This window comes from Mustelus asterias, chromosome 17, assembly GCF_964213995.1.
Source record: "Mustelus asterias chromosome 17, sMusAst1.hap1.1, whole genome shotgun sequence".
Classification (NCBI taxonomy): Eukaryota; Metazoa; Chordata; class Chondrichthyes; order Carcharhiniformes; family Triakidae; genus Mustelus; species Mustelus asterias.
This window is the reverse complement of record NC_135817.1, coordinates 43972173-44116351: the sequence shown is the minus strand read 5'-3', so window position 1 is coordinate 44116351 and position 144179 is coordinate 43972173. Positions and strand designations below refer to the sequence as shown.

The 144179-nt window shown below is 45.9% G+C and overlaps 1 protein-coding gene across 1 annotated transcript; it reads left to right on the top strand.

The window, feature by feature from the left end:
• The first annotated feature begins 45646 nt into the window (after positions 1–45646).
• LOC144506058 (uncharacterized) lies at positions 45647–127056 on the top strand. The gene is made up of 8 exons (XM_078231875.1): positions 45647–45709; positions 59336–59677; positions 84720–84800; positions 86312–86401; positions 100820–100895; positions 111585–111632; positions 113646–113751; positions 126973–127056. The coding sequence occupies exons 1-8, from the start codon at positions 45661–45663 to the stop codon at positions 127054–127056; spliced, it is 876 nt and encodes a 291-aa protein (XP_078088001.1). The 5' UTR covers positions 45647–45660.
• The last annotated feature ends 17123 nt before the right edge of the window (positions 127057–144179 follow it).

The following is a 144179-nucleotide window of genomic DNA, read 5'->3' as shown; positions in this document are numbered from 1 at the left end:
CCCTGTTATAGGTCAGATTCAGGCGAGATGCAGTGCGCAGAAAGTTTTGGAGATTCGTGTCATGGTCCTGCTGGTCATGGCCGCAGATGGTGACGTTATCCAGGTACGGGAAGGTAGCCCGCAACCCGTTCTGGTCCACTATTCGGTCCATAGCACGCTGGAAGACCGAGACCCCATTGGTGACACCAAATGGAACCCTAAGAAACTGATATAGACGACCATCCGCCTCAAAAGCCGTGTATTGTCGGTCCTCTGGGCGGATGGGGAATTAATGGTAGGCGGACTTAAGGTCTATGGTGGAGAACACCCGGTACTGCGCAATCTGATTGACCATATCAGATATGCGCGGGAGAGGATACGCATCCAGCTGCGTATAACGGTTAATGGTCTGACTGTAGTCGATGACCATCCGGGGTTTGTTCCCGCTTTTAACCACCACGACCTGCGCTCTCCACGGACTAGCACTGTGCTGTATGATCCCTTCTTTGAGGAGCCGCTGAACCTCAGATCTAATGAAGATCCGGTCTTCAGCGCTGTAACGCCTACTTTTAGTAGCGATGGGCTTGCAGCCTGGTACCAGATTCTTAAATAAAGAAGGTGTGGTGATCTTTAGTGTGGAAAGATTGCATGCGGGGCGCTTTGGGCAATTTGGAGGCTGCGGCTGATTCCCTACTGCCAGCGAAGGGAGTGGCCCACCGTACTGTAGGATCACACTCTTCATGTGGACCATAAAGTTTAGTCCGAGGAGAATTGGCGCGCAAAGATGCGGCAACACAAGGAGCCTGTATCGCTCGTAAATTGTGCCCTGCACCTCTAGGGTTACCATACAACGTCCTTGGATCGGTACAGACCGGGACCGTGATGCCATAGAAATTGTCTGTTTGGCAGGTAGAACCCGGAGTCCACACCTTTTTGCAGTGTCAGGGTGAATAAAACTCTCGGTGCTCCCACTGTCAAACAGACAATACACAGTACGACCATTTACCTTGATGTTCATCATCGAACAGTCAAGCCTGTGATGCTTTGTCTGGTCCAGAGAGATCGACGCCACCGTTGGCCCTAGGGCGTCACTGCATGCAGCCGAGGTTGATACTGAGGACCCCTGCTGGTCACTCCTGGTCGTCGTCGACCATGATGGCCGCCCCCATGAATCGCACGTGGGTGAGGGCGCCAAGCGTAGCGACTCCTGGTGGTCATCCTCCTCCTCCGTCAGCCACGATGGCGCCGTCCTGGATTCGCACGTGGTCGGGACTCGCGGGTACTGCGACGCCGAAGGAGATTGTCTCCGCTCTGGAGGGTCACAGGCTGCACTGCCGTTCTTGGGCTTCGACCTGCAGACTTTAGCATAGTGCCCCTTTTTACCGCACTGACTGCAGATCGCCGTTTTTGCTGGACACTGTTGCCGTGGATGCTTGGCTCCTCCGCAAAAATAGCATTGCTGGCCGCCTGGAGCTGCCACCATCGTCGGGTCGATATGGGAGCGCGAGCCCGTGGGGCGAGGAGGGATTTGTGCTTGCTCCTGCCACGTTGTCTCCACGTGGTCTTCGGGGTACAGAGCCAAGCTTTTCGACGCTGCCTCCAGCATCTCAGCCATCTCCATCGCTTGGGTCAAGTTGAGGTTCCCTTTCTCCAATAGCTTAAGCCGGATGTACGAGGACCCTACCCCTGCTACAAACGCATCTCGGGCGAGGTCGTACATATACTGCTCAGCCGACACAGCTTTGCAGTCGCAGCCCCTGGCAAGCTGCAAGAGCTCATTGGCATAGTCCTCCATGGTTTCGCCCGACTGCCGACGTCGTGTAGCGAGGAGGTAACGAGCGTGAATCTCGTTGGGTGGTCTCGTGTATCGTTTCTTCAAGAGCTCGATGGCCCTCGGGTAAGTGGTGGCCGCACGAATCGCAAGATAGACCGTGTCGCTTACCCTCGCGTGGAGGACCTGGAGTTTGTCGTCGTCCGTAGTAACTGCTGCAGAGGCCGCCAGGTAGTCCTCGAAACACTTCAGCCAGTGGTCGAAGGTGTTAGAGGCACCGACCGCACGTGGGTCCAGCGTCAGACGCTCTGGTTTCAGCATTTGCTCCATACTCTCTTTACTGTCGAGAGTTTTGTGTTTGTCAATAAAATTGATGCGCGACAATCAAGCACGAGGTACAAGGCTTCAGCGATTGAAGGCTTTTATTGACAAACAATGGAACTATCTAACACGAGTACACCAATCCAGACTGGAGGGGTCCCGCCTGAGCAGAGGGTCTTATACCTCTCCCCAGGAGGCGGGGCCCGACCGGGATGTGCCATAACAACATCCACCACAGGTAGATTAATCCCACAGTGTAAACACCCTAACCCAACAACATTATAACAACCCCCACAGTGGCAACACCCTAACCCAACAGTAACATTGGAATAACCCCACAGTGGTAACCAACGATGGTTCACCACAGGCAGCCGCCGCAAAGGCACAATGGGGAAAGGCCACCGTGTAAAGCGTCTCAACCGAGGCAGACCGAGGGCCCGGTAACTGCAGAATACCCTCGGCCTGCCAATCTGAAAAATAACAGCACACAGTAAACTCTGATGTATGTACATAGTTTTTTAAGTAATGAAGTGTAATGAATGTAATGTTTTGTAAATAAGCACTGTTGTGTACTGTAAAAATGGTTCATTTTTTGCACTGTTTATAACTTTTGGATCTGTCGTTTTGTAATGTTTTATTTGAGAGTTTTTTTTTGAATAAAGTATATTTTTTGAAATAAAATATAACTCCTCTGGGCCCCACAAGGCAAGCTTAAACTACAAAGGAAAAAAGTTAAAGGGGTCGATTCTCCCAGCCCACTGCCCTGCTCTAGCAGTGCAACAGGTCAGGACACACCAGTGGAGGCTGTTTAGCGGGCTCCCCGCTGGGCACCACAGCTTCCATGCATCTCTGCTCCAAGATTTGTGGAGTAATCAACTCCACACCAGAAATCAGCGCAGGGTTGACTGCAATATCCAAATTAACATTTACATTCGATTAACGGGCCCGGGATTGAAGTCTCCAGGCCCGCTAGCATCTCCCCCCATCCTCGCCAGGAGTGGTTCAATCCAGCTGGGTTTACAACAGCTCCCCACTAATGGGGAACAGGTGGCCGACCTCATTGGAGAAACCAGAAGCCATGGAGGCCCAGGAGGTCGGGGGCAAGCGGGGTGCCCCCTGGGCCCCTGGCAGTACCCATGGGACAAGCTGGCAATGCCCAGTGCACAGAGTGTGGGAGATTCATTCTGAAAATCGTGCTAATAAAATCGGCTGGAATTACTCCAGTTTTCATGCGAATTCGACACTTAGAATTTTTTTCAGAGAATCGCCCCCAATATGTTTTTTATTGAATCACAATGTTGGAACTGTGGCTTTCTTTGCATATTTTTCATGTTGAACTTGACACTATATAATGACTTTTTCTGATCAGTTGCTGCTTAGGAATCAGTGCTAAAAGGATTATGTCACTTTAGAGGAAATTTTAGGGTAGCACGGTGGTTCAGTGGTAAGCACTGCTGCCTCACAGCACCAGGGACCCGGGTTCAATTCTCCCTGTGTCTGTGTGGGTTTCCTCCGGGTGCTCCGGTTTCCTCCCACCGTCCAAAGATGTGTGGATTAAGTGGATTGGCCATGCTAAATTGGCCCTTGGTGTCAGGGGACTAGCTCGGGTAAATGCATGGGGTTATGGAGATAGGGCCTGGGTGGGATTGTGGTTGGTGCAGACTCGATGGGCCAAATGGCCTCTTTCTGCACTGTAGGATTCTATGATTCTATGAAATAAAGATCGTCATTACTCAATGATTCCAAGTGCCAGTATTTCCCTTAGAGTCAGAAAAAACTGACTGTCTCAATATGAATGAATTACAGACATTTCGTGGTCTCTGCTACATTCATGAGTTTATCCACCTTTGACATTGAAAGAATAGAATCTCTCCCTGTGCCAATTGGTCCAAATATTTGGGTATATAAACGTAACAATAATAATACCTTACACTCTAATAGGGGACGTCTTATGACACAGTAGGTAGCATCCTTGCTTCAGATCCAGGATCTCCAGGTTCAAGTCCCACTCCAGGACTTGATGGCTAAGGGAGGTGTCTTTATAACATGGCCAATAGATTGTGTATCAACCTGCAAATCCTTCCAACACATTGATCAATGGTGGCAAGAGTGGGAGAGTCACCTGGTCAGCCATGCTTGTTGTGGAGTGACGCCCCTCCATCTATAAATGTCTGGTAACAGACTAGTAACCTGTCCCAGGAAGAACTAGTTCTGGAAGCAGATGGAAGCCTGCCACTTGACGTGGCAAGAGAAACAACATCAACACTTCAGGGAACTAAGTCATCAGCTGAAGGAACGTGAACTGATTTTGCTCTGCAGCCACTTCCCTTGACACTATCTTGTCTCCCTACACCACTCAGTGAAGCTTTTGCCCCCCATCATATTTCATTTCCCCAAGCCTTCCACCCTTACTGCTGGCCTGGTAAATTAATTCCATGGTTGTGAAACTCCTGAACTCTATGTGCTGTTGCATGTGCAGTCTGGCATGGAGGCAGAGCAGCCATGAGCACAGCATGATGCAACATGCCTCAAAGTCATGAGTGAAGTGCATTCTGCCAGGTGGACATTGCTTCTTTCCAATCATCAATCACATTGATCTAATTAGACGCCAACATGGCATTTTGATCCACCAGCTGGGGTGGGGCATGGTTCTGGTGAGCTACCTTGATAATGATCATTTGTGATATTCTAATGTATTCTGATGGCATTCCTGACATTATGCATCTGGGCGGCACGGTGGTACAGTGGTTCGCACTGATACCTCACAGCGCCAGGGACCTGAGTTCAATTCCGGCCTCAGTCTGTGTGGAGTTTGCACATTCTCCCCATGTTGGCGTGGGTTTCCTCCAGGTGCTCTGGTTTCCTCTCACAGTCCAAAGATGTGCGGGTTAGGTTGATTGGTCATGGTAAATTGACCCTAGTGTCAGGGGGATTAGCAGGGTAAATATGTGGGGTTGTGGGGATAGGGCCTGGGTGGGATTGTGGTTGGTACAGACTCGATGGGCCAAATGGCCTCATTCTGTACTGTAGGGGTTCTATGATCTATGATTGCATGGCAGGAACCGCACTCCGCCATTGACGTCTGCAGTGCTCAATCACAACCTCCTTTCACACAGACAGGAAACTGTCCTTTTCACTTCAACAATATTTTCCCATCTCACCTCCATTACCCCCGGTTGCTGATGGGATTGGAATATCCCAGCTTTGGTTTGGAGAGGAAGTGTAGGCACAAAGGGCTAAATGTTCTCCGTCTGCACCGTAATGATTCTGTAATTCTGGTTGGGCTCAATGGACTGTTGGTGCACTGAATATCTAGTGTAATCCTATGAAACATACACACAAGTTGTTGTGATCTGGAATTCACTGCCTGACTGGGTGATGGAAGCAGATTCATTAATAACTTTCAAAATGGAAGTGGAGAAATTGACAAAGCAATGGGCTAAGGGCTGGGGAACAGGATCAACTGGATTGCTCTTTCATAGTGCTAAGCTAGCACAGGTATGAATGATGGACCGAATTGCCTCTTTCAGTACTGTATCATTTTGTGATTCTAATTGTGTCAAAATGTTCGGACATCAGTCTACAACCGTCGTGTACATGTTACTGCAGTGCTCATTTCCCAGATGTATTCGTCAGCTTTTATCAGATATAGACTCCTTGTTCAAGCTAACGTTTCAACAGATCTATTTATTAAACCTGTTTACTCACACACAAAAAACAAAATGCTTTGGAATAGAACGCCTCTAAAGATCAATCCTGGTGATTTTTTAACAGGCTGTCCGCCTAGAGCTTAGGTATTTGTGATGTCCATCACAAGCCAACGTATCCACAAACCAGAGAATTTCATGGAAAGCGGATCTCAGGATGTTGTCACCTCACAGCTTGAGAGAGTGGAGGCAGAGAGGAACTGGGTAGCCATCAGACAGTTAAGCAGGACCAGGCAGGTATCCAGTGCAGGAATCCCCTGAGTGCATCTTGCTGTGTAGCCCACATTCAATTCTGAGCACTGGTAAGTGTGATGGTTCCTCTGGGAAACGCAGCCAAAGCTAAGTCCACAGCTCCATATGTGTTCAGCTGAACAGGTGGAGAGGAGCAAGATTGACATAGTTTTTGGAGACCACAATATATACAAGCTATTTTAAACATTTTTTTAATATAGCCTATGGCTGACAGGAGTCGAACTTAAATACTAATGAGTATTAAAAACGCTGCTATTTCACAAATACATTGCACTTGTCACAGCACATTTACCTACAGAAGGCTTACTGTGGAAACAAATAATGCTTACCTAATGAGAAGGCTGACGCTGTTTCACAGACATCAAATGCTGGATGTCAGCTTCTAGGCATGACATTCGCAACTGGAGATCTGGTTCAATGTTAAGTTTATTTGGTCTTCGGTGCGACAAGCCCTGAAAATCCAGTTTCGCACAGGGAGGTTGTAGGAAAAGACATCAGAAATGATACTGCCTTGTTGGGTAGTTCTGGGTTTTCTCAAGGAACTTTAAGCCAAAGATCAGTCAGATAGTTCTGAGAAAAACTCAGCTTTAAAGCACTATCACAGGACAGTTCCACAAAGCTGTCTTGTATCCTCAAGGTCAAAATTGTGAGGATGCCATCATCAAGGCTCGCAAAAAGATTTTTGTATCCAGTTGCACTTTGTGTCAGAAACAGGGAAGTACTCACGTTGCTCTGTTTTCAAACTTTGCAAGTTCTCTCTGATGTAACGTTACACACTGTTTAGAAACTGTATTTCTGCCAATGCCAAAAAATCTGACAGATTTGCAAACAAGTAGTAGTTTGACTTATCAGGTTGTTGGCTCACATCTCTATTTTCTTGATCGTTGCTTCTATTTTGTCCTGCACATGAAAAACTGTCACAGATGGGCAGCACGATGGCACAGTGGTTAGCACTGCTTCCTCATAGTGCCAGGGACCAGGGTTCAATTCTGGCCTTGGGTCACTGTCTGTGTGGAGTTTGCGCATTCTCCCCGTGTCTGTGCGGGTTTCCTCCGGGTGCTCCGATTTCCTCCCACAGTCCAAAGATGTGTGGGTTAGGTTGATTGGCCATGCTAAATTGACCCTAGTGTCAAGGTAAATATGTGGGATTACGGGAATAGGGCCTGGGTGGGTTTGTGGTCGGTGCAGACTTGATGGGCCGAATGTACGGATGCACTGTACGGATTCTATGATTCTGCAATAATATCATTGCTTAATGTTATCTGCAGATTGGGAATCACTCTGACTGCCTCGGGTTGATAATTTTGCACTGATGAACTCTGTTGGGTCCTTTCATCACCATCTGCAAACACTGAACAATGATGAGTCAATTGGCCAGATTTATTTCTGTTGGAGGTGGAATTTATGACAAAGAACAAAGAACAAGGAAAAGTACAGCACCGGAACAGGCCCTGTGGCTCTCCAAGCCTACGCTGATCATGATGCCCTAACTAAACCAAAAAAAAACCTCCTGCCGTTACTCAATCCACGACCCTCTATTCACTCCCTATTTATGTACCCATCCACATGCCTCTCAAATGTTGCTAATGTGCCTGTTTCTACCACCTTCTCTGGCAGCGTGTTCCAGGCACCCACCACTCTCTGCGTGAAAATCCTCCCCCACACATCTCCATTAAACTTCCCCCCTGTCACCTTGAACCTGTGTCCCCTTGTAATTGATGCTTCCACCCTTGGAAAAAGCCTCTGACTATCCAGCCTGTCTATGCCTCTCATAATTTTGTAGACCTCTAAAGAATCCCCCCCAGCCTCCGTCTTTCCAGTGAAAACCACTCCTCACAGCCAAGACACTTGAGACCAGGCAACATCCTGGTGAACCTTCTTTGCACTCTCTCCAAAGCTTCTACGTTCATCTGGTAGTGTGGCAACCAAAATTGCATGCAACGTGATTTGCTTACTCTTGTACTCAATGACCTGGCTGATGAAGGCAATATGCCATACGCCTTCTTAATCAACTTGGTCACTTGTGTTGCCACTTGTAGGGAACTGTGAACCTGTACGCCCAGATCCCTCTGTATCTTAATGTTCCTTAGGGTTCTGCCATTTACAGTATAATTCTACCCTAAATTTGATCCTCCAAAATGCATCACCTCGCATTTGTCCGGATTAAACTCCATCTGCCATTTGTGTGCCCAAGTCTCCAATCTATCTATATCCTGTTATATCCTTTGACAATCCCTGGCACTATCAGCAACTCCACCAATCTCTGTGTCATCCGCAAACTTACTACTCAGACTCCCCACATTTTCCTCCAGATCATTTTTAGATACGACAAACAACACTGGTGCCAACACTGATCCCTGTGGATCACTAGCTACAGATCTCCATTCTGAAAAATACCCTCCCACCGCTACTCTCTGGGCCCTATTTTACCATTTTGATTCTAGGTGCTGGGTGGACTTGAAACAGGAAGTGTTTCAGATCTGACTTTTAGACCCGTTCTGAGGTGTCCCCATAGGCACTCTGCCTGCAAAAATATCAGCGATTCTGAATCGTGCTGCACAAGCCTGTGGGCAGGGCTTAACACGCTCGAAACTCCGCAGCTCCGATCGGCACCTCTAACTGCGCACGCGCAGAAAAAAAATGATAGAATGCTGCTCCCCTGCTGCATCCCTCCTGGGCCGGATAACGCCTCCCCGTGGCCCCCACAGACATTGCCCCACCCCCACAACATTACTGATCCCTTATCCCCCACACCCCCACCACCCGACCATTCGCAAGGCCCCCCTTCCCCCCCAACAATCTCAGGCAGAGTGGCAACAGACCCCCCTTCCCCCCCCACTGATCTCAAGCAGAGAGCTGTTGGACTCACCTTCCCCCCTCCCTCATCAATCTCAAGCCGAGAGCCGTCGGTACCCACCATCCCTCCCCCTCACCGATCTCAAGCAGAGTTCCGTCAGATGCTCGGCATTTTCCTCCTCACTAACCCTCACTGATGGAGCGCCTGAATCGGATTTACATGGAGCATGTCTGTTTCGCGCTGATTCTGGATGGACGAGCGCGGTGGTAAAGGGGGAAGTGCCAGTAAAGTTGTGTATGCAGCCCACTAAGTCAATTTAAAAGCATGCATTTAAATGGCCGTCACACCCATATCGGGTGAGGTCCCAATCGCGGCCATTTTTGGGCCTTGGTAAAGTGGGAACCGGAACGGAAGTGGGTGCGGATCGCACAGCTCATCTCACACCCGACTTTACCAAGTTTTCTCACCCAAAAACGGGTGCAACACGATGGTAAAATCGGGCCCTCTGTCTTCTATAACCAAGCCAGTTCTTTATCCATCGAGCCAGCCCAGCTCAAATCGCATGTGATTTTAGTTTTTGTACCAGTCTGCCATGTAGGACCTTGTCAAACGCCTTACTAAAGTCTATATAAACTACATCCACAGACCCTACCTCATCAATTACCTTTGTCACCTCTTCAAAAAACAATCAAGTTGGTGAGACATGACCTTCCCCGTACAAAACCATGCTGCCTGTCACTAACTAGTCCATTTTCTTCCAAATGTGCATATATCCTGTCCCTCAGTATCTTCTCCAAAAGCTTGCCCACCACTGACATCAGGCTCACTGGCCTATAATTTCCTGGATTATCCCTGCTTCCTTTCTGAAACAAGGGAACAACATTGACTAAAGCTCTTGGGAATTGTGGTTGCTGTGACCAGTTCTGGACCTACTTTCAGCACATTCCCTTCTAAGCTTTCAAACAGACCTTCCCATTCAATCTGCAACAGAAATCGAGAAAAGGACCCACGTTGTGTGGTTCGTCATGAGCATGTGTACTTACTTGACGTGACTTCCTCCAACTGAAAGTTGGAAAACAATCTGTAATTTAACCCAGCATTTCTGTTCCCCTCAGAGATCTCCATTACTATAGGCACCTCATGCCCGTATGCAATCTCCACATTTTGATCATATGAGTAATCAACAGTGTTGAGGGGCAGTGTTGACTCATTGTTTACCAGTGTGTGCTCATTGAAGGTAATAGATGGGAAGTCTATCTGCCTCAGGGACGTGATGACAACTAGAATACAATCATAGAATCCCCAGTGCAGAAGGCCATTCGGCCCATCAAGTCTGCACTGACAACAATCCCACCCAGGCCTCATCCTTGTAACCCCACATATTTAACCTGCTAATGCCCCTGACCCTAAGGGGCAATTTAGCATGGTTACTCCACCTAATCCGCACATCTTTACACTATGGGAGGAAACCAGAGCACCCGGAGGAAACCCACGCAGACAGGGGAAGAACGTGCAAACTCCACACAGACAGTGACCCAAGCTGGGAATCGAACCTGGGTCTCTGGTGCTGTGAGGCCACAGTGCTAACCACTGTGCCACCATGCTGCCCCTGACGCATCTCCAACCATGCTCATTTCTTTATTATCAAGAGAACTTTGTGCTTCTATTCTCCAACTGTATTGCCAATTTCAGGAACAATTTCTTTGGTCAGGTGAAACCTCTTTGTAGTATCATCTTCTGCACTTTGCAAGATGCCACCAGCAGCACAACTTAAACTACATAACCGCTGTCTGACATTGCAGTGAAGCTTTGCACACCTACCATCCATTGATCATTCATTACTTTTGAATCAGATAGTGTGGTTTTAGTTTGCTCATGTCCCTTAGACTCTGAGAGACAGCCAGCTGTGGCACTATAGGCTGGCTCAGTGTTGCTGCCATGGGAACCACCTCCACGTGTGAGAACACAGGAGCAGGCTTTGTAGCTCCTGCTGCAGAACCAGGTGAAGCGTATGGATAAGCAATGTCAAAGATCTGGGCACAATGGCACTACAGCACTTATCAAGGCCAAGCTCATTCTGGTATTTTTCATAATTTATCGTAATTTTTTAAGTCTGCAGGAGAAGCTCATTCTACCAGTCGTGCTTAACTTCTTCAATGAGACTCTCTCCTTGTCACACAGCACCAAATGCTTTTACAACATTTTTCACCTCACTTTTAAATATTTTCAATGAAGTGTTTGTCTATACAAGGTGCACGTAATTACATTTTTTCCCCATGGACCACCCACAGTATCTGCGCGGACCACTAGTGGTCCACAGACCACAGGTTGGAAATCACTGGTGTAGTGTGTTAGACAACCTGCTAGTGTACAGTGACACCTGGGAAAACCATCCAGAACAACTGAAAGCACTCTTTTAAGGATTAAGGTCAATTGACCTGGTGGTCAACCTCGCAAAGAGCAAGTTGCCTCAGGCTCAGCTGACTTACCTCGGGCATGTGGTGGATCGAGGACAAATACTGCCCAGAGCTGCTAAGGCTACAGGCAGAAGTGAATTTATCGATCCACACAACAAAATGGGAAATAATGAGCTTCACTGTGATGTGTAGTTTGTACCATAAGTTTGTTCCTAACTATAGCTGCCCCACTAACAAACCTATTACAGAAAAAAAGCAAAGGTATGTGGACAGGGAAATGCCAAACAGCTTTTAAGAACCAATGTTAGCAAATTCAGATTCAACAAAGCATTTAAAGTAGTCACTGATGCTAATGACCTCAGGATAGGGATTGTCATATTCCCGAAGGATGAATCAGGCATGGGGTAAATTTTCCGGTCTTGCCCGCCAAGGCAATCGTGCAACAGAAAATTTGGCGGACCATTTTAAGGTCCGTTAACCTTGGGTGGGAATTTCCGGTTTGAGGCACGCGGGGTGGAAAATCCTGCCCATAGTGTATTGCTCCAAGGTCTGAATTTTACATTGTGCGTGCAAACACACAATACTCCCAATGTGCCGTGATCGATACACAGGCTGAATGGGCTTGTGTACAATTTGCACTTTTTAAATCCACGCCGAGCAATGAGTGCGGAGTAAACATTTTGTATTTAAATTTGGACTCTCATGATTGCTCTGTGAACCATATAGCTTGCGTTTTCTGGAGGTAAGGAGGCTTCTGTCCATAAAGAGGCACTCACAGACTGGCCATAGCATAATGAAGTCAGCATCTCAGCAACCTAGAAGGTTAAAAATGGGGATTATCTTGTCAGGTGGAGACTCTTCCTCAGATGAGGAGGAGAGGAGAAGAAGGGTAGGGAAGTCAGCTGCTCAGGGACAGCATCAGTGTTTGTGTCCACAAGACCAAGCGGACACCCTGAAGGGGTTGAAGGCCAGCAAGGGTTCCAAGGGGGAAGGGGCCAGTGGAGGCACCAATGCCTTGTTGGAGGAGTAATAAGAGTTAGATCCAGCTCATTATGGCTGTCTGCTGTGTCCTGAATCATCTGGCTCTCTGGTAGATTAGATGGAGGAGGAAGATTGCAATGTACACCGATACCACCACAGACTCCGAAGAATAACTTGCTCAGCAAGCAGGTCATACTGAGGACCCAGCGAGGCTGCAACTTTTGGGAGCTGGGAAGCTCGCAATAAAAGGATTTTCCAGTAAATTTCCAAAGTCAATGTTCCATATCATTGAAAATCTGTAGTTATATTGCTCGGAGTTCATCAACCTCTCCTGACACCTTCTTTCTCCTGCGCCTCCTCCTGAAAAAAAACTATCATACTCCGTTAGATTTTTGGTTTGAGTTGCACACATAGCACAAGGACATGTGACATGAAGTGAGATTCTAATGGTGAAATGGGAGAAGAATACACAACCATACATAAGTCACATAGCTAAAGATTTCACCCGTGACTGCTTCTTGTGTTAACAGTGATTTATTAAATCATTTACAAATGCTTCGTCTTGGTGTCCCCTCATTGCTGGCAGCTCCATCGGAGGCAGGCCGCTGACTCAGATGCCCTGTTGACATGGATGACCTTGATGGACGTTGTCTTGCTGCTGATGGTTGTGAGGGCCCCACAGTGACGGGACACTCCTCGGTCATCGTGCTAACTTCAGACAAAATGAACACCGGCAGAGTGATGGAGGATATGCAGGAGCACCCTGAGGTGAGCCCTCAGACACAGATAGCTGCCACCCATCTGCCAAAATGAGGTTTGCCTGGACCTCTTTGCTCACCATCACCAAGCAGCAGTATCTCCTGGTGATCACTTACTGACCACACAGTCATCAGAAAAAACAAGGGGCTGCTTGGCTATAGCTGTTTCCATGGCCACCTCCTTAGCTTGGACCTCCAGATGACATTACTCAAATCTTTGGACGAGTTGGCCCTGCCTTTGATTCAGAATATGAAGAAATGACTAACTTCTGCCATTGAATAAACTTCCAAAGCTCCTCACCACGTTCTTCACTGTATCCTTCCTGGTGTCTTTTGAACCTCCTGCCTGCAGCTGACTTCATGGAGGAGACTGCCCCATCGCTGTTAGCCCTGCCCTCTCAGTGAATGAGCTTCACACTGGCTGGCTGTTCATTGGTTAGGCAGCACGTAACTACTAGTGGCTGCCGGTCTCAGGAGGAAGCAGAGTTTTCATCGGCTTCTGGGCCAGTCGAGCACGCAGGCTGACTGAAAATTCCAGGCCCGAGAAATTGAAAGAAGAGCAGAAACGCTATTCCACTGCGGTGAGAGAAACCTTCGGATTACTACTGGCTCTCAAACATTTTTTGAAATGGTGGGGAAAACTAATGTGATTGCAGATGTTCTGTCCAGAGGTTAAAACCTGTATCGGCTAACCCAAACCTCAACAGAGCAGAGTAAAAGAGAAGGTGTGAGGCTGCAACTGAATTTACGTGTATCAGTTTTGTTTACTTTTAATTATTGTTTGTTCTTTTTCCCAGACTTGTAATGAAACGGGAGAGAATCTCATTTCAGTCAGCATACCGTGGAAATGTTACAAGGATGTGTTTTCTTTTAAAGCAAAGATACAATTTCTAATCCTTCTTTTTCTGGCTGGATTTCTATTAACAAAAAACAATAAACTGTAATCCTATTAAGAAAATGGAAGCCTGCCAACCAACTGCAACATACAATAGGGGAAGTCATTTTTACCCCCTCCTCATGTGATAGTAACAAAGTGTTCAAAATCATGAGGGGTCTGGACAGAGTAGATAACAAGAAACTGTTCCCATGGGCGGAAGGATTGAGAAACAAGGGATACCAATTTAAGGTGAATGGTAAAAGAAGCGAAGCAACATGAGGAAAATTTTTTTCAGTGGTTAGAGCCTGGGCTGCACTGCCCGAGAGTGTGGTAGAGGCAAATTTAATTGTGTCTTTCAAAAAGGAATTGGATACGTGGGAATTGGATAAAACATTTGCATAGTTTTGGGGAAAGAGTGGGAAAGTCAAACTAGTGAAATTAATTTTTTGATTTAGTATTGTCACATGTATGGGGATACAGTGAAAAGTATTGGGGGCGATACTCCCCACCCGCTGCGCTGCTTTTTAACCGCAGCGGGTCAGGAAACTTGAGCAGCAGCCGATTCTCGCTGGGCGTCCGGGCCTCCATGCGTCTCCTAGCCTAAGTTTTTTGGCGTGGACGGAACGACGCTGAAAATCAGCATTACAGACATTAGCATGCATTTACATACCTTAGCATGTTATTAATGGTGCGTGACTAGAATCTCCGCCCCCGCTAGCATCTCCCCCACTCTGTGGCGCAACGTCATGTTGGTGGAGTTCACAACTGCTCTTTAAACATTGGGACCTGGCGTGGCAATGTTGAGCAGGAGTAAGGAGGTAAGTTTTATGGGGCTGCAGCCCCCAAAGTGCAGGGGAGATTGGAGGCAGGGCCTGGAAACTTTCTGCTTGCTGTGGGGCACTTCCTGGAGAGTTGGAAGTGCTGTCCCCAGGGATGTTCCATGTAGTATCTGTGGGGTGGGGTACTTGATTGAGTGCTGGTCAAGCTACTGTCTGCAGCCACTGGGATGTTCCACTGGGGTGGGGTATTTGACTGAGTGCTAGTCAGGCTGCTGTCTGTAGGCATGATGTGGAGATGCCGGCGTTGGACTGGGGTGGGCACAGTAAAAAGTCTCACAACACCAGGTTAAAGTCCAATGGGTTTCTTTGGAATCACAAGCTTTCGGAGCACTGCTCCTTCATCACTCACCTGACTTCTTGCTCTCTATAGCCATTGGGCTGTTCCATTGTTCTGGATGTGGGGTGTGGTGAGGGGCTGGACTGAGTGCTGGGGTTTTAGCAAGAGGTCGGGGTGGAAAGCACCATGTACTGTTTCAGGGCTAATCGGTTCAAGCAGCTGGTGCTCCAAGCAAGGGTGCTCAGGTTAACATTGACACTCATACTGCATGTACTTTGCAGTGAATGGGAACCCATCTTGTGATAATTAGGAGTCTGTCCCTGCTCCATGTCCCTGACCTGCAACACATGCCTGGGAGGGAACGCTGTAGTCGGCAATGGCTCAAGAGAGTGCAATGGCCATGCCTGCACACCAACCTGTATGCTCTCCCTGCCAGCCATGTTCAAGATGCCAATGGCAGGCAACCTAATCAGGTGGCGCATGGCACCCTAGATTGTGCTGTGTTGCCAGCATCCACAAGTGGGAGAAGTGGTCCCAGTGAGGGGGTGGGGAGGTGGCGGGGGGGGGGGGAGGGGTGAGAAGAAGGAGGAGTAAGACAATACCGGACCAGGACATCTTTCGGGGAGCTGTCGGAGGTCATGTGCTGCCACTGACTCCACCTATCCAAGGACACGGTCTGGCACCTGTGTGAGGTGCTCTCATACCTGGCACCTCAGGGTAGGGGCGGCCAACTGCTGCCAGTAGAGGTTACGTCGACAGCGGCACTTAATTTCTATGTGACAGGGTCGTTCCAGTCACGCAGTGAGATCTCATAGGCATCAGGCCACAGATGTGTTCGCCAGGTGACAGATGCCTTGTTCGCCTGGGCAGGCCAATACATCCACTTTGATGTTGGACAGGGTCAGCAGGAAGCCTGGGCTGTAGGCTTCGCTGCCATTGCTGGAATGCCCCATGTTCAGGGGGCAGTGGATGGGACACACATTGCCCTGCGGTCCCTGTGAGGTGAGGGGCAACCATTCATCAGCAGAGAGGGGTTCCACTCCCTCAATTTACAAATCATATGTGACCATTGGATAAACATCATGCAGATCTGTGCACGCCACCCAGGGAGTGTCCATGACAGCCATTTGCTGAGGCAGTCGGACATCCCTGGGCTCTTTGAAGACCAGCCCAGGCTGCCAGGCTGGCTCATGGGGGACAAGGTCTACCCACTGAGGTCATGACTGATGATGCCAGTATGGAGGCCTGAGACCAAGGTGGAGACCCGCTACAAGGAGGCCCACGCTACCACCCGGTCCGTGGTGGAGCGTTGCATAGGCCTGTTCAAGATGTGATTTCACTGCCTTGACCACTCTGGGAGTGCCCTCCAATACAACCCTATGTGTGCCTCACGCATTTTAATTCTGTGCTGCATCCTGCACAACATCACACAGCAACGGGGAGACCAGCTAGAGGAGGAAGAGGGGGAGGATCATCACCAGGCTAAACCGGAAGACCTGCCATATGAGGAGCCGGTGGATGGAGGACAGGTGGCGATGGCAGGTGCCCGGCAGGGCAGGGCAACGAGGGAGGCCTTGATAGCAGCCCGCTTCATCTAGCTGGTGATGTCCAGTGTGCGGGGGGGGCTGCTCGAACACCCTTCCACCACACTGCAGCTGCCGCCCCCCGCAATCCCAAACTGGCCCCTCAACCCACATGACCCTTCCCCTTCCCCACCCTTCTCACCCCATCCTTCCCCACCTTCTCTCAGCCCAGCCCCCATTCTCCCCACCCCCCAGCGGGGGATGGGGAGGCCAGTAAACCCCGAGTCAGCAGGAGATGGGGATGGCAGGAGGCCAGCGACTTTTTTGTGGGGGGAAGAGGGTGAGTGGCCAGCAATGTATGTGGGAGTTGAGGCCAGTGATGAGGCTAGCAATATCTGTGCGTGAGTGAGAGGCCAGCATTTTCAATGCTGAGAGGATTTGCTTTGCAATCTCCCAGAGATATGTGCATGTGCGGGGGCCCACTCAGTGCACTGATTACAGCCTTCCCAGCGGAAATAGGCCCCGACCACAGTTTCTCAGAGTGATTCACGCTAATGACCTCTAGCGTACATAGAGTGGGGGAGATTCATTTTGAAAAAAACAATGTGATTTACTCCAGTTTTGATGTGAATTCGACACTTAGAATTGTTTTGAGAGAATCACCCCCATTGTTCCTTATGCGCAGCACAGACAAAACATACCACTCATAGAGTACATGGGAAAGAAGCAAAGGAGGGGGTGCAGAATATAGTGTTACAATCACTAGGGTGTAGAGAAAGATCAGCTTAATGTCAGGTAGGTCCAATCAAAAGTCTAACAGCAGTAGGGAAGAAGCTGTTCTTGAGTCGGTTGGTACGTGTCCTCAGACTTTTGTATCTTTTTCCTGATGGAATAAGGTGGAAGAGAGAATGTCTGGGGTGCATGGTGTCCTTGATTATGCTGGCTGCTTTGCCGAGGCAGCGGGAAGTGTAGACGGAGTCAATGGATGGGAGGCTGGTTAGCGTGATGGACTGGGCTACATTCACAACCCTTTGTAGTTTCTTGCAGTCTCGTGCAAAGAGCTGGCATGGATTCAATAGGCTGAATGGCCTCCTTCTGTGCTGTAACCATTCTTTGATTCTATGAAGTCAGAACATGTGGTGGTAGAGATGGTATAGCTCTGATTTTTGGGTCTGCCTGCACCGATTCAGATTGAGGTGGACAACACGCAAACCTGATGTATCTACCTTATCTGTTTGATTGTAAGATCTGGTTGAGTGGGTTCATGCTCCTTCCTTCCTCTTATGCCGCCGGTTTCCCCTGTGGTCAGTTGGGGAGCCCAATAACATTATTCAGAAAATGCATGGTGCAGCCAATCTGTTCATCTTATAGATTCACTCTCTGTTAAAAGGAGACTGCACACCAGAGCTGGATAGTGCTGGGAAATTATTTGGGAATAATAATTTCCCAGCAGTGAAAGGACATGGGAAGGAACATGATGCAGGGAGAGAGCTTGCAAGATTAGTGATGGTACCTTGGAGGCTCTGGTGACCTAGGTGGAGTCCAGGAAGAAGGACGTGTTTCCCTGGGGAGAGTGTTAAACCCACGCATACCAGCCTCATAAGGGATTGGGAGCACATTAGCAGAGAGTCAATACTCAGGGACTGGCTCCAAGACACGGCAGCAATGCTAGAAAAAGTACAATGACCCCACAAGGGAGGTGAAGCTGAGTGAATACATCCTCACATCACAAGTCACATTCACCATACCTCCCATCCCACCTGCCACCCTGCTCCATCTCCCAATCTTTATTACTCACATAGCAGCACTCCCTGCCTAATTTTCATATATTGCATCTCACTCACACACCTTCCAATGCTGCAAGCACCATGCCCAGCTCCCGCTGCCTCCATGGGGAGTTCCAGCTAGCTATTCAGCTATAGCAGGCAAATTAACAAAACACAGTCTCACGCAATCACTGACAGCCAAGCTTCTCTCCTCCATGGGAAAGTCACGCACTTAACATCAGACAGATCCAGAAAGCTGGCAGGGGTATTCCATGATTCTCTCCCTAAGACCTTGAGGAGACGATGTTCTACATAATGCTTTCAGAAGTAACTGAACCTGATACAACCTGCACTATAATGGCTTTCCAGGATGATGGTAAGTTACTGCCTGATTCCCTTTCTCATCTCCCTGCCCATCTTCATTTGAGATGTAGCATTGTGGGAGCTGAAGACATTGTGACAGTGGGCTTTCCGCTTTCCTCCCCAGAGCCTTCCCTCAACACAACATTCCTATCAAACTTCTTTTTTCTGGAGGCGTGCAGCTCCAATGTGGCACAAAGTTCATTCAGAGCTTGGAGGTCATCCTTTCCAGTGTACAATTAGTGAACAACTCTGGGATTGATCCATGATGGAACATCGGATGACTCCTGACTCAGTGTCCAGGTGGAATGCTTCGTCATCTCCATCCTGCTGTGGAAGCTCATGAGATCCTTGGGGGCTCACATTGTTCCTTCTTAAATTTTTTTTTAATAGTGTACTAGTGGGTTTACATTAACACTGTAATGAAGTTACTGTGAAAATCCCCTAGTCGTCACACTCCGGTGCCTGTTCGGGTACACTGAGGGAGAATTTAGAATGGTCAATGTACCTAACCAGCACGTCTTTTGGACTGTGGGAGGAAACCCACGCAGACATGGGAAGAATATGCAGACTCTACCCAAGCCTGGAATCGAACCCAGGTCCACGGCACTGATTTTTAGACAGTTTTGATTTTGAGCCTGGCAGTAAAACAAGCTGAGGAAGTGAAGTGCCTGTGTGGCATTAAATGTCACTTTGATTGTAAAAACACACACTGAACTTTGAAAATGAATCATAGAATCCCTACAGTGCAGAAGGAGGCCATTGGGCTTATCCAGCCTGCACCGACCACAATTCCACCCAGGCCCTATTCCCATAATCTCTCCATATTTACCCTGCTAGTCCCCCTGACAATAGGGGGCAATTTAGTATGCCCAATCCACCTAACCCACATATCTTTGGAGTGTGGGAGGAAACCGGAGCACCTGAAGGAAAACCATGCAGACATGGGGAGAACATGCAAACTCCTCACCGACAGTGACACAAGGCCGGAATTGAACCTGGGTCCCTGGCACTATGAGGCAGTTGTGCTAACCACTGTGCCACCATGCTGCCCCTAAAAGGCTGCATCAAAAGAAGGGTTAGGTCCTCCACACAGAACACCAATTAACTTACCATTATTCATAATAAATCAGACCGTGAAAATAAACAAAATATAAAGATTTATTTATATGTTATTTTCTCCCCAGCATGTTATGGTTTTGTGCAGGGAGACTCTACACAGCCCAGGAAGCTCATTTTGAGGATAGTAGGACTCTTAATCCCAGGGTCATTTATCTAATCCCATGTGAGGAAATATTTTTTTTCCCTTAAATGTTTCATTCAAAATATTTTTTGATTGATTCTTACCAAGAATTGTTACAATGAATTTTCCATAGTCTCAGAGATCATGGGAAATTGGGAATCTCATTTATTGAAATTCCCTGATTATATGTCATTTTCTTAATAGTCAGAAAAACACACTTTAGAGAGGAAACAATTGATAAATGATAAGTAACCTGGATACAACAACTTGCAATTGGTCATGGGGCAGTCAAATTTCTCCATTGCCTTTGGGTAGATGAAATCAATTGAAGGTCCAATAATCTTGAAAGCAGGTCAGCCGTGTGTCATGTAGTGCATAGAGCTCAACAAGATAGCAAAGATGTCCTAGTCAGTCACTGCATTGAGATCTACCTTCAGCAGTGTAGACTCATCTTGCTACTGGATAGGTCAGAATGATGATGCACAACCCTTCCTCACTATAATCCATTTACACCCAAGTCATGTTCACCTTTTTATCATCTGTCATCCATCATTTGAAAAACTGCAGGTAGAATAATGACAGTGGACAGTTATAGAGTCATGATTTGTAGTTGTTGAGACATGTTTGCTCTGGTCAGTGCTGTCAAACACAACATTTTGTGATGATCCCTCTCAGTTAAGTAAAATTCTGAGCAAATGTATAGAAGTATTAGAATGATGAGTGCAGGCTTGGTGTAAGTAAGGACAGGGGCAGCAGAATTTTGGCTGACTCAAGTATATAGAGGGTAGAATGTTGGAGTTTAACCAGGAATGTTTGCGAATAATCAAATCTCGAGTTAAAATGAATGAAGGTTTCAGCAACAGTTGAGCTGAGATAGGGTGAAGTTGAGGAATGTTATGCAGATGGAAATAGTTTGTCTGAATGATGGTGAGGATATTTGGTCAGAAGCTCAGCTCAGAGTCAAATATAACATCACGGATGAAAGCAATCTGGTTTAGACTCCGACTGATGCCAGGGAGGGGGATAGAGTTGATAGCTAGGCAACAGAGTTTGAAATAGAGACGAAGGAAAGTGGCTTCATTCCTCCCACCATTTTATTAGAAGAAATTGTTGCTGATCCGGTACTGGGTGCTGGATAAGCAGTCTGATTATTTAGCAGCAGTGGAGGAGTTGAGAGAGGTTGCAGTCAGTTAGAGCTGGGCATTGTCAGTGTACATATGAAAAATATTGCTACGCTTTTTGATCATGTCACCAAGAGGCAGCATGTAGAGAAGATAAAATAGGAGGAGGCTAAAGATAGGTCAATGCAGGAGAAGGAAGAGAAGCTACTGCAAGTGATACTCTGGTTATAATTGGATATATAAGAATGGAACCAGATGAGGGCAGTCCCACCAAGGTGGATGATACCTTTGAGGTGTTGGAGAAGTTGTTTGAGCACAGAATGCTTTACCACAGCAAGCTGAGAGCGAATATAGCTTAAGTATTAGTGTCACAGGTAGGCTTACATTAACACTGCAATGAAGTTACTGTGAAAATCCTCCAGTTGTCAAAGTCCGGCGCCTGTTCAGGTACACAGAGGGAGAACTTAGCATGGCCAATGCACCCAATCAGCACGTCTTTGGACTGTGGGAAGAGACCAGAGCACCCGGAGGAAACCCACAAAGACACGGGGGAGAACGTGCAGACTCTGCAGACAGTGACCCAAGCCAGGAATTGAACCCAGGTCTCTGGCACTGTGAGGCAGCAGTGCTGACAGTGCCACAGTGCTATTTGCATCTTTTAAGGAAATAATATCTGAAAGAGAAGGAGCAAGACTATTGGAAGGGAATCAGACAGAAGGATTAATTTCGGGTTGCTCTAGAAAAGAGCTAGTATGGATACAAGGCTGAAGGGCTCCTTTCTGTACTGTAAGCTTCTCTGGTTCTACACATTTGGGACTGCAAATTTCTACAGTTCTATGTCAGGTGTAGTGGAATTAATTGGAGGCAGACATGAGGAGGAGGTGGTCCAGAATTTCTTCAGAGCTGTGGTAAATGGGGATTCTGCTGCATTTCTATTGAAATTACTGTGACAGGACAGGAACAGTTGTGAGGAAATCCTGGGCTGATAAACCAGTAATAGGACATACATAGGAATCTGAGACAAATTCATGAGGGATCATCAATGGAATAATTTGTGCAAAGAAATGAGAGGTGGTGGCGAAGGAGGAACAACGAGTCCACACTTACCTTTTATTATTTTTTCCTCCGATGAATTCATCCCAGAATTCAAAACAAAATCAGAAAATGCTGGCAATATATTTAAGCAGTATCTGTGGAGAGAGAAACGGAGTTAACGGGGACGATTCTCCAAACTCGCCAAACCTGTAGCAGATCGCACTGATCCCGGAGAATAGGTTGCGGGCCTAAAAATCGGTTTCACAGCGGACGCAAACAGTTTACTATTTTCTTCGGCCTCTTTCTAATGGCGTGAACCAGATCATGCCCAGAAAGGGCAAGAGGGTGATTAGCATAAATAAAGTAGCAATTAAATATGCATATCACGTTCGAATCCCAGAGTACGGAATTCTCTGGCTTTCAGGGGGCAGAGGGTCTCCCAGTGCACTGTGAGATCAGGATGCCCTTGCAAAACAGCGCCCAGTTGCTCTGAAGCCAGGCTGTGCAAACTTTGAAGTGGCCAGGTCACTTTAATATCCGTGGCCCCCACGGTCACCTGGCAGGATTTTAAATCATTGCAGCACTCCATTTGGCTGCAGAGGTTTTCCTTTCTCCCTGTCAGAAGCTGCAGGTGAGACCTGCCTTGAAGTCCTGTGACAGAGAGGAGATGTCAATTCCACCTGAAAGGGGTTGGAGGGAGGTTCCCTTTTGCACAACTGTGCACTCAGCCCCAACATATGCACACAGCTTTCATTTTAAGTTGCTGCAGCTTCCCAGCAGGTAGAAATTATTGAAACCCTTTCCATTGTACTTGAAGCCTTTTATCTGTAATAAGTTCAATTGCAGTGCCTTGTAAAAGATTCAGCGAGGAAGACTTCTTACTGTGTTTACCCCAGTCCAACGCCGGCATCTCCATATAAAGATTCAGCTGTCAGATCAAAGGCTTTCTATCAGCATCCAGCCATCTATGGTTATTTTGAATTCCCTTCACGGTTGATGGCATCCTTTGATCTTGACTGCAATGCACTTCAGGATTAGACTCTGAAGGTGTCTGAGTGGGTGAGTCTGAGGGGGAAGGTGTCTGAGTGGGGGAGTCTGAGGGGGAAGGTGTCTGAGTGGGGGAGTCTGAGGAGGAACGAGGCTGAGTGGGGGAGTCTGAGGGGGAAGGTGTCTGAGTGGGGGAGTCTGAGGAGGAACGAGGCTGAGTGGGGGAGTCTGAGGGGGAAGGTGTCTGAGTGGGGGAGTCTGAGGGGGGAAGGTGTCTGAGTGGGGGAGTCTGAGGGGGAAGGTGTCTGAGTGGGGGAGTCTGAGGGGGAAGGTGTCTGAGTGGGGGAGTCTGAGGGGGAAGGTGTCTGAGTGGGGGAGTCTGAGGGGGAAGGTGTCTGAGTGGGGGAGTCTGAGGAGGAACGAGGCTGAGTGGGGGAGTCTGAGGGGGAAGGTGTCTGAGTGGGGGAGTCTGAGGGGGGAAGGTGTCTGAGTGGGGGAGTCTGAGGGGGAAGGTGTCTGAGTGGGGGAGTCTGAGGGGGAAGGTGTCTGAGTGGGGGAGTCTGAGGGGGGAAGGTGTCTGAGTGGGGGAGTCTGAGGGGGAAGGTGTCTGAGTGGGGGAGTCTGAGGGGGGAAGGTGTCTGAGTGAGGGAGTCTGAGGGGGAAGGTGTCTGAGTGGGGGAGTCTGAGGAGGAAGGTGTCTGAGTGGGGGAGTCTGAGGAGGAAGGTGTCTGAGTGGGGGAGTCTGAGGGGGAAGGTGTCTGAGTGGGGGAGTCTGAGGGGGGAAGGTGTCTGAGTGGGGGAGTCTGAGGAGGAAGGTGTCTGAGTGGGGGAGTCTGAGGAGGAAGGTGTCTGAGTGGGGGAGTCTGAGGAGGAAGGTGTCTGAGTGGGGAAGTCTGAGGGTGAAGGGAGCTGAGTGGGGATTGGGTTGGATAAACCTCATGTCTGCATGGTGTGGGGGGAGGGTGGGGGAACGATACCTCTCATTGCTGAGGGGATGGTGGTGCTTCCTCAACCCTCAGGGCTCAGCTCTCAGATGTGAGGACCTGTATCAAAGCCTGCCTGGTGCAGATCACATTGGGGAGGTGGACGAATAGCGAGGGCCATTTGACTCGGGCTGCGAGCCCGTTAATGACATGTATATTGCTATGTTTAAATATTCCTAGGCGTCCAGCCCACTCTGGCCAGGAAGCTAATCGGTGTTGGTGAGTTTGGTAACGGGCGCAAAACCCACTTTCCAGCTGACTCCCGATTCTCTGGGCCATCGCGAATGACGATCGGGGCCAGCAGGCCCAGAGAATCCCAGTGACTGAGTGTGGGCGGACTGTGGTACAGTGCACATCTGTGAGACCGGCTGGATCACTCCTGTTTTCACACTGTTATGACATTGAACACTTTTTGGGAGAATTTCACCCATTGTTTCAGGTCAGTAATCTTTCATCATACTGTGATCACCTGAATTAGACTCAATTCTAAAAGCAAAACAAGAAAATAATTTGAAATGATGCAAATAAAGGGTATTGCTTTGCATGACTGATATAATTCTCTAGATGGCACTATTACTGTAAGCTGCATTTGAAGAATAGTTTTTAATTGGAAAATTTAAAATAAACAATTGTGTTAATGCATACATAACTGCAGGTAAGGCATTTTGGACAAGTATTCATAAAGCTAACACTAGGCCCTGGCAAGCAGTAAGGTATTTCCTCTAAAGCAACTATTTGTCCAAGCTGTTTCAATAAAAGCTTCAATTAGCAGTTAGTTTATTCAACTGACAAGTACGTTTGTTCATCTTGTTTAAAGAAGATGGGATTGTTTTGCATTCTACTGCTTTACTTTACATGTTACAGATGCTGCAAACTGTCAACTACAGAAGACAAGCAGTCAAAGTCTGTCTTACCCACACTAATTTCTTTTTAAAGGGAAGGTTAAATTGTAAATTAACGGAATTGTTTTCACAAAATAAACAACCATTAATATAATGAAAGTCTTCTGACATCATATCGGTAATATTTTCCATTATAGCAATCATGACAGAATATTATATGTCTCTGAGCCACAGTGTTAAATCATGCCAGTAAAGGTAAAATACGTGCCTCATTGGTGAAAAAATGCCAATGAAGTAAGCCCCAAGGAAAGACCTTGCATTTGTATAGCACCTTTCATGAACTCAGGCTGGTCCAAAACACCTTACCACCAGTCACATATGTTTGAAATGCCACTGTTGTAATGTAGGGAAAGGCAACAGCTGATTTTGTCCACAGCAAGTTCACACAAACAGAAATAATCACCAGATAATCTGGTTTTAATAATGTAAGTGAGGAAATAAATATTGGCCAGGAAAACAGGGTAACCCCCCAGAGGTTTTTGAATGGTGCCATAGGCATGCTACAGGATACACAGTGGCCTGCTCTGTCACTGGATGTACTGCCGCCTGCCCAGTTACAGGACACATTGCAACCTGCCCTGTCACTGGAGGCATAGCCGTCTGCCCTATCACAGGACACATTGCAACCTGCCCAGTCACTGGAGACACTGCAGCCTGCCCAGTCACTGGATATACTGTAGCCTGCCCACTCACTGGAGACACTGTGGCCTGCCCAGTCACTGGAGACACTGCGGCCTGCCCAGTCACTGGATATACTGTAGCCTGCCCACTCACTGGAGACACTGTGGCCTGCCCAGTCACTGGAGACACTGCGGCCTGCCCAGTCACTGGAGACACTGTGGCCTGCCCAGTCACTGGAGACACTGTGGCCTGCCCAGTCACTGGAGACACTGTGGCCTGCCCTGTCACTGGAGATACTGTGGCCTGCCCAATCACTGGAGATAGGCCGGCAAGGGAAGGTGTGTAGACCTCCCTGGAGTGCAGCTATTCCCTCACTCCCGGCTTATCACTGGGTGTCCGCCCCCTATCATAATGGAAGCTGGATGCTGATTGGAAAATCTAATTGGTTATCTTCATCCCTGGTTAACAGGGCTCCTAATAAGCCAAATTGCCTGCCTACCATCCCAAGCCCGGAACCCATAACCAATGTCAGCATTGGGAAGGGGGTCAGGAAACTGACGCAGTTGTCGGGCTCATAATTTCTGTGCTGTAGCTGTCAATTTCTGTTCCTAAACTTCATGGAACCTGAGAATTCAGCCCAGAAATTCTTCAAAATGAACTCACCTGCAAGTTGGATATCTGACTATTTAACTAATGCTAGTGCAGACTCATCTTGCTGGTGAACACTTGATCTTACAACGTGCAAATTTGTTGAATGAATATACTGTTCAAATTTGGTGGATGGACATCACATCAGTGGTAGGGCTATGTAATATCAGGATAATGCCAAAGATGCACTATAGAAAGCATTCTTTCTGGTTGTATCACAGCTTGGGTTTGGCTCCTGCTCTGTCCAAGACAGCAAGAAACTACAAAGGATTGTGAACGAAGCCCAGTCCATCACTCAAACCAGCCTCCCATCCATTGACACTGTCTGCACTTCCTATTGCCTTGGAAAAGCAGCCAGCATAATTAAGGACCCTATGCACTCCGGGCATTCTCTCTTCCACCTTCTTCCGTCTGGAAAAAGACACAGGAGTCTGAGGACAAGTACCAACCGACTCAAGAACAGCTTATTCCCTACTGCCATCGGACATTTGAATGGATCTACCTCACATTAAGTTGATCTTTTTCTACACCCTAGCTGTGACTGTAACACTACATTCTTCACTCTCTCCTTTCCTTCTCTATGTATGGTATGCTTTGTCTGTATAGCGCGCAAGAAACAATACTTTTCACTGTATACCAATACATGTAACAGTAATAAATCAATTCAGATCAGTTGCTTCTGGCACACATAGAGGATGCCCTCATGAGCGCCCTTCTCAAGCGGTGCATTGCACAAGGTGCATTCGGAGGCCATGCCAGGAGTTACCAGTGGCACAAAATGGCACTCAGCTTCTGTAGTGCCATTACAGAAATCAAACAGGGCCAAGGCTGACACTTGTCTTAACCACCCCAAAATACTGGGAGATAAGCTGAACAGTACAAAATATTTGGACTTTTTTTTGGTATGTGGTTGGCGCTTCAAAACATTTACACACAGCAGCAACTACACCTTAATTCGTTGCTCACTTCCTGTTCAATGTGGTTTCTTTGCTCTAAAGTGACCTAGATTTATTTCAAATGGGTGGTACATATGGTAAACACAGAAAGATACCAATGCTAAATGTCGACTGACAGGCAGTTTATTGACCTTGGAGAGTGGCCAAGTTGGGATATATAGTGACTCCTCTGAAGAACCAAACCACTAGGTCACCTAAAAGGGGGTCAGGCAATAACGTAGTGGAATCAACAGTGGGCATGATAATTGTTCATAGGACCAGCAGAAGGTAGACAGCCCTGGCTCAGCAACAATTAGATTTTTAAAAGTTGACAGTCCCATTTTCCAAGTGGTCTTTCCATTGTTCTCTTTATGGAGCCCTAGTTTGATCACTTCAAATTCAATTAGAATCATAGAAGAATCATAGAAACCCTACAGTGCAGAAGGAGGCCATTCGGCCCATCGAGTCTGCACCGACCACAATCCCACCCAGGCCCTACCCCCACATATTTTACCCGCTAATCCCTCTAACCTACACATCCCAGGACTCTAAGGGGCAATTTTTCAACCTGGCCAATCAACCTAACCCGCACATCTTTGGACTGTGGGAGGAAACCGGAGCACCCGGAGGAAACCCAAGCAGACACGAGGAGAATGTGCAAACTCCACACAGACAGTGACCCGAGCCGGGAATCGAACCCGGGACCCTGGAGCTGTGAAGCAGCAGTGCTAACCACTGTGCTACCGTGCCGCCCTGTTGGATGGACTTGTGACAATTCTGTTGGATGGACTTGTGAAGCCAGTTGAAGCTCAAATTTAAATTGGGGTCCTATATTAAGTTTGCAGATGACACCAAGGTTAGTGGCATAGTGGACAATGAAGAAGGTTATCTCTGATTGCAACGGGATCTTAATCAATTAGGCCAGTGAGCTGATGAATGGCAGATGGAGTTTAATTTAGATAAAAGCAAGGTGATGCATTTTGGTTGATCTAACAAGGGCAGGACTTACTCACTTAATGGCAGGATGTTGGGGAGAGTTATAGAACAAAGAGATCTAGGGGTACAGGTTCAAAGCTCCTTGAAAGTGGAGTCACAGGTGGACAGGGTGGTGAAGAAGGCATTCAGCATGCTTGATTACATTGATCAGAACATTGAATTCAGGTGTTGGGATGTTTTGTTGAAGTTGTACAAGACATTGGTAAGGCCACACTTGGAATACTGTGCACAGTTCTGGTCACCCTATTATAGAAAGAATATTATTAAACTAGTGCAGAAAAGATTTACTAGGCTGCGACCAGAACTTGATGGTTTGAGTCATAAGGAGAGGCTGATTAGACTGGGACGCTTTTCTCTGGAGTGTAGACTGATAGGGGTGATCTTATAGAGGTCTATAAAATAATGAGGGGCATAAATCAGCTAGATAGTGAACATCTTTTCCCAAGGTTAGGGGAGTCTAAAACTAGAGGGCATAGATTTAAGGTGAGAGGGGAGAGATACAAAAGGGTCCAAAGGGGCAATTTGTTCAGACAGAGGGTGGTGAGTGTCTGGAACAAGCTGCCAGAGGTAGTCGTAGAGGTGGGTACAATTTTGTCCTTTAAAAAGCATTTAGACAGTTACATGGGTAAGATGGGTATAGAGGGATATGGGCCAAATGCGAGCAATTGGGACTAGCTTAGTGGTTAAAAAAAGGGTGGCATGGACAGGTTGGGCCGAAGAGCCTGTTTCCATACTGTAAACCTCTATGACTCTATATAGAATCTGGGACCCATTTCCCAGCTGGTTGCCAGCCTGTTTAAAGACTGCAACAGTAAAAGCTCAACAGAGGTCCAGCCGTAAATTAATTTCCCTAAATATTGGTAAAGACAGGGCAGCAGTGAAAAAAAACTGGGCCACAAAGATTCCTAGCTCTTACATATAACCTCGCCTTAATTTCATCATTATGTGTATATTTCATTTTTTCCCATGACTCCAAGTGAGGCGACTAATTTAACACCAATTTGTGCCTAACTTTCAGTCAGTTATCTTATATGTAGGGGCGATGTGGTGAACCATCGTTGGTTACCACTGTGGGGTTATTCTAATGTTGTTGTTGGGCTAGGGTGTTCACACTGTGGGGTTGTTATAATGTTGTTGTTGGGCTAGGGTGTTTACACTGTGGGATTAATATACCTGTGGTGGTTGCTGTTGTGGCACATCCCAGTCGGGCCCCGCCCCCTGGGAGAGGTATAAGACCCTCTGCTCGGGCGGGACCCCTCCAGTCTGGAATGGTGTACTCGTGTTTAAATAGTTCCATTGTTAGACAATAAAAGCCTTCAATTACAGAAGCCTTGTGTCTCGTGCTCGATTGTCGTGCATCAATTTTATTGTCTAACACGAAACTCTCGACAGAAAGGAGAGTATGGAGCAAATGCTAAAGCCAGAGCGTCTGACGCTGGATCCACGTGCGGTCGGCGCCTCTAACACCTTCGACCACTGGCTGAAGTGTTTCGAGGACTACCTGGCAGCCTCTGCAGCAGTCACCACGGATAACGACAGACTCCAGGTCCTCCATGCGAGGGTAAGCGACACTGTCTACCTCGCGATTCGTGCGGCCACCACTTACCCGAGGGCCATCGAGCTTTTGAAAAAGCGATACACGAGACCTCCCAACGAGATCCACGCTCGTTACCTCCTCGCTACACGACGTCGGCAGTCGGGCGAAACCATGGAGGATTACGCCAATGAGCTCTTGCAGCTTGCCAGGGGCTGCGACTGCAAAGCTGTGTCGGCTGAGCAGTACATGTACGACCTCGCCCGAGATGCGTTTGTGGCAGGGGTAGGGTCTTCGTACATCCGGCTCAAGCTGTTGGAGAAGGGGAATCTCAACCTGACCCAAGCTATGGAGATGGCTGAAATGCTGGAGGCGGCGTCGAAGAGCTTGGCCCTGTATCCGGAGGACCACGTGGGGACAACGTGGCAGGAGCAGGCACAAATCCCTCCTCGCCCCACGGGCTCGCGCTCCCATATCGACCCGACGACGGCGGCAGCCCCAGGCAGCCCGCGGTGCTACTTCTGCGGAGGAGCCAAGCATCCACGGCAACAGTGTCCTGCTAAAACGGTGGTCTGCAATCAATGCGGTAAAAAGGGGCACTACGCGAAAGTCTGCAGATCGAAGCCCAAGAACGGCAGTGCAGCCTGTGACCCTCCAGAACGGAGATCATCTCCATCGGCGTCGCAGTACCCACGAGGTCCGTCCACGTGCGAGCCCAGGACGACGCCATTGTGGCTGGCGGAGTCGGAGGAGGATGACCACCAGGAGTCGCTACGCTTGGCGCCTCAACCATGTGCGATTCATGGGGGCGGCCATCTTGGTCGACGACGACCAGGAGCGACCAGCAGGGGTCCTCAGCATCAACCTCGGCTGCCTGCAGTGACGTCCAAGGGCCAACGGTGGCGTCGATCACCCTGGACCAGGCTAAGCACCACAGGCTTGACTGTTCAATGATGAACATTAAGGTAAATGGTCGTACTGTTTATTGTCTGTTTGACAGCGGGAGCACCGAGAGTTTTATTCACCCTGACACTGCAAAGAGGTGTGGACTCCGGGTTCTACCTGCCAAACAGACAATTTCTATGGCATCACGGTCCCGGTCTGTACCGATCCAAGGACGTTGTGTGGTAACTCTGAAAGTGCAGGGCACAATTTACGAGCGATACAGGCTCCTTGTGTTGCCGCATCTTTGCGCGCCAATTCTCCTCGGACTAAACTTTATGGTCCACATGAAGAGTGTGATCCTACAGTATGGTGGGCCACTCCCTTCGCTGACAGTAGGGGATCAGCCGCAGCCTCCAAATTGTCCAAAGCGCCCCACATGCAATCTTTCCACACTAAAGATCACCACACCCTCTTTATTTAAGAATCTGGTACCAGGCTGCAAGCCCATCGCTACTAAAAGTAGGCGTTACAGTGCTGAAGACCGGATCTTCATCAGATCTGAGGTTCAGCGACTCCTCAAAGAAGGGATCATACAGTCCAGCGTTAGTCCGTGGAGAGCACAGGTCGTGGTGGTCAAGAGCGGGAACAAACCCCGGATGGTCATCGACTACAGTCAGACCATTAATCGTTATACGCAGCTGGATGCGTATCCTCTCCTGCGCATATCTGATATGGTCAATCAGATTGCGCAGTACCGGGTGTTCTCCACCATAGACCTTAAGTCCGCCTACCACCAACTCCCCATCCGCCCAGAGGACCGACATTACACGGCTTTTGAGGCGGATGGTCGTCTGTATCAGTTTCTTAGGGTTCCATTTGGTGTCACCAATGGGGTCTCAGTCTTCCAGCGTGCTATGGACCGAATGGTGGACCAGAACGGGCTGCGGGCTACCTTCCCGTACCTGGATAATGTCACCATCTGCGGCCATGATCAGCAGGACCATGACACAAATCTCCAGAACCTTTTGCGCACTGCATCTCGCCTGAATCTGACCTACAACAGGGAGAAGTGTGTATTCCGTACGCGCCGGTTAGCCATCCTGGGATACGTAGTGGAAAACGGGGTCATTGGCCCCGATCCCGACCGTATGCGCCCCCTTGCTGAACTTCCCTTGCCCGCTAGCGCAAAAGCACTGAGGAGATGCCTAGGCTTCTTCTCCTATTATGCGCAGTGGGTCCCCAACTACGCGGACAAAGCCCGTCCGCTTATTAAGTCCACGACTTTTCCACTCACGCCAGAGGCCCAATTGGCCTTCAAGGCATTGAAAAGCGACATTGCGAAAGCCACGATGCACGCGGTGGATGAATCCATCCCTTTTCAGGTGGAAAGTGATGCATCTGATTTCGCCCTGGCCGCCACACTAAACCAGGCAGGCAGGCCCGTCGCGTTTTTTTCCCGCACCCTTCAAGGTCCCGAAATTCGGCATTCAGCGGTGGAAAAGGAGGCCCAGGCTATTGTGGAGGCCGTCAGACACTGGCGCCATTACCTGGCAGGGTAGCGGTTTACCCTGATCACGGACCAGCGGTCCGTGGCGTTTATGTTCAATAATACGCAGAGGGGCAAGATCAAGAATGACAAGATCTTGCGGTGGAGAATTGAGCTCTCCACCTATAATTACGATATTATGTATCGTCCAGGGAAACTCAATGAGCCCTCGGATGCCCTCTCGCGCGGAACATGCGCTACTATGCAGGAGGACCGCTTGAACGCCCTCCATAATGACCTGTGCCATCCTGGGGTCACTCGGCTCTACCACTTCATCAAAGCCCGCAACCTGCCCTACTCGGTGGAGGATGTCAGGTTAGTAACGAGGAGCTGTCGGATTTGCGCGGAATGCAAACCGCACTTTGACCGACCTGACCGGGCACATTTGGTCAAGGCCACTCGCCCCTTCGAGAGGCTGAGTGTGGATTTTAAGGGCCCCCTTCCCTCAACAGACTGGGACATGTACTTTCTTAACATCATAGACGAGTACTCCCGGTTCCCGTTTGTTGTCCCCTGTGCGGACACGTCGACTGCCACGGTGATCAAGGCATTCCGTGATCTTTTTACCCTGTTCGGGTACCCCTGCTATATACATAGCGACAGGGGCTCGTCGTTCATGAGTAACGACTTGAGGCAATTCCTGCTCTCATACGGGATTGCCTCTAGTAGAACCACGAGTTACAACCCTAGGGGCAACGGACAGGTGGAGAGAGAGAATGCTACAGTCTGGAAGGCTGTCCTATTGGCGCTGAAGTCCAAAGGCCTTCCAGTCTCCCGTTGGCAGGAGGTCCTCCCAAATGCACTTCACTCCATTCGCTCCCTCCTGTGTACGGCAACCAATGCTACTCCCCACGAGAGGATGTTCTCATTCCCTCGGAAGTCGTCCTCGGGGATATCTTTACCAGCCTGGTTGACGTACCCAGGACCCGTCCTTCTGCGGCGACATGTGAGGGCCCGCAAGTCCGACCCCTTGGTCGAACCGGTCCACCTCCTCCACGCCAACCCTCAGTATGCCTATGTGGCATATCGTGACGGGCGAGAGGACACAGTCTCGATCTGAGACCTGGCGCCCGCAGGGGACGTAGCAACTCCTGTCGCTCCCATACCCCCAGTCACGAATCCCCTATCACTTATTTCTCCCCCGGACGTGGCGCGGTCAGCACCGGGACCAGTGCATAACAGTTATACTCCACTGTACAGCTTGCCTGAGACTCGGAGATCGGCGCCATCGCAGAAGGTACCGGGATCCCCTGCACTACCGCTTCATCAGGGTCAACCGGCCCGTGAGTCCTCGAGGGGACAGCCGGACGCTGTTTTGGAGAGAACGCCACCGCAAGCACCTGCTCCGGTGTCACAGCCGGTATTGAGGAGGTCACAACGACGGTGCGGTCCTCCAGACCATCTGGACTTGTAGATTTTTTTGTATATATAGTCTGTTTTCGCACCCCGCCAGCCTTTGTTCTCAAAGGAGGGGTGAATGTGGTGAACCATCGTTGGTTACCACTGTGGGGTTATTCTAATGTTGTTGTTGGGCTAGGGTGTTCACACTGTGGGGTTGTTATAATGTTGTTGTTGGGCTAGGGTGTTTACACTGTGGGATTAATATACCTGTGGTGGTTGCTGTTGTGGCACATCCCAGTCGGGCCCCGCCCCCTGGGAGAGGTATAAGACCCTCTGCTCGGGCGGGACCCCTCCAGTCTGGAATGGTGTACTCGTGTTTAAATAGTTCCATTGTTAGACAATAAAAGCCTTCAATTACAGAAGCCTTGTGTCTCGTGCTCGATTGTCGTGCATCAGGCGAGTTTGAGCTCGCACTGTCCGTCTGTGGGAATGGCGGCAGCACATGCTCAAATTCCGGAGGGCGCGATTCGCACAATTGAGTTTCTGAGTTTAAAATCTTACCGGCCCCCTCGCTGGCGGAATGGCCTGAAACACGCCGCTGGACTGAAGAAAGCTCATTTTAATACATTAGCATGTCATTAGCAAGCACTCTCTCCAGATATTGAGCACGTGCAGAATTTTCAGCTGGCACCGGCGTGACATCACGCCAGCGCCATTTACAACAGCTCTAGATAAGCGTGAACCTGGCAACTTCACCTCTGAGGGGGATTTCTGAGGTGAGCGCTCAGGCAACCAGCACCCGCCATGGTGTGCACCGCTCGGGGGCACTGGAAAAGACTCGGGGGACACTAATAGGTTGAACTCGGGGCCGTGGGTGGGGGTCCCAGAATCACCATTTTGGGGAGATGGGCAGGGAGGGGTTGCTTGCAGGCCTTACCTTCCCTTCATGTCGAGGTGCCCCTTGCTCTAAAGAGGTTGTGAAGGCTGGTATGCGGGCAGCACTTCCTGTCCTCCTTCCTGGGTTCCTGTCCATATCACAGCTGAGGGAATGCACTTGCTTAGTGAGGGCTGGCAAGAGGATAGGAGGGTCATAGCACTGCCATTCTCATAGTCCACAGAGATGAGGCACCGGATGAATGCGGTGTTCCCCCAAGCTTGGTGGCATGAACAGACAGGGTGGGAGCTCTGTGGAGGCACAAGGCAAAATTTATTGACAAACATTTGGAACAAAATGATGACCTTACTGCAACAGTGCCTATATTCCTATGGTTTTTTAATTTTCTCCACTCTCCCACTTCTTCTAGGTGGCTCCCCAGGATTCACAGCTGGGGTTGAGGCCTGCTGACTTCCATGGCCTTTGGTCTGAGATGACTATGGTGGGTGCCCCTGAGGGGCTGGGACCTTGAGCGTATAGGCCTGCTTTCGGCATGCGCGGATGTTGGACTGCTGCCCTCCTCGGTGTCAGGGGCTAGAGGCGTGTCACTCACAGGGAGAGGGGTGTCAGCTGGGCCAGAGACCCCAGGGTACTTTGAATTTTGCGACTCTGCATTTGTAGCTCCAGCGACTGTGGGATAACAGGGCCCAGGGGCACATCAACAGCCTGGGGCTCAGAGTCCTCGGCTCTGACATCCGTGTGCCGGTTCCCTGGGAGCCCCTGCCTCCATCTGCTGTGAATCTTCAGCTGTGAGGTGTTCACCAGTGAGTGACCCAGAAGCCTGCCTACTGATTGTGACCCCTCCTGACCCCTCTGGTGCTGGGTGTGGGTTACGGCTGTGACACATCTTGCACGGTGGGTGGGAGAAGTCCCGCCTGCACTGCTGGACTCCAGTGTTTCCGGGGATGTGAGGATGGCCCGACCTTTTCTGGTGGTCAACCTGCAAGAGAAGGGACATGGCATCAATGCATTACAGAGGATACAGAGGGAACATTGATTACTCACCTGAGACTTGAGGACTGACAGCATTTGTGTTGAGGATTCTCACATTTCTCTGCTGCCCCCACTTCAATAGCAGTGCAGACACAGTCTTCCTCCTCTCCGGCCAGCTCGAGGGTTCACTCTTTGAAGCATGTGAGGGTTTGCAACTCGGGCATGACTCCAGTTTGCTGTGCCCACTGACGCCTATTGTGCTCTAGTTTGTCCTGCAATGACACAGATCTGGAGAGTGTAGGTGGGAATGGTTATGAGGTGTGGCAGGCGTGGGGCTTGGGTGGGATAGAAGTTTGAGGTTGCCATCTCCTGCAGTCATTGTGAAACAAGTTCTGGGAACCGTTTATATGGAGCTTCCCAGTGCCTGCAGCCATTAAGTCATCATGGGGCAGGTGCATCAGAGGGAATGCAGTGTGAAATTCATGGGAATAGAAATTAATACTAATAAACTGTAAGATTTGGCCTGAAAACATGCCAGTGCCATTGGTGGGAAACACTCCGTATTTCACACCACAACCAACATTCTGCTATTTTTGGTAAGATTTCGTCCATTTTGTTTAAGCTCTTACACCTGGAAGAAAGTGAGAGAAAATGTTGCCATACATCAGGGTTAGATTTTAAACCATATCTCACAGGAAAGAGGTTGTACCACTTAATTCTTATACTTACAGGGCAGCATGCTGACACAGTGATTAGCACTGCTACTTCACAACGCCAGGCACCTGAGTTTGTTTCTAGCCTCGGGTGACTGTCTGTGTGGAGTTTGCACATCCTCCCCATGTCTGCGTGGGTTTCCTCTGGGTCCTCCGGTTTCCTCCCACAGTCCAAAGATGTGCCGTTTAGGTGGATTAATCACGGTAAATACGCGAGGTTATGGGGAGGGGTGGGCCTGGTTGGGATGCTCTTTCGGAGAGACAGGGCAGCCTTGATGGACCGAGTGGCCTCCTTCTGCACTGTAGGGCTTCTACGGTTCTATGGTTGGTATGAAAGAAAAAAATTATGATATATAAAATACATACAGACATTGTAACATAAGCATAACACTCAAGAAATGTGCTTCCTTCATGGGATAGTAAATGAACATTGTGTTTTTATAGATGGTACAGCTCTTCCTTGATGCTAAAGACATAATAGAAGGTATGCGAGGCTCCCATAGTGCTCCTGGTACAGAGTCTGATTTACGGGAGTGCAAATCAGCGAATTGGGTCCAGAGGTCAGGATGGTGAGAAAATCTCGAGTGTCGTCCATTGGGGAAATTGATCTCCATGCCTGTTTGTCTGACTTGTGCTTTTACTGAACAAAACTGTCGTGCTGGAAATCTGAAATAAAAATAGTAAATGCTGGAAACATTCAACAGCTCAGGCAGCACCATGGAGAGAGAAACTGAGTTAATTGGGTGGAATTTTCTGCTCTGGACCTAAGTCTGGAGTGAAAGACACTGGTGAGTGGGACGGTGAGCATGTGGAGTTGTGCACTGTTTATGAATTATGCAGCCAGGAGGATTACGTCACATTGCGTGGCAGCGTGTAGGTCAAACGCCCCTCTGCCATGTCTGACCACCATATTTAATAGGCACCCAGATGCTTAGTCATTCAGCACGCCAGGACTGGGCACTGAGATGGTCTCCAGGAAGCAACATGCCTCACGGTTCAGCAATGCCTCCCCGGAGACACTTCTCCAGGATGTGGTGGACAAAAAGGATGTCCCCTTTCTCAGGGATGGGAGCAGGAGGCCCACCTGACCCACCACGGTGGCCTGACAGGAGGTCGCCAGACAGGTCAGTGCCACCGGGGTACAGAGAAGGAGCAAGAACCTTGCAGAGCAGGAAGTGCATGAATGACATAACCCACACTGCCAGGGTAAGTGAACTCTTTACTCTCTATACTGAATCTGCCCATCCCTAAAAGCCCTTCACAAAGTGCTGGATGCTGCCTCAATGTCCCACTGCAGTTCATGCGGTCTGCTGGTAGAGATGCAACACACAGGTTGCTGACCCAGCCACATTCATTAACAAGATGGCAGGTTAAACTGACCTTTCAACTTAATACCCCATTTGGCCACTCCAGAGGTTCTTTAGTACCTGGAGTATCCGGGGAAAACTGTCTCCAGTAAATATTTAAATACCACTTCAACACATTAAAAATTCTCCTCTCAGTGACACAAAATTGCCTTCCTGCCTGTTCTATTTCACAAGTTTATACAATGTTCTTTAAATCATCACATCTTAATGATTTATTGGCAAGACACAAATCTGTCTCTGTATCTCATTGTCAGACATTACTACAATTTACTTCCATGTTCAGCAGCATGAGGCCAAGAAGAATAATTACTATTGAGACGGTGCAGCTATTGAAACTGTTCCAACTCCAGATTGCAGTCACATTCAAATGCAGGTTTGAATCCAGATTCCATATGTAGCAAGTAATTGTGTTTGAGAAGCTGGAGGTCCAGTTGTTCGTATCAGCCAGATTTCCCAAGGAAATTTCCAGGGAGATGATATGTCTCATTGTCTTCTCATACAGAGAGTTAAAATGTCCACTTTAGTGTTTTATCAAGCTTGGTGATCATGGTTATTCCTCCCCATGTCATGTTGTGCTCCTTGTTCAATCTAAAACAATCTGATATCAGGTATAAAAATGTTGGAAAATCCCTGTGCCCCCACAGTCAATGTAACAACAATAATTCTGCTGCAAGACAAACTCTTGCCCTTTGGGTGCATTAGGTTGTTATGCACACACCTATCGACTTATGGTGCCTAAAGAACCACGAGGTGGGCTTGATAACTTGAACACTGGGAGCTCTTTCTTGTAGGTGTACAATGTCCCACACTCAGATCGAAGACTGTACAACCAGGCCCCACACTGGGAAGAGCTAATCCCCCAGGGGTCACCTGACCCAGACTCTTAAAGGGGCAATACGCACCCCATACCCCATCATACATTACATACATATATCACATAGGTGCGCACTGGCGCCAAACCTCATCTTTGCCATAAATCCTCCATGAGGTCTGATTTGCATTAAATTTCAATTTACTGAGACTTGCACTCGTTGGTCATGTGACAACCTCACCTGCCCCACCTCCATCACCAGTCTCACCATTATAGAACCTTAGAAAATTGGAATTTTAGTGCACAAGGGAATATCTTCCCTGGCTTCCCAATCCTGTTAGCACCATAGGACTGTCATCTGATAAATGCAGGCTGACAAAGCCATACAATGTACACTGTAATATTAGTTTGATATCCTGGTGTTTTTGCTCAATTACTTTTATTTCACATCATTTTCTCTGAAGTTTTATGTGTGGTTAGTCAGCAATTTGATGAATTAAATAGATGAAAGGCAGTTCCCAACAGCGAAGATTGTACAAAGCTATTGGAAGAAGTGTTATTTCCATATTTATTTAGTTCAAACTGGGCAAAAAACTCCTTTTAACAGAGAGAAACATAAGTTAGTTTTTTTTTATACATGCCAGTAATCTTGTTTGTCCCACATTCTTTAATAATGATGTGAACATTGTGCGCTGCCTTGCAATAATTGTAAAAAGAAATAAATGTATTTAAAGAACAATATTATACGGTAAAATTAAACATTAGCAGAGCAGAAAAATTTATCTTCACGTTTCTTAAATAAAACAGTTTACCTTATGGATCAACATAGCCAACATTTTCTAAGTTGGCAGCAAAAATAACTATTCAACATCAATGCATCAGTCTTTCTGGAGATTTTCATTATCAAACCAAGTTTGCCAATACATCCATTTAGTCACCATCTGTAAACACTGTTGCTCAAGTCATATTTTGAATGTTCTTTTAAAAAGTAAATTCTCTCCGATGAGGTTATTCATAGATTGAAGAAAACTAGGCCCTGTTGGAGCTGGGATCAGAGGTGGGAGGGCCTATATAATGTCCCACCAATTGATCTGATAGTTCCTTGGGTTCCACCTACCTGAGAGGCAGGATTGGGTGGGCAGGTGTGACATGGCCACCCACACACACACACGCACACACACAACTGGTAGCCGACCTGGCTCATTCAGGCTTGTTAAACTGGGACTTCCCAGTTGGCCTCCATATTACTGCAGGCAGCAGAGGTCAGTGTAGGTGCCTGGGGTGAGCCAGTGCTCCAGGCAGGCCTAGAGGCCATCCATACTTGTCTGTTCCAGCAGCAAATATACCTCCATCTAGAGGGCTTCCAAACATACGGTGGTGCAGGATCAGGCTGAAAATGCCACTTTGTATGAACATATGAACATAAAACATTATTGAGGGGACTCCCCCACTTGGAAGTGCCTTCTCCCCCATTTATCTTCTTTTTCAGCTACTGCTCCTTTCAATGTGGAAGGCCTTTGTTTGGGCCTCTAGCTTCAAAAACCTTCAACTGGATGGCATTCCCACCTTCTGGCCATTAATTAACCATCCCAGGGAAAATCACAATGAGTGCCTTTTTCCCAAACAGTGGGCAGGATCTTTTGGATTGAGGGGTTTCTTTCACTGTCTCCTGAAGAGTCAATAGGGAATAGGGAATCCTTCTGCACTGCACTGATTCGGCTGCACTGCAGTCAGTCAATACTCCACAGGGCGTCAACTGGCTCAGGGTGAGACTTCCACCCCAACTGGGAAGGAAGCCCCATCTTAGAGAGTTGCTGGCTAATGCGATTGGCTCTGTAGTCCCAGCAATGCAGGTTTGAACAGTAGCCTCTGCAGGGACTACAGACAAATTATTTCTGGTTGTATCACAGCTTGATATGGCTCCTGCTCTGCCCATGACCGCAAGGAGCTATAAAAGGTCGTGAATGTAGCCTAATCCATCACGCAAACCAGCCTCCCATCCATTGACTCTGTCTACACTTCCCACTACCTCGGCAAAGCAGCCAGCACAATTAACGACCCCATGCACCCCGGACATTCTCTCTTCCACCTTCTTCCATCGGGAAAAAGATACAAAAGTCTGAGGTCACATACCAACCGACTCAAGAACAGCTTCTTCCCTGCTGCTGTCAGACTTTTGAATGGACCTACCTTACATTAAGTTGATCTTCCTCTACAGCGTAGCTATGACTGTAACACTACATTCTGCACTCTCTCATTTCCTTCTCTATGAACGGTATGCTTTGTCTGTATAGCGCACAAGGATCAATTCTTTTCACTGTATGTTAATACATGTGACAATAATAAATCAAATCAAATCAAAAACCCTGACGAACAGGAGTTAATGGAGGCCAGACCTCAGGTAAGTCCAAGGTATTGGCAGGGCCTTGCTGGCAGTCCCAACAAGGGGGTTGGGTGGCTTGGGTTTGAGAGGCCAGCAGGGAGAATTAAAGTGGGCAGGGGGTGGTTATGACATTATGGAGGTGCCTCCAATGGGCACAGGGAGCTCTGAAAGGTGGATGGGCCGCCCGACACCTCCACAACCTCCAGTAAAATGGTGACAGATCAGGGCAGGTGTACAAGCTAATGGGGAGGTAAGTTTGCCCTTTGGAATTGTTACAAATAGGATTGAATATGAGTAAGAAGTGCATAAACTCAATGTGGTCAAGCTCCTTGGAGCTGTTAACTGATCTGTCAAAATCAACTATCACAACTATTAGATGCATCTATCTAAAGGAACTGTCAAAGTGTCAAGAGGACCTATCAAGGGCATCTGTCAAAGGCAGCTCTCAAGCATCCAAGGTATTTAACAGTCCTTCCCTTAAAACTTAGGCTGGCCACTCACTATATTTTACAAGCTCCTCTTCCTTCAACCACACAGTGGGTGACCCTAAACTTTTTATCCAGAGCAGAGGTTGGGAAGCCTGCAGGGAACCTCTGCCGTGCACCTACCTTCCTTTGACTTCCTTTTAACTTCCCTTCCAGTAACTGCTTCTTCCAACCTTCCTTCCTGTGCCTTGCTAGCTGTCTTCCAAGCTGATGTTCCTTCTGTTCCCTTCTTCTCTCTCTTTGGCTTTGTATGGCTCTCACATGCTTTCTCTGCTGCCTCAAAGTCTTTGATAAGTCTCACCTCTGATGAGACTTATCGAAGACTTTGAGCTGGCAGACAAAGCATGTGAGAGCCATACAGAACCGACCGGACATGTTTTCTGCTGCTCCTTGTACGTCTGTGTTATCTTTCAACTCTTTCTTCCTCTTACCTTTCTCAGTTGATGCATTAGAAAGACATAAATAGGTGTGTGAAACTCAAACAGAAATGCAAAATCATTTTGGATTGGTGGCAGATGTCAGTTTGATTAAGCTGATAACTAAACATAAATCCCATGCCTGTCAGCCATCAGATACCAAAAAGCCAGCAGGGATTCCAGGTACCTCCAATCTCCCAAATGATTTGACCAAATTCACCGATTTATATCTGCGCTAATATTAGTGTTATCTGTAACAAGTTCCAAAATCACCAATTGTGAGTGTTGTTCCTGACATGCTGAGACAGCTAAAGAAGTGCTGAAAGCATGACTAGCTGATGGTTGGCAATATGACACTGTTATTTACCTTTTCTGACAATTTATGATATCAGTGACTGACAGATGGCATCTACACTGAAATCATGGAATTTAAATAATGATTTATTTCACTGCATGTAACAAGGGAACATCACAGCTTAAGAAAGTCTAAAACAAAATATATATCCAGAGACTAAGGCAATATAACCAATGAGCTAAGTGTGTAGGCAATAGCTCTTGCGCCCAAATGAAAACAGAAAATGCTGGAAAATCTCAGCCGGTCTGGCAGCATCTGAGGAGAGAGAGACCTTCAACAGAGACCCAGATTTTTTACAACAAGCTTCTCCATCATGGCGGAAATGGCAGAGTTGCTGAAAATCCTAAGTCCCATCTCCGAGCATGACAATTCCCATTTTATCAGGGGTGGGAATGGGTGGACTGGGCATGCTTCCTGCTTGAGGAGGCTGCCTCCATTACGGTGTGCAGATTGGACCTGGTAAGAGCAGATCTAAACTTCGTGGCTTTGTTTGGATGGCTAGAATATCCTTTTGCAGAGGGAAGGTACCCCTCTGGATGGGTTCCCAGTACACATTATGGGGAGGTAAGTTTGTCCTTTGAAATTGTTACAGATAGGATTGAATATGTGTAAAAAGTGCATAAACTCATTATCGTCAAGCTCCTTGGAACTGTCAACAGAACTGTCAAAATCAACTGCCACAACTATCAGATGCATCTGTCAAAAGGAGCTGCCAAAAGTGTTAAGAGGACCTATCAAAAACATCTGTCAAAGGGAGCTCTCAAACTACCAAGGCATTTAAAAGTTATTTCCTTTAAAATTTTGAAAAAAATGTATGGAGTGTTAAAAAAAATGATTGCTATTTGCTTGTGGATTGACGTAAACTTGAAGGTTTCATTACTGGATTAGTGCTGCACAACTGATTTCACAACCACCCACTATCACAGTGGGGTGCTGGCAATTTAACAGTTTAATTGACAGCTACAAGTGGTTATGGACTCTTCAAAGTGGGACTATTAATTCCAATGATTGTTGTTATAAGGGATTGTGTACTTGAATTAAATGTTTGTTGTTATAAGACCCTCCAAGGCCTGACTGCTGCCTTCCCCACCTCTTCCCAACCTGACCTGATACAACCACCCCCCAAATCCTACCCACTTACCTTATACGTGTACCCTCTCCCTGGCTTGTCAAAGACCATTAAACCTGGCTGGCCTTTTAAATTGAGATAAAAAGAAGGCGTGGATTACTTACCTGATGACTGCGATGTCCTCTGACGGCAGGCCCTGTGAGTAAGCTTCACCACACAGATGTTACCTAGCCTGAGTCGGAAGGTCAGGTGAGAAAGGATTGTCTGGATTTCCAGGTAAATACTTTTGAGTTGAGTGGCAATCTGACTCAATTGCTATTCCATTGGAAGTAACAGCCATTGCCTGCTTATACACTGTCAGAGAACTGGAGGTTTACGCTGTTTGGCCCAAGCAAAGTTTTAGGAGGGTAAGGATTCCTGCAAGCAGGCCTTCTTGTATTTACTTCTCCTGCAGTTGTTCATTCTGTTTGCTCCTTCCTTTTGCTGCTACTCCTCCTCCTCTTTTAGCTATAAAGACAGTAATAAAGAAAAAGATGTGATGCCAGAATCACCTTTCAAGATTCAGAACATTCTACACAACTGCAAGTACTTTGAACTCATTCAAGTAGCAAAAACTCAATATTTAACATAACAAAAAGTCATAAAATCTTCTAGTATTTTAACAACTGGGGAATCCCTTTATGTAGTTCAGAAAATAGTAGCCACGCAACTGATACTGCCCACAGTGAGACCTCGCGGGTGCAAAAGCAAAAATAATGTTGAGAGGACAACATTGTGCCTTTATTGCTGAGGCCTCTGCATTTTTCCATTAGAAGCTTCCATTGCCCAGATTTAAATCTACTCCAAAATGGGAACAGAAGGACAATAGGTTAATGCTTCAATCCTACTCGTGATTTTGACTGCACAACTGCATATTTTTGAGTGTAAAAGATGCAGTATGAACATGAAAACAATCTCCTATATCTGCAAAGTGATAATCTGCTTATGAAATAAATGCCATAAGCAGACTTAGGCATTAATATATCAGATAGAAAATGACCACGTTGTGAGAAAGGCTAAAAAATAAACATTGTTGGGGCTTTGATTTGGTAACTTTCGGGTGTAATTGTTTTCAAATGAAAGGAAAGGTAGTAATTTTGGTGCTGGGTCGAGCTCATTGACAGGTATTATTTGAGGAAGTTACAAGTTGATAAAACAGTGCAATGGCTGAGATATATTCTTCATTTCTTCATCAGTAAAATGATTTACAACATTGCACCTATTCTCTTAGTTACTTAGCAACTAGTTTCCTGCTACGTGAATATCTTTCTCAGTGGTAGCAAGTGGTTCGCTTTATGGTTAGAACTTACATGTTAACCCAATGTCATTTAAGGTAGTAAGACCATAATAATTTTAAATAAGATAATACCTACAGAATTTGCATTTTGTTTTTCCTTAATATATCTATCTATTAATAAAAATCAGGGTTATTAAACTTAACTTATCATTAAGTTAAATGACTTGGAAATTTGCAAAATAATGTTAAAGATGGTCACAAAAACAATAAGCAGCTGAAATTTGTTCTTTTATTTGCCTCATTACCTTTGCCATTTCTTTTATAAAAACAAAATTGGGCGGCACGGTGGCACAGTGGTTAGCACTGCTGCCTCATCCGCGCCAGGGACCCGGGTTTGATTCCCGGCTTGGGTCACTATCTGTGCGGAGTCTGTATGTTCTCCTCATGTCTGCGTGGGTTTCCTCTGGGTGCTCCGGTTTCCTTTCACAGTCCAAAAGACGTGCTGGTGAGATGCATTGACCATGCTAAATTCTCCCTCCGTGTGCCCGAACCGGAGTGTGGCGATCAGGGGATTTTCATAGTAACTTCATTGCAGTGTTAATGTAACCTGTGACACCGATTAAAAAACTTTAAACTTTAAAAACAGAGAGTGGTCAAATCATACAGCAGCAAAGGAGGCTATCCGGTCTATCAGACTGGGTTGGAATTTCTTCCTTTCAAGATCAAAGTGTTTGCTCCTATTGCTCTAATATTTTGGAATTTTTTACTCTCCCAGCTAAGAATATGCCAAGTTCCAATAAACCAAAAAACGGCCATTAACTCAACCATTCAAATACAGTTCTATGTATAAATTTGTATTGTTTGTTTAACTGTGAACTAGATTATTATAAAATGTAAACCCCAGCTATCATTTTGGCCATATTCATGACCATCACTACAGCGTCCCGTCCCTCTCCCCCCTCACCCCAATCAGAGCATAATAAAAATTGGCGAATAATTGAAAATCTCTGAATTTTAGGTTTTACATGGATTGACTGGCGATATGATGGACAAAACAGGTAAAATAAAAAACAGCATCAGTTCAGTTTAATCCTTCTTGCACAGTGAGGATGCTGTGGTAGCAGGCAAGGTGGAGCTCAGGTTAGTGGGGTATGCCATGAACCAACCTCTTATATAAGGCTTTTTTTTAATCCCTTGAAAATTTAGTAAATATTCTAAAAGGTGAGCAGGCAACTCAAGCTTTCATAATGGACATGGATAGAATTAAGATGTAAAACGGTTAACATTTGTGAAAGTTGTACTTGAATTAGAAGTAAATATCATCTAAAAGGTGCAAATTAGGATAAGTAAGTGGGTGGTTTGGTGGTTAGCAGCAGATGTAAAATACACCGGAAATAACACTCATTTTATCATTTTCTCCTCCTTGTCTGTAAGGTAACACTTTTATCAGTAACATTTACATACAGTATAAAGGAACAAGTAATGCTAGGAAATACAACCAGTAGGCATTGTCAAGATGGGTTTTATTCATCATGCAGCTGCTCTTTTGGCATTAAACATGAATGGTGAGTACTTTGAACAATTGATTATATGACGTTTCCTACATTAGAGGAACAAGTTAAAATCACAAGGTAAAAGTAGAGAAGATGTAAAAGTGGAGTGCCGAAACTCAGGAACCGTCAAGGCACACAGAGCAGAAATTGGAAAGGCACAATTACTCCATTATTTTTGCATTGATTCAAAGTGCTTTTAGGTAAGCTCAGCGGTGTAAAGGCCAAGTTCCAATCTGACTCCTAAGTATACTACAGAAGAGCTGGGGGATCACTTCCAATGGATATTGTCACACCAATTTAGCTTCAAATCAGACGTGATGTAAGTTAAGCACAATGCAACCCTACATTTGAAATGTGCTCAGGCAGCCCCTTGAGCAACCGGGGACATTTATAAATTGAGGAGTCATTTGGATAGATAGCTGGTGTAGACCAAATGCCTTCTCCTACCCAATGCAACTGGAACTGGCATTCATTTAGCACCTTTAAGGTAGAAAAATATCCCACAACTATCTAGGTCAGATAGCTAAAAGCCTTGCAAAGAGGTGGGTTAGTGAGGATTTTAAAGGAGAGAATTAGAAACAGAAAGGAGTTGATGTTAGGAACTCCAAAGATTTGGACCAAACTGGAGGAAGGGATAACCATCAAATGTTGGGATGGATGGAGGGCAATGCAGAATTTATGATATAATGCTGCTCTGTATGTATTGTTAATTGGTTGATGGTGCCACCTCTACTCTCCTAATGTTAAAAAAATACAGCTATGCATAGAGTGGAACTCTGCACATGATTGAGCAGAAATGCACAGTCTGAGGTTCAACCCATAGCATAGCTTGGGTCTTTCGATTCATTATCCCACTCTAAGATTCTAGTCTGAGACCACTATCTGGAATATAAGTAGTAAAATAATGGATGCAAGAGACATAAACAGAGAGTTGTTGAATTATGGAACATACCCAGTGAAATGACCCTTTCATTAATCAGATCAACTTTTATATCTCCATAAACCCTTACACAAAGAATGCCATTATTTGGGTTATGACATGATGCTCTCTAAACAAGAAAATATATCTCAATCAATATATTGTGTCAATTCTATATTGTTAAAGAAACTTGAGTGATTTAATCACGGTTCTCTTTACTGGGGTTCAGATGAAAGCTACAACTTGCACAAGCTTTCTGCCATTATCCGAGCCCTTCAAGTCGGTTAGATCCTTGAAATCAGCCCCAATTATTCCCCTACAGTTGCCATTATGAAAACATTTCATATCATAAAATGCTGTAGAATGAAATGATGATCCACAAATTCCGTCTTCTAAAAACAAATTCCCAGCAAGTTCAATAAAATATCAATTTTGTCGGAACAGGTGGAATAGGAATGCTGTTTTGGGACAGTGACTATACTTCAAAAAGTACTTAGTTAGCCGTAAAGTGCTTTGAGACATCCCATGGCCATAAAAAGTGTTATATTAATGCAAGCATTTCTTTCTACGATTCTGCAAGAATACTGTTAGTCACTGCACTGTCTACTCGGGCTATTACTCATGATTGGTCTCGCCACCCCACCCCCAATTCCCGGGAACTCCCTTCCACTGACTAGGTTAACCTTTGATTGCCCAGTGCTGCTGAGCTTCAATAAGAATGTCTATTTGGTGCATACAGCTTCTCTGCTGCACTCCATGAGGCCTGAGCCTAAATTTAGTTTAGTTCTCACACAAACAAAAAGGGGTGGGTGGAGAAACCACACCAGCAATATTTTGAATGGAAGTTGGATTTCTGTCTGTGTTTCACATCCTTGAATTGGCAGCCTGCCTCTTTGGCATCATGTATGTTCTTTGCACATGCCCTGCTGCATCCCCCCTCCTCACATTATCCCACACACACACACACACCACCTTCCTCCAACATATCCAATACAACCTCTGAAAAGGTTTGAAACTTTTAGAATAATTTCTGTGCCTTTAAAGTGGTTAATGTGCCTTTTGGCTTCTCCTGCAGTCATTTCTCTTCGAGTGGTCACACTCTATTAGACTTTAAACTGCGACACGTTAGATGTTACTTGCATACCTGATTCCCAACTTTCTCACATGTAATCAGTGGCGCTGAGAGCCGTGGGCGGCATGGTGACACCATGGTTAGCACAGCTGCCTCACAGCCCCAGGGACCTGGGTTCGGTTCCCGGCTTGGGTCACTGTCCGTGTGGAGTCTGCACATTTTCCCTGTGTCTGCGTGGGTTTCCTCCGGGTGCTCCGGGTTCATCCCACAGTCTGAAAGACGTGCTGGTTAGGTGCATTGGCCATGCTAAATTCTCCCTCAGTGTATCCGAACAGATGCCGGAGTATGGCGACTAGGGGATTTTCACAGTAACTTCATTGCAGTGTTAATGTAAGCTTAGTTGTGACAATAGTAAATAGACTTTAATTTAAATGCTATTCATGGGCGATGTCCATTCAGTCTAGCTCCTCGTTGTTTTAGCATGTGTAGTCGCATGAATAATGGAATCTTGGCAGCTTTTTAGCTGGGATCCTGAAACAGCTGAGGACAGCTGGAGAGCGACAGTGCCCATGATGTTCTGTGATTACACCTATGCAGACGGAACCTGATGTGATGAGACCTGTATCTGATTTCCCACCATATTTTCTCTCACTAGTTCCAGCAGTAACTGTTTTGCATCTGAACAGACTGCGAAACCTCATGTGTTTCAGAATATGAGCACATTTGCTTTTTATCATCTCATTTTTAACTAAGAACTGAGCAATTAATGACATTAATTCATTTTTGCTGGGATTCAACTTTATTGATTTAAAAAAGAAGTCTATAAAATCTGCTAAATTAAAATCCCCATAAAGTAGCAGGGTTTATAATATTGGACAGATGTTTGTTTCCAGTGTTGAATTTGAAAAGGTTTTGAATACGGTGTTAGTTCTAGCCTAGATTTTAATTAACCAGATGTTCACATGTACTGGCTCTGGTACATGTTCATGTACTGTACATGAATGCCATCTTAACTGAAGAATCTTTGCACTTTGTGGTCAGATACAGTACATAGGAACAATGGAACAATGGAAATGCAGTGGTCAACGACAAAACTGCATACAGAATATTATCAGTTAAGGAAATCACCCATTTAGTATTGTTATGATCAGGTGAGGAGGGGTTGATTGGCAGCCATTTTTTCCCTCTCCTGGTTTGACCACAACAGGATTTAAAAAACATGGATGCACTTGCCAATTCAGTGGGCGTTTAACTGTTTATGTGCTGTGATCATAGAAGACACAATCAGACAGATTTTCTTGAGTCTTAACAAAGACATTATCTGTTATTGTACTCAGCCTAGTCTAAGTAAAATAATAAAATATGCTCTGACTTTGCACACACACACACGTAGGTTACAGAGTGGGGAAAGATAAATTAAGCAAGTTTTTAAAAAATCATTTATGGGATGTGGGCATTGTTGGCTAGGCCAGCATTTATTGCCTATCCCTAAGTTACAGTTCACTAACATTAAAGAGGTATACAGTTCATGGAGATTGGTAACTTGGCTGGCTTCAGGCGTGTGGTAAACCACTGTGTGGTGGACCTCAGTTGTGCCTTTGTCCTATATGGACCACCGTTGTGTGTGTTTGTCATACCTGGACACATCCCCTTCCAGTTTGGTTCCTCCCCTCAGCACCTAGTATAAAGGTGGCTGTCTCCTCCCCCTTGTTCAGTCCAGGTCGGTTAATTGTTGGGATCTGCTCCTGATTCTGTTGTGAATAAAAGCCTACACTTATATTGGCATATCGGTAGTCTTTCGCCTTATTGATAGCGCATCACACTGTTAGCTTATTACCTGTATTTGTGACATGCCTGGACACATCCCTGCCGGCCCTACCCGAGACTCCTCCCCCCCCTCCCCCGGTCCAGGTATAAAGGCGACTGCTCCCCACCCCCCCTGCCTCAGTCTGGACCAGTTCATCGGCATGGGTGTGCTCCAAGTCTTTTGCTAATAAAAGCCTATTTGTTCTTGCATACAAACTAGTCTTTGCTCGATTGATGGTGCATCAATTTTATTAGCAAAAGTTTTGGGATGGAGCAGATACTAAAACCCGACAAACTCGAACTGGACCCTCAAGCTGTAGGAGCCTCTAACAGCTTCGATCACTGGCTGCGCTGTTTCGAAACTTTCCTCACCTCTTCCTCCATCGTCCGGACCGAAACTGACAAGCTCCACGTGCTCCACGCCCGGGTAAGCGATCAAGTATTCTCGATGATTAGAGACACTGAAACTTACAAGGATGCGATCGAACTTTTAAAAGGCCAGTACAACAAACAGTCTAATGAAATCTACGCCAGACATCTTCTGGCTACTCGCAGACAACAGCCAGGAGAATCGGGTGATCAATTCCTGTGTGCGTTGCGAGCACTTGGCAGGGCCTGCAACTGCAAGACCGTAACAGCCACCCAAAACACTGAGGACTTAATCAGAGATGCCTATGTCACAGGTATCAGGTCAAACTATATCTGTGGGCTGGACCTACAAAAGACTGTGATGCTTGCCGACTTGTTAGAGGTGGCCTTCCATAATCTCGAGGCCTACACCCCCGACCACGGGGGCGCATCGTGGACACCGCGGCCGCCGCCACCTCTGTACTCGGGAGGGTCGCAGGCCTACACCACGCCACGTCCCACCAATGACCCGACCGGTGCGGCAGTCTCCGGAGGCCCGAAGTGCTACTTCTGCGGCCTGGGGAAGCACCCCCGACAACGCTGCCCGGCGAAGGATGCGATCTGCTCTGGGTGTGGAAAGAACGTGAAGGTATGCAGAGTGAAATCGACCTCCAAGCCCAGTAGCGCGCGTGCGACCTGCGGGGGCCGCCATCGTGGGCGCCGGTAGCCGCGTGTGAGCTGTGCAGGCCACCATCTTGGATGCCATCAGCCGCGTGTGGGCCGTGCGGGCCGCCATCTTGGACGCCATCAGCCACGTGTGGGCCATGCAGGCCACCATCTTGGACGCCGTCAGCCGCGTGCGACTACTCGCAACATCCAATGGTGGCTTCAATTATGCTGTACCAATCCAGGCCTCACCAACTCGCCAGGTTCATGATGGACATCGAGGTAAACGGTCGCATTACAAACCGTTTGTTTGACTGTGGGAGTACGGAGAGCTTTATTCACCCTAACACCAGTGAGTCGCTACGCCCTTTCAGTACTGCCAGTGAAGCAAACGATCTCCATGGGGCGGCACGGTAGCACAGTGGTTAGCACTGCTGCTTCACAGCTCCAGGGTCCCGGGTTCGATTCCCGGCTTGGGTCACTGTCTGTGTGGAGTTTGCACATTCTCCTCGTGTCTGCGTGGGTTTCCTCCGGGTGCTCCGGTTTCCTCCCACAGTCCAAAGATGTGCGGGTTAGGTTGATTGGCCAGGTTAAAATTGCCCCTGAGATGCGTAGGTTAGAGGGATTAGCGGGTAAATATGTGGGGGTAGGGCCTGGGTGGGATTGTGGTCGGTGCAGACTCGATGGGCCGAATGGCCTCCTTCTGCACTGTAGGGTTTCTATGATTTCTATGATTTCTATGGCTTCAAAGTCCCACTCGGTGGATGTCCTCGGGTACTGCGTGGCGACCCTGACTGTCCGGGGCACAGTGCACAAAAATGTCAGGCTCCTCGTGCTGCCACAACTCTGCCCTGCCGTACTCCTGGGGCTAGATTTCCTGAGTCACCTTAAGAGCGTCACCATGGAGTATAATGGGCCTTTTCCCCTGCTCTCCGATTGCAATCAGCAGTTCTTAGATCGCCCACCGCGCACCATCTGCAGCCTCTCGCCCCTCCCTCACTGTTTGAAAATCTCACCCCCGATTGCAAGCCCATCGCCACCAAGAGCAGACAGTACAGTGCTGGAGACAGAGCTTTTATCAGGTCCGAAGTGCAATGGCTCCTAGGGGAGGGGATCATTGAGGCCAGTACCAGCCCCTGGAGAGCCCAAGTAGTAGTTGTTAAAACTGGGGAGAAACATTGCATGGTCATTGACTACAGTCAGACCATTAACTGATACACGCAGCTGGACGCGTACCCCCTTCCCCGCATATTTGACATGGTTAATCAGATTGCGCAATATCGGGTGTTCTCCACCATCGACTTAAAATCTGCATACCACCAGCTCCCTATCCGCCCGGAGGACCGCCAATATACTGCCTTCGAGGCGGATGGCCGCCTCTATCACTTCCTTAGGGTTCCCTTCGGCGTCACTAACGGGGTCTCGGTTTTCCAGCGTGAGATGGACCGAATGGTAGACGAGAACGGGCTGCGGGCCACCTTCCCGTACCTGGATAACGTCACCACCTGCGGCCATGATCAGCAGGACCACGACGCCAACCTCCACAAATTCCTCCACACCGCCACACTCCTAAATCTGACCTATAATAAGGAGAACTGTGTATTCCGCACACACCGCCTCGCCATCCTTGGTTGTGTTGTGGAAAATGGGGTCATCGGTCCCAATCCCGACCACATGTGTCCCCTCCTGGAACTCCCCCTCCCCACCAGCCTCAAAGCACTGAGGTGATGCCTGGGCTTCTTCTCGTATTACGCCCAGTGGGTTCCCAATTATGCGGATAAAGCCCATCCGCTCATCAAATCCAACTCTTTTCCCCTGACGGCAGAGGCCTGCCTGGCCTTCGACCGCACCAAAGCAGACATCGCAAAGGCCACGATGCATGCTGTAGACGAATCCATCCCGTTCCAGGTGGAGAGCGATGCGTCTGACTTTGCCCTAGCCCTTAACCAGGCGGGCAGACCCGTGGCCTTCTTCTCATGAACCCTCCAAGGCCCTGAAATTCGACACTCCTCTGTTGAAAAGAAGGCCCAAGCCATAGTGGAAGCTGTATGGCACTGACGCCACTACTTAGCTGGTAAACGATTCACCCTACTCACGGACCAATGGTCAGCTGCATTCATGTTTAACAACACGCAGCGGGGCAAGATCAAAAATGATAAAATATTGAGGTGGAGAATCGAGGTCTCCACCTACAATTATGACATCTTATACCGGCCCGGGAAGCTCAATGAGTCCCCAGACGCCCTGTCCCGGGGAATATGTGCCAGCGCACAAATAGACCAATTGCAGAGTCTCCACAACGACCTCTGCCACCTGGGGGTCACCAGGTTTTCTCACTTCATTAAAGCCCATAACCTGCCCTACTCCATTGAGGAAGTCAGGTCTATAACTAGACACTGCCAGGTCTGCGCAGAGTGTAAGCCGCACTTCTATCGGCCAGACAGAGCACACCTCATAAAAGTCACCCGCCCTTTCGAACGCCTAAGTGTTGACTTCAAAGGCCCCCTCCCCTCTTCTGACCACAACATATACTTCCTCAACGTCATTGACAAATATTCACGTTTCCCCTTCGCTATTCCCTGCCCGGATACGACCTCGGCCACAGTCGTCAGGGCCCTGCACAGCCTCTTCACCCTGTTCGGTTTCCCTAGCTATATCCATAGCAACCGGGGATCCTCCTTTATGAGTGATGAGCTGCGACAGTACCTGCTCTCCAAAGGCATAGCCTCGAGTAGGACCACCAGCTACAACCCCAGGGGGAACGGACAGGTAGAGAGGGAGAACGCGACAGTCTGGAAGGCCGTTTTACTAGCTCTGAGATCTAAAGGTCTTCCAGTCACCCGTTGGCAAGAGGTCCTCCCTGATGCACTACACTCGATTAGATCACTCCTTTGCACTGCTACCAATGCTATCCCTCATGGAAGAATGTTTGTTTGTTTTCCCCAGAAAGTCCTCCTCGGGGACCTCACTACCATCGTGGCTGATGTCCCCAGGCCCTGTCCTGCTCTGGAAGCACGTGAGGACCCATAAGTCAGACCCCCTGGTCGAAAGGGTCCAATTCCTCCACGCCAACCCCCATTACGCCTATGTGGCGTAGCCCAACGGGTGGGAGGACATGATCTCTATTCGAGACCTGGCACCCGCAGGTGCCCCAGGGACCACTACGACCCACAACCCCACACCCCCAACCTCCAACATTGTCCATACAGCACCAGGGCCACAGCACGCTCCCCTAGCCCCCGTATACAGCACCCCTGAGCCCCAGGAGCCGCCACCACGCACCCGACAATCTGAAGGGACTACAGACGACTCGAGCGACTACGACCTGGCACCTGAACCAACACCGCGGCCACCTGAACCGACACCACAACCGGCACTACGGCGGTTGCAGCGGCAGATCAAGCCCCCAGAGAGACTAAATTTGTAGTTCTGTAAATATCGTTCCACCCACCTCACCCCCGCGGACTCTTTTTTAAACAGGGGGTGAATGTGGTAAACCACTGTTAGCTTATTACCTGTATATGTGACATGCCTGGACACATCCCTGCCGGCCCTACCCGAGACGAGACTCCTCCCCCCCCCCCTCCCAGTCCAGGTATAAAGGCAACTGCTGCCCACCCCCCTGCCTCAGTCTGGACCAGTTCATCGGCATGGGTGTGCTCCAAGTCTTTTGCTAACAAAAGCCTATTTGTTCCTGCATACAAACTAGTCTTTGCTCGATTGATGGTGCATCAAGGCTGAATTCACAGTGCTGCTTCTTTCAGTTGCTGGTCTTAATGCTTCTGGAATCAAGGTGATTTAAAGTTACGTATGGTTGATTTATCTGTTCTTCTGGAGACAGTGGTGCTGGGTTGAATCCTTTTCACAAAAGCTCTATTTACGGCACCTGGATTAGTCCCAATCAGCAGACAAGATGCAACAACTTGTAACTTGGATGCAGAAATAAAGAGAGAGCGAGGAAGGAAGGAACCCACTCTGGGCCTTTTTCCTTTAGCATCTTGGCTACTTGTCCTGTTCTGCAGAGAAAACAAGTGCTTAAAATACACAAAAGCTTGGGTTCTCCCATGATCTTATCTCACTAACTGCCCAAGGTTCCAAATGCAGCCGTGGCCAGTGCATTCCAGTCGTCGTTTGATTAGATCATGTCTGGGAATCCCTCTCTCACTCAACTTACAACCTTTAAAGAGGATTTGGACAAGCACTTGAAATACCATAACATTTAAGGATATGGGCAAATGCTAGAAAATGGGATTAGCGTGACATTAGTGGTAGTTATTGTCAGTGCAGATTCAATGGACCTAATGTCCTTTTCTGCACTGTACAACTCTATGAAATGTTAATGATGTTCTCACTCCGTAAGATATTACTACCAGCTGAACAACACTGCAGAGGTTCGGCTCCCAAGTATAATGGGAGATGGAAGGTTAACCCATTGGATCTTGTTGGTTCCTATAACAGAAAGAGGGTCCTATTTGGACGTAGCTTCTGTGTTATACTATTCCCAAGTTCATAAAGCTCCATCTCATTTGGTCTTAAACAGGACATATCTAGGCCCTGACCAGGTATCATGCTGCTTATTTTTCTCTATCCATTGATTTTAGAGAGGGAGGACTTCATCAGAGAAACCATGCAATAGGAATCAAAGATGACTTTAACCTGGTATATTTTGCTCAAACATTCCCCTCAAAGAACATTACTGTAAAACAAAAGCGGATAAAGGAAACTTTGACCTCCATCAGGGACAAAAGAAGACTTATGTATGTTTGTGGTTTGGTTTTCATGGTGGTGGGAGCAAAGAATCTAGCAGCAAGCAAAAAGTTGAAAACCTGCCGGCGTAAAAGCAGTTTGCACCAATAACAGGTTAATGGTGGGATGGTTATCCCGCTACCTAGTGCTATTTACATTCATTTACATCTTATGAATGCTCATTTAAACAGTTGCTCACTGGAATCTCCTCATGTGTTCCAATCTTGGGTCATGCCAGCAAGAAATGCCGTCGGTCTCAAACATATTTGAAAATGTGTGATGGACACAAGTCAGACTTGAGTTTGCTTGTGACTTTGAGATGAGTGTGCCGTATGATTTTGCTCACTCTGGGAACTGAGAGCCCACTGAGGAATGAGAGTGTTGGGAGAGCAGACTTGAAGCTTCTGCTGCCATCTCATGATGCAAACATTACTGTGACTGAGATGAGGACAAGGCTAGGGATCTCCTCCTCCTGTGCATGTCTCGTCTTCTGTCATTAACACAGAGGAGACACAAATAGAATATCAGTGCTGCTGAGCTGCCCTCACTCACTGTTCCTTGAGGAAGAAGCTTTAGAAATGCTTAAATCACACACTTAAAATAAAGATTTAAATACACCTCCCTGACATCACACACAGGTGCAGAGAGTAGTTCAATGAAATTTGATTTCACAGGAATGTTCATCTCAGAGTGGGACACTATCACTGAGTAGGAGAATGGCTAAACCTCAACATCAGAGGATACCAATGTACAAAATCACAACACCTTCAGTTGACCAAAACATTCACATAATCATCAAATGTATTCACAAAAATGCAATGTATTTATAGTGAAAGTACACCTGTAAACCAGAAGTGACATCAAAATGTCTTTATTTTCCTAACTCTAACACTACGCCTTGGTGCATCAGAGTGGAGGCAGGCTTCTGACTACTACATCCTGGTGCCTATGATAACCTTGGTGGATGGCCTCTGGTGGCCTGATGCCTGGAGGCTCCAGCCTCCGGCTGAAGTTCCCTCAGTGGCCTATGTGGCTGGAGTGGGTGCAGTCACAGGTAGAGAGGACTGCACTGTGAGTGCTCAAGGGCCCCGTCTTGACTGCTGCAGGAAATGCAACACCTGGAGGGAGATCAAGGTGCCTTGTACCCATGTTGCCTACATCCTGATGGTGCCTGCCAAGGTGTGTGGCCATGGAATGCAGGGGCAAGTCCAAATCCAGCAAGACCTGCTGGACCAAGATCTCCATGGTGATTGTTAACCTTCTCACTCTCAAAGCACTTGCATGTGAAGCCACAACATCAGGCAGAATGTGGACAGACTCCTCCACTATTTGCTCCAGTCAGCTGAGTGACTGCTGAATCTCTGCTTGATGTTCTCCCGCCAGCTGTTGTTACATCTTGAGTATTGAGTTGATGGCCACTTCCAGACTGAATAGTTGACTGGTCTCCGGCAACCTCCAGACCCCCTCCTTGGATGTGGTCTGGGGGCTGGACTGCTGTCTACTGCTTAGTGGGCCTCGATCAGCTGCGGCATAGAAAATAGATAATAGAGTTGCTGACCATGAGCGTAAGACTGCGTGTGACTCACTGCGATTTTTAGGATTTGATGAATTGATGGAGCTGTGATCCATACTAGGTTGCTAAGAGAGGGCAAACTCCCCCTCTTCACAGGAATGATCCCTATCCTTCCTAGCCAGCTCAGACACAGTCTCCTTGAATTCTGTGGGGGCAATGATCTCAGCCATCCCTCCCCAAGTCGCGATCTTTCCCACTTATTGTGCACCAGCTTGGCCTGTATGAAGACAAAAGAAAGACATATGATCAAAGAGGATGGAGGGAGGTTGTGTAAGATGCATGCCCCCGTGTGTGGTGAGCCCACCCCCGAAAGCCCAGAGGATGGAGTGTAAGCAGCATGATAGAAGGGATGGGTTCTGATGTGGAAGTGAGAGAGGGAGTGTTGATGTGTATCCCCCACAAAGGGATGTCTGAGATCTGTGAACGGAGTAGCCGTTTGAGTACACAATGCCATGTTGAGAGTTTGATATTGGAGGAAGTTAAAGGATGACTTACCCTGACCGTGCAGATCGGATCATTCATCCTCTTCTTGCACTGGATGCCTCTTCAAGCATGGTTGCCGGTCGCACTGACCTCCTGGATGATGCCATCTCAGGTCAGAGACATGAGATTGCTGCGCTTCCTCGAATCATCTCTTGGGTACAGGATATACCTGTGCATTCATATTCCTTTGATCAAGGCATGAGGGCCTGGTGGCTTTTCTGTCACCTTCTTGAGGTTGCTAGCCTTTTCCTTCTGGCTTTCTGACATGTTAGACAGTTATCTGAAGACAGGTGAGCTGGAGAGGGTGAAATGTATGTTTTGGACTGGTATTTAAATATGGTGCCCATTGATGGCGGGCAGACAAATTACCTCCTGATCAGCCAGGTGATTTGCCCGATAATCACCTGTGCATATTTAATGAACTTCCAAGCGTGGAATCCGGTATGAATTCCTGTCACTCTTTCTGGTTAATTTATAAATTTTAAAAACTGGACAAAAATACTTTAAACTGACTGACACCATGACTGGCTATAACTCAAACAAAAGGAACTTCCTGACATTCAGAACAGCTGCCATCTTGCTACCTTTGAAGATTTGCTGATAACCATTGTGACTGCAGAGGAAGGGAATTGCACAAAGGCCTTTTACATTTCTAAGGCCAATGGAGGACAAAGGACCCTGAAATCTCTTTTAAAATTACTAATGATCCAAACCAAAGTGGCAAAGTTGGAATCATATCACATCATCTCTCCCCCCCCAACCCCCCACCCCCCAGATTGGGAGTATCAATTAACTCGTAGATCTGCAATGCTCAGTCTACCATCTTCCATCAACAAAGCATAGCTCAGAACCAGGGCTTGGTCCAAGTGAATGCCTGGCCCCCATCTACACTGTTTCTACTGGAACTTCTGAACTTCTTTACTAGCGCCTACCAGACGAATTCATCTCTTACATGCCTCGCCCATTGTGGACCCGATAGTGTGGATATCAGGAGGATGTTTCCCTTTGTGGGGAGTTTAGAACCAAGAAATAAGTTTAAAAATTAGAGATCTCCCATTTAAGATTGGGGTAAGGATATATGTTTTCTCTCTTATACGATTAGTCAGTGGAATTCCCCAGAGAGCATTGGAGACTGGGTCGTTAAATGATGTCAAGGCTGAGTTAGGTAGATATTGATCAGCAAAGGAGTGAGGAGTTACGGGGGGGTGGGGCAACAATCAGGTAAGCCAGATCTTATCGAATGGTAGTGCAGGCTTGAGGGGCCGAGTGAAGCAGGAGAGTGGGGAGAACTTCCCTGCTTTTCTCTGAAAATGTAAGCGATAAGCCTCCCTTTATATACACCACTTAACTTTCCTATCGATTGACTACAATGATAAGGCTAATTAGATGGCTGCATCATGTGTGGCTAATCATCTACCAACTGTTTTATGACTCACCAAATTTGAAATCCCCCTCCTGTATCTCAGTTCCTTTGCAGTCAAAATCATTTGAAACAACGATGAAATGAAAGGTCTGAGTGCTAAAGAGATAGAAAGATTTTGGGCGTGATCTTACCCATTGTTCCTGCCTCACTCCTGCTGCAACGAGCTCGGAGCATTTGGCACCCAGCCAGATCTCCATTCACTGCAGCGAGATGGGAAAATCCCACCGGCGTGAATGGTGGTAACATTCCGGCCTATGCCTTAGAGAGATATACAGAACCGTACAATTAATAATATGCTTTGTTTATAGCTACAATTCCAAATTTATCACTGTTTCCTGAGGTCAGATATTGTATGGAATATAGATAGAGTAATTCTCCCTGCCCAAGCAGCTAATGCAAAACTCAGAAGAGCATTGACTACTGCACCAGAATAAACATTTCCCAGTCCATGTACTGCCTGTGGCCTTTCTGAGATTGCCAATTTGTTGCAAGTTATGGGTATGTTGCATCAAGAAGCACTAAGAAGTGAGTGAAAATGATTTAATTTGTATGTGGTGCTTGCAACTAATGATGCCTAATCGTTGCTGTTATGTTTGATTCAGGTTTACTTACCGTTCTTTCATGTGTGAACGAGCCAAGCAGAAATGCCACTCTTGGGGAAAACATCTTCCTGAATCCAAACTACACAGACTGTGAAACATGTTCCATTGAATGGACATTTTCTTCAGACTCAGGGAGCCGTCGCATTTCCTCTTTTATCAAAAAAGGGCTGAACTCTGGAACTATCTTTGGTGCATTTAAACACAGAGTGAATATTGAAAACGATGGCTTTTATTTACGACTTCCATCTGTTCATTTTAACGATACAGGAAAATATACCCGAACGTTTGCAGATTTGAGTGGTGTGGAAACCTGTGTAAGCATAGTAGTTAATGTATATACAGGTAAGATCACAGTACTCTGAGAAACACTGGATTTCTATAATATTTAAGAACTTGTTTTAACAAATAGGATGGGTGGGCATTCAGACAGTTGATTATCATTGCTTCTTTGTCAATTTGAGGCATTGGAAAGTCACTGAAACTAAAGGATTGTCAGGTGTAGGGATGAATTTGCTCAGTGCTTTCTCTGCTCTGCCATTAACTTCAACAGAGTTTTCTGCTCAACGTCCATCAATATCATAGTGGCGAAATAGGAAAAGCTCGAGGAAGTTTATTTTTCTAGATTTTTATTCTCACTTTGTACCTTAACTACTCGTCTTCTTTCAGTCATTTCCGGGCCACATGCTATATTCTAGCCCTGAGAGCTCATAGTTTACCTCCCCCAAACTTGATACAATACGGTTATCCCCGCCCACCCCCACCACAACGCCCCAGCACACCCCTATCCCCCCTCCTTCCACCGCAACACCCCACCACACCCCCAAACTCTCTCCCCCCACCCACCCTGGCACCTGTCCAGAGGTGCATGAGAGCTGTCCCGATTGACTCATTTTCTCAGATCGACTCAGATGACAAGTGTTTGCCACAAACACAACACTTTGACCGTGGTTAAAATGGGCTGGAATCATCAAGTACAGAATGCGGCCATTAGCAGTTTAACCCAAATCAATTGTCAATGAGTTCCTGTTTGCTGCCTCTTTTCAGAGCTTCCCTAAACCTTGCCTATGTCTACCGACTCCCCCAGTCTTGCATTTCCCTCCTCACAAACAATCTTCTTTTCTTAGACTCAAGTCTGGTACTTGTCTCCCAACATGTTGAATCCTATGTTTCTCTCAGCACCTCAAAGCATCTTATACCTCTGTCTCCATTAATTCTGTGCTCTCCGCCCGAACTCCTGATCTGGTGTCGTCTCGTGAGGTTCAATGTAATGATTTTTCATTTTGTTCCACTGACACAAGATAATTTACATGAACCCACTCCAAATTCTGGAAAGATTTGAAACAGCTAAATATCCCCAGGACTTCTCCTGCTTCACTGCTGTAACTTTGCTGGAAGTTGATTTGATTTGATTTATTATTGTCACATGTATTGGGATTGATGCGCTATCAATAAGGCGAAAGACTACCGATATGCCAATATAAGTGTAGGCTTTTATTCACAACAGAATCAGGAGCAGATCCCAACATATAACCGACCTGGACTGAACAAGGGGGAGGAGACAGCCACCTTTATACTAGGTGCCGAGGGGAGGAACCAAACTGGAAGGGGATGTGTCCAGGTATACAACTGAGGTCCACCACAGGGATACAGCAAAAAGTATTGTTTCTTGTGCGCAATACAGATGAAGCATACCATTCAGAGAGTACGTAGGGGAAAAGGAGAGGGTGCAGAATATAGTGCTACAGTCACAGCTAGGGTATAGAGAAGGATCAGTTCAATATATGGTAGTTCCATTTAAAGGTCTGATGGCAGCAGGAAGAAGCTGTTCTTGAGTCGGTTGGTACCTGATCTCAGATTTTTGTATCTTTTTCCCTATGGAAAAAGATGGAAGAGAGTATGTGCGGGGTGCGTGGAGTCCTTAATTATGCTGGCTGAAGTTCAGCAGATATCCTGTATATGCTTGTCAAGAGCATTTCCATCCAACTTCAGCTGATAATACAGGGCTGGGCTGGGAAACATCCTGAGAATATTGCCGCTCACATTTAGTGCCGCATCTTCAGAAGTGAAAATAATGTCTTCAGTCACACTCCTCAGTGTCACAGATTTCAAAATTAAATACACATTTTTTTAGGAAATAAAACTCTGTTAATGCTTGGCAGCATTATAATGCTTATTGTATTATCAGAGTTTTTACACCTGCAGGAAACACTCTTGCTGCTCCTGGTCCATGAACAGAGGTGCACTCAGGTAACTTTCCTTTTCTCCAAATCAGTTTTTGGCTCCCCTGATGTTGTGAATGTAGTGTCTGTCCCTTCAAGACAGTGCAGTAGAAGTGGGCTACCTGACTTGAGGGAGCAGTTAGAACTGAGAGTGATTGATCACTCCAGAGGGTGGAGTCCTCTCTCGGGCAGCATCATATAGCAGCCACGTAGTTAACGTCATAAAGACTGGAGCACAATCCAAGGCAGCCTAGAGCTGCAACTCCTGTAGCTAATTTCTCTTATCAATAAATATCTTTTGTTCTGAACAAAGCATGAAGTCTCCTGACGACGCTGGAATGCCCCGGCATAATACCTGAGCTGCTCAGTGTTAAACTTGTAAGACAGGTTAAATGTGAGGTTTTCAGCTTTATTCTAACATTTAAATGCTAACCTGCTTCTTGGAAGTAGGTTGCCACCCACAGTCCTGCTTCTATTAAACACAGAAATGGGTGGGCAGGGATTGGTTTGGGGAATTTTAATATTTTTAACTCACCCAACTACCACCCATTTATTTCTGTGGATTGAAATTACCCTCAATGTGCTTTTGTGCTTTATTTCAATAATATGGAACTTGCTGCCTGCAAGGGCAGTGGAAGCAGAGACATTCAGTGATTTAAAAAAAAAATTGGATGGGACACATGGGGGAAATGAATTTTTAGGACCATAGCGATAAAGCAAGATTACAGGGATAGAGCAGGACTACAGCGAGAGGGCAGGTTTACAGGGATGGACCCAATTATTGGGATAGAGTTGGATTACGGGGATAGAGCTGGATTACAGAGTAGAGCTGAATTCCAGGAAGAGAGCAGGATTACCGGGATGGAATCTTAGAATCCCTACTGTACAGAAATAGGCTGTTCAGCCCATCGATTCTGCATCGTCTTTCTGACAGAGCATTTTAACCAGGCACTGTAACCCCACATATTTAAAGTAAAAGTAAAAATAAAGTTTATTTATTAGTCACAAGTAAGGCTTACATTAACACTGCAATGAAGTTACTGTGAAATTCCCCGAGTCACCACACTCCGGCACCTGTTCGGGTCAATGCACCTAACCAGCACGTCTTTCAGACGGGAGGAAACTGGAGCACCCGGAGGAAACCCACGCAGACACGGGGAGAATGTGCAAACTCCACACAGTGACCCAAGCCGGGAATTGAACCCGGATCCCTAGCTCTGTGAGGCAGCAGTGCTAACCACTGTGCCACCGTACTGCCATTGCCGTAGAGCAGGATTGTGCCACCGTGCCACCCCACTAATCCCCCTAACCTACACATCTTTGGACACTAGGGGGCAATTTAGCATGGCCAACCCACCTAACCTGCACATCTTTGGACTGTGGGAGGAAACCAGAGCATTCAGAGGAAACGCACGCAGACACGGGGGTGGGAACATGCAGGTTCCACACAGTTGCCCAAGGTTGGAATTGAACCCGGGTCCCTGGCGCTGTGAGGCAGCAGTGCTAACCACTGTGCCACCGTACTGCCATTGCCGTAGAGCAGGATTACAGGAATAGTGCAGGATTACTGGGATAGAGCAGGATTATTGGGATGATGCAAGATTACAGGGATAGACCAGGATTACTGGATACATGCAGGATTACTGGGATAGAGCAGGACTAGAGGGATCATGCCGGATTAAAGGGATAGTGCTGGATTACAGGGATAGAACAGGATTACAGGGATGGAGCAGGGGACTGGGACTGGCTGGCTTGCTCTACAGAGAGCCAATCTGGATTCACTGTGCCATGTGGCCTCCAATATTGCGCTGTGACTTCATAATTCTATTTGTTTTTAAATTTCCCTGAACTGCGTGCACCATCAACAATATAAAGCTGCAATCAAACTGCTCAAAGTCTCATCACGATATTGATTTTCGCTGTTCTTTTCTGTTCTTCTTTCTTTAATATATATGTGCTTTGAATAAAGTAAACACCTTTCTCACTGAGCATACTGTTATATTCTGCTGTTGACATCATTAGTAAAACAACCTGAACTTTGTTTTCAGCATTCTAATTGTAGCAGTTGGAAGAAATAATCTGATCTAATACACACTGGAGGCTTAATTCCCTTATAATATGATGTTATTTTCTGGTAATCAACAGCAAATTATCACTCCATAAACTGCAGTGATTATTTCATGATCATTCATTCTTCATTCTTTATTGAAGATATCATCACAGAATAAATGTACAGAGTGAATCTACTGATGCCTGAGTACAAAACTAAAATGAAATTAAACTGTTCTCACAAGTCCATCCCCTGATGTAGGGTAAGTATATAAAGTGCCCTAAAAAGTCATATCACACCAGCTTGAGAAAATGACAGGAAGCACCACACAGGTTTGGAAGGCTGCAGATTCCAAATGCCAGAAGATATGCAGGTTAGGAGGATTGGCCATAGTAAATTGGGTGGCATGGTGGCACAGTGGTTAGCACTGCTGCTTCACAGCTCCGGGGACCTGGGTTCGATTCCCGGCTTAGGTCAGTGTGTGTGTGGAGTTTGCACATTCTCCCCGTGTCTGCGTAGATTTCCTCCGGGTACTCCGGTTTCCTCCCACAGTCCAAAGATGTGTGCATTAGGTTGATTGACCATGCTAAATTGCCTTTTAGTGTCCTGGGATGCATAGGTTAGATGGATTAGTGGGGCAAATGTGTGGGGTTGTGGGGATAGGGTCTAGGTGGGACTGTTGTCGGTGTGGACTCGATGGGCTGAATGGCCTCCTCTTGCACTGTAGGGTTTCTATGATTCTATGATAAACTGTCTTTAGTGTTCCAAGATGTGTAGGTTAGAGGATTAGCGGGGTAAATGCTTGGGGTTATGGGGATAGGGCGCGGTATATGCCTGGGTAAGATGCTCTGTTGGAGAGTTGGTGCAGACCTTTGGGCCAAATGGCCGCCTTCTGGCACTGTATCCATCTTCGGTCTTGACTGCTCCATCAGGACGATGGTGGGACACCATGATTCATCTGAGTGTCCTTGAGTAGGGGGTGAGGAAATGAAAGTAGCCAGCAGGATATAAATTCACTTAGAACAGTACCACAAAGCAGGCAATAGCAAATCAGCATTGGGAAAAGACATGGGGTGGAATGTAAAAGGGTCTCAGATCATCTATTTTCACTGTTACCCAAGGGGAATTTATAATTCATGGATCCCACCCTACCTTATCCAGAGATTCCCTCCTGGGAATACATTAGGTGAACTTTAGCACATTTGGCAAGGAAGTGGCACATTTTGGCAACAAAGATGAGTGGGAAAGCAAATTGCATGGAGGACACAGAGAGTCTGCAGAGAGATTTGGATAGGCTAAGTGAGTGGGCAAGGATCTGGCAGATGGAGTATAATGTTGGTAAGTGTGAGGTTATCTACTTTGGAAGGAATAATAGTAAATAGTAAAATAGAACTTTATGGGTAGCTTTCTTTGAGGTTAGTGGCGAGTGTTGTCACTTTGCCACTGACTTGAAAGACTTGGGCTACTGTTCAGTGCTGTTCACTATCAAAATAGTTTCTCAGAGTATTCAAAAGAAGTGATGTAGTTTAATCTCCTCATTAATGCTGTCCTGCTTTTAATAAAACTTTTCATTGTATGTTAAAAATGATTCACAATGGCTCTGTGCTGGTGTGGAGAGAAATAGGTATAAAATTACAGAGTATTCAACACCTCAGGTTGATAAGACTAAAGTCCTGAGCAGAATTTTGGGTTTTATCTCAGGAGCTTGAGAAGATAAAAGCCAAGATGAAATGTTGGGCAGAATTTTCCCAAAAAATGGCGAAGTGCCATAATGGCGAGAAAACGAGTGATCTGTGCTGGTATCTCAGGTGTGTGCCACACTGTAATCATCCCACACTCAGCGCGCTGAGTTGCGCACTGGTGCTGGGGGGGGCATGGGGCCTAAACGTGCCAGTGAACCCGACTTCAGAGCATTTACACGCTGTTTCGTGAGAGTGTCCCGATCTCACAGTGCACTGAGAGAATCCTTCCGAACCCCATGGATGTCAGGACCCCTCCCCTCCCCCGCCCTGCCCTGCCATCAGCAGCATGTTCCCCAACCCCTCCCCGACATGTGTCGCCAGCATTGGGGCTAAACCAATGGGTTCCCCCATCATGATCTCTGACAAGCCCCCCCCCCTTCCTCCCCTAATCTGGACCCCGACATGATCCATCCCTGCATGGCCCCTCCGCATTGCCCGCCACCATCATGACCCCCACCCAGAGACCACCCCCTTGGTGCTGCCCACTGGTGTGCCACTTGAGCACTGCCAGGTGGATGCTGACTAATGGGAACTGCCTGGCCATGCCCCCAGCAACCCAGGGCTTCCATGGCCTCTGAGCCCCCTGGTATGGTCATCATGCCAGGCTAGTGGAGACTAGTAAGGATTTGCGCCAGTGTAACCTCCCGCGTAAGAGGTGGGAACATTCTGGGAGGGGGGCAATCATGTGCTGAACTCGCTAATGAGATTGAAATCTAGTCAATCTCATACTAATGGGACGCAATTCAGTTCACGCCATTGGAAAAGAGCTAGGACAATTACAAACTGTTTGGTGCTGGGTGAGAAACTGATCTTTTGGGATGCATGCTATTCTCCAGGATCAGCGTGATCTGCAACAGGCGCAGCGAGGTTGAAGAATCACCCCCAGTGAGTTTATGTAAAACTTTAATCAGAATCAGTTAGTGCAGAGATCAAGTATTAGGCTGCACAACATGGGAAGGGTACTGAAGCTTTAGAGAGGGTACAACCTGGATACACATATGTTGCTTGGTATGAAAAAATACAAAGAAACATTTGAGCAATAGACAATTGAAAGAACACACATTCTGGGGTTCTATGGTAGAAGTGTTTAACATTAAGAAGGAATGGGCCAGGAAAGATAGAGATTAAATGTAAGTGATTTGGAATTAGTAACTTTCTAAAGCAAACAGTTTCTTGAAAGAAAGGATACTGAAATTGAGGGCCAGAGATGGAGAGGAGGAGGGAAAGTGCTTGTCGGTGAGGGGCTCTTGGCCTCGTCACCCATCCTTCAGAGGAATGAGTGAGTAGAGCAAACACTGGAGGCAAGGTGGTTGGCAGTGGAAGGTGAAGAGGATGCAGAATTGAGTCAGTAGTTCAATGGACAGAAAAAGAGCCAATTAGATAGTGGGAGGTGGGATGAAAGGAGAGGCTAATAGGAAGGAGTGGAGGACAAAAGGGGAATGCAAAAGTGGGGGTAAGATGATGGAGAGGATGGGAATAGTGCTGGCTCAGGCCAAATTTGTTCTGCAATGTAGATTGCATCTGTTGGTGGCTCTTTCCCCATCACAGCACATCACGCCATCTACCAACATCTACCCTGAAGGAGGAAGAAGGACAAGGCAGGGAGGGACAGAAGAGGATAGGCAAAGTAAATAGAACTAGAGGGAGAAAAGCCAAAGAGAAAAAGAAGGGATTAGTACTTCCTGAATTAGGATGTTAAATTGAGCCACTGTGCGCTTGCAGTGCCTGATGATGCACCAGTGTAACATTTAAATAGGCTCACAAAGTTAAATTTCAGGTACAGCAAGCAATTAGAAAGGCAAAATGTATATTGTTATTTTTGATAAACAGGGCCGGATTACAAGAGTAATGAAGCCCTGCTGAAATTATCCAGGGCTTTGGTGAAACTACACCTGAAGTATAATGCACTGGTTTGGTCTTTTGGCCTATGGAAGGATATGCTTGTCTTAGAGAAGGTGCAACAAAAGTTCACTAGACTGATTTCTGGTATTAGAGAGTTGTTCTATATGAAGATAATAAGTAGAATAGATCTACACTCTCTGATATTTAGAAAAATGAGAGATAATCTGATTGAAACCTGTGAAATATTGACAGAGTAGTCGCTGAGAGCAGTTCTCCCTGGCTGGAGTATTAATAACTAATGGGCACAGTCTCATTGTAAGGGGTCTGCGATAAGAAGGAACGTCTTCACTCAGTGGATTGTGAATTTTTTGTATTCTCTGATTATGTTCAAGTCACCAGAATGGGGCTCAAACCCAGGACCTTCTGACTAAGAGGTGAGAGTGTTACCAGCTGACCCGTGGCTGGCATTAAGTCTATCCAACCTATTTTAGACTGATGATATAGACAGGAGCCTATTATATACAATCTATTTTAGTTAATACTAATTGTGTTAACGTTAAGCATGGTGGAACAATGGATTGAAATATATTGGAGCATTTCATGGGCACTGCACGCAATTTTTTCTGATAACAAGATTAAATGCTTCAGATGAAAGATAGAATTGGAGGGCTATCAGGCGGCTGATGTAAGAGGCATTATCTTTATGAAGTAGAGGAAGGTTTTTAAAGCTTCTGCATGAAATAATTCCCATTTGGAAAGATGGAAACACACATGTAAAATGTGCATTTGTCATCACCATTAGCGATCCAGAGATATCTGCAAAATCATTAAGATTTGCATTGTTTTACCATTGGCAGTCATGCCTACAGCTGCCAAAGCCTTGAGCTTTTGAAATCCCTCCTTAAACCTTTCAGCTTCTCTAATGTTTCTTCTAACCTATCTCTTTAACCAAACTTTTGGATGTCTTTCCTGATAAATCCTTGTAGAATTCTGTCAAATTTTGTTTGGTAACTTTCCTACGAAATATCTCAAGACGTTATACTACTCTAACGGTGTTATCTAAATACAAGTTGTTGTTCTTGATCCCTTAACTGTATCGCAGTGTGAAGGCGACTTATGTGGATAATTTTAGAGGTTAAATGGTGTGTTGGTGTTCAATCATCAATCATAGAATCATATAATCCCTACAGTGCAGAAGGAGGCCATTTGACCCATCGGGTCTGCATTGACTCTCTGACAGTGCATCTTACCCAGGCCCACTCCACCTTCCTCCCCGTTGCCTGCCCTAATCCCCATAACCCCATCCATATATCCCACGAATCCACCTAACCTCCACATCTTTGGGCACTAAGGGGCAATTTAGCACGGCCAATTCAACTAACTTGCACATCCTTGAACTGCTGCCCAAGCTGCTCACAGAAGAAAAGGGAAAGAGTCTGTTACATTTCCCCATCAAGATGCTGATTTTTCTCAGCACACTGGTTGGTAGTTTAAGAATAAGAAAGGTGGCACTCAGTGCTACTGCCATTTACTTTCAGATGGGATGTGAGACATATTTCTAAAATTTCCTCTCTTAGGCATGTTGAGGAAAAACAGAGTAACAATTTAGCAAGAAATTGAATGCTGGATAAAGAAAATAATGTAAGAAGTCTCACCACACCAGGTTAAAGTCCAACAGGTTTATTTGGTAGCAAATACCATAAGCTTTCGAAACACTGCTCCTTTGTCAGATGGAGTGGAAATGTGCTCTCAAACAGTGCAAACAGACAAAATCAAGTTGCAGAATACTGATTAGAATGCGAATCCCTACAACCAGCCAGGTCTTAAAGGTACAGACAATGTGGGTGGAGGGAACATTAAACACAGGTTAAAGAGACGTGTATTGTCTCCAGACAGAACAGCTAGTGAGATTCTACAAGCCCAGGAGGCAAGCTGTGGGGGTTACTGATAATGTGACATAAATCCAACATCCCGGTTTAGGCCATCCTCATGTGTGCGGAACTTGGCTATCAGTTTCTGCTCAGCGACTCTGCACTGTCGTGTATCGTGAAGGCCGCCTTGGAGAACGCTTACCGGAAGATCCAAGGCTGAATGCCTGTGACTGCTGAAGTGCTCCCCCACAGGAAGAGAACAGTCTTGCCTGGTGATTGTCGAGTGGTGTTCATTCATCCGTTGTCGTAGCGTCTGCATGGTTTCCCCAATGTACCACACCTCGGGACATCCTTTCCTGCAGCGTATCAGGTAGACAATGTTGGCCGAGTTGCAAGAGTAGGTACCGTGTACCTGGTAGATGGTGTTCTCACGTGAGATGATGGCATCCGTGTCGATGATCCGGCACGTCTTGCAGAGGTTGCTGTGGCAGGGTTGTGTGGTGCCGTGGTCACTGTTCTCCTGAAGGCTGGGTAGTTTGCTGCGGACAATGGTCTGTTTGAGGTTGCGTGGTTGTTTGAAGGCAAGAAGTGGGGGTGTGGGGATGGCCTTGGCGAGATGTTCGTCTTCATCAATGACATGTTGAAGGCTCCGGAGGAGATGCCGTAGCTTCTCCACTCCGGGGAAGTACTGGACGACGAAGAGTACTCTGTCCACCATGTCCCGTGTTTGTCTTCTGAGGAGGTCGGTGCAGTTTTTCGCTGTGGCGTGTCGGAACTGTTGATCGATGAGTCGAGCACCATATCCTGTTCTTATGAGGGCATCTTTCAGCGTCTGGAGGTGTCTGTTGCGATCCTCCTCATCCGAGCAGATCCTGTGCATTCGGAGAGCTTGTCCGTAGGGGATGGCTTCTTTAACGTGTTTAGGGTGGAAGCTGGAGAAGTGGACCATCATGAGGTTATCCGTGGGCTTGCGGTACAGTGAGGTGCTGAGGTGACCATCCTTAATGGAGATGCATGTGTCCAAGAATGCAACCGATTCCGGAGAGTAGTCCATGGTGAGTCTGATGGTGGGATGGAACTTGTTGATGTCATCATATAGTTGTTTCAGTGATTGCTCACCTGAATTTGCCCACTTAAGGTGATTTGCCCACTTAAAGAAAATAAACCAGTTAATAATATTCAATAGTTAAAAAGGGAGGGCAGAGGCAAAATGAGCTATAAAATACTATTATTTTGCACAGACAGAACTTTCAGGATTTTAGTGGCAATGGGGAATGGACTGTTCCCATTGTAACCAAAGCACAGGACTGTCTCACCATAGCTGACTCTGCCCTGAACACAAGTCCATGAAAATAGGATTGGATTTATTCAATAGAAATCAGTGGCCCTGATATTTTCCCCCACATAGCTTAAGCACTTCTATTAGCATAAAACCAGCATACCTCTGGTTCACTCTCCTGACAGTTTAGCATATATTTTCCCCAATTAGGAGCTGTAACTACTGTCATTGGTGTTAATTCACTCCAGGTGGCAGTATGACTGTTTTAGAATTGTTTCTCGGTATATCTACCCTGTTTAAAGTTACTGCTTGTAATTAAAAGATATTCCTCAAGATGGCAGTATGTTTGTTTTGCTGGTTCTGAGATGCAGAAAGGCTAAGAAAATGTTTTAAACTCCGTTTATCTATATTTACCCTGTGCCACTCCACTTGATTTATCATTTGTCTCTGCATTTGCTAGACTCTCGGTCATTTGTACCTTCTTTGTTAATTGGATTGAATGATTCTGGTTCTTATCTCCCCGTTGCCATCGATTGCGAGAAGATTAAAGTTCAAGATATGTAAGGGAATCCATTATTTTACATTACAAAGATTCCATTATTTTAGCTCCTTTTAACCAAAAAAGATTTAATGGAAAGTCATCCAGAAAACGTGCTTTAAATAAGTCTCTTATTTCTGTTGTATTCCGGTATTTTCAGCAGACCCACTGGCTCCTATTCCCTATTCCGTGAGGCAGTTTGACATTGGGCTTGCCAAGTTTCAATGTATGCTTCCTTCCTGCTCCCAGCACAGAGTCACGGATGAGTGAGGTGAGCACTCAATGAAAAGAGCTCACTTTAAAAAAAACTGCTAGCAGCTCAGAGGTATTATAAATAAACAAATAGTGCTGCCAAGTTTGTCAGCTGAAATCTGCCTCTTATTTCCAACAACTCTTGCCTCAACACTCTCTATTTTGGTCCCAAACAGAAAGCTACACTATTGCTCTATCTACCCTGTGGCAGCTGACTCTTGCTCATCAGACAATGTATCAAAATTCTTAGAAAATGGATACAAATAGAACATAATGGGGTGAATTTTAACTCCATCCACCTGCTAGAGACAAGGCAGAGGGGCTGTTTAAATGCGTTAGGGGCTTACTCATGCATAACCTGCCCTGACCAGGTTGATTGCAGTTTGAAACTTGCCTGTTGTGTTATCTACCTCTGCAATGTTCTCCTGCAGGAGAGAGGGGTTAGTGTTGGTTACAGCCTTGTAATCTGTTTTCAGCGTGGTTCAATAATACAGATGTTCTGCAAGAGAGGTGAGGGGTGCAATAGTGAGGAGAATAGAAGATGCAGAATAGAGTAGGAGAAAAATGAGATGAAGTCAAGTGTGGTTGAGTAACTGTGGGAGACAGTGAAGGGAAGCTGGAGAATTGCATCTTGAGTAGTGAGGCTGATTGTGCCATGAGAAATTGGTTAAGCTGAGAGATAAGGTGCTTGTCTTGACAACTCTGGTAAGATGGCTGGACAGTGTTCAGAACTTCGACCATGTCCTAGCAACTAATTTCTGGCATTAATCTCCCCAGCCATTTCTTCCCACTGCTGACTGGTCTATTGAGAGAGGTGAGGAGTGGTTGGCAGAAAAAACGCTCTCCCTTCCTGTCCACCAGCTGAATCAGGATCCCCAAAGCAGGATTGGCAAAATTCAGAACTCAAACTATGGGTGGGATTTTATGGCCTTGTTCGTCCCGAAACTGTAAAATCCCCGCCCGAGGTCAATGGACCTTCCCGTTGTCTGCCCCTCATCCGCTCCGATTCCCGTGGTGGGCAGGGTGGTAAAATTCCGGCGTATAGGTCCAGCAGCAATTTCTTACCCCTCAAATGCTCCCTCCTGTCCGAAACCAAAGTGCAATTCTGTTTAAGAGGGGCAGCCTGCCTTAAGTAATGGCATCAGAGAAGATTGATTTTTCACTTACCCCCACCTCCAACAGACACACATCCAATATCAATGGATACTGTTGCAATGAGAGGTCTACTTATGGATTTAGTTGTCACTAGTGTATTATTGCAGATGCAGGACATCTGTAACAACAGTTAGTAGTTGGTGTCTCCTGTAGAGCATGCTGTTGCAGGCAGAATATTAACGTATACCATCTGGTCAAGCAACATGCTCACTTTGATTGGCTTAATTCTTTTATACTTATCAAGCTGAAAGGTGTCAATGGTAGAAGTCAAACACCTTCCACAGAATTGTTGCAGGACAGAAGGAGGCCATTTGGCCCATTGTGTCCGCACCGGCTCTCCAAACGAGAATCATGACTTAGTGTTATTCCCCTGCCTTTTCCCTGCCTCCCTGCTCATTGTTTCTAGTAAGTTTCAAGTAATCATCGAATGCCCTCGAGTGCTTTGATTGAACCTGCTTCCACCACACTTTCAGGCAGTGCATTCCAGACCCGAACCACTCGTGTGAAAATGTTTTTTCTCATATCACATTTGCTTCTTTTGCAAATTACTTTAAACCTGTGCCTTCTCATTTTTGATCCTTTTACAAACAGAATCAGTTTCTCCCTATCTACGCTGTCCAACCGCTCATAGTTTTGAACACCTCTATCAAATCTCCTCTCCGCCTTCTCTCCAAGGAGAGAAATGTAGGTTTTAAATACCTCTATGTAAGGTATAACATAGCCTAATACAAATGGATGGTCTCTCAATGACGCCTCTGTAACTTGCCTTAACATAATTTCAAAATGCTACCTTCTGCTGTGCCTGTGTTATTTTCTTTTTTATTTCCCAAAATGTCCATCATTGGTGAGATTGGTGATTTACTACCTTTTTGTGTTGAATGGTAAATTATTTTATGATGTGGGCGAGTGTCTACTACCAATTATGTTCACACTGTTCAAACTGATTCCATTTAGACCCTTATAGACAGCAGACAGAAGAATTTGTTGACCCATCAGTCTAGGCAAGATCGAACCCAAGTCCAAAGGTGAAAGGGCAGAACCTAAACCTATTTTCCTGTTTAAAATGAATTGAATTGGTAGGAGCCAAAGTTAGGCTCCGATTCCAGTTTAGTGATGACCTCCTGCTTTATGTCTCAGCTTAGTAGAAGGATTAGTGGGGATGGCCAGCATTGTTTTGAAATATGATTAAGTAATTCTGGTCTGGATTCTTTACTAAATCTACCAAAAATTTAGATTCAAGTGTGAATTTGTTCTCAACTGGATATAGTGATCAAAATTATACATCCACGGTTTCTCTGGGGAAATAAAAAACCCAGGAACATACAAACAGAGATAGGCCATTTAATCCCTCAAGCCTGTTTCACCATGTAATGATATGTGTTTAAATTCCCATATATCTATCTTTGCTCTTTATCCCTTTGGTTAATAAGAAAACTATCAATCTCAGAAATTTATGACATTTATAATTGACCCTGCATCAATTGTCATTTGCAGAAGAAAGTTTAAAATTCTGCCACTTTTTTTGTGTGGAAATGTTTTGTACTTTCACTCCTAGAAAGTCTGGTTCTAATTTTTGGACATTGCCTCCCTGTGCTAGACTCCCCAACCAGCAGATATAATTTTCTATCCTACTTGTTCCTCTTCATATCTTGAAATCTGCGATCAGATCACACCTTAACTTACAGATCCCAAGGTATACAACCCTATTTTGTGTAACCTCTCCATGTAAGTGAACTCCTGAAGTCTAGGTATCATTCTGCTAAACCTATACTCCACTCCTGCTAAGGCCAATCATGTCCTTCCTAAGATGTGGCGCCCAGAACTACTCATAGGCTCCAGGTGGGGTCTAACCAGAGATTTGTAAAGCTGAAGCATGGCTTCAACTCCTTGTATTCTAGTCCTCTCGATATAAAGGCCATCATTCTATTAGCCTTTTTGATTTTTTTCTGCACCATTCTAATGATCTGTGCGCCTGAATCCCTAAGTCTCAGATCTTCACTGCTTTCAACTTTTCACCATTTAGAAAATGCTTATATTGAAATCCATTTGCTCGAGCTTTCCTATTCAATTAATTTTATGCTTTCATCTACATTGCCTAAGATGACTCTAGGTAACTCAGAAACATAGGAACTGGTGTACACGCCTTTTAGCTTAGTGCCATTAGCAAGCCTGGACATGTGGCTTTCTATCCCATCATCATTAATACCTATGTCTGTAATGCAGACACCACCAGGCACATCATGCTTGATCTATTTGGGACTATATTGGCCACGATGTTGTGCTAGAAATCCTTGGAACCCAACCCCAGTTGTTTCTGAGAGCCCAGGCTGGAACCCGAGAGCTAATGAGTTGCTGTTGGGGCTTCCAGCCCTTTAAGGGATGAGATTCCACCTGCAGGAGTTTCTATTCTTCCTAGAGGACTGACCACTGCTGGCATTGCACTCAACCAGAATGAACAACATAAATGCAGCAGCCCTCGGACAAGGTAATTGGAGCCATGGTTGCTGGGTTGGCCAGGCAAGACCAGCAAGGGGGGTTGAGGGGGGGGGGGGTGGTTGATGAGTGTTAGGGGTTTGAGTGGGGGGATTGTTGTTGTGGAGCAGGCCATTGTTTTTGGGGGGGTCTGCTGTAGGCCATAGTGTTCCCAATCAAGGATACTCCCCCCCCCCCACCCCCCCAAACAAAAACCCACAAGGAGGCCACCAGCTTCTACTGGGCAGTCATCCCATGCACTGGAGAGTCCCTCCCACCTCACCCCTGGTAAAAGGCCAGCAGCAGCAGGAGGAGGAAGCCTTACTTGGCTGCTCAAGGGCCTCAATTAGGCTATGGGCGAGAGGACCATCCTCCACCTTCCCCACCACTGATAAAATTTCACAGCATCAAGACGACAACGGACACCCTACCCTCACTAGTTTATGGCTCTCCACCTCCCCCCCCCCCTCCCACCACCGATCCATTCTTGAGGGTGCCATTTAATTCTGCCCAATTAGAGTACCCACCCATTATTCCCACTCTTTGTCTCCTATTGCTCATTCAATTTCCCAACCAGGTCAGTGCCATGTGCCACCAGGCCATTTGCCATTGCAAATTCTCTTGTGCACCAACTTTCCCTTTACGCAAGCATTGACAGTTGTGCCTTTTTCCACCTATGCCCTACATTCTGCTATTTCCTCCCTAAATCCCTCTGTCTCTCCACGACCACTCCTTCTTTAAGCCTCTTTGCCTCAGCTTTTGGTCATTTCTCCTAACATGCACTTTTTAATCTTAGCATCCGTATCTATCTAATTACACCTCTGTGAAGTGCCTTGGGATATTTTCCGACATTAAATTCACTTTATATGCATCAAAATCACATTGATACTTGGACTATTTAGGAGAGCCATATTTATAATTTTTATTCCTGCTGTTTTGAGGGTTTCAATTGGGTTAAACATTTGTGAACATTAGCTTTAGGCTTCCTAACCTTTAGTCATCGTAGCAGCTTCTAGCCAATCTGAATACTCTCTACAATTGCTGCCAACAACCACCTAGCTACTGTTGGGTTGTCAAGGGAACAACATAAAAAACAAATAGCTGTTGTTGTGGGAATGTCAGAAAACAACCAGCTGTAGTGTTAATGCAAATGCTATTTTTTGGTATTTGATTGTAATTAGAATGCACAAGAACGGTTTATTTTACTAACTGAAGAAAGCTAAAATGTAAACAGGAAATTGCTTATTGGTTAAAAAAAATGCTCGAACACTGATGGAGTGAAGTCAGGTGTGAAAAACATTGGGAAGAATGCCATTGGATGTACTTGCCAGTTGACTCCTTATGCGTGTTGAATAGAAATGTTTACTTTTGCAAGAGAAACAAATGAGCAGTGTTCCTGTAGAACACTCCTACATTGACAAACTATTGAATAATCAGTAATGAAGCATTAGAAGAAATGGTAACAAAGTACTGTGAATGCGGAAAACCCACATAAAAAGAGAAAATACTGAGCAGATCAGGCAGCTGCTGCGGAGAGAGAAACAGAATTAACATTTCACATTGATGACTGTTCATTATGAGTGGCAAGTTGACCTATAGGGTAACCAGTCGGAATCCACTATGGAGTCAGAGAATGAGGATGCGGACTTTGGCAATCATCTTTCATCATGAAAACCCGGACCTGAAATGTTAGCTCTGTTTCTTTCTTCACAGATGCTACCATATCTGCTGAATATTGCTAGCATTTTTTTGGATGTTTAAAATGCTGTTTGCCTTCAAATATTTTGAGGCACGCCCATGTTGACCAAGAACAAATTTCAAGTAACTTCCCAAATCTGTTTTTAGAACCTGATACCTATGCTATGGGAGAGCAAAATGTTGCTCTGGACTGCCTTTGAGCAGGCACGTTCAGGTTTTGCCCATTTGGATGCAGGGACACGGCAAGTAAAAGACACTGTTTAAAAGTTCAAATGCGTCAGTTTGACATCAATCAAGCTTCTCAGAACAATTATTCCGGATAGAATTAGTTGTTATATGAAAAAATGTGGGTTGATAAGGAAAAGCCAGCATGGATTTCTAAAGGGCAAATTGTGTTTAACTAACTTGTTGGAGCTTTTGAGGAGATAACTAAAGATTGATGAGGGTAATGTTGATGTTGTGTACGTGGACTTTCAAAAGACATTTGATACAGTGCCACACAACATACTTGTGAGAAAAGTTATAGTTCGGTATAAAAGGGACAGTAGCAACATGGATACTAAATTGGCTGACCACAAGGAAGTACAGATTAAAGGTCAATGGATATTTTTCAGGCTGGAGGAAGGTTAGTAGTTGTGTTCCCCACAGGTCAGTACTGGAACCCTTACTTTTCCTGATATTAATTAATCATCTTGGTCTTGGTGTGCAGAGGACAACTTCAAAGTTTGTGGATGATACAAACATTTGAAGTATTGTAAACTGTTAAGAGCATAGTGTGAGACTTCGAAAGGACATAGACACATTGGTGGAGTGGGCAGATAGGTAGCAGATAGCAGAATTTCAATGCGGAGAAGTGTGAAGTAATGCATTTTGGTAGGAAGAACATGGAGAGACAATATAAAATTAGGGGTAAATTTCTCCGAGGTGCAGGAGCAGAGGGACCTGGGTATAAATGTGCATTGATTATTGAAAGTGTAGGACAGTTGGAGAGAGCAGTTAATAGAGCATATAATGTTCTGGGCTTTATTAATTGGAGCATGGAGTACAAGAGCGAGGAGGTTATGCTGAACTTATACAAGACACTAGTTAAACCTCAGCTGGAGTATTGTGTACAGTTCTGGGCACCACATTATAGGAAAGATGTGAACACAATGGAGAGAGTGCAGAAGAGGTTTACAAGAATGGTTCCAGGGATGGGAAACTTCAGCTATAGGATAGATTGGAGAGGTTGAAACTGTTTTCTTTGGAAAGATGAAGATTAAGAGGAGATTTGATTGAGATGTTCAAAATCATGAGGGGGCTGGACAGAATAGATAAGGAGAAACTGTTCCCTCTTGTAAAAGGATCAGGAATGAGAGGGCACAGATTTGAAATGATTTGCAAAAGAAGCAAATGTGATGTGAGAAAAAACTTTATCATACAACAAATGGTTCAGATCTGGAATGCACTGCCCACAAGTGTGATGAAAGCAGGTTCAATCTCGGAATTAGATGAGTATTTGAATCAAAACAACGTGCAAGGTATGGGAAAAAAATCAAAGGAATGGCATTCAGTCACGATGCTCATTTGGAGAGCCAGTACAGACATGGACCAAATGGCCATCTCTGTGCCATAACAATTATGAGAGTCTGAGTCAGGAGGAGCAGGCGGTTCTTCCTGGCTCGCCAGTGCTCCAGGCCTCTGCCTGCAGCCAATGGCTAAACTATCCACTGTCCTCCCCATACCTTGGTTTTTTTAACGGAGGCTGCAGCCAGTGAGGCAAATTCAATCCTCCTGAAGTAAGAGCAGCCTGTGGAGATGCAGCCCACAGGTATGGATGATTTTGATGAGTCCTGAGATCAGCTTCCGATCTTTTGGATCAAATATGTGCTGTCCAAAATAGATAGACAAATTTCTACCTCTCTATCTCAACATTGTGTTTATAGAATCCAACAGTGCTGAAGGAGGCCATTTGGCCCGTCGAGAATGAACCGACCACAATCTCACCCAGGCCCTATTCCCATAACCCCAGGCATTTACCCTAACTAGTTCACCTGACACTAAGGGGCAATTTAGCATGGCCAATCCACCTAACCCACACAGCTTTGGACTGTGGGAGGAAACCAGAGCACCCGGTTGAAACCCATGCAGACACTGGGAGAATGTGCAAACTCCAACAGACAGTGATCCAAGCCGGGAATCAAACCCAAGTCCCTGGCGCTGTGAGGCAGCAGTGCTAACCACTGTGCCAGCGTGCTGCCCTATATATTATATTATTATAATGTCATTTGGAAATACCTGCGCTTTGCACTTATACATACTTACTTGCTAACAAATCTCACTGTCAGTACAATGTTGTTGAAAATACCTTTTACAATTAGTATCTTCGTAAAAACCTAAATAAATCCTGTGCTGCAACTTCAATCTTCAGAGAATCAGAGAAAAATGGCTATTATCTTGGTGCTGGCATATAATACTTTCATTTCCATCCATAAGCTGTGCACCTTCCTCCAGACTATTTGAGGACTCAATTGACCTTGTCTGTCCCATATTTCACACTCTCTGCATGCCTGTCCCATTTCTCGCACTCTCTGCATGTTCGTCCCTTACCTGATTGAAAAGGTACATGTATTATTCCATTACTGTACTTCCAACACTTGCAGGGCCTCATTGTCAAATTGTCATTTTCTCTACTGACATTTATACTCACACAACTGCGTACTTCACAGCTAAAATATTGATCTTTCAGACACTTATAATGATTACTTCCTTCAGAAGAGCTAAAGGATCATTATTATAGCCGTTACATTTTTGTTACTGTTAACAAAATCATTCCTACAAATCTTCACATTTAGAAGCTACACGTTCTCACAATTTAATTAATATTGGGGAAAGAAATGTTTTTCCTCTGTTAGGTAAAACTATTAAGTTTCAAAAGGTCAACATTCACCCTTCCTTTCCAGCTTTCACCGTGGGCAGTGTAAATGATCCATGTCATACACTTAATCCACATCGATCCTGCTGCCTTCTATGGGTTACAGTCTTAACCTGTCTTAGTCCAAACGAGTGGAAAGAACACCCGCTGAAAGGCCTGCAGGCCCCAGAAGGATCTCTTGGATCCCCTGCTGCTGTGGGCTGTCCCAATTCAGCCCACCATTTATCCCCTGCTGACTGCCCTATATCTTCTGACTAACCTATTTACCTGAGAGCCAGTATCTTCTCCTTCAGGTCCCTGGGTGTGGTCTCCTCACCTCCAACATCTGGCCTGTCAACCACTTTCTGCTGGATTTGGGGTGGAGACGGATAATCAAAAGAAGCCTAGGTGTTAAAATTTCTCAGGCCTGATGTTATGTTGACATCATCCATCCAACTTTTTGATTTCTGTTTGAAATGGTAGACAATATTATCCTGTAAGGCATAAAATGTGGAATAAAAAATATTTGTGTCAAAAATGGAAACGATCAAGATATTCATGGGTTAAAATGAAAACTTGTTTTGAAAGTGTCCAGTAATTCATTTTTTGTTATGCCGACCCTTTTCTTTCCCCCAAACAATTCAGCCAAAACCACAGAAGGACAGTCTCCAATATTAACATTCATGTTTATTCGCACTGAATCTCAGCTCTTCTGAAGTGTGCTATCCCTAATTAACAGTACCATTGTGCAGTAAAATCCTATCCACCTGGAACAAACCTCTTAGAATTAATTTCACAAGGGGCATCCATGATAGCCTTCAATAAATGTTTAATCTTTAGAATTTAACCTGAGACTAGACACATCTTCAGGCCTCTGCTGGTTTGTAATATATATGAAGCCTTGTTAAAAGAAAACATGGAATCTAAGAACAAAGATTTCAAAGGGAGGAATTGGGCTTTGTAGCACTCATTTTTCAGGTGCTAAATATTATGAATGTACTCATCGAAGTAAGGTGCAAAAAAACCACAAGTCAGCTTCTTAATTTGAACACTGGGGAATACTCTATTACAGGTGTGCACTGTCCCACAGTCAGGACCTGGACTGCTTAACCAGGTTCCACCCTGGGAGGAGCTAGCCCTACCTCAAGGATCACATGACCCACACCCTTAAAGAGGCAGTACACAATGCAAGGGAGGAGGAGCCCTGTATTACTCCGCCGTGTGGCTATCGATATATATGATAGTGTAGTGCATTCAGCATTGCCAGTCTATTATGAGGGAATAATACTTGATACCACCTTTCAGGTGAAAAACTGAAAAGAAGGAGCACAAGAAAGAAATTTGCCATCTTTACCTGATCTGGCCTACTTGTGACTCCAGAGCCACAGCAATGTGGTTAACTCTCAACTGCCCTCTGAAATGGCCTAGCAAGCCACTTGCTACGAAGTGAATTAAAAGCAATGAAACCAGACGGACCACCTGGCATCGACCGAGGCACCGGAAAAGACAACGGCAAAAAAACAAACAGCCTTGTCAACCTGCAAATTCTTACTTAGTAACATCTGGGGGCTAGTGCTAAAATTGGAAGAGCTGTCTCACAGACTAGTCAAGCAACAGCCTGATATAGTCATACTCACAGAATCGTACCTTACAGATAATGTCCCAGACTCCACCATTATCATTCCTGGATATGTCCTGTCCCATTGGCAGGACGGTGGTGGCACAGTGGTATACAGTCGGGAGGGAGTTGCCCTGGGAGTCCTGAACATTGACTCCAGACCCCATGAAGTCTCATGGCTTCAGGTTAAACATGGACAAGGAAACCTGTTACTGGTTACCATGTACCGTCCTCTTTCAGCTAATGAGTCAGTACCTCTCCATGTTGAACAACACTTGGAGGAAGCACTGAGGATGGAAAGAGCGCAAAATATACTCTGGGTGGGGGATTTCAACGTCTACCATCAAGAGTGACTCAGCAGCAGCACTACTGATCGAGCTGGTCAGGTCCTAAAGGATATAACTGTTAGACTGGGTCTGCGGCAGGTGGTGAGGGAACCAACAAGAGAAAAAAACATACTCAACCTCATCCTTACCAATCTGCTGACTGCAGATGCATCTGTCCATGACAGTATCAGTAAGACTGATCACCGCACAGTCTTTGTGGAGATGAAGTCCCACCTTCACATTGAGAATAACCTCCATCGTGTTGTGTAGCACTATCACTGTGCTAAATGGGCCAGACTTCGCACAGATCAAGCAACTCAAGACTGGACATCCATGAGGTGCTGTGGACCATCACAGCAGCAGCATAATCTGCAACCTCATGGCCCAGCATATTCTCCACTCAACCATTACCATCAAGCTAGGGGATCAATCCTGGTTCAATGGAGAGTGCAGGAGGGCATGCCAGGAGAAGCATCTGGCATACCTAAAAATGAGGTATCAACCTGGTGAAGCTACCAAACAGGACTACCTGCATGCCAAACAGTATTACTGAAAGTGATAGACAGAGCCAAGTGATCCCACAACCAACGGGTCAGATCTAAGTTCTGCAGTCCTGCCACATTCAGTCGTGAATGATGGTGGACAATTAAACAGCCCACTGGAGGAGGAGGCTCCACAAACATCCCCATCCACAGTGATGGAGGAGCCCAGCATATCAGTGCAAAAGATAAGGCTAAGTGCCAAATTCTCTAAGTTTGCTTGCACCAGTGGAGGGGTGTGAATGGTCAGAAAATCCTAGCCATGTACTTGGAGCGGGAGTGAGCAATTCAGCCTCTTGCACCTGCTCCACCATTCAATGTTTGATCTCATCTCAGCCTCAACTCCATCTTCCTGCCCATTCTTCATCCCACTGCTAATTAAATCTATCTATCTCCTACTTAAATATGTCTAGTGTTCCAGCGCCTACTGCACTCTGGGGTAGAGAATTCCATAGATTCACAACCCTTTGAATGAAGTAATTCTTCCTCATTTTTGTTTTAACTGCCAACTCATAGCCAAAAACTATGGCCTCTTGTCCTAGAATGTCCAACAAGGAGAAAGATCCACTCTACATCTACCCTGTCAATCCTCTTTGGCATCTTACATACCTCAAATTAGGTCTCTTCTCATTCTTCTAAATTCCAGCGAGTACAGGCTTAAACTGCTCAATCTCTCTTCATAAAACAAGTCCTTCATCCCCTGAATCAATTTGCGGGGAGGTGATGGCCTAGTTGTCTTATCAATGATTATTAATCCAGAAACTCAGCTAATGTTCTGGGACCTGGGCTCGAATCCCGCCATGGCAGATGGTGGAATTTGAATTCAATAAAAAATATCTGGAATTAAGAATCTACCAATGACTATGAAATCATTGTCGAAAAAATCCACCTGGTTCACTAATGTCCTTTAGGGAAGGAAATCTGCCATCCTTACCTGGTTTGGCCTACATGTGACTCCAGAGCCACAGCAATGTGGTTGACTCTCAACTGCCCTCTGAACAAGGGCAACTAGGGATGAAGCAATAAATGCCAGCCAGCCAGTCCGTGCCCCACAAATGAATTTTTAAAAATTTAGTTCGCCTAATTTCTCCCCCATCTACATTGTTGATATGAAGCTCGGTCTTATGGCAATTCAAAGGATGAACCAACATCAGTAATTTCAATCCTACATTGTTTTAGGATATGCAGAAATACTTTTGCGAAGAGAAATTACTTTATATGGGATTTTTATAAATTTTTCCAATATCCTATTGGGATATAAACAATTTTAGATTTTGGGCTGGGTTCTCCAACCTTACCCATTGTGGCATTCACCGGTCCCTCTGCTGTGAATGAAGATTTGGTTAAGTGTCAAATTCTTTGTTCTTGTTGCCAGCAGTGGTGGGTCGGAGAATTCCAGCCTTTGTATATCTCATAAATTTTGTTGTATGAGAGGTTTGTCGCAGAAGAGGTTAATGTGGAACTGGGTACAGCACTGCCCACAGTGTGATGTAAAAGGGCACATGACATGAGTCTAGGGGGAAATCATGTATTGGACGTATTTAGCGACGACAGTTACAAACCTAGATCTTACGCACAATTAGGGCAATTCTGAAGTCTCTGGGCCCACTAGCCTCTCCACCCTCGCCAGGAGTGTATCACTCCAGGGGGGTTTACAATAGCTCCCCATTAGCGGGAAGCTGGAGGCCTGACCCCACTGGAGTGAAGGGGGTCCATCAAGGCTCCCCAGGAGATCGGGGGTTGGGGGGGTATGCCCAGGGCATTGCCAGCTTGGCAGTGCCAGCCTGGCTCCCGGCACTGCCTAGGGGGCAAAGTGGCAATGCCCAGGTGCACCTTGGCACTGCCCACCAGGCATTGAGCAGTGCCAAGGGGGCAGGGCCTTTGGGGCAATCAGTTGGGGTATGGGGTCCCACTGCCACTCTGCACTCAGCAGTGACAGAGGGAGGGTGGCCAGCAATCAGGGTATGCAAGATAGGTTGGCCTGCTGGGGGAAGGGGGAGGCGTGGGAGTGGGGGGGGTGTCAGGACTGCAGTGGGGGGGTGGGGGGGGGGGGGTGGAAATCAGGAAATCGGGACTTCCGTTCTGGGGGAGGGGAGAGATCGAAAAACCAACGGGATTTACTCCAGTTTTTACGCAAATTGGGCACTGAGAACTTTTTTGGGAGAATTCCAGCCAATATATTTATATAATTACCAGTAATTAATAAACACTTACTGTTAAACTATACAAGACTCAGAACCTCTTCAGGAGACCGACCAAACTACACACATCTTCCAACAATTTCAAGTTCCTACACAACTGTCAGCATGTGTAGCCCACATTTCTATTGCAAAACGGCAGGCAACAAGTAGTGAAAGTTCAAGGTCATAGCTTGTGGTTTTTCCTTATTTTGTTCCCATCTTTGCAAGGCAATGACCCATGCTAGGGTACAGCCCTCCTGTTGCCCATGTTTATCGCCTAGCATAAGAAAAGCAACCCTTGTACAGAGATGGCAGCAGAATTCCCTGTTGGTGAACTTTCAGATGGCACATGTCTCTGTTCTGTGGAACGAGCTGTGCTTCAAATGTTGAATTCATGAGCCTTAGGGAAGAAGCATTGAGGCTATTTTTTGTTTATTAGATCACAACGCCACAATGTCTGATGACAGGCAGTTTTAAAGAAACAAAATGCCACAGTCTGTGGTTGAACAAAAATAAACAGGATATAAGAGAGGATATAACTTTTCCCTTAAATTATGAGGTTTTTTTAGCACTCTCCTTGTGTGCGAAGATGAAACTGGACAGTTTCTTCTTTCCTTTTCTAATTCACCTTTCTCTCACCATATAATGACTAAAGGAATTTCAGTGTGAATTTTACAGCTACACATTTATTCTTTCTTGATATCTTTTAGAATCCAAAAAGGAAGAGACTTCTGAAATAAACCAGTCGAATCCAGAAGTCAATCACTCAAGAACAATAACATACATTTCAGGTAATGCTAGACATTGGTTTGAGGCTTCCTTTAAGTGTGATTCATGAACCGTTGGACTGATGCTTAGTTTTATTTATTGTCACTGTATACTACCACACCTTTTTAAAAATTCCTGGGACCAGCCAGAGAAAATGGCCCTGTAAAATAAATGTAGCTGGTCTGGAAGCTTTAGCAGCACTGGATTAGATTCTAATTTTGAGTCTGTGCCCAAGCCTAGATTTTCACCAGATTTGCTGCCCATTTTCAGATGGTTCCTGAATGACTGGGAGTGGAATAACTGGGAAAGAACATTCTACTAATGCTCAACTCCCACTGCCATTTCTGGGAGTTTCGTTCAAAGTCATGGCGGACGTTGAATATGCCCACCTGCTTTTGAGCAGATGTATGCAGATCATGGCCTCATGATAGGAATGTGTTGAAACATTTATTTCCTGTCAGTCGATTAATAGCAATTCTGGATGTCAGGAATGTCTTTGCATCCCAGACATCCAGCAATACTAAGGCAATTGAGGTAGGAGGTTATTTACCAAATTTGATTGGTCAAATCAGAGGTTTAAAATTACATTAATAAGAATTAGTTCATTTTTAAAATTATTACCTAATACTCCAAAGATGTGCAGTTAAGTTGATTGGCTACACCAAATTGCCCCTTAATGTCAGGAGGACAAGCAGGGTAAATATGTGGACTTACGGGGATAGGACCTGGGTGGGATTGTTGTCGGTGCAGTCTCGATGGGCCGAATGGCCTCCTTCTGCACTGTAGGGATTCTATGATTACAAACATTATAAACCAAACCATTAAGATGTGAAATAAACTCACCCTTATTCCTAACTGTGTCCTCTGCATATTTGCACAATTGTGTGTATTTTAATATATTTTGAATATATTAATTTTTGGAAGAAACGCACTGAAATCTATTCAGTTCTGCAACAGAGTAATTAGCTCCAGACAATGGGGCTGAAAAGCATGGGGGGGTGGGGGGGTGGAAATAATGTTGAACCGTGAAGTCAGATCTACAGTGGTTTCAGCCTCCAGACTTCCCAACCCATTCTGCTAGTCAGCCTGCCCACAGGTCTGACTGCACCAAGCTTTATATAGTCTGTGGTATTGAGCATTCAGGACTTACTTACACACATTGCTATAATGATCACATAAACAATTATACTCAAGGGAACTTTATTTCATTATCTTCTGTCATAAACATTTGGAACTGGAATGGTTTCCTGTATTGTGGGCCTTCATCGCTCATCTTTGGTCTTTCAAGAATGATATTCACTAATAGATCAGTTTACATTAGAGACACAACTTTCATTTTACCCAGCAACACTCGCTGTACATTTTTTTTTACATTATGAACCCATTTTGAAGAATGTCTTAATTATAGGTTGGGAATATATGACAAACTAATTATTAAAGCTATCTTTTTGAATAAGGTGTGAAGTGAGTTTTGTTTGCTAATTGATGAATGAGGAGTTTTATCAATTACTATTATGTATGTTTATAATAACAGTATCAATCATTGGAACCATATTTGGAGTGATAATACTTGTTCTGATTACTTGGATTGTAAAGAAATTTACTAGAAAAGCAACATTATCAGGTAAGAAAGTGAAGTTCTATAAAAGAGAAACACACTGATTTAATTTATTAAATATTCCTAAATATTAAAGGTTTGGGTTGTACTTCTTAGTCACTAATGTCTCATAGTAATTTCTTGTTCCTGTGAGTTTTGCCTTAACTAACAGGCAGAGGTTGTTAAAGAATATACATTTCACGTTGAAATCTCTTTAAAGTGACACTATAAGGAAGAAATCTAAACACACCTTCTTGCCTGTGTACTTTTCTGGGAAAGAATGTAGTTATTTTTTGTATTAAATAGGGTTAGGCATTTCAATGAAGCATAATGGAATGGTTCTACTTTGGACACCAGCGATGGTGATGATTTGTAACCAAAATCACAAATAATGGGCAGGATCTTGAGACCACATTGGCAGGGGACCCAAGATCCTGAAGTTGCAGTTCTCGCCAGCAAGAATGCAATTTTGGATCTTCCCCACCCCTCGCCGACAACATCATAATGTATTTGAATGTATTTAAATATGAGTTAACATGCCCCCTCGCCATATATTGACATGTTAGCATTGTTTACAACAGGTTCTTACTTCTACACTTTCGCGAAAAAAACATAAAATCTTCCTTCTTTTGTTTCTGATGTTGCTAATCAAAAAAGGACATGAGGAATCTTCCCCCAGGTGACTTTAACCTTAACCTCAGATTCATTATACGCCATCCACCACCTTAAACATTCACTTCCGCCACTAGGACTAATTGTCTTCTGTAACATAAAGTTAATAAGATGTCCTCAATCAATATGATTTAGTAAAATGACAATGAGAGATTAGTGAGAATTAACATAGGGTAATAGCATATTAGTAAGAGACAACACTCATGTTTTTTCAATGGATGAATATCCATCAACAACAGTGAAAGTAAAAGAATGGGTGAGATTGTGCATCCAAATAATAAACCATAGTTATAGTGACTCTCTTTACTTCAGATTTCAGAAGTTCTTCATCAGTGTGCTAGTTCTCAAACTTTATGCTGCTAAATGTTGCTGTGTTTAGCCGAGTCATAGACCCAGAAAAGGTCTCATGGTCTAACTTTTGGATTAAGGATCTGGTTCATGCATACCAGGGTGCAAAATCTGAGCTGCAATAGTGTCAAACCAACTAGGAAGCATCCAGTCAATACTATCTTGTTGTTGGCATAGTAAAATAGATCCTTAGAAGCATTTAGTGAACATTGGATTACAAATTTAAGTAGATCATTTTAACTCCTTGAAACATTCGTGTCTGCGTGGGTTTCCTCCGGGTGCTCCGGTTTCCTCCCACAGTCCAAAGATGTGCGGGTTAGGTTGATTGGCCAGGTTAAAAATTGCCCCTTAGAGTCCTGGGATGCGTAGGTTAGAGGGATTAGCGGGTAAATATGTGGGGATAGGGCCTGGGTGGGATTGTGGTCGGTGCAGACTCGATGGGCCGAATGGCCTCCTTCTGCACTGTAGGGTTTCTATGATTTCTATGATTTCTATGATTGGCAGGGCTACACTATGAATGTAATGATTTGATTTGGAGCAATTTTCCTCTTTTGCATTTGAGCGTTAAATAATTGCCTGAATGGAACACATGGAAGAAAATCATATATGTGAGATTGTACACCTGTAACAGAATGAATCTGGGGGGATGCGATTCTCCAGCCCGCTGCGCTGCTCTAGCTGGGAGACATCAGCAGAGGCAGTTTAGCAGATTTCCCGCTGGGCGCCACGGCCTCTGCCCATCTCCGGGGCCAGGATTTCTGGCATCATCAGCGGCGCGGATTTTCATATTGAAATCCTCATTTGAATATCATTAGCATGCCCGGGACAGAAGTCTCCGAGCCTGCTAGCCTCTAACCCCCACCACCAGGAGTGTTTCACTCCAGCAGGGTTTATAACAGCTCCCCATTAACAGGGAGCTGGCGGCCCAACACCACTGCAGTGAAGGGAGGCCATAGAACATAGAACATTACAGCGCAGTACAGGCCCTTCGGCCCTCGATGTTGCGCCGACCAGTGAAACCAATCTAAAGCCCATCTAACCTACACTATTCCAATATCATCCATATCTTTATCCAATGACCATTTAAATGCCCTTAATGTTGGCGAGTCCACTACTGCTGCAGGCAGGGCATTCCACGCCCTTACTACTCTCTGAGTGAAGAACCTACCTCTAACATCTGTCCTATATCTATCACCCCTCAATTTAAAGCTATGTCCCTGGTGCTAGCTATCATCATCCGAGGAAAAAGGCTCTCACTATCCACCCTATCTAATCCTCTGATCATCTTGTATACCTCTATTAAGTCACCTCTTAACCTTCTCTCTAACGAAAACAACCTCAAGTCCCTCAGCCGTCCCTCAGGGCGGCACGGTAGCACAGTGGTTAGCACTGCTGCTTCACAGCTCCAGGGTCCCGGGTTCGATTCCCGGCTCGGGTCGCTGTCTGTGTGGAGTTTGCACATTCTCCTCGTGTCTGCGTGGGTTTCCTCCGGGTGCTCCGGTTTCCTCCCACAGTCCAAAGATGTGCGGGTTAGGTTGATTGGCCAGGTTAAAAATTGCCCCTGAGAGTCCTGAGATGCGTAGGTTAGAGGGATTAGCAGGTAAATATGTGGGGGTAGGGCCTGGGTGGGATTGTGGTCGGTGCAGACTCGATGGGCCGAATGGCCTCCTTCTGCACTGTAGGGTTTCTATGATTCTTTCCTCATAAGACCTTCCCAGGCAACATCCTAGTAAATATTCCCTGCACCCTTTCCAATGCTTCCACATCCTTCCTATAATGCGGTGACCAGAACTGTACGCAATACTCCAAATGCGGCCGCACCAGAGTTTTGTACAGCTGCAACATGACCTCCTGGCTCCGAAACTCAACCCCTCTACCAATAAAAGCTAACACTCCGTACGCCTTCTTAACAACCCTATCAACCTGGGTGCCAACTTTCAGGGATCTATGCACATGGACACCGAGATCTCTCTGTTCATCCACACTACCAAGTATCTTACCATTAGTCCAGTACTCTGTAATCCTGTTACTCCTTCCAAAGTGAATCACCTCACACTTTTCCGCATTGAACTCCATTTGCCACCTCTCAGCCCAGCACTGCAGCTTATCTATGTCCCTCTGTAACCTGCAACATCCTTCCGCACTGTCCACAACTCCACCGACTTTAGTGTCATCCGCAAATTTACTAACCCAGCCTTCTAGAACCATAGAACCATAGAAAATTACAGCTCAGAAACAGGCCTTTTGCCCCTTCTTGTCTGTGCCGAACCATTTTTTGCCTAGTCCCACTGACCTGCACTTGGACCATATCCCTCCACACCCCTCTCATCCATGAACCCGTCCAAGTTTTTCTTAAATGTTAAAAGTGACCCCGCATTTACCACTTTATCCGGCAGCTCATTCCACACTCCCACCACTCTCTGTGTGAAGAAGCCCCCCCTAATATTCCCTTTAAACTTTTCTCCTTTCACCCTTAACCCATGCCCTCTGGTTTTTTTCTCCCCTAGCCTCAGCGGAAAAAGCCTGCTTGCATTCACTCTATCTATACCCATCAAAATCTTATACACCTCTATCAAATCTCCCCTCAATCTTCTATGCTCCAGGGAATAAAGTCCCAACCGATTCAATCTCTCTCTGTAACTCAGCTTCTCAAGTCCCGGCAACATCCTTGTGAACCTTCTCTGCGCTCTTTCAACGTTATTTACATCCTTCCTGTAACTAGGTGACCAAAACTGTACACAATACTCCAAATTCGGCCTCACCAATGCCTTATATAACCTTACCATAACACTCCAACTTTTATACTCGATACTCCGATTTATAAAGGCCAATGTACCAAAGGCACTCTTTACAACCCTATCCACCTGTGACGTCACTTTTAGGGAATTCTGTACCTGTATTCCCAGATCCCTCTGTTCAACTGCACTCTTCAGAGTCCTACCATTTACCCTGTACGTTCTACTTTGGTTTGTCCTTCCAATGTGCAATATCTCACACTTGTCTGTGTTAAATTCCATTTGCCATTTTTCAGCCCATTTTTCTAGTTGGTCCAAATCCCTCTGCAAGCTTTGAAAACTTTCCTCACTGTCCACTACGCCTCCAATCTTTGTATCATCAGCAAACTTGCTGATCCAATTTACCACATTATCATCCAGATCATTGATATAGATGACAAACAACAATGGACCCAACACCGATCCCTGCGGCACACCACTAGTCACAGGCCTCCACTCAGAGAAGCAATCCTCCACAACCACTCTCTGGCTTCTTCCATTGAGCAGGTGTCTAATCCAATTTACTACCTCTCCATGTATACCCAGCGACTGAACCTTCCTAACTAACCTCCCATGCGGAACCTTGTCAAAGGCCTTGCTGAAATCCAGGTAGACAACATCCACCGCCTTCCCTTCATCCACTTTCCTGGTAATCTCCTCGAAAAACTCTAATAGATTGGTCAAACATGACCTACCACGCACAAAGCCATGTTGACTCTCCCTAATAAGTCCCTGTCTATCCAAATATTTGTAGATCCTATCCCTTATCACACCTTCCAATAACTTGCCCACCACCGACGTCAAACTTACTGGCCTATAATTTCCCGTCCTCATCCAGGTCATTTATAAAAATGACAAACAGCAGTGGCCTCAAAACAGCCATGGAGGCCATGCAGGAGGCTGGGGATAAGGGGGGTGCCCCCTAGGCATTCCCAACCAGCCTTGCCCCTGACACTGCCCAAGGGGCAAACTGGCAATGGCCAAGGGGCACCTTGGCACTGCCTGGTGGGCATCGGGTAGTGCCAAGGGAGCAGAGCCGGGGGGGGCCTAAGGGGGGAAATCAATGGGTGTGGGGGGGTCCTGCTGCCACTCTGCATTCAGGATCAGTGGCAGAAGGAGGGAAGGGGCTGATCGGAGCTGGCCATTGGGGTGGGGGAGGGAGGTGCTGGGGGGATTCGGGGCTGCGGGAGGGGGGTGCGAGTCAGGGAGATTGGGGCTGTCGGTGGGGGGGGAGGGGGGGGCGGTGACATCGGGAGACATCCAGGAGGCCAGTGATCGGGGTGGGTGAGAGAGTTGCAAGGTCAGCGATGCCGGGTTGTGGGGCTGGCCAACGATTTGGGAGGCCAGCATTGCAGGACTACTGCTCATGCACCGAGCTCCATTCTGACAGATCGGCGCATGCGCAATGGCCCACTCAGTACTATGCTGCCGGCCTCTCCAGCGAGAATAGGCCTCCCCCACAAACTTCCAGCGTGATTCTCCCTGAGACACTCTGCAGTGCTCAAAACAGTGGGAATTACTCCAGTTTTCACACAAATTCGGCACTTAAATTTTTTTTGGGAGAATCCCAGCCCTGGTCTTTCACCATGAGCATGTTCCAGGTAATATTTCACAGCCAAGTTCAAAATGGGAAATTGCGCTAATTTTCTCCAAGAGGACGTAGATATATTAAAAAGGATTCTGAGAAAACTATTTTAAAAATTGTTTTCCAGGCCCATATTCTAAATTATATTCATAAACTGACTTAGCTAAGATTCTTTTGGTGGAACCTGGGAAGCAGCATGATGTCAGTCTTTGCAGTGATGAAAGCAACTTATAATATTGATTTGAATGTACTTTAAGTTTAGCTGTGATCATAAAACTAGAGAAATGAATACAAACTAGTCAACTCTTAGCTGAGGCTCGGGGTTCAGCTGTTGTTTTGCCCAAGGCGGTGCGCTGATGTGTATAATAAAGTCAGTTAAAGCTAAATCAATTAACTCATTTCAAAAGTGCGGCTAACTTTTTGTCTAATAATGGATTGAGGTTACAAAGATCAGTTTAGACTTAGTTGGTTCAATACAAAATACTAAAAGGACATATTGGGGGTGATTCTCCCATCCTGCTACGCTGAACGAGTAGCACAGTGAGGCAGGAGACATCAATGCGGCCAATTTGCAGGATTCATGCTGGGCATCCAGGCCTCCGCGCATCTCCCAGCCAAAGTTTTTTCACGTTGACAGATCCAGGTTGAAAATCAGCGTAACACCGATTTACATTCGTTAACATACCTTAGCATGTCATTAGCGGGTCCACGAGTAGGATCTCACGAGTTAGCGTCTCCCCTCCATCGACATGATGTCACGCTGGTGGGGTTTACAAATGCTGTATAAAAGTCGCGATTTGGCGTGGTAGGAGTTTTATGGAGCTCCAGGCCCCGGACTGCAGGGGAGGTTGGAGGCAGGGCATGCAAACCTTTTGCTTGCTGTGGGCACTTCCTGGAGAGCTAAAATGCTGTCCCCAGGCCCAGGGATGTTCCATGTAGTCTCTTTGGGGTGGGGTCCTTTACTGACTGCTGGGGTTTTGCGGGGGGGGGGGAAAGGCACCATGTGCTGCTTCAGGGCCCATCGATTCAGGCAGTTGGTTCTCCAAGCAGAGGCGCTCATGTTAACACAGACACTCATACTGCATGTACTCTGCAGTGAATGGGAACCCATCTTGTGATCATTAGGGGCCTATCCCTGACCTGCAACGCATGCCTGGAAGGGAATGCTGTAGTTGCACTCAAGGGTGTGCAATGGTCACTGCCACACACCAACCTATATACTCTCCCTGCCAACCATGTTCACGATGCCAAATGCAGGCAACCTAATCAGGTGACACATGGCACCACAGATTGTGTTATGTTGCCAGCACCCACAAGTAGGAGAACTGGTCCCAGTGAGAGATGGGGGGGGGGGGAATGTGGGGGGGGGGATGTGGGGGGGGGGGGGGGGGATGTCGGGGGGGGGGGGGTGCTGGGGCAGATGCAAGCAATGACATGTATCTCTGTCAATCTCTCTCTCTGACCCCCACCGTGCGGAATGGAGCTCGATCTTATTAATCCAGAGCTGGCCATCATGGCTGAGAAGGAGGAGGAGGCGGCTCAGGAGGTGGAGGGCGTGGGGGGGGCCACTCCAGGAGCAGCCAGTGGCAGGCCCTCAGGAAGGAGGGCAAGGGGCTGCCACTGATGACCATGAGGTGGGAGAGCAGTCTCCCGAAAGGGTGGCCAGGAGAAGGAGGATGCAGAGGACTTGGCAATACAGGACCAGGAGGTCATTTGAGGGCCTATTGGAGGCCATGTGCCGTCACCGGCTCCACCTATCTAAGGACATGGTCTGGCACCTGTGTGAGGTGCTTGCACACCTGGCACCTCAGGGGAGAGGTGGACACCTGCTCCCAGTAGAAATTAAAGTGACGGCAGCACTTAACTTCTATGCATCAGGGTCAATTGAGACACACAGTGACAACCTCTGTGGAATCTCACATGCCTCAGTCCACAGATGTGTTCGCCAGGTCACAGATTGATGCGCGACAATCAAGCACGAGGTACAAGGCTTCAGCTATTGAAGGCTTTTATTAGCAAACAATGGAACTAACTAACACGAGTACACCAGTTCAGACTGGAGGGGTCCCGCCTGAGCAGAGGGTCTTATACCTCTCCCCAGGAGGCGGGGCCCGACCGGGATGTGCCATAACAACATCTACCACAGGTAAACACCCTAACCCAACAACATTATAACAACCCCCACAGTGGCAACACCCTAACCCAACAGTAACATTGGAATAACCCCACAGTGGTAACCAACGATGGTTCACCACATTCACCCCTCCTTTAAAAACAAAGGCCGGCGGGGTGCGAAAACAGGTCACATATATACAAAATTCACAAGTCCAGACGGTCTGGAGGACCGCACCGTCGCTGTGATCTCCTCAACACCGGTTGCGACACCGGAGCAGGTGCTTGCGGTGGCGTTCTCTCCAAAACAGCGTCCGGCTGTCCCCTCGAGGACTCCCGGGCCGGTTGACCCTGGTGAGGCGATGGTGCAGGGGATCCTGGAACCTTCTGTGGTGGCGCCGATCTCCGAGTCTCAGGCAAGCTGTACATGGGAGTATAACTGTTATGCACTGGTCCCGGTGCTGACCGCGCCACGTCTGGGGAAGAAAGAAGTGAAAGGGGGTTCGTGACGGGGGGTATAGGAGCGACAGGAGTTGCTACGTCCCCTGCGGGCGCCAGGTCTCGAATCGAGACTGTGTCCTCTCGCCCGTCAGGATATGCCACATAGGCATACTGAGGGTTGGCGTGGAGGAGTTGGACCGGTTCGACCAAGGGGTCGGACTTGCGGGCCGTCACATGTCGCCGCAGAAGGACGGGTCCTGGGTACGTCAACCAGGCTGGTAAGGAGATCCCCGAGGACGACTTCCGAGGGAATGAGAACATCCTCTCGTGGGGAGTAGCATTGGTTGCCGTACACAGGAGGGAGCGAATGGAATGAAGCGCATTTGGAAGGACCTCCTGCCAACGGGAGACTGGAAGGCCCCTGGATTTCAGCGCCAGTAGGACAGCCTTCCAGACTGTAGCATTCTCCCTCTCCACCTGTCCGTTACCCCTAGGGTTGTAGCTCGTGGTTCTACTAGAGGCAATTCCGTATGAGAGCAGGAATTGCCTCAAGTCGTTACTCATGAACGACGAGCCCCTGTCGCTATGTATGTAGCAGGGGTACCCGAACAGGGTAAAAAGATCACTGAATGCCTTAATCACTGTGGCAGTTGACGTGTCCGCACAGGGGACAACAAACGGGAACCGGGAGTATTCATCTATTATATTGAGAAAATAGACATTCCGGTCCGTTGAGGGAAGGGGGCCCTTAAAATCCACACTCAGCCTCTCGAAGGGGCGAGTGGCCTTGACCAATTGTGCCCGGTCCGGTCGATAAAAGTGCGGTTTGCATTCCGCGCAAATCCGACAGCTTCTCGTTACTGACCTGACATCCTCCACCGAGTAGGGCAGGTTGCGGGCTTTTACAAAGTGGTAGAGTCGGGTGACTCCAGGATGGCACAGGTCATTGTGGAGGGCCTTCAAGCGGTCCTCCTGCATGATGGCGCATGTTCCGCGCGAGAGGGCATCCGAGGGCTCATTGAGCTTCCCTGGACGATACATAATATCGTAATTATAGGTGGAGAGCTCAATTCTCCACCGCAAGATCTTATCATTCTTGATCTTGCCCCTCTGCGTATTACTGAACATAAACGCCACGGATCGTTGATCCGTGATCAGGGTGAACCGCTTCCCCGCCAGGTAATGGCGCCAGTGTCTGATGGCCTCCACAATGTCCTGAGCCTCCTTCTCCACCGCTGAGTGCCGAATTTCGGGACCTTGCAGGGTGCGGGAAAAAAACGCGACGGGCCTGCCTGCCTGGTTTAGTGTGGCGGCCAAGGCGAAATCTGATGCCTCACTTTCCACCTGACAAGGGATGGATTCATCCACCGCGTGCATCATGGCTTTCGCAATGTCGCTTTTCAAAGCCTTGAAGGCCAATTGGGCCTCCGGCGTGAGTGGGAAGGTCGTGGACTTGATGAGCGGACGGGCTTTGTCCGCGTAGTTGGGGACCCACTGCGCATAATACGAAAAGAAGCCGAGGCATCTCCTCAGTGCTTTTGTGCTAGCGGGCAAGGGAAGTTCAGTAAGGGGGCGCATACTGTCTGGATCAGGGCCGATGACCCCGTTTTCCACCACGTATCCAAGGATAGCTAACCTGCGCGTACGGAATACGCACTTCTCCCTGTTATAGGTCAGATTCAGGCGAGATGCAGTGCGCAGAAAGTTTTGGAGATTCGTGTCATGGTCCTGCTGGTCATGGCCGCAGATGGTGACGTTATCCAGGTACGGGAAGGTAGCCCGCAACCCGTTCTGGTCCACCATTCGGTCCATAGCACGCTGGAAGACCGAGACCCCATTGGTGACACAAAATGGAACCCTAAGAAACTGGTATAGATGACCATCCGCCTCAAAAGCCGTGTATTGTCGGTCCTCTGGGCGGATGGGGAGTTGATGGTAGGCGGACTTAAGGTCTATGGTGGAGAACACCCGGTACTGCGCAATCTGATTGACCATATCAGATATGCGCGGGAGAGGATACGCATCCAGCTGCGTATAACGGTTAATGGTCTGACTGCAGTCGATGACCATCCGAGGTTTGTTCCCGCTTTTAACCACCACGACCTGCGCTCTCCACGGACTAGCACTGTGCTGTATGATCCCTTCTTTGAGGAGCTGCTGAACCTCAGATCTGATAAAGATCCGGTCTTCAGCGCTGTAACGCCTACTCTTAGTAGCGATGGGCTTGCAGCCTGGTACCAGATTCTTATATAAAGAAGGTGTGGTGATCTTTAGTGTGGAAAGATTGCATGCGGGGCGCTTTGGGCAATTTGGAGGCTGCGGCTGATTCCCTACTGCCAGTGAAGGGAGTGGCCCACCGTACTGTAGGATCACACTCTTCATGTGGACCATAAAGTTTAGTCCGAGGAGAATTGGCGCGCAAAGGTGCGGCAACACAAGGAGCCTGTATCGCTCGTAAATTGTGCCCTGCACCTCTAGGGTTACCATACAATGTCCTTGGATCGGTACAGACCGGGACCGTGATGCCATAGAAATTGTCTGTTTGGCAGGTAGAACCCGGAGTCCACACCTTTTTGCAGTGTCAGGGTGAATAAAACTCTCGGTGCTCCCACTGTCAAACAGACAATACACAGTACGACCATTTACCTTGATGTTCATCATTGAACTGTCAAGCCTGTGATGCTCTGTCTGGTCCAGGGAGATCGACGCCACCGTTGGCCCCCGGGCGTCACTGCATGCAGCCGAGGTTGATACTGAGGACCCCTGCTGGTCGCTCCTGGTCGTCGTCGACCATGATGGCCGCCCCCATGAATCGCACGTGGGCGAGGGCGCCAAGCGTAGCGACTCCTGGTGGTCATCCTCCTCCTCCGTCAGCCACGATGGCGCCGTCCTGGGTTCGCACGTGGTCGGGCCTCGCGGGTACTGCGACGTCGAAGGAGCTTGTCTCCGCTCTGGAGGGTCACAGGCTGCACTGCCGTTTTTGGGCTTTGACCTGCAAACTTTAGCATAGTGCCCCTTTTTACCGCACTGACTGCAGATCGCCGTTTTTGCTGGACACTGTTGCCGTGGGTGCTTGGCCCCTCCGCAAAAATAGCATCGCTGGCCGCCTGGAGCTGCCGCCGTCGTCGGGTCGATATGGGAGCGCGAGCCCGTGGGGCGAGGAGGGATTTGTGCTTGCTCCTGCCACGTTGTCTCCGCGTGGTCTTCGGGGTACAGAGCCAAGCTTTTCGACGCTGCCTCCAGCATCTCAGCCATCTCCATCGCTTGGGTCAAGTTGAGGTTCCCTTTCTCTAATAGCTTAAGCCGGATGTACGAGGACCCTACCCCTGCTACGAACGCATCTCGGGCGAGGTCGTACATATATTGCTCTGCCGACACATCTTTGCAGTCGCAGCCCCTGGCAAGCTGCAAGAGCTCATTGGCGTAGTCCTCCATGGTTTCGCCCAACTGCCGACGTCGTGTAGCGAGGAGGTAACGAGCGTGGATCTCGTTGGGTGGTCTCGTGTATCGTTTCTTCAAGAGCTCGATGGCCCTCGGGTAAGTGGTGGCCGCACGAATCGCAAGATAGACCGTGTCGCTTACCCTCACGTGGAGGACCTGGAGTTTGTCGTCGTCCATAGTAACAGCTGCAGAGGCTGCCAGGTAGTCCTCGAAACACTTCCACCAGTGGTCGAAGGTGTTAGAGGCACCGACCGCACGTGGGTCCAACGTCAGACGCTCTGGTTTTAGTATCTGTTCCATACTCCCTTTACTGTCGAGAGTTTTATGTTTGCTAATAAAATTGATGCGCGACAATCAAGCACGAGGTACAAGGCTTCAGCTATTGAAGGCTTTTATTAGCAAACAATGGAACTAACTAACACGAGTACACCAGTTCAGACTGGAGGGGTCCCGCCTGAGCAGAGGGTCTTATACCTCTCCCCAGGAGGCGGGGCCTGACCGGGATGTGCCATAACAACATCTACCACAGGTAAACACCCTAACCCAACAACATTATAACAACCCCCACAGTGGCAACACCCTAACCCAACAGTAACATTGGAATAATCCCACAGTGGTAACCAACGATGGTTCACCACACAGATGCCTTCTTCACCCGGGCAGGCCAATCCATCAATTTTGATGTTGGACAGGGTCAGCAGGAGGCCCAGGCTGCAGGCTTCACCATCATTGCAAGGATGCCCCATGTTCAGGGGGCAGTGGATGGGACACACATTGCCCTGTGGTCCCCGTGAAATGAGGGGCAACCATTTATCAACAGAAAGGGGTTCCATTCCCTCAATGTATAAATCATATGTGACCATTGGATGAAAATCATGCAGGTCTGTGCATGCCACCCAGGGAGTGTTCATGACAGCTATGTGCTGAGGTGATTGGACATCCCTGGGCTCTTCAAAGACCAGCCCAGGCTGCCAGGATAGCTCGTGGGGGACAAGGACTACCCGCTGAGGCCATGGCTGTTGACACCAGGGCGGAGGTCTGAGACCGAGTAGTAGGCCTGTTGTAATGAGGTCCACGCTGCCATCCGGCCCGTAGTGGAGGGGTGCATAGGCCTGTTGAAGATGTGGTTCTGCTGCCCAGGCCGCTCTGGGGATGCCCTCCAATACAACCCTGTGCACTTTATTGTGCTCTTAGCATTTAACAAAAACTTAACCTTGACTACTGGAGGGCCCCTGCTGACTTGCAGATGACACTGATGTTTCTGTGCCACCCTGTTCATCCAGTTGACCCTGAGATGCCCCGGTTGAGGAAGTGGGATTCAGAAGGTCTTGGGAAATCCAGAGTCTCCTGGGTGAAAGGCCCTCCTCTCTCAGGGTGCCCATAGGCACTGGGGATACTCCATGGGATGCCAAGGTAGCTGGACTGAGCTTCAGAAGTTCTGGTGTCACCTGGCTCTGCCAGTCCTGGGGGCCCAGATGCATCTGCCCCATGGTCTGTGATCCCTCAGCCCTGGCTCTCTGTGACTGGACAAAGCTCTAGAGCGCCTCACCAGCCATCTGAGACTGGGCTAAGTTGTCGAGGCCGACAGCCTCAGCCTGCTGTGTCTCCAGAATCCCAGCGAGAGCCCCACCCATGGCCAGCAGTGTCTCCAACATGCCCCAGACACCCATGACCATGAACTGATATGCCTCCAGGATGCCAGCGACACCCTCGGCCGTGGCCCATTGTGTCCCTGCTATACCCCACTGTCTCCAGTGGCCTGGACCCTGTTTCCCATGAAGATAAATCCCTGGCCCAGACTTTGCACTGCAGATGCCACCCTTGCAGTGTTGGCCTAGTTCGCACGCTGTGCCAGCACCACCTCCTGTGACAACATTCTGTTGGACTCCCCTAAACAGCCTTGCAGTCACAGCAGGGTTGCTGACAGCCCATCCACAACTTTTCGAACCCCGAAGCCCAGCATATGGCTTGGGGACAGTTGAATCCTTGCCTCCAGCAGACTTCTGTGTGCCCGAGCCCTCGGATGTGCCCACCTTCACCCGATGTGCATCAGTGGCTGTGATGTGCTCACCAGTAAGCCTCAGCGCTAACCCAGAAGCCTCAGTATTAACATGATCCATCATCGTGATAATCTCTGTGCTGGTGGGTTGTGTGGTTGATGCCTGTGCTGATTCGCTGGAGCTGTCCTCAGAGGATTTTTCAGGGCCTCCCTCCAAGGTGTCATCCAAGGTGTCCATGGGAGTTGGTTCCCGAGCACTGGGGGGGGAGGGGGGGAAACACCAGAAGGGCCTGGTTCATCAGAGTCCGGTGCTATAAGAACAGAGCACACATTAAGGGAAGGGAGGGAAAGCAGCCTGCACAGCATGGCACTTACTTCAAAGAAGACTTAGAAATAGGGTTCAGATGATGCTCACTTGCATGCTGGACGCTGACCTGGCGAGTGAGAGGCCAGCGATGAGGTCAGCAATGTCTATGGGGGGTTGAGGCCGGCGATTTCATGGCTGGGAGGACTTGTTTCGTGATCACCCAGAGATTGGCGCATGCGGAGTGGCCCGCTCAGTGCGCTAATATCAGCCTCTTCAGAGGAAATAGTGTGATTCACACTAATGCCCTTTGCAGTGCACGGAGTGTGGGAGATTCGTTTTAAAAACCCCGCTGAGAAAACCAGCCAGATTTACTCCAGTTTTTACGTGAATTCAGCACTTTGAATTTTTTGGGAGAATCGCCCATATTATGTGGAGGAAGTTTGCTGTTTTGGCTTCTTACATGCATTTAGTCACCTTTTAGGAAAATTAAATAAACTAACAATGGCTTGAACAGTCTTATGTTCTGACCATATTGGACTTGGTTGGTAGTGCAAAATGAATGTAAGCAAACAGGCTGCCCATCTTATGCACCTCCCTCAATTTTATTTTTCATTGAATGCAATGATATATTAACTATCTATAAAATGTGCATTGTATTACAAATAAGTGGCAAACTTAATAAAACTAAAAGCTTTACATTGCATTTAGTTATCACCTGTTTATTTAATGTGCCAGTAACATACTATTTTTCTTTTTTTCTTAAAAGAAAATAGAACTTCACCTTCAATCCAAATGACAACTTATCCAATTTATGGTAATTGGAAAAACCGAAGAGGTGTCTGGTAAGTATCTTGATGATAAGATGCTTTTATAACTGGATGTTGGAGTGAGATTACAGTAAATCAAAAGTCAGAAGGGCAATGTGAATTAGTTGGTAGCAATGGATAAAATGGTTTAGATATCAACAGTAGTGAAGTCCATGTCTAAAGAACCTTCACAAAGTACAGTTCAATAATAGAGATATCATTGCAAATTTATGATACCTGTTACAATGCCTCAAAGAATTTAATTTAATTTTCACATAGAAATAAAAGAGACATGATGAAAGTATTGGATGTACAGTTAGTGTGAGTCAGGAGGATTTTCAAATAGGATGAATGTGTTATTTATTCAGTAATCCTGCCAATGCCGACTCTATATTATCCTTTCACTACAGGAAGCCATTTATGGGGAATTTTTGGACTGATGTTTATTCTCCTCTCCACTTAGCTCAGAGTAAAAATTGGCACTTTGGGCAATAAGGATAATTTCAATCATTTGAGCTTTTATATAAATATTCAAAATGCCTGGACTAAATAAACCCAACTGAGTCAATTATTTATGTAATCTTTATCATATTTGTAAACTTAGCTCTGTAAAAGTAGTGGGATCGGTACCCTAACGAACTTAGAGTAGAATATTTATAAAAGGACATCAGATGAATCCTTAACCTCCTCTTTTTATCACTTCATCAAAAAACCATTTGGTCTTCACCATCCTGTCTATGGTGATGAATGATGGCTCATCGAATTGCTTTGCCTCCATCAGTGTGACTAATACTAATATTTCCAATTTAGGTATGTACAAGTCTGTATATATCTAAGTATGCACAGTGTGTACAAGTATGTACAAGGTAATTAAAGTCAGACTATAAAGTCATGAACTAACACTTCTTTGCCAGCACATTGTAATCACAATTAGCAATTGTTAAGCCTTAAAAATTAAAATATGCAATCATTTGGGAGGTATAGTTAACTGACAGAATAAATAATGGAGATTACAACAGCAGTTCAGCTAATTGTTGCTGATTATAAATTGACACTGAACTCAGTGTCTAAGAGTAATATAAAGTCAATGAGGTTTCAGCAAAGCCTTTGACAAGGTCCCACATGGGAGGCTTGTAAAAAAGATAAATTCACATGGGATACAGGGTAATTTGATAAAGTGGATCAAAATTGGCTCAGTTGTAGGAGACAGGGTGATGACAGAAGGTTGTTTAGTGACTGGAAGCCTGCGTCCAGTGGTGTACCACAGGGATCTGTGTTTGATCCCCTTTTATTCGTCATTTATATAAATGACATAGATGACTATGTTGGGGAGTAGGATTAGTAAGTTAGCGGATGACACAAAGATTGGACGGGAGGTTAACAGTGAGGCAGAGTGTCTTGGGCTACAAGAAGATATAAACGGAATGGTCAAATGGGCAGATAAGTGGCAGATGGAATTTAACCCTGAAAAGTGTAAGGTGACACACTTTGGAAGGAGTAATTTGACAAGGACGTATTCAATGAATGGTAGGACACGAGGAAGTTCTGTTAAACAAATGGACCCTGGTGTATTTGTCCACAAATTTCTGAAGGCAGAAGGGCATGTTAGCATTGCGCACGTGAAAAAGGGCACATGGGACACTTGCCTTCATCAATCGAGGCATAGATTACAAAAGCAGGGAAGTCACATTGGAGTTGTATAGAACTTTGGTGAGGCCACAGCTAGAGTACTGTGTATAGTTCTGGTCGTCACATTATAGAAAGGATGTGATTGCACTGGAGGGGGTGCAGAGAAGGTTCACCAGGATGCTGCCTGGGATGGAACATTTAAGTTATGAAGAGAGGTTGGGTCGGCTTGGGTTGTTTTTGTTGGAGCAGAGAAGACTGAGGAGTGACCTGATTGAGGAGTACAAGATTATGAGGGACATGGACAGAGTGGATAAGGAGCAGCTGTTCCCCTTAGTTGAAAGGTCAGTCATGAGGGAACATAGGTACAAGGTGAGGATCTGGAGATTTAGGGGGGGGATGTAAGGAAAAACATTTTTACCCAGAGGGTAGTGATGGTCTGGAATGCGCTGCTGGAGAAGACGGTAGAGGCGGGTTGCTTCACATCCTTTAAAACGTATCTGGATGAGCACTTGGCACATCATAACATTCAGGGCTATGGGCCAAGTGCTGGCAATGGGAGAGAGTTCAGTTGTTTCGAATATGTTGGAGCAGACTCAGTGGGCCGAAGGGTCTTTTCTGTGCTGTATGATTCTATGAAGTTAGTTCATCAACGAACTCCATTTCTGCAAGTTGAAAGCTTACATCGGAAGTCCATTGGACATCCTAATGGGCAGATGGATGCAGACCTGATGGGAGACAGCAGCAGCAGCAGTGGATGAAAGGACAGAGCGGGAAAAAGATGCAGACCTGATTGGAGACAACAACAACAGTGTTCAAGTTTTAAAAATTGAGTGGGAAAAAAGAACAAACTCTAGTATCACAGAAAGACCATAGACGATTGGCTGAGTGTTTTAGCTTTGCATCCCTAGCTCTTTAATTAGGGAGCTAATCCAAGAAGCTGAGAAATGTTATAAAAACATATTTTTTGTAGAAAATAAGAATCAAATGAAATACTCATGTGGACAAGGTGAGAGGGAATGGGTGACTTCCAGAAAGTTAAGAAGAAATAAACAGGTCATGCAGGAGTTCCTTGAGTGTATCTCACTTTCCAACTAGTATTCAGTTCTAATTATTGATGAGAGTGATTATTCATCTGGGGAACACAGCCAGAGCCAAGTCAATGGCACCACTATTAGTTTGACCATGCAGTGTCACAAAGAAGACTAGAAGACCAATAGTGAAATGAGATTCAATCGTGAGGGGAACAGACAGGCATTTTTGCGGCCGCAGATATGAATCCAGGATAGTATGTTGCTTCCCTGGTGCCAAGGTCAAGAATACCACTGAACAGCTGCAAAGCAATCCGAGAGGGAGAGCACAAATGGCCAACAGTTGTGATCTATATTGGTGCCAACAACATAGATAGAAAAAGAGGTGTGGGCTAGAATTTTATGCCCCGCCCGCCACGAGAATCGGAGCGGGCGAGGGGCAGGTAATGGGAAGGTTCATTGACCTTGGGTGGGATTTTACAGTTTCAGGACTTGCATGACCATAGAATCCTGTCTGTGATCCTTCAATCTAAATTTAGGCAGTTAATTGGAAGATAGCAGGCTGGACCAAAAAAGTAATAATCTCTGGCTTACTATTTGCAAATGAGTGTAGAAATAGGAGGATAAAGCAGATTAATGTGTGGCTGAAAGTATGGTGCAGGATGGAGGATTAAGATTTATGGGACGTTGGGAACAGGCCTGGGGGAGATGGGACCTGTACAGGCTGGACAGGTTACACCTATGATGTGGGGATGCCAGCGTTGGACTGGGGTGAACACAGTAAGAAGTCTCACAACACCAGGTTACACCTAAACAGAGCCTGACAAAATTCCTTGTGGCGAAAATTATTAGTGCTATGGGGGAAGTTTAAACTAACTTGGTAGGAATGTGGGAACCAGGAGGCAATACAGAGATTAATACCAAAGTAAACAGGACACTGGGAGAGAAAGATAACGCCAGAGTAGTAGTAGGTGAGTTCAGCACAAGGGGAAAAATAATTATCTAAATTGAAGTCACTGAGCATGTAGGTGAATGCACAAACTGTTGTATATAAGGTTGGTGAGTTCCAGGCCCAAATAGCTGAAAATATGCTGTTACAGTGATAACAAAGATCTGGCTCAAGTAAAAGCAGGACTCGGTATTAAATATTCCTGGATACAAGATGTTCAGGAAAAATAGGTAAGGAAGATAATTGGGAATGGGTGATAATATTAATTAAGATGCGATGCTGGAGAGAGAGAATGTTCCAAAGGAGACAGCAACAAAATTTAATTGGCTAGAGCTCAGGCACAAAAACGGTACAATTATGGGGCGAGTCTCCCAAAAGTGCTGAATTGGAGAGAAAGCTGGTTTAAATCACGACTGTTTTTTCAGTGCAACTTCAGAACTGAATCTCCCCAATCTGTGCAATGCACAGGTCCCAATCATGAATCTCACTAAAAACCCAGGGGGGCGGGGCCTATTCACGCCAGATTTTGACAGTTCTGGAACTCTGCACATGCGCAGTGACCCCAACCCGTCAGTCTCCCTGTTTGCTCGCCAACTCGATCACTCGACCCCCGCAGTGCTGCCCCTCCAGCCCCCACCCCCATGGCCCGATCGCGGCCTCCATGACAATTCCCGGGCTAGCCCCCACCCCGCCCCCCCATCCCGGAGCGCCCCGATGTCCAGCTCCCCCCGCACCCAGCAGTGGCAATCCCCTCACCCCCCCTCAGCACGTCAGACCCCCCCCCTGCTGACCCCCCCCCCCCCCGATGGTGGCTACCCCCCAACCGGAGGAAGATATCCCCCTGGGAGGCAGGTTTCCCCTCCCTTGGCAGACCACCACAACCCCCCCAGCCCGCCCTGCTCGTTGACCTCCCTCCAGCCCAGACCAATCCGCATGTAGAGTGGCAGTGGGACACCCCACCCCCACTGATTGCCTCCTCGGCTCCGCCCACAATAGACCCCACCCCCTTGGCACTGCCCAATGCCGGATGGGCAATTCCAAAATGCTCCCTGGGCAATGCGGGGGGCACAGGCTGGCACTGCCAGGGTGCCCATGTTCAGGGGGCACCACCACCCCTGCCGCCCAACCCCCTGAGAGTCCCTGATTGCACCCCCTTCACTCCGGCAGGGTCTCTCATCAGTTCCACGAATGTGGGGAGCTACTCTAAACCCCGCTGGAGTGAAATACTCCTGGCGGTGTAGAAGTTCTGTGCCAGGCCCAACAATCACATTTAAAATAGACTTAAAATGCATTAAAAAAAGATTTAAATCAATTACCTCTCTTCCCACCGGTTTCCAGCGCGGTCCCAACTGCAATCGTTCTCCAGCTCTGGGAGACACGCATGCGTCGAGAACACATGTGCGAATCCTGCAAAATGGCCGGCATGCGCATCTCCCGACCCGAACCGCCAGAAAGTTTGTAGGTCGTAATGGGAGAATTGCCCTATTCATTGCTTGGTGTCATCTACAGGCTACCAACTAATGGGAAAGATGTAGAGGGACAACTTTTCAAGGAAATTACTGAGAGGTATAAAAATTATAGAGGACTTATTGACTGGGATAGAAGTTATGTAAAGGACAGAAAGGGGCAAAGCCTCCCTAGAATGTGTTCAGAAGAATTTTTCACATGTTTCCAGTCCAACAAGAAAGGGGACACAGCTAGACCTGGTATTTGGAAATGAGTTGGGCCAAGTGGATCAAGTGTCAGTAGGGGAACATTTAAGGGAGAGTGATTGTTGTTTATAAGGTTTAGTTGGCTATGGAAAAGACGAAGGAACAATCCAGAGAAATAATAATTAATTGGAGGAAAGCCAACTTCAATGGGATAAAAAAGGATCTGACCCAGAAAAATTGAAATCAAATGTTGGCAAGCAAAACTGTGACTGAACAATGGACAAGTATTGAAGAAGAGGTAGTTTGTGAACACTCATGCTATATTGCCACGGAGGGGAAAGGCGAGCAAACAAATCCAGAGTTTCCTGAATGACAATAGAGAAAGAGATTATGATGAAGAAGAAATGTGTGTATTCATTTGTGGGACATGGGCTGACCAGCATTTATTGCCCGTCCTTAGCTGCCCTTGTTCAGAGGGCAGTTGAGAGCCACATTGCTGTGACTCTGGACTCACATATAGGCCAGGCCAGGTAAGGATGGCAGATTTCCTTCCCTAAAGGACATTATTGAACCAGATGTTTTTTTTCTGACAATCAACAATGGTTTCATGGTCATCAGGAGATTCTTAATTCCAGATATTTTTTATTGAATTCAAATTCCACCCTCTGTCGTGGCAGGATTCAAACCTGGGTCTGCTCATTAGATATGAGCATCACCAGCTCGGCCAGCATTTATTGCCCATCACTAATTGCCCCTTGAGAAAGTGGTGATAAATTGCCTTCTTGGACCACTGCAGTCCCTGTGTTGTCGGAACACCCACATGTATTAGGAAGTGAGTTATAGGATTTTGACATAGCGACAGTGAAGGAACGGTGATATAGTTCAAAGATGGTGTGTGACTTGGAGGGCACTTGCAGGTAGTAATCTTCCCAGGTATCTACTACCCTTATATTCCTAGATGATAGGGACTGTGTGTTTGCAAGATGCTGTCAAAGGAACCTTGGTGAGTTGCTGCAGTGCATCTCATAGACGGTATACACTGCTGCCACTGTGCATCAATGGTGGAGGAAGTGAATGTTTGTAGATAGGGTGCCAATCAAGCAGGATACTTCATCCTGGATGATGTCAAGTTTCTTGAGTGTTGTTGGAGCTGCACTCATCCAGGCAAGTGGATAGTACACCATTACTTTCTGCATAATTCCCAGCCTCTGACCTGCGACAGTATTTATATGGCTAATCCAGTTTAATTTTGGCAAATGGTAACCCCCAGGTTGTTGATAGTGGGGGATTCAGTGATGGTAATGCCATTGAATGTAAAGGGGAGATGTTTAGGTTCTCTCTTGTTGAAGATGATCATTTCCTGGCACGTGTGTTGTGCAAATGATATTTGCCACTTATCAGCCCAGGTCTTGCTGCATATCACAGAATCTGATTCACAGAGTCCCTACAGTGCAGAAGATGCCACTTGGCCCATCATATCAACATGGACTGCTTCAGAATCTGAGGTGTCACAAATGGTGCTGAACATTGTGCAATCATCAGCGAACATCTCCACTTCTGACTTTATGTTGGAAGGAGAACCATTAAAGAAGCAGCTGATGGTTGAGCCGAGGACACTACACTGAGGAACGCCTGCAGTGATGTCCTGCTGAGCTGATTGACCTCCAACAGCTATCTTCTATGTGCTCGCTATGACACCAAGTATTAATGACAACAGTTTGAGGGATGAAGAACCTCTGTTACGTGGATGGTTTAAGAAATTAGGACTGTTCACCTTGGAGAAGAGAACAGTAAGAGGAGATTTGATAGATGTATTCAAAATCATGAAGGATTTGGACAGAATGGATAGAGGGAAACTGTTCCCATTGGTCAAGGTTTGAGAGCACAAGGGCACAGATTTAAGGTGATTGGCAAAAGAAGCAATGACAATGTAAAGAAAAACATTTTTATACAGAGAGTTGTTAGGATCTGGAATGCACTGCCTGACAGTGTGGTAGAGACAGGTTCAACTGAGGCATTCTCGAGACATTTGGATTATTATCTGAAAAGGAAGAATGGACAAGACTACAATGCGAAGGTGGAAGGTGAATAGGTGAATTGTTCCTTCAGAGAGCCAGCACAGAAATGATGAGCAGAATGGCATATTCTGTGCTGTAACCATTCTAGAATGCTATGATTCTAACCTAAAAGACCAATTAGTTTAGCATATTATTGACATGTTTGTAGGTTTATCAATGATTCTAGGAATTCATACAATCTGTTCCACCTAACTCTGTAATGGTATTGGAAGCCTCTTCTGCTTGTGAGATTGTGGTGTTAGCTTCCTGGGACATAAAAATTACAACCCTTTGTGGATGTGATACCCGATACTACCTGCGAACTCTGTTCCTGGTTGATCCAGTTTACATGCTGGTAATTACATTTGGACTGGTTGGTTCAAATCTTTTAGTCTAAGAGAAACTTCTTGCATTTCTGATTGATTCACTAAATACTTGTATTTGCTTTGTATTGCTATAAATCGCTTGATTGGTAATGTTTCTCTCTCTGCCTCTCTGAGACCTGCATCCCCACCTACCTTTTTTAAAATAAGAGTTTGTTTTCCCAGAACTGAATTTTTACTGTCCAGTATGCTGACAGTGGGGGATCGGGCAGTTATGATGGAGCTGTATTAAGCACTCGTTAGGCCACAGTTGGAGTACTATCCGCAGTTCAGGTCACCACACTATAGGAAGGATGGGATTAATCTGGGAAGGGTGTAGAGATTCACCAGGATGTTGCCTGGGCCAGAGTATTTCAGCTGTGAGTAGAGGTTGGTTAGGCTGTTTTCCTTAGAGCAGAGAAGGCTGAGAGGGGACAACACTGAGGGAAGTAGATAGGAAGAATTTGTTCCCCTGAGTACAGGGTTCAATAACCAAGGGGCATAGGTTTAAAGTAAGGAGCATGAGATTTGAAGAGGATTTGAGGATAAGTTTTTTCAGCCAAAGGATGGTGGGAATCTGGAACTCTGTCTGAAAGGGTGGTAGTGGCAGGAACCCTCAATATTTAAGAAGCATTTAGATGAGCACTTGAAATGCCTTAGCATAGAAGGCCAAGGATCAAGTGCTGGAAAACGGGATTAGAATAGATGGCCGGCACAGACACAATGGGCTGAAGGACCTCTTTCTGTGCTGTAGAACTCTATTGCCGGAATTTTACCGGCATGCCCACCCCAAGGCTCGCAAAATGGCATTCTCCATTGGCCTTGGGCGGACCTTACGAGCCTCGGGTGGGCAAGGCGGTAAAATTCCGACATATGACAGCAGAGCATGAGGAATCCAGAGGATTTAGAAGTGCATTGGTCAGTGCCATTTTAATGTAGCTCTGTATTTGCACCTGACTTCCAGGTTTCCCAACCAATTGGCACCGTGGGCATGATGCCAACTGTCTCAGTCTATTTCAGCTCAACTATTTAAAGGGATCCAGCAAGGATAAAAATTGAAGGATTGTGCAGGTGTTTAAACAAATTAAGGACATATCAAATTAAGGACAAATCATTGCAATGCAGCACTTCACTGATACCTACCTAGAGGTGATGTTGTGGGTTGTAAGGGCTCACAGAATGATTCTGTTCTGTGCCAACAGGTGGAAGAAGCCTGTCACATTGAGCAGGAAGGTAGATTTTGGAATTACTGAGGATCGCAGAAGTTTCCAGTTTTTTACCTTTTGCTGTCACAGGATCGCTCTCTGATTGTTCCCTTCCTTTCCTTGGGTTTTCTGGCTCTATTTCTGGGGATAGACTATCAACTGATATTCACTCTAAGCCCAATGACTCCCATAACTGCCTTGACTATATTTCCTCATACATGGATCCTGGAAGGTTTCTATTCCATTCTCCCAGTTTCTCCTTATCTTACACATCTGTTCTATCAAATTCAACCTTCCATACTGCTGCTAATGGCTTCTCTTACCTCAACTGAAGGCTCCCTTCCTGCAACCTGGTTGACAGGGACCTCAGCCATGTCCACTTTATTTCATGCATTTATGCTCTCGCTGCTTCCCCTCATGTTTTGATGAGACACTCTATCGTCTTCTGGATTCAACATTAAGTTCAACAATTCTAGATTGTAACATCTGTCTCCATTTTGCTTATACTTATTTGCTAGTTTATTTTTTTCACTTTGGCCATGATTTAACGAAATGGCTATTAACTCTTGTGAGATGCCGAAAACACGATTCTTGGCAGCAAGATTTTGGTTTGCGTTTTTCCCAGGCCAGCCTTTTAATGACGCAATCATCTTCCCGCCCAGGGAATACACAACCCTGATTTGCATGCATTACCATCTCATTAGCATGTCTCACAACACACCATCCACCCCTGTGGAACCTTCCCACCCAGCTGGCATACCGACATGCCAGGGCAAATCACTATTGCTCTTGAAAAACAGAAACCTGTTGCCATGTCCTCCAAGAGGGAGATTGGAGGTGAGCGCACATGTTATCACTATGCATCAGGAGTGCAAGGAGAGCGAGGGCACCGGACAGCTCAGGGGTGGGTGTAACCAAGAAGAGGGTAGCTGTCGGAGGTCTGTGATTGATCTTGCAGGGTTCTGTAAGACCATTCACGGGGGTCTGTGAGGTCTGAGAGGTGTCTGTGAAGGGTGTCTATGAGTGTGGGGGGCTCTTGTTCTCTGCCATGCAACCTAGCCAGCTGGGCCAGATGCCCACATGACAATGCTTGCTGTGCCACCTCCCTGTTAGGGGGCAGGGGGGTGTCCTCTGGAGAGCCTTGTTGTGGTGCCATCCTGTTCTGCTGTCTAGGCCGGAGGGGCTTCAATCACTGGGAGGGGTGAATCAGCTGGACTGGACCCTCGCAGGGTCTTCTCCCCGCCTATGAGTAAACGATTGCCCTCCTCTCTTTCATAGCATCCAACATCATTGTCAGGGCACCCTCAGTGAACGTTGGAGTTGGCTTTCTTGTTGCCATCCTCTTGGCCGGACTGTAGGCAAGTGCTTTGGAGACATTTAAATGCAGCATCCCCTTGATTGAAATGTTCAGATGACCCCGGGGTGGCTGATTCAGACACATTGCGCCACAGGCAATTCTAGTTCAGATCGCATCAATGGGGCCAACAGGATCACTCCGGCTTTTGCAACAACTGTGATGATTCTGGGATGATTCTGTTTTTGGGATGGCAGCTATATAATCAGCTGCAAAGATGTAAGGTGAAGAGCTTGTTGCAGTTTGTACTCCCCGACAGATGGGGGTGGGCACGCCACATGGCAAGGCCACAGGTATATCCTGGAGCCTGCACTTGGCTTGGAGGGGTGGGTGGTGGAGGGGTTGGGGGGGGAGTCTGGCTGATTGGCCAGCTTGCTGGAAGAGAGGTCCGCCCCCTCCATTCCCAATCCTCCACACCAATAATCCCCTCCCCCTCTCCTATGAATGGAGCTTTCTGGCTGTGATTCTGTCCTGTTCACCTCTCCTCAGGACTTGCACCAAAGCTGCTGCCCTGGAAACTGCTGCAGTCACAGAAAGGTGAACACAGCCTGTGACACTGCTGGGACTGAACAACTACTGCTCACCTGATTGGTCAGCGACTCTTATAGATGGGCTCTTCGCCTTCAAAGACAAAGGAACCTAACAATAGGTTGCAGATTGTCTGTCGGCCACTTATTTCCATCAGGGCTCCTGGAAATGCACGCGGTTGAGCTGCCTTCAACTTTTCACTATTAATTTTAGGCCATAATCTCTGCTTCTACTTCCACAGATCATAGAATTGTAGAATCCAGCACGTTCCGGACACCTACCACTCTCTGTGTAAAAATAAACTTGCCCCCCCTCACATCTCCTTTCTTAGAATCTTAGAATCCCTACAGCACAGAAAGAGGCCATTCGGCCCATCGAGTCTGCACCGACCACAATCCCACCCAGGCCCTACCCCCATATCCCTACATATTTTACCCACTAATCCCTCTAACCTACGCATCTCAGGACACTAAGGAGCAATTTTTAGCATGGCCAATCAACCTAACCCGCACATCTTTGGACTGTGGGAGGAAACCGGAGCACCCGGAGGAAACCCACGCAGACACGAGGAGAATGTGCAAACTCCACACAGAACAAGGCCATTCAGCCCATCGAGGCTGCACCAACAACAATCCCACCCAGGCCCTACCCCGTAACCCCACGCAATTACCCTGCTAATTCCCCTGACACTCGGGACAATTCAGCATGGCCAATCAACCTAACCCGGAATCGAATCCGGATCGCTTGCGCTGTGAGGTAGCAGTGCCAACCATTGTGCTACCGTGTCGTCCAGGTGCTGCCAAACCTGCTGAGTATTTCCAGCATTTCCTGTTTTTATTTCATGTTTCCAGTATTTTGATTTTTGCCTATGATTAGCTTTTTTGAAAATGGTGAGAAAAGTGAGTAAAAGTGGAGAAAATCGACAGTGAGAGAACTTCTCTAATGTAAACAACAATAATCAGAGTTTACCTCAGATTATCAAGTTCACCTTGTCATTAGGACTAGAACAAATATAGTCGCCATTACCACATTTCCAAAGCATGGGAGTCTCACGTTTTGATGTGAGCTGTAAGTCAGTTATTTTAAATAAATCAAATGACCAAATAAATTAAATCCTGAACAAACTGAGGGACAAATTACAGGGGCAGCCACTTAAAGGGATACTGCTTGAAACAAAAAGCGAATCACAAATGAAACTTAAAATATTAAACCAAATCAGAGTGATTATTCATGGTTCATAGTTTAGTGTGGAGAATGATTTGCACCCTGATCTACATGTTGGAGCATTTTTTTCTCAAAAGGCTCTTTTAAAATACTCAGAACAGAGTTAAAAATGGATTTAAACTTGTGACTGTTCTCTCTGTTTCAGCCTAAATCTGTTCCTTAGATTTGAATTATCATCTTTTGTTTGTTACTGTACCGCGGTGTTATTAGCTTAGCGGTTCCTGTGAAAGGTTGTGCTTTGAATGTGAAACATGTCTGAGGCAGACATTCCCTCTTTTCATGTTTAACATAGCAGATGTATCCCTTGGTTTGTACCTTGAGGGGCCTTTTAGCTTTGCCAACATAATGTGCCACTTTGAAAAGAGCTGATGTAAATACTGCTTTGTTCTCCTGTGGAACGGGTCCTTTGAGTAGTTAAGAACATTCTGAAATCTGAAGCCACAGGAAAAACAACAAATTCCAGTGTTATGCTTGTTAAGATGTTTGCTTAGTCTGTTGGGAATTCTTTGAATCTATGGCAGGACTGAATGTGCTATGTGCATTGTTCCTTTGAATGTTCAGAAAGGGCTCCGCTCCAGTGCCTTTATACTACCTTGATAAGTATCATAAATTAGTCTCATGCTAGTTCTTATATGCTGTGATTTCTCTTTGGTTGCTTTTGTCCTGCTGTCTGTTTTGTTTCGATTTCAGGAGACTGGCATCTGTGAGGCAGCTCCCTACAGTTAGATGACAAAATCCAACTTCTTTGTCCCAGCAACAGGAATATAAACTGATGAAAAATATGTTCTGATTTTCTAGCCACCGAGTTAGCAGAGCCTGGTTTAGTAGTGTGAACATGGGCAGCCAGGTCATGAACCCTGTTCTTCTAGAATTTGATCTAAATGAGCCGGCAGAGTTCTTACTGGTTTGTCACAAATGGATAAAGTTCGGTTTCTGAAGTGATCCATCAGTGGGTTTTTATTCACATCGGGTGGGATTTTATGGCCTTGCTCAGGTGAGACCGGAAATTCCCGCCCGAGGTCAACGGAGATTTCCATTGTCGGACCATTGCCCGCTTTGATTCTGGGCGGGCGAGGTGGTAGAGTTCCGGCCATCATTTCTAGGGAAACAGTGGTATAATGGCATTATTACTACATTAGTAATTCAGAGACCCAGGGTAATGCTCTTGGGACCCAGGTTTGAATCCCACCATGCCAGATGGTGAAATTTGAATTCAATAAAAATCTGGGATAAAAAGTTGAACGATGACCATGAAACTATCATCAATTGTTGTAAAAACCCATCTGGTTCACTAACGTCCTTTAGGGAAGGAAATCTGCCAGTCCTTACATAGACTGGCCTACACGTGACTCCAGACCACATGTTATGATCCAGGTCAGAAACTCCAAGGTGTTTTATGAAGATAGCATAGACATTTTGGCACAGGTGAACATAAGATGTTTCACTCCAGGTGTGATTCAAGTGACCCACTAGGAAGCTTTTATCAAACAAAGTTTATTTAAGAACATAGATAAAATATTATAAGAAAAATCAGCACAACTTTTACCAATTACAAAAAATAACCATGATATTGTTTAACAGCCAACTATAATGTTCCAAGTCAAACAACATCCAACAAACATTCACCGCTTTCTAGTCTTGGCACAGAAAGCAAGTATGTTCATGTAATGCTGAATTTTGTAGCTTTTAAACACCTGCTTTGAGTTGGCCCTTTGGAATGTTGGATTAAATCTGAGGTTCCCAGTCCTGGAACTTCCAACACCCCTCAAGAGAGAGAGAGAGAGATATAGAGACACTGTTTGCCTCTAATTAGCAACCCACAGACAGCAGGATTTCCAACTTCAGGGAGAGAAACAAGAAACAATACATTCTGTCTCAAGTCCAAACAGCTTCTGAGAAAAATGAAACTAAAGCCTTGGATTTTTCTGGAAAAAAAAATTTTCAGGAAAAAAACTGTCGCAAGGCAGCACCTGAATTGTCAATCATTCTCCACCAACAATTCAAAAGGATCATAAAAACCCCCAGGATACTGCGTTAGTCCAGATTAAAAATAAACATTGCTTCAATGATCCTGTTTCAGTAACAATAAAAGATACCAGTTACAAACAGCACGGCGTCAAAGCAAAAAGCTCAGGCCTGCTTGAAAAAACCCTGCAGAGGACATGATTAAAATTTCTTATAGGCACAGTATCGTCACACACAACAATATGGTTGACTCTTAAATGCCCTCAGGGATGGGCAACAAATGCTGGCTCAACCGGCAACATCATATCCCATGAACAAATAAAAAAAGTTCTTGTTGGCTTGCAGACTAACTGACAGAGACTGTTAGTTATCAGTTTCTTGTATTGTAGAAAGTAACTAAAGGAACCCCCTTTTTTAACTTAATGATTCCTATGTTCCCGTGTTCCCATTTTTGCTGCCTCACTTCCTGTTTGTCTTCTATTCCAAACCTGTTTCTACTGCCTATCTTGTCACCTTGCCACTTTCTAATCTTCATTCTTTTTTGTGCATCATACTAATCCTTATGATGCTGCATGCTGCAATTCAAATTCCTTTTGCCACATTGATTGCCATTTCCCTTCTATAATAGTCCCAGTGTGCTCATACCAAACACATTTCTTTGAATTTTTGGATATCTGTTGCACCACACAGAGCTTGCAGGATCAGTTTGGGAGACTTCATCAGAGAGCTTTCAGATTTGAACTCCAGCTTTCATTTTGTGGTTCACAGGAGGTTGCAGATGGCCTGTGGAGGTGGTGGTGGGAAGGAGTGAGTGAGTGGGTGGTCAGGAGACTGCCTGCTGGCACCAATGGATGGCTGTGGTGGCAAAGTGAATCTATGGGTGGGGGGGGGGGGGGGGGGGGGGGGGGTGATGGAGTGGGAGGTATTGCAAAAATGTCATGACTAAAGAGGGAGGACATCCATTGCAGCAGAGGGTCTCAGACTTTCCTTGTTGGGCTCAGCAGAAAACACTTGCTGCTACTGACCACATAAAGCAAATAGTTTTTTATTAACCTTAGATTGCCTCACTAGCTTCCAACAAGAACAATTTACAGATATATGGCACCTGTAACTCGATAAAACATCTGAAGGAGTATCATAAAGCAAAATTAGACAGTGAGCCACATACAGCCATATTAGTGCAGATGGTCAGAAGCTTGGTTAAAGAAGTAGGTTTATGGAGTGGCTTAGGAAGATTGAAATTCAGAGAGGTTTAGGGCTGAGACAATTGAAGGGACAACCACCACTGGTGGAGCATTTAAAATCAGGCATGCTCAAGATGTCAAAGTTAGATGAGCTCAGATATCAGGGGTGTTGGAGAAAGCTACATAGAATGCGAGGACATGGAACAATATGAAAGAAAAGATGAGAATTTTTAAATTAAGGCATTGCTTTGACCAGGAGCCAACAAAGTTCAGGGTACAGGGGTGTTAGGTGGACAGGACTAACTGCAAGTAAGGGCATTGGCAGCAGAGCTTTTGGATGACTTCATCTTTAGAGAGAGTAGAATATGAGAGAGAGACCAGGAGTGTTTTCGTCAAGGCTAGAGGTAACAAAGGCATGAAAAAGGGTTTCAGGAGCAAATGAATTGAGGCAGGGGCAAATTCACACAGTATTGTAGATGTATAAAAAGGCAGGCTTGGGAATGGTGCAGGCATGTGATCAGAAGTTTGGCTTGGAGTTGAAAATTGCACCAAGTTTTCGAACTATCTGGTTTAGTTTTAGATGGTTGCCAGGGAGAGAGATGCAGTCAGCAGCTAGGGAGTGGAGTTTGTAGCAGGAGCTGAAGAAAATGGCTTCAGTCTTCCCAATATGTATTGGAGGAAATTTGTGTTCATCCAGTACCAGATGTTGAGTAAGCAGTCAGATAATTAAGTAAAAGCAAAGGAATTGAGAGAAATCTGTTTCCAGTTTCGCTAGTAAACCCAATTTCTCCGTGTCAGGAAGGGCCTCCTGAAAAGGAGCAGCGCAGTGAAAGGTCTTCGCAAAACAGCAGGGTTCATCACGGCGGTTAAAATATTAGAAAAAGAAGAAAAAAAGGGGGCGGCACAATGGTTAGCACTGCTGCCTCACAAGGCAAGGCCGTGAAGAGGTTTGAAAACCAGGATAAAAATTCTAAAATCAAGACACTGCTTGACTGGGAACCAATTTAGATCAATCAGCATAAGAGTGATACATGAACAGGCTTGGTGTGATTTAGGAAAGAGGCAACAGGGTTATGGATGACCTCAAGTTTAGGGAAGTTGGAATGTGGGAGATGAGCCAGGAGGATTGATAACACCTGGCTCGACCGCACCACCATTTCAATCATAAAATCGTAGAATCCCTACAGTGCAGAGACCCGGGTTCAATTCCCGGCTTGGGTAACTGTGTGGAATCTGTATGTTCTCCCCATATCTGCATGGGTTTTCTCCGGGTGCTCCGGTTTCCTCCCACAGTCCAAAGATGTGCAGGTTCAGTTGGTTGGCCATGCTAAATTGACCCTCGTGTCAAGTGGATTAGCAGGGTAAATATGTGGGGTTACGGGGATAAGGCCTGGGTGGGATCGTGGTCGGTGTAGACCAGATGGGCCAAATGGCCTTCTTCTGCACTGTAGGGATTCTACAATTCTTTGATTGAAATGGTGTGCGGTCGAGTCAGGTGTTGTCAATCCTCCTGGCATCTCCCACATTCCAACTTCTCTAAACTCAAGGTCATCCATAACCCTGTTGCACCTTTCCTAAATCACACCAAGCCCTGTTCATGTATCACTCTTATGCTGATTGATCTAAATTGGTTCCCAGTCAAGCAATGTCTTGATTTTAGAATTTTTATCCTTGTTTTCAAACCTCTTCATGGCCTTGCCTATCTCTAGCTCTGTAATCTCAATCCCTTGGGAGGGAGCTGGACAATCTCAATGTCTGCAGATGGCAGCTCAAGCATGTTAGAGGAGAGATCAAGGGTGATTGAGGGTAGGTCAGTGGTGAGGTTGGAAGAGTCGAGAGTAACTGAGGGCAGGTCAAGGCTGATTAGTTTAGTTTATTTATTATGTCACAAGTAGGCTTACTTTAACACTGCAATTAATTTATTGTGAAATTCCCCCAGTTGCCACACTCCAGCGCCTACTTGGCTACAATGAGGAAGAATTTAGCATGGCCAATGCACCTAACCAGCATGTCTTTTGGGCTGTGGGAAGTCAACCGGAGCACCTGGAGGAAACCCAAGCAGACATGGACACAACGTGCAGACTCCGCACAGAGAGTGACCCAAGCCGGGAATTGAACCCGGGTCCCTGGCACTGTGAGGCAGCAGTGCTAACCACTGTGCCACCATTGATAGAGGGAAGATCGAGAATGACTGTTAGCAAGTTACGAGTGACGGAGAACGTGTGGGAGCAGTGTGATGCAATCTCTAGATTGGCATGCACTTGGTCAAGGGTGATGATGGGTGGCTTAAGGGTCACAAAAGACATGGCTAAGGTGATGGAGGAAAAGTCAATGGTGATGGAGAAAGAGTTGAGGGTGATGGAGGAAAGCTCAACGATGTCTGAAGGAGGTTACAGGGTGAAGGCTTGGGAGTGGGAGTGCCCAAAGGACAGCTGCGACAGCTGAAAGAGGTGATCAGAGACCAGTCAAAGAGGGATTTAGCCACAGTGGAGTTGATGGAGACCAGGGTGTGGTCAATGCAACAGCAGTAGGCTACTTATTGTGGGTAATCCTCAAGTTGGGAAGGAGCTCAAAATACACTGTGCTGTGCAGTTCTTTGCCTGTCTTCTGTCCACAGTTCACCAGTCAGACAGGATGGGTCTCATGCACCCAGTGCTGTTTGATACTGTGGCAGAGTGGGAGTTGATCCTGAAGAGGATGGTTCAGTGCCAGGTGCAGCAATGACCAGAAGGACCACAAGGGGCAGCAGCTCAGGATGCTGGCAACCAGCTGCCTGTGCATTGCTGAACAATGGCAAATAACTGAATATAGTCAGAAAGGCAAATTTCTCTAATTGATGAACAAGTTGGTGATCTGGGGTAGAGTGATGGCCAGCTGGGTTTCTGGTGACAGGAAGCTTCTGAGTTCTTCATTATAAAGGCCTCTTATCTGAGCCATGTTTCACATTGTGGTGGCTAAATGGTATTGGCTGCTTTAAACTAGTTCTTTCTGTTCCTAGCACACCAGAAACGTACATTTTGCATCTTCCTACTTACTGTTCCCTTTCTTTGATAGGCCAGCTGTCTGGGTTATTCACGGTTTTGTTCAAGGCTGGAAAACAGCAAAATTGTGGGTCTGCCAATAGGAGTAAATCTTTCCAGAAAACTTCAGTGAACCACAGATTATCCCTGAAATGCCCATCAACTGTAACCTTGTGAGGTGAAATGTGACTTTGAGATGGATGAAAACTGAATAGTGGTGGATGAAGCAACAATACAGACACATGATGCCAGATTTTCAGGAGATGGGAAGCACGAGTCAGGAAAGTTCCTGACTCCAAAAATCCATCTCGTTAGGGAGATCACCACTCACCGTATTTTCATTTCGGGGAGGTAAGATGCAGTCAGCCTCACCACTTCCGTAGGCAGGTTTGAGGTGGCCACAGAGGCAGGCAGATAGCGAGGCTAGCAGGCTAGAAAGCACACTTTCATCTACTGGAACATCAGCCCAGTTGTAATTATGACCGTCAGGCCCTTAAGCCCTACCTAACGAGATGGATTTTTGGAGTCAGGAACTTTCCTGACTCGTGCTTCCCATCTCCTGAAAATCTGGCATCATGTGTCTGTATTGTTGCTTCATCCACCACCATTCAGTTTTCATCCATCTCAAAGTCACATTTCACCTCACAAGGTTACAGTTGATGGGCATTTCAGGGATAATCTGTGGTTCACTGCCTCAACCCACCCACCGTACCACCTATGCCCCCACCATGCCCCCTTAATGCCCAATGCCTCCTGCATGTCACTTTATTGCTCCATGCTCCCTTAATGCCCCCTTTTATGTCCAACGCCCCCATTCATCCTCCATACTGACTGAATATCTATGAAGTGGAGAAAGAAAGAGCCATTGGCAAGTCTTTGAAATTCTCCTGAAAATGCCACTGGAAGCAAAGATGCTTTGAAACTCTGCTCTGTAAAAAAAACTGCTGATCTGACAATCTCTTAAAAGTTGAAAATCAGATGTCTGGCCTGCTCGCTTGGTATAGTTGTCAGATGGCCTCATTATAAATACTTGGATGAGCTGAGAAAAAAGGCTAATGCACTCAGACCTCTCAGGAAATGTTGACACAAATTGCAGGGAAAGCTTTGTTTCATTGATATCTTTATGACCTGATCTTTCTTTGAATAATGTGTTTCAATGTCTGGGTGTTTAGTTACACAAGATTAAGAGGTGTGAAACGAATAACAGATTTTTGTCATTGATACTATGTATGGCTGTGATTGATTTGCAGCTTTATTAGAAGGTAAGTGGGACAATGTATTTCAAAGGGAATGCAGAAAGTCTGGGTTTTTAATTCCTAACAAGGAACTACAGCTACCTCTTGGTTCACAACTCCTTTCCCATTTTCCATGTCTGCTAACAGAATGGGCATGAGTCTATCAAAATGCTCACCCCCACAATGAAGCCAGTAAGGGCAGGAGTGCTATATGCAGGATCACTAGCCACAACCTTATAGCACGCTGGCAAAAATTGCAGGAAAAGGGAACGGGGAGCAAGGATCCTGGAATTGGGTCCTACCTCCTCTTGGCTCCACAGAAATCCAGGCTACTGACTTAAATGAACAGAAGCATTAGCCAGTGTGTGTTCTTTGTAACTGATCCACCATGTCGTGCCTCTGTCAAAGTTAAATTTTAATCAATTAGTTTGAAATTTAAATTATTATAAATTACTTCAGAAGGTTTATTTCATTTAGGTGCAAATTGAAACATCCCAGTACATTACAGGAAAATTCACACTGCAAAATTAACTGTTTATATGGAAGAAATCAAATATCCATACTGTACAATTTTACCTTGACTTTCTCAGTTCATTAATAAAATTAGCTGATTGGTTAAAACAAAATAATAATTAACTCATGCACAAATTTACATTCTCCATGGAGATGAAGATTGGGAAGAGTCTATAACAGATAATAGATCAGTAATGTTAGCTTTAGGCCTGAAACGCAAGTTGAAAATTAATCCCTACCGCCACAGAATCATCTCAGATATTGGCATGATCTATTGACTGAGAATCTCAGCAACATTATGTACTCTGTTATGGATGAGAGAGAGAAGAACTGAATTTGTTTATCCTCTCCCTGCCTGTCTGCATGCAGAGGTGTTTCTTCATTATTTTTAAAGTAGGCTGTGAAAATCCCTCAATCTGTGTGACTCAAATTAATAATCACGAGCAGCAAACTCACATTATGATTAACTCAATAAGGAGGGCTAGGAATGAGGAGGATTTATATTGATAACAACAATTAAAGATGTGGAGATGCCGGCGTTGGACTGGGGTGAACACAGTAAGAAGTCTCACAACACCAGGTTAAAGTCCAACAGGTTTATTTGGTCGCAAATACCATAAGCTTTCAGAGCACTGCTCCTTCGTCAGATGGAGTGGAAATGTGTTCTCAAACAGTGCAAACAGACAAAATCAAGTTGCAGAATACTGATTAGAATGCGAATCCTACAACCAGCCAGGTCTTAAAGGTACAGACAATGTGGGTGGAGGGAAGGTTAAAGAGATGTGTATTGTCTCCAGACAGAACAGCTAGTGAGATTCTGCAAGCCCAGGAGGCAAGCTGTGGGGGTTACTGATAATGTGACATAAATCCAACATCCCGGTTTAGGCCGTCCTCATGTGTGCAGAACTTAGCTATCAGTTTCTGCTCAGCGACTCTGCGCTGTCGTGTGTCGTGAAGGCCGCCTTGGAGAACGCTTACCTGAAGATCCAAGGTTGAATGCCCGTGACGGATGTTATTAGCTTTTGAAAGAGTCACCATCCATAATGAGTTTCTTGGCTCAAGAAGTCCAGGCAGACCCTCAGACTCCACTAGAAGGGTAAAGATACAAAAACAACCATTGTTCCCTCAATGATCCCCGTTTGAAATGGACTTGGAAGGTTCTAGGTGTAAGATGAGTCTGTTAACAGCTCTGCAGGAATAATGAGTTTCCATCTGAGTCCCCTGGTTTCATGATGATGATATTCTTACAATTGGCTGTGAGATTCCATGATGATGAGAGGAGGATTATTTTGTTATTGTATTTCCTATTGATAGCTTCCAGAATAAAGGGCCAATACTGTGGTCAAGTGACTTGTAGCAGCCATTTATTCAGTTAAGCAGAAAGATTACCTTAAAAACAACAAAAAGCAATAAAGGTTTGATATAGACAGTTTTCAATTTATTTTCATGTCTTGTTGGCATAGCAGTCCTTTTCACTTTCTGGGAAACAATTAATTCTATTTCAGTTTTTTTCATGGGGTCTTGCAAAAGCAAACAAAGAAATAAAGCAGTACACATTTATTCTCTCATTCATACTTATAAATCAAACACTTAACAGCTAGCAGAGGCAGTGTCAATTTCCTACTTCATTTCTGATATTTAAATTCAGGATAGAGCATCAGCAATGGCATTGTCTTGCCTGCGAGGTGGGTTATGTTTAAGTGGCTTGGCTACATTCAAAGCTTGTCTTGATTGAGGAAATTTATTCAGGTATTCGAATTTTAGTTGTTATTTTCCTTTGGAGTCAGGCATAAACAAAGAAATTGGTTTCAGAACTCCATGCCTCTTGAAATCCCAATCTTGCATTGTCAAAAGGGTCTTGGGTTGTTCCATGGCGGTTAGCAGCCAGGTTATTAATACCAGTCAAGCTGTTTTTGGCTACCTGTAGGGATAGCGCTTCTCACTATGTAAATGCAAATTCTTTTGACTGTCAGGCTAAACTGTTCTGCTCAAGCTTAACTCTTCTGGGTCTATCTTTATAACCTGTGAAGATATCTGCTTGAACCCAGGCACTTTTTCCAATTTCCAAGAGTAGGGCCCATTAGGAACCAAGGGGGAAATCTGTGGGTGGGGGCAGAGAACATTGCTCGGGTGTTAAACAAATATTTTGCATCTGTCTTCACCCATGAGAATGAGAAGGTAGTTATGAAACTTGGTAAGAGAGACTGTGAGGCTCTAGAGAAAATTATCATAGGAAGTGACAAGGTATTGGAGGTATTGGTGGGCTTAACAGTGAACAAATCTCCATGAATTGTGTCCCAGGCTGTTGTGGGAGGCAAGGGAAGAAATTGCAGGGGCTCTGACCAAAATTTTTAATTCCTCCCTGGCCACTGGGGAGGTGCCAGAGGACTGGAGAACAGCTAATGTGGTCCCACTATTTAAGAGAGGTTGTAGAGACAAGTCAGGGAACCACAGACCATGTCTGTGGTTGGGAAAGAACTGGAGAAGATTCTGAAGGAGAGAATCTATCTTCATTTGGACAGGCAAGGTTTGATCAGGGATAATCAGCATGGTTTCATCAGAGGGAGGTCATACCTAACAGATTTGATTGAATTTTTTGAGCGTGTAACCAAATGTCTCGATGAGGGTAGTGCGGCTGATTTAATTTACATGGATTTCAGCAAAGCCTTTGAAAAAGTCCCACATGGGAGACTTATTAAGAAGGCTAATGCACATGGGATACAGGGTGATCTGACAAGGTGGATTCATAATTGGCTTAGCGGTAGAACACAGAGGATGGTGACAGACAGCTGCTTTAGTGACTGGAGGCCAGTGACCAGTGGTTTATCCACAGGGATCTGTGCTGGGCCCACTATTGTTCGTCATTTATATAAATGACATAGATGACTATGTGGGGGGTAGGATCAGTAAGTTTGCAGATGACACAAAGATTGGCCGGGTGGTTAACAGTGAGATTGAGTGTCTTGGGCTACAGGAAGATATAGACGAGATGGTCAAATGGGCAGATTAGTGGCAGATGGAATTTAGCCCTGAAAAGTGTGAGGTGATGCACTTTGGAAGGTGTAATTTGACAAGGAAGTACACTGTGAAAGGTCTGACACTGGGAAGTTCCGAAGAACAAAGGGACCTTGGCGTGTTTGTCCACAGATCTCTGAAGGCGGAAAGGCAGGTTAATAGGGTGATGAAAAAGGCATATGGCATGTGCACTTTTATCAATCGGGGTATAGATTACAAAAGCAGAGAGGTCATGATGGAGTTGCATAGAACTTTGGTGAGGCCATAGCTGGAGTACTTTGTGCAGTTCTGGTCGCCACATTATAGAAAAGACGTGAACCACTGGAGGGGGTGCAGAGAGTTTTACCAGGATGCTGCCTGGGATGGAACATTTAAGTTATGAAGAGAGGTTGGCGAGGCTTGGGTTGTTTTTGTTGAACCAGTGGGGCCATAGTAGGGCAGTTGAACCAGGAGCACTCCTCGTCACAATGGACGTCTCAGCACTCTACACCAGCATCCCCCACGATGATGGCATTGCTGCAACTGCCTCAGTACTCAACGCCGACAACTGCCAGTTTCCAGATGCAATTTTACAACTCATCCACTTCATCCTGGACCACAATGTCTTCACCTTCAACAACCAGTTCTTCATCCAGACACACGGACCAGCCATGGGGACCAAATTCGCACCTCAATATGCCAACATCTTCATGCACAGGTTCGAACAAGACTTCTTCACCGCACAGGTCCTTCAACCGATGCTATACACTAGATACATTGATGACATTTTCTTCCTTTGGACTCATGGTGAACAATCACTGAAACAACTATATGATGACATCAACAAGTTCCATCCCACCATCAGACTCACCATGGACTACTCTCCGGAATCGGTTGCATTCTTGGACACATGCATCTCCATTAAGGACGGTCACCTCAGCACCTCACTGTACCGCAAGCCCACGGATAACCTCACGATGCTTCACTTCTCCGGCTTCCACCCTAAACGCGTTAAAGAAGCCAGCCCCTATGGACAAGTCCTCCATATACACAGGATCTGCTCGGATGAGGAGGATCGCAACAGACACCTCCAGACGCTGAAAGATGCCCTCATAAGAACAGGATATGGCGCTAGACTCATCGATTGACAGTTCCGACGCGCCACAGCAAAAAACCGCACCGACCTCAGAAGACAAACACGGGACACGGTGGACAGAGTACCCTTCGTCGTCCAGTACTTCCCTGGAGCGGAGAAGCTACGACATCTCCTCCAGAGCCTTCAACATGTCATTGATAAAGACGAACATCTCGCCAAGGCCATCCCCACATCCCCACTTCTTGCCTTCAAACAACCGCACAACCTCCGACAGATCATTGTCCGCAGCCTTCAGGAGAACAGTGACCATGACACCACACAACCCTACCACAGCAACCTCTGCAAGACATGCCGGATCATCGACACGGATGCCATCATCTCACGTGAGAACACCATCCACCAGGTACACGGTACATACTCTTGCAACTGGGCCAATGTTGTCTACCTGATACGCTGCAGGAAAGGATGTCCCGAGGCATGGTACATTGGGGAAACCATGCAGACACTACGACAATGGATGAATGAACAGTGCTCGACAATCACCAGGCAAGACTGTTCTCTTCCTGTGGGGGAGCACTTCAGCGGTCACGGGCATTCAGCCTCTGATCTTCAGGTAAGCATTCGCCAAGGCGGCCTTCACGGCACACGACAACGCAGAGTCGCTGAGCAGAGACTGATAGCCAAGTTCCGCACACATGAGGATGGCCTCAACCGGGATCTTGTGTTCATGTCACACTATCTGTAACCCCCACGACTTGCCTGGACTTGCAAAATCTCACGAACTGTGGTGTCTGGAGACAATACACATCTCTTTAACCTGTGCTTATTGCTCTCTACACTCACATTGTCTGTACCTTTAAGACTTGATTAGCTGTAAAGACTCGCATTCCAATCATTATTCTGTAAATTGAGTTTGTGTCTTTATATGCCCTGTTTGCTGTTTGTGAACAGATCTCCCACTCACCTGACGAAGGAGCAGCGCTCTGAAAGCTAGTGGCATTTGCGACCAAATAAACCTGTTGGACTTTAACCTGGTGTTGTGAGACTTCTTACGTTGTTTTTGTTGGAGCAGAGAAGACTGAAGGGTGACGTATTTGAGGTGTTCAAGGTTATGAGGGGCATGGACAGGATGGATAGGGAGCAGCTGTTCCCTTTTAGTTGAAGGGTCAGTTACAAGGGGACACAAGTTAAAAGTGAGGGGTGGGATGTTTAGGGGGGATTTGAGGAAAACATCTTTTACTCAGAGGGTGGTGACGGTCTGGAATGCGCTGCCTGGAGGTGGGATGCCTCAAATCCTTTAAAAAGTACCTGGATGAGTACTTGGCATGTCATAACATTCAAGGCTATGGGCCAAGTGCTGGCAAGTGGGATTAGGTGGGCAGGTCAGGGCATTTCATGCATTGGTGTGGACTCGATGGACTGAAGGGCCTCCTCTGCATTGTAGTATTCTGTGATTGCCAGGGTATTGGTGGGCTGTAATTTGATTTTTCCTCCTGTAAGGATTCCAGTTTTGTGTCTGGCTTGGGCATGAGAACAACAGGAGGAGGTGGGGGTGTGGTGCAGGGGTGGTGAAGGGGATAATGCAGGGAGGGTGGAGAGCTCCAGCGGTGCAGCCTGGTCTGTCTGTACTGGTGCTTTTGAATGCAATGAGCATCAGGTCTCCTCACTATTCTATACATTTAGGTGGGTGAATATGGATTGCATTTTCACTGGAATCTCTGTGTTTATTTACTGGACAGTAAGGGGGTTCAATGTGGGCCTCATGCCGCTTGACATAACCACTGATACAGCTGCTTCAAAATAGGTCAGCTACATGCGCTGATAATAACAGAACTAGATAGAACTGGTCCTCAGAAACATTTGTGATAAAATTGCTGCGAAGAGGTTAAGAGGTTCATTTGAAATTCTGTTATCAAACCTTTTAATAACCATGTTAACCCATTTATGATAAAAGAAGCTGTGTGTGGTTTCACTGCACCAGTGTTTTAGTTTGTGTTTTATTTGTGAAGTGCAAAACTATGCAGAAAATAAAGTGGCGCTGAGTGTTCAGTGAATTAGCAAACATTACTGCATTTGGCGGGAAAAAAAATTAAATGTTATAACTTTATATTTTCACAGAAAGGAAGAGTGAAGAAGATCCTCGATAATGTTTCTGATGATGCCACCTGCCAAAATGTCACAAATGACGAAGGCATAGATTGACTGGAAATTCTGCAGAATATTGTTACTGCCTGATGAAACATTCTGAATTGGCTTTCTCAGAAATCATGCTTGTAATCTTCCATATCTGGTAGTTTACTTCACTGCTGAACCTAAATTGAGGAACATAGTGAAAACCACTGAAATCTGTGTCATTTTTTGAATTTGAAATATTTCAAAGTGATAATTAAACATAACTTGATTTTGTGACTGAATAAGCTGATTGACTCTCAGTATCTGCATTTTGCCCAATTCAGACCATTTCATTTTTAATATAGCACTTCTTGTTACATGTCCTCTGTATCACACTACCACAGTGTGCAACAATTAGCTCGTCATGTTGATTGCTGGAACCAGAGTATAACAGTTTTATTTCCTGAGTTCTGAATGAATCTTGTAGTGGCTGTTTATTTGCATCATTCCTTCTGGAAATCATTCTGGCGGGTTAAGGTGGGGGTGATGGGTATATGCCTTCCACTTGTTACCTTATATTTTTTCCTGATGATACTAAGGTGTAGAGTGCAATGAGCTGAATGATCGCCTTCTGTACTGTAACTAGATTCTGCCAATTAATTTTATGGGCGGAGATGAAATCGGAATTCGGGAGGGGGTTGATGCAGGTGGCAAACCACCAAGTCCCTAAGAATCATAGAACCTCTACAGTGCAGAAGGAGGCCACTCAGCCTATCGAGTCTGCACCGACTCTCTGACAGAGCATCTTATCAAGCCTACCACCCACCCTATCCCCACACACTTACAATGGCTAATCCATCTAATCTATACATCTTGGGAAACTAAGGTGCAATTTACCATCGCCAATCCCCCTAACCAGCACATCTTTGGAATGTGGGAGGAAGCCAGAGCACCCGGAGGAAACCAATGTAGACACAGGGAGAGTGTGCAAACTCCACACAGGCAGTCACCCAAGACCAGAATTGAACTCAGGTCCCTGATACTGTGAGGCAGCAGTGCTGACCACGGTGCCGCCAACTAAGAAATGAGGACCTGAAATTTTAACTCCCAAACCTTGTTTATATGCCCCAACACTGACACTGCCACCCAAAGCCGGTGGAAATGATGACACTGCTGACAGGTGGGAATCAAAATTCATGGGGTAGTCAGGGAAACTGAACAACAGCGTAATTGTGACAGCGGCAGAGATCAGGAGGTGCAAGCCAAAGATCTGAAATTGTGCCAAGCATTAATGAGAATGTTTTCATGTGTAACATATGAGAATTCATGTATGTTCGGTTCAATGACTAGAATAAACTGTAGGACTTCAACTCACCAGCCCATTTGTGTTTTGAATATTACAAAATTATTCCTCTCTTGGACTTAATCCACTTTATGAGTTAAAATTGCTCTGTGATACTTTTACCCAATAATTAAATATGTTTAATAAAATTGTGCACTATTTAAAAACATTAATTTTTCTATTTACTTTATGCAGGTTATCAAATCCACCAAAATGGTTCTCAGGGAAATTTACAGTGGTATCTTTATCATATTCAACGCAAAAACAGCTCCAACCCTTTGTGTTCCCTCAAGAAGTTTCTGTAATTTTTTTTTCCTCATTACTTTTTCCTAATTTCCTCATTTTTTCCTCATTACCTCATTATCTTTTCCCAAAGGTAGGGAAGTCTAAAACTAGAGGGCATAGGTTTAAGGTGAGAGGGGAGAGATACAAAAGAGGGGCAGTTTTTTCACACAGAGGGTGGTGTGTATCTGGAACAAGCAGCCAGAGGTAGTAGTGGAGGTGGGTACAATATTGTCTTTTAAAAAGCATTTAGATAGTTACATGGGTACGATGGGTATAGAGGGATATGGGCCAAATGCGGGCAATTGGGATTAGCTTAGGGGTTTTAAAAAAGAAAGGGCGGCATGGACAAGTTGGGCCGAAGGGCCTGTTTCCATGCTGTAAACCTCTATGACCCCCAAATTCGGGTAATCCATCATAAAACATGTAATATTCTCAGGATCTTGCTCTGCAAGTGTAACCGTAGCGAAGGAGAAGCCCAATGCCAAAAGTCCCAAACCTCATTCCAGATTGTGGTAAGAGGTCATTTGTATGGAGAGGCAAATGCATTGTACCTACAAGAGTGTTTCATTAACATCTGCCATGAGCTGTGGGGTGGATGTTCGAGTGACCCTTCTTTAGTTAAGCAATTAGTCCCCTCGAGGAATTAAGCCCTTGTAATGGTTTGGGGCCTTCAAAAAGTCATGAAGGAAACTCACATGGCCTCTCAGCTGGTATAACTTCTGCTGAAGCCTTTGGTGGACATAGAATCATAGAATCCCTAGAGTGCAGAAGGAGACAATTTGGTCCATTGAACCTGCACCGTCAACAATCCAGCCAAGCCCTATCCCCAGAATCTCACGTACTTACTCTGCTAGTCTCCCTGACACTAAACAGCAACTTAGCATGGCCAATCAACCTAACCTGCACATCTTTGGACTGTGGGAGGAAACTCACGCAGACATGGGGAGAACATGCAAACTCCACACAGACAGTCACTCGAGGCTGGAATTGAACTCAGGTCCCTGGAGCTGTGAGGCAGCAATGAAAACCATTGACTCATCATGCCCCCTGCACCACGTCAGGGACCTGGATTCGGTTCACAGGTTGGGTCACTGCCTGTGCAGAGTCTGCATGTTCTCCTTGTGTCTGCGTGGGTTTCTTCCAGGTGTTCCGGTTTCCTCCCACAGTCTGAAAGACGTGCTGGTTAGGTACATTGCCATGCTAAATTCTCCCTCATTGTACCCAAACAGGCGCTGGAGTGTGGCAACTAGGGCATTTTTACAGTAACTTTATTGCAGTGTTGACATAAGCCTACTTGTGACACAAACACATTGACGAAGGAAGAGCGGTGGATGTGGTCTATATGGACTTCAGCAAGGCGTTCGATAAGGTCCCCCATGCAAGACTTCTTGAGAAAGTGAGAGGGCATGGGATCCAAGGGGCTGTTGCCTTGTGGATCCAGAACTGGCTTGCCTGCAGAAGGCAGAGAGTGGCTGTGGAGGGGTCTTTCTCTGCATGGAGGTCAGTGACCAGTGGAGTGCCCCAGGGATCTGTTCTGGGACCCTTGCTGTTTGTCATTTTCATAAATGACCTGGATGAGGAAGTGGAGGGATGGGTTGGTAAGTTTGCTGACGACACCAAGGTAGGTGGTGTTGTGGATAGTTTGGAGGGATGTCAGAAGTTGCAGCGAGACATAGATAGAATGCAAGACTGGGCGGAGAAGTGGCAGATGGACTTCAACCCGGATAAGTGTGTAGTGATCCATTTTGGCAGATCCAATGGGATGAAGCAGCAGTATAATATGAAGGGTACCATTCTTAGCAGTGTAGAGGATCAGAAGGACCTTGGGGTCCGGGTCCATAGGACTCTTAAATCGGCCTCGCAGGTGGAGGATGCGGTCAAGAAGGCGTACGGCGTACTAGCCTTCATTAATCGAGGGATTGAGTTTAGGAGTCGGGAGATAATGCTGCAGCTTTATAGGACCCTGGTTAGACCCCACTTGGAGTACTGCGCGCAGTTCTGGTCACCTCATTACAGGAAAGATGTTGAAGCCATTGAAAGGGTGCAGAGGAGATTTACAAGGATGTTGCCTGGATTGGGGGGCATGCCTTATGAGGATAGGTTGAGGGAGCTTGGTCTCTTCTCCCTGGAGAGACGAAGGATGAGAGGTGACCTGATAGAGGTTTACAAGATGTTGAGAGGTCTGGATAGGGTAGACTCTCAGAGGCTATTTCCAAGGGCTGAAATGGTTGCTACGAGAGGACACAGGTTTAAGGTGCTGGGGGGTAGGTACAGAGGAGATGTCAGGGGTAAGTTTTTCACTCAGAGGGTGGTGGGTGAGTGGAATCGGCTGACGTCGGTGGTGGTGGAGGCAAACTCGTTGGGGTCTTTTAAGAGACTTCTGGATGAGTACATGGGATTTAATGGGATTGAGGGCTATAGATAGGCCTAGAGGTAGGGATATGATCAGCGCAACTTGTGGGCCGAAGGGCCTGTTTGTGCTGTGGCTTTCTATGTTCTATGTTCTAATAAACTTTTTAAAAAAATAACTTTTAAAAAACTTTTAAACTTTAAAACATAATCAGTGAAATTTCCTTAGTGCAAGAATTCCCCCAGATGTGCCGTGGTATTGAGCAAAAGATCATTAAAGGGATCTGTGAAAAGCACAGGATCTCAGTACAGCCCAGTTTCTCCCCAAAACACTTGGTACATGCCTAAGGTAGAAATCCTTTTCATAACCTTTTGTTCATTAAACTTATACAGGGGTCAAGAGGAGATGGAATAATGTCTCAGGGGAGTGTGTCACCTGGTTTGGCCCTTTCTCCCTGGATAGTTGATGGGCACTGAAATTTCTGATAGCATTGCGTAAGTGTCTGAAAATTTTATGATTAATGGTGAGGATGTACAGAAATCCTACATAAATGAAGGGTCATCCGCTGATCCTGGTGGATCAACATCAGATGATATAGGTATTCCTAATCCCAGCATAACCGGATCATAGGTTTAGCAACTTCACTTTTATGGACTTTAAAGTTTTCTTAAATCTTCGTCCCCAAAATAAAACAAGTATCCCTAGTAACAACGAGATAATTACCGAGCAATTCATATGATGTTGGACATTTTAGTCAATTGTAGCAAAGGAATCAGTTCACATAACATTCCTTCTTCTCCGTTTCTCACTAAAATAAATGTGATGCAAATCTTATGCACGTTCCAGTTTCTATCTGTTAAATTTTGCATCCTACCTTAAATAAAAACGGTATATATCTGGGATCCTGTAAACAAGGTGTTGTTGATAGGTTTAAAGCAGTAACATCTCTGTAAGGATGTCAGAAGTTCTGTGTCTACATTGTGCTGCTACTTTCCTGCATCTGTTGCCAGCGTGCAGATTTTTGACTGGGGGCTCCCAGATCCACAACCCTGACCCAGTAGCCAATCCTCCATTGGCACAGGACCTGGCAGGAGGACCCTGGTAGAAGATTGTGTGTGACTTACTTTAATGTGGGGATCTTGGGGCATCATCATTGTGTGCAAGATCTTGAGGGGCTGGTTGTCAGATTTTGGTGATGCCAAACCACAATGACTGGGACTACACCCTTCTTCCACCTTCACAGACACACACCTGCCCTGCCATTGAGGGTTCTTGGAATGCATTTGGTATGGTATGTGTCCCTGACCTTGCGGCCATGGGTTGTCCTTCCAGGAGTAAGCAGTTCATGACAGCATCGCTCAAGACATTGTCAGAATGCACAAACCTCTCCATCACATCAAGGTAGCATTCTGCAGGAAAATATGAATACGAAATAGCAGAATCTCAGAAGCTCTTACATTTTTGTTGCCATAATGCTGACAATAAACAAATATTGGGGTGGACTGTGTCTACCATTGGGAATCTTTGGTTCATTTAATATATATTACATTGAATAGCATGTTCAAATTATGCTGAAAATGTTTGCTGCACATTAAAGGTTGTGAAATTCAGTATGTAGCAATGCTTCTGGTGCCACTATGGAGACCTATCTCTGTTTTAGTTGCTGTTAGGGAAATGACTCAACAAAATTCAATTGAGATGCTTCTGATTTACTTTTGCTAAAGTAGGAACTGTAAATGCACTGTGATGAGCTGCTGAAATAACTTGATGGTTCTTGCGACACGTAAACATAGAATCCCAACAGTGCAGAAGCAAGCCATTTAGCCCATCAGGTCTGCACCAACTCTCTGACAGAGTATCTTACCCAGGTCTTCTTCCCCTGCCCTATCCCCATAACCCCACACACTTCCCATGACTAATCCATCTAACCTGCACCTCTTGGTACACTAAGGGAGAATTTAGCATGGCCAATCCACCTAATCTATACATTTTTGGACTGTCAGAGGAAACCGGAGCATCTAGAGGAAATCCAAGCAAACACGGGAGGAAGCCGGAGCACCCAGAGGAAACCCATGTAGATACGGGGAGAATGTGCAAACTCCACACAGACAGTCACCCAAGGCCGGAATTGGACCAGGGTCCCTAGCACTGTGAGGCAGCAATGCTAACCACTGTGCCAACATGTAAAGACCAGTGCCTTAAATTGGGGCCAACTTATAGAATCATAGAATGATCATTTGCTCTGCAACATAGCCAGGACATGCATCGGAAAAGGTAGCTGTGCAAGGAGGGAGGAGAAGGAAGTTTCTTCTCAGAAGGCCCTCCCCACATAGCATGGTGCAGAAACTCCACTTCTACTTAGTTATGAGCCAGCAATAGTGCCTGAGGAGACTATGATGCTCACTTCCTTTACACTAATCTGGAGACTCAAAGCAGGGAAAGCTTGGCCCTACAAATGGTAGTGAATGCCGCCATCACCCTAAAATTCAATGCTAGTGGATCCTGCCAGGTGGGACCAGATGATATTAGTAACAGTTCACCAAGCATGGATGCATGAGGTCGTTCACAGAGGAGTCAATGTAAGAGAAGAAAGGAGACTTCATCCATTGTTTCCTGATGGAGGAACATCAGGATGAAAGAGTATGTGCATTTACCAGACCCAAGAAGATTTGGCTTCAGTCTGAACCAGCTGAACAAGGGTGGCAGCAGTCTAGGCTGGCGGATAGAGAAATACCAGCAAGGCCCTGGCAGTGGAACGTGAATGCTATTATTGTGAGATAGAATAGCCCCACATTGCCACAGCCACTCTCACAGCTGTTACCTCAGCAAGCCTGGTAATCTGCTGATTCACAAATTGTTGGACTGCTGTGAGAGCCTTACTGCCATGCTGAGCATTGTGATCTATCTCTATGATGGCAGTAATCTGTGCATGCAAACCAACAACCACACACCTCATGCACTTGATCTGAGCTTCAATTGAGAACTGAGACACCAGGAGGAATCTGTCTGTGCTGCAGTGAAAGCTGACACAGGAAACAACAGTTGCTCCATCAGGGATTAGTCTGCCAGTGCTATCATGGAAGTGCCCACCACTTCCACAGTGGATAGGATCAGTTCTAGGTTCTGACTGATGCCCTGTGCCAATGTGTACCCAGTCTCCTTGCTCCTCGGCAATGGCGAAAGACTATCTGGCAGGTCTGCCAATGCACCAAGCATCTCAGTACCCATGGTCATCAGCATTTTCCAATAGTTCATCCCAATGAAGGCATCATCTGACTACCCTACAGCAGAGCTGATCTGCAACCACACCCTCCATCCTCACATGAGCTGATCTACCATGCCTCAGCCTAAGTACAGAACACATATGCTTAGCGACTCACTATGTGTTGGTCCCACTCAATGCTGAATTTGTGTGATGCCAGTATCAAAACTTTAATTGGAAGATCAAGTGACAGTGCCCCCTCTTCACACTCATGGGCACTCATGAATCTTCAGGTGCTGGCAAGTCATCATCTTTTGACAATCTGGAAGCACAGGAAATACAAGGAGATGTTAGGAGTGAGCGGAAATAGTTCAGAAGGAAAGCAAGAGGTCCACAGTTACTTAGACTACGAATGTCACCTCAAACCGGAAAATCCCACCCGAGGTCAACAGACCTTTCCATGGTCCACCCCTCACCCGCTCCGATTTCCATGGTGGGGGGGATGGTAAAATTCACTCCTATTAGCTTAAAAGGGGAAGGTTGCATGGAGCACATGTTTTGTTCAAAAGCTATTGTCTTCTTGTGGTGTGCAGAGGCCCCTGGCAATATTAGGAAGATTACAGCATGAGATCCACTCAGAGCTATGCTACAATCAATTTTCCATGGTGCCCACCTCATTTGAAACTGTTGTGGGCAGGTCTCAAATCACAACGCCCAAGCCCCAAAAATTGAGGCTTTCCAATTTCTAACCCAAAAAGTAGTGTGCTGTTTAACAAATCAGAAAATTACTGGACCTCAGAATTTGACCTTAAATGTCAAGAGCCAAAAAGACCAATTCTGTGATTCCACGAAAATGGCTGCTGGGACTCCTTTCGGCATAGTCAGCATTGGACTAATAGAGAGAGTGGCTGATCCTGTTGGATCTGGCAAGCTCAGCCTGCGCATATTCACTTTAATAGGCTCCTTACAGAGGGTGAAGAATGCAATGCATGCACTGATTGACTGAGGCTTAGAAAACATATAAGCAGCCCTTGCTGTTCACGATTAAAGGAGGAGTATTTGATGCGGTATAGTAAAATAGTGGCTATGTTGTTCGACTAGTATTGTAGAGGCTCAAGTTAATGTTCCAGAGACATGGGTTCATGTCCAAACACAGCAGCTGGGGAATTAAAAACAGTTAATTAAATAAATCTGGAATAAAATGCCAGTATCAGTAATGGTGATCATGAAAGTACCAGATTGTCATAAAATGTCATCTGTTTTACTAATGCCCTTTAGGGAAAACAATTTGCCAGCCTTACCCAATTTGGCCTACATACAACTCCTGACTCACGGGAATGTGATTGAATCTTAACTGCATTTGGAAATCCCTAGGAAGGCACTCAGTTGTATTCAAGATCTTCTCTTGCCTCTTCTCAAGCACCATACAGCAATAAATGCTGGACTTGGCAGCAAACTCTTGTGAATGAATTTTTAAAAAAAGTTCATCAGAAACATTGCTGCAAACCAAGAGATAAGGAAGGTAGGGGAAATGCAGGGAAAAAAAATCATCCATTTGTAGATGGTGTGGGGGATGGACATCAAAGCCGGAGTGGGAGCAAAAAAACTTCTTAAAACTAGTCCAATTGTGAGTGTAATTTGTATCCAGATCAATGATTGCACACAAAGCGGCAATGATTGTCCCTTGTAAAGTGTCACTTAGACGCCGAATGTACCATAAAATACAAGCGTGTTGCATTATAATATAGGAATATAGGAAGATAGGACTCAGAAGCAGGAGTAGGCCCTTCAGGTCTGCTCCAGCACTCAATAAAATCATGACTGAATTGGTTGTGATCTCAAGTCTACCTGTCTGTCTACACCCCCCACCCCACACCCACAATCCACTCAATAACCCTTGACTCCCTTATCTATCAAAAATCTAAGTTAGGTTTGAATAAATTCAATAACTCAACCTCCACGACTTTCTGGGGAAGAGAATTTCACATACTAATGACCCTCAGAGAGAAAAAAATTCTCCTCACCTCAGTCTTAAACAGTAGACTTCTTATTCTTAAACTGTGTCCCCCTAGTTCTAGTCTCCCCCACAAATGGAAACATCCTCCTGATGTCTACCCTATTAAGTACCCTCAAAATTTACATATTTCATTAAGATTACCTCTCATCCTTCTAAACACCAATGGATATAGACCAAACCTGTTCCAACCTTTCTTCATAAGATAAGTCCTTCATCCCAAAGAATGAGTTGAGTGAACCTACTTTGAATTGCTGCTAACGCAATTATATTCCTTTTCAAATAAGGAGGCCAAAGTAACCCAGATGTGTCACCAATGCACTGCACAGCTGCAGTAAATCTTCGCCATTTTTATATCCCTTCCCCTTGAAATGAATGCCAACATTCCATTTGCCTTCCTAGTTGCTTGCTGTGCTTGCATATAACTTTACCTGATTCATGTACCAGAATACAGAGATCCCTCTGCACCAAGTTCTGCACTCTCTCTTCATTTAAATAGTATACTGTTTTTTTATTTTTCCTACCAAAGTGGACAAGTTCACATTTTTCCAAATTATACTCCATTTACCAAACCTTTTGTCCACTCACTTTAACCTGCCTATATCACTTTGCAGACTCTATCCTGCCTCTCCATAACCTACTTCCTCAAGTATCTTGGTGTGATTGGCAGGTTTAACTAACATACATTCGATCCCTTCATCCAAGTCATTGATGTAAATTGTAAATAATTGAGACTCCAACACTGATCCATGTGATACTCCACTAGTTACTTGGCAATCTGAAAAAGATTATCCCTACCCTCTGCTCTCTGATAACTAACCAATCCTTTGTTCATGCTAATACATCACCCCCTACATCATGTTCTCTTACCTTGTGTAGTAATTTTTGATGTGGCACCTTATCAAATGTCTTTTGGAAATCCAAGTGCATCACATCTGAACGTTCAGCTTTTTCCACCTTGCTTATTAATTGGTCAAAAAACACTACTAAATTATTTATACATAATTTCCCTTTCACAAAGCCATGTTGACGTTGCCTGATCACATTATGATTTTTGACATTTTCTGCGAAAACCTTCTTGAGAATGGATTCTAGCAATTTCCCCATGATATATGTTAGGCTAATTGGCCTGTAGTTTCCTGCTTTCTCTCTCTCTCTTTTCTTGAATAAAGCTGTCACATTTGTTATTTTCCAATCCACTGGGGCCCTTCCAGAATCTAAGGAATTTTGGAAGATTGTAACCAATGCCTCTATTAATTCTGCAGCCACATTCTTTTAAGATCCTAGGATGCAGAGCATTAGATCCTGGGGATTTGTCAGCCTTTAGATCTAATTGGTTTTCCCAGTACATTTTCCCTGGTGATGGTAGTTGCTTTAAGTTTTCTCCCTCCCTTTCATTTCTTGATCTTCAAGTGATGACAGACACAAAATACCTTCCAGCCTCCACAACTTGCCCACCACCTTCAACAGGATGGCAATTCTGGAAGTGGTCTCTTAATATGATGCCTCCACTAAAGTTAGCCCAGGAAGCACATTGCTGCTGTGATCAGAGTATGGACCCAAAAATAGTCCCAGTTTCACAACATTTTCAAAATCTGGAAGATTCAGCCCAATGCCTTCCGAATCACTTTTCAACATTTGCAAAATGTTTTGCCCTAATGGAAATTGAAATATATAAATATTTGAAATTCTTTTATAACAAAGACTAACCTCCTTTTAAAAGACGGGAATTTAAATTGACTGAATTATGGTCATTGTACAAAATTACGTCCCATGTAATTTTCTTCTAACTTAATGAGAAACACATTTCCACACTACTTATGTGGTTCTATTGATGTTTGTGTGAGGAATCCAAACTTCCTGAAGTACACAAGTGTTTCTACTTGGCACAATGCACATTCTAGTTTTTCAGCCATGTAACCTTCAAAATGCCTGAAGAATATCACCCAGGTACTTCAGAGTTTAAAACAGCATTAGTTTAATGTTTTTTTCCAATACAAAGGCAATTTATCAATGGTAATGCATTCATAAGCTGGTGAAGCAGACCTTTAACAATAGCTTGACAGGCTGCTTATTTGCTTCATACTACCACCAAAGGATTTAAGTTTTACTTCTCATTGAAATTTTATCTGGACAATGAAGAATGACTTCTTAAATTAATAATAAGCTCAAATCAATTTCAGTCCAGGTTTACTCTTCAGATCTGAATCCATTGCTTCCTACTAGAAAGGCAAGTCAAAACACACAGTGGACCACAAGCAACTTTAAGCTGTGGTTGCCTGGTTTATTTCTGATGCTACAACCTCATATGACCTGATGAATACTCCATGATTTCTATAAGCCTAGCTGCAGATGTGTACAAGTGTCGCTATAGATCCTATAATAGAAACAAAATTGAGCTGGAAAACAGACCACAAAAAGAAGCAACAAAGAGAAGTGGCTGTGTACTACCTCTGCTAGTTCGACAGTGGTTTCTTTGTTGTCTGTTGGTTGGTTACTGTAATGCAACATTGGTGCCTAGGGCCTAGACACGAAGATTTACTATCATTGACCAGCTGCTTTATCTACTTTCTGTTCTTTTAAATTTTTCTAAAGTACAAAACTTAGAAAAAGAGACAGAAATGATAGGTTGTCCCAGTCTGTGAGACATGTGCATTGTTATCTCAAGAGTTCTTGCTCCAAAATGGTTACACTAAGGGGTTCATTGCCTGATTGGACACTCTTGACAAGAAACAGCACTTGCAGTAAGTACTCAAAGAACAGAGAACAAACAACATAGGGACAGGCCTTTCAGCCCACCAAGCCTATGCCGATATACAATTTCTACCCCTCTGTTCGCCTCCCGTTCATGTGTCTATCAAGATACATCTTGAATGTTGCTAACGCGCCTGCTTCCACACCTCCACTGGCAGTGCATCCAGGCACCCACCACCCTCTGTGTGAAAAACTTTCCACGCACGTCTCCTCTAAATTTACCACCTCTCACCATTAATCTGTGCCCTCTTGTAGTCGATCCTTCCACCTGGGGAAAAGCCTCTGACTATCCACTATATCCATGCCTCTCATAATTTTGTGGACTTCTATCAGGTCGCCCCTCAGCCTCTGTCTTTCCAGTGAAAACAATCCGAGTTTATTCAACCTCTCATACCTCCAAACCAGGTATCATCCTGGTAAACCTTCTTTGCACCCTCTCCAAAACATTCACATCCTTCTGGCAGTGTAGTGACCAGAACTGCACACAATATCCCAAATGAGGCCTAACTAAAGTTTTATACAGCTTTACCATAACTTGCCAACTTTTATACTCAGTGCCCCGGCCGATGAAGGCAAGCATGCAGTATGCCTTCTTGCTCACCTTATCCACCTGTGTTGCCACTTTCAGGGATCCATGGATCTGTGTGCCCAGATCCCTCTGTATCTCAGGAAATGATGGGTTTGGTAGCATGGCCCCTTTAATGAGGTGATCCGTGAGGGCTACATGATTGGGCTGGATCTTATGGAGAGGCAGTATAGGAAGCCAAGCCAATTGGCTGCAAGAGTGCACATCCTGGGTCAGGAAGCAACCAGGGAGGAGAAGAGAGTTGACATGTATTGCAGTTCTGTCAGACCCTTGATTCTACATATTTATATATTGTTGATAATATACCCTTTATAACTTCAAGCCACAATGAGTCTCTTTCAAAGTTATTACACTGGCGACTAGGAAAAACTTTTGTTAGGTGTCAGGAGATTGCATTATGCAGCTAGAGGGAGAGAGTGAGTGTTGAAACTAAAAAGAAGCAAGGGACATTCAGCACACAAAAATGCCTTTGATTGGAAAGATTGGGCCGTTTGACCCAGAAGTGGAAAACTGCAGGCAATATGTCAAAGGGCTGCATTATTTCTTTGTGGCGAATGAGATCACAGCAGAGGAAAAATGAAAGGTGATACTACTTACTGTCTGTAGCCCACAACCTTACAGTACAGTGAGATGTTTAACATCACCTGACAAAAAAGGCTGGAATTCTCCAACTGTTCATGTCCCATCGCCGTGGCCAGCAAGGATAGAGAATTTGGCATTCAGCCAAATCTCCGTTCACTGCAGTGGGACGGGAGGATCTGGGCTGTGAGCGAGGTCGGAGAATCCGATGCAAAGTTTTTTTTACCAGATAATTAAATTGGTCAAAAACCTTTTTAACCCCTGGTCTTCAATCATTGTGTTAAAGTCTAAATTTCATTCTGCAGTCTGGGAGCCGGGGAGACCACAATGAGGCACCTTCAAAGTTATTACAGTAGGTCTGCATGACCTAATTTAATTTAAATAATCATAAAATCAGACACCATAGGATTGAAACTTTTCTACCATCTTCTCTCCATGTCAGCCTGATTGCGCAATCAGCCCTGACAGCTTTTTTGATGCAATTTAGAAATCCTTTACATAAAAAAGACATAGAAACCCCAGAAAAACAGCACCAAGTGATGTTTGCTTCATTTCTCTGGGGTTTCCAATCTATTTTTGTCAATTATTGCAGACGAGCAGGTGAAAACACAATGAAATTCAGACTGCTGAGAATAATGCTTTCCCTAGACTTGCCTACAGCCAATTCAGCAAACAGCCAAAGCAACTGCCTGTATGATTTCCTAATCACGCTACATCTACTTGTTACATTAAATTTGCAGTTGCTTAACTTCAGTTATTAGATTTGCTTTGCTGCCTTATTGACTTTGTTAAAACAGCAACTTGCATTTACATAGCACCTTTAATGTAATATACTATCCCAGGGTGCTACACAGGAGTATAATCAGATGAAAAGTTGACTCTAAGCCAAAGAAAGAAATGTGACGACAGATTTTAAAGACTCTTAGAGGTGACAGATGTGGAGAGATGGGGAAGTTTAGGGGAGGGAATTTCAGGGCGGCTTAGAGGGTTAAAGACATGGCTATCAGTGGTGAAGGAGTTTCACCATAGACAAAAAGGTGAAGTTGGAGAAACTCAGTGTTCTCAGAGAGCTGAAGGAGGTTACAAATATATGAATGAGTACAGTAATGGACTCCATGGCCATAAGTCTAAACATCCGCATCAAGAGTGCAGGCGATTTGCTGGAGACTATCGTGATCCAAGGCTTCAGTAAGTAAATTGCTGTCTGCTCCTACATTAATCACCAGAGCTGCTGAGGGAATTCCCAGAAGCAGAGGTATGATAGGAGTTGGAAATAATAATGGAGCTGCCTGTCAGGGTGAAATGACTCGCACCATGTTAGATACATTCAGCAGTTACATCCAATAATTTGTGCAGAAGGAGGTACTGGACCATCGTCCTCCTGCGAAGCATAAAGCAGGTCACCACTCGTTTCTTCTGCTGCAAAGATTTGCACTTTGTGTGAGTAAAATTGATGTACTTTCCTTCAATTGAGTCTTAAAACTTTACTTAGGAAAGGAGAGGATAACATAGCTGAAAAGGAATGGATTGGTCTTTATGTATTTGAGTTTAAGCTGAGGGCAATATTGAGATTAGCGTTTTAGTTGACTTTATCACGCATATTGTGACATGCATTTAAATGAATAAATTGTTGTTTATAATGTGTCCTAAGATTTTGCAACTGCATTTGTCCTGGTTTAGTGCTAAACTAACACCAACCTACCCAATTCTCTTGGGTCAAATCCTTTGCACAGTTATGGGTGAGTTTTCAGCACGCTTAGCTTTTTATTAATGACCCATCCTCTTGACAGCAGGGAACTCTGGTGCAACTTCAATGGCTGAATCAGCAAGAAACTTTAAAACATTCATCTTGGAAATGCCAAACTACCAGGGGAGGGGAAGGAAGAAATATTATAGGCTTCAAGGTGAAGCGATTCATGATAAAGAAACACTTGGGCAGGGGGTAGGGATCTGCTATATTATAACTGTCTGCATAATGGTGGATTCTTGTTTCAGAGGTGAGCCAATGGTGACCCATCTCATATCAAGGGTAGCATGGTTAGATTTGTAGATATTAATAGTATCATCTTACATAATTCACTGTTCATTGTTACATACGGGATGGTACTGCTAACCTTCCACTTCCACTGTTTCTTGCCATGCCATGCTTTCCAGAAACATCTCTGAGGAATCATGCCCGCAGTTGTGTTGAAGATGTAAAAGTCTCACAGATGTGTCAGACACAATCCTTCACTTCTAATTTCATCCATTAAGAAAAACTTGCTGACACCTGTGTTGTACGGCTCATGAATGGTTGACAGAATGCATTCACATTCAGTCATTTCTTCTTGAAGGAGAAAATTGTATACAATCCGAGGGAAATGAGCCTATCTGTGGGAGAAAAATCTTCCTCTGGACTTTCATTTTGCTGCTGGGTGGATTTAGTGGAGTGAGGAGAAACTGCAGTATGTGGCAATGTTACAATCTCAGTATAGACTAGTGACCTTTTTATCAAAATAGGCAAAACTCAACATCCCAGTTATTTGCTAAAAGAATGAAGCCACAAAACTCCACGATTCAAAATCTGAAGAATTTGTTACTATACAAGAGTTAACAAAGCAAACACCAAATATTATTTTTCTTATACTCTAACATCCAAAATTAACTTGAGTTAAACATGAATCGACAGGCAAATGGTGGCCAAATATAAACTAAAAATTGTAACTTAAATAGCAGATACAACTAAGGCAGATGGTACAAATGGGCTCAACAATCCGCTCAGATTTTTGTAATCACAGTGAGTCACAAAGTTCTTTAAACTTTGTCTTCCTCATGAAGAATTTCAGCCCCCCTTCTTCAAGGAGCTTGTCTGATCCTCAGCTGATAGCAACGCACAGCCAACTCGTGTCCACACCCCCGGTTTTCACAACAAATGGCACACATCTGCAGAACCTGCTCAACTCAGTCTGGATGGGATAGACCCACCACTGTTGTCTTCCAGCAACAGAAACAGCTGCAGCAACTTATTTTCAGCTTCTGGACCTAGACTGTCTTCTTCATCTTGTTTATGTTGCATCAGTGAACTCAACAACTGCTTCTTGGACTGACCTTTGTCCTTTCATATCTTTCAACAAGGACTGATTAGGGACAGTCAGCATGGCTTTGTGAGTGGAAAATCATGTCTCACAAATATGATTGAGTTTTTTGAAGGGGTAACCAAGAAAGTAGATGAGGGCAGAGCAGTTGATGTTGTCTACATGGATTTTAGCAAGACCTTTGACAAGGTGCTGCATGGTACGTTGTCGCATAAGGTTAAATCTCATGGGATCCAAGGTGAGATATCTATATGGATACATAATTGGCTTCTTGACAGAAGTCAGAGGGTGGTTGTAGAGAGTTGTTTTTCAAACTGGAGGCCTGTGACCAGCGGTGTGCCTCAGGGATCAGTGCTGGGTCCACTGTTATTTGTCATTTATATTAATGATTTGGATGAGAATATAGGAGGCATGGTTAGTAAGTTTGCAGATGACACTAAGATTGGTGGCATAGTGGACAGTGAAGAAAGTTATCTCCAATTGCAACTGGATCTTGATCAATTGGGCCAGTGGGCTGACGAACGGCAGATGGAGTTTAATTTAAACAAATGCGAGGTGATGCATTTTGGTAGATTGAACCAGGGCAGGACTTACTCAGTTAATGATAGGGCATTGGGGAGAGTTACAGAACAAAGAGATCGAGGGGTACATGTTCATAGCTCCTTGAAAGTGGACAGAGTGGTGAAGTAGGCATTCGACATGCTTGGTTTCATCAGTCAGAACATTGAATACAGGAGTTGGAACATCTTGTTGAAGTTGTACAAGACATTGGTAAGGCCACACTTGGAATATTGTGTGCAATTTGGGTCACCCTATTATAGAAAGGATATTATTAAACTAGAAAGAGTGCAGCAAAGATTTACTAGGATGCTACCGGGACTTGATGGATTGAGTTATGAGAGGCTGGATAGACTGGGATTTTTTTCTCTGGAGCGTAGGAGGTTGAGGGGTGATCTTATAGAGGTCTATAAAATAATGAGGGGCGCAGATCAGCTAGATAGTCAATATCTTTTCCCAAAGGTAGGGG

Coding starts and splice junctions, on each gene's coding strand:
- LOC144506058 (XM_078231875.1), top strand. CDS start 45,661: ATGGGTTTTATTCATCATGCAGCTGCTCTTTTGGCATTAAACATGAAT. Junction 84,801..86,311: donor AACAATAACATACATTTCAG/GTAATGCTAGAC, acceptor TTATAATAACAG/TATCAATCATTGGAACCATA. Junction 111,633..113,645: donor ACTGCTGCAGTCACAGAAAG/GTGAACACAGCC, acceptor CTGATTTTCTAG/CCACCGAGTTAGCAGAGCCT.